Below are 144,179 nucleotides of genomic sequence, written 5' to 3'. Positions count from 1 at the left end.
ACTTTCTTGGAATGCAACTTTCCAGGAGTGCAACTTAAAAAATCTGTAGGAATTTGCTTTTCAAAGTATCCGCAGAGACTCATGGAGTATGAAATCCATGTTAGGTGTAAAGAAAAAGAAAACTGGATGTTGTACCAGTGTTCTCACTCTCAAATTTCCGATTGATTCAATTCCGGTCGATGCAAGTAAATACACTATTTTGTTATCTGCTGAGATGGGTAATCCCACTGACCTGACCTCTCATGTTTTCTTGAATGACTTAATGCTCACTTTCTGGTATTGGAAGGAATCCAAATGTCAGGCATTTTTCCAGCAGAAGATGGGCCATGGACCCCCTCATGGGTACAGGGAGATGAACCTGGTTTGGAAAAACTCTTCTCCATCCTGCTCTTACGAGCGCCCATCCTCACGGAGGGTTCCCCACCCCATTGGGTTTTGACTCTTTCTCTCAGGGACATCAGCACAGCCTACAGGAAAGCAAGTAGCCCTGAGCTGACTGGGAGTGCTGTGATTTAGACGTAGGGTTATGAACTTTAGGTGGTCCTCTGTGCAACCAGGAGCTGGACTCAAGCATCCGTGTGGGCTCCTTCTAACCACGATATTCTAGGATTATTTTGTTCTCTTTTTAAAAATTATTTTTATTTGCAATTAAGATAGCAAGAGTCTGCGTGGGAAAGTAATACTGGGGTGACTTGTGATTTCCCTCCAACTGTCACCAACGTCTGATTATTCCGTGGAGGCAGAGTTAAGTGTTTAAAATCCTCTTTCGTATCCAGGGAAATGAAATGCAGAGAGAAGATGCTACACCTTTTTCAGGCTGCGAGTTTATCTCAAGCAGGTTGTACTTTTTCTTTCCCATTCCATTAGATGTTCCCTTGCATTTTGCTGAACTTTGCAATGTTCTGTCAGCAAGGACGGCTCTTCCAGATTAACTCCTTTCCCTCTTCCTCTCACAAGGTGGCAATGTTGATCTGTGCCGGATTCCTCATTGCCTGGATCCCCTACGCCGTGGTCTCTGTGTGGTCAGCCTTTGGACGGCCGGATTCCGTTCCCATTCAGTTCTCGGTGGTACCAACTCTGCTTGCCAAGTCGGCTGCCATGTACAACCCAATTATTTACCAGGTCATTGATTGCAAATTTGCATGCTGCCGGTCAGGTGGGCTGAAGACACTGCAGAAGAAGAGCTCTTTGAAGGGATCGAGGTAATTTCTTCTTTGAGATGTCAGATGTGTTTCAATACAGTACTCCAAAAAATTACTGAACATAAGATCTTCCAAGAGTCATGGCTCTTCAAATCTCTGCTTTTGTTTTTGACCCTGGCCTTTCTTTTTGACCATGACTTATGCAAGGTCTTTCTCTTCTGGTTCCTCTTCTTTACTTTATGTAAAGGAAACCGTGAAAAGCCCTCATCGAACAAACAAACAAATAAAGAATCCAAAAAGGCCTCAGATCCATTTCCAGCTTTGTAGCTTTGGTGCAGTCTGTGCTGACCATCATTAGAGGTCATGGAACCACCGGCTGTCTGTGGAAGAAAAATACCTCTAGTTCTGTCTTATCTTCCGAGTCAGAACAAGAGAATGCTGTAAACCAGTCTGACGGCAGGGGCTGGAGTTAAGGCCACAGATGCTCTACCAGAGTTAAGTGACTGGAGATACATAGAAAGGAAAATATGAGTACGTACGTGTGAGAGGCATGAAGACCTATGGCGGCATTCATTGTGTTTCCTTTCCTTTTAATGTATTGTCCACAAGAGCACTTGATATTTTCTGTGGCATCCCTTAGCAGGTGGTTCTGTGACCATAGGCTCGGATTTATCTCATCTGCAGAAGATACAGGGTCTATAGATGTTGTGTGGCAAATTCATAGGTTAGCCAAGAAACCTCTGCAGCTTTGGGCAAAAGGGAGACAAACCTGAAGCAGCCTTAAATATCACTGCAAAGGAGGAAGGAGGTTGAATAAAGTCCCTCTTTCTCGGGCTTGTGTGGTGAAGAAATGTTCTAAAAAATGACCTTTCCCAAATTAGGAAGTTAATGGCTAGCTTGTGTCATGCAACATGCCTGTGCTTTCTTTTCCTGCAGGATGTACACCATATCTTCACACAGGGATTCGGCAGCACTGAGTGAAACACAAATGGAAGTGTGAAGGCTTGTTTCACAGTGAGGGAAAACCCGATGGCAAACAATCATACCGCTGAAATTTCGTCTTCCTGTGAAGAAATTAAAACAATGACAGGTTTTCTTTTTTACTCCTCAGTCATACGTACAATGTAGTTCTTTCCATACCAACTGAAACAGGGTGATTAGAGCCAGGTGAATGTTTTAATTATTCAGAGAAGAAGAAAGAGAGGAGATTCATTTGTATAAAAGAACCGGATTCAGAGCCTTTGAAATACGTTTTTTGTTTCATAGAAGCACAGAACGGTTTGAGCAGGAAGGGACCCCGGAGGCCATCAGCGCAGGCCTGCAGCGCACAGCACACCGCAGCTCCTCAGTGCTCACAGCCCCGTCCCCTGGCCTTGGCTGCGTGCAGGACGGGGCAGCAGCACCTCTGGGCACCCTGTGCAGCGCCTCACCGCCTCACCGCCAGCGGCTCCTTCCTTACATCCACCGAAATCTGCCCTCCTTGGCTCCGAACCCATCGCCCTCGTCCCGGCACGCGGACCCCGATGAGAGTCTGCCCTTCTCTCATACAGCCCTGCAGGCACCGCAGGCCGCTCTCAGCTCTCCCCGCTCCTTCTCCTCTCCAGCAGCACAGCCCAGCTGCCCTCGCAGGGAGCTGCTCCATCCCTCAGGCCATTTCTGTGGCACCTCTGGATGTGCTCCAACATGTCGTACAGCAAATCCCTGCTCAATCCTAAGTATGAATCTGGACTCAAAGCCAACGCTGAGAAAGGTTACGGCACACGTACACAGAAATCTTTCTCATGTGCAGTTGGGCCTGATTCTAAAGCACAAACTCTGCAAGGATGAAGTCTAGGAAGGATTCAGGCAGTCCCGAAGAGAGCACGTAAGTCTCAAAGGCAGCACTGAACAAAGGATGTGCTTTGAAAGGATCTGCAGGGTGAGGCGGACACATAATTGCGCTGCACCTGGGCCATAATTCTTCTCATTCTGTTCTTCTTCATTTGTGGATTTGCCTTAAAAATGAGGCATCCCTATTCACCAGATATTAGCTGTCCAGTATAAGCAGGTTATTAACTCTGATGTTTGACTTTGGTTTCTTCTGGGAGGAACTGAGATATGAAATAAGTAACAGAACTAGGACTTTGAGAAAGCACTAGCAGAACTCACTGAAGGGTGAGGAGTTGCTGTGATACCTATGTGATATTCTATGCCAAATTTTGCCAAGAAATCAAGTCTTTTCATCTCTATGGATCTTTCACTACAGAGCAATGTTGTAATGTAACCCAGCTGGCAGCCCTTGGCTCCTCCCCACCCCCAACACCAGGACATGACCTGAACCAAAGCATCAACAAAGCCCAACACAGGAACTGCTTCCTTCTCTGAAAGAAGTTTTCTTTACTGCATCTTCAATATTTCAACCCTGTGATATTTATCATTTTATCCATTAATATTATATCTTCAATGAAATTAGTGCCGTGAAGAATAATTGCCATGAATATTATGTATCCTATGTGCACATTCAGACTGAGCTGCCAAGAAGCAAAGTATTATCTGAATTCACTGCCACTGGCTTGAAGGAAATAATGGACATGGGTTAAAACTCCATTTAGATAATGAGCTAACCTGGACAGTAAGATTGTCCCAGTGAGAATAACACACTACTTTGTATTTCAAGGTTACAGGCAATGAAACTGTGTGAAGCCCGTGGATATGAAGACTTTTAATTTGGTCATTACCAGTCATAGCTGTAGAATGTCTTTGAGCCTTCCTCCATGGGCTTGGAAACTGTTGATAACATAGAAGTAATGGTCAACGCTGCTTGAACAGTACTGACATTTGAAAGAGGTGAATTAAGCAAATATTTTTGGTAAAAAAAGTTGAAAGAAGAGCACTAAAGATGGAAGTTGTGGTTGTGAGCTTGAATATTTCACAGAAATTTGCCCATAGAGGTGAATGGAGCTGCAGAAAGATTTCTTTCTATGCCTGTAGTAATAATGAGAGAAAAAACAGCAGCACAGCAATTGATTGGTTTGTTTGTTGGTTGGTTTGGTTGGTTGGTTTTGGTTTGTTTTTGTTTTGTTTGTTTAGATATTTAGATAGTATCTTCATATGAAGGGGTTATCATTAATGAACTGACAGTGCAATGAGAGTGAATGGAATTGTTTGGTGGAAATTTTCTCTTTGATGTAATGTCTTTATGGACAATATTCCACCTGCAGTGTGCAGGGTTATCCTACATTATCCATTTCTGCTTATGATTCTAACCCTTCCCATAAGGAAAATTAAGCTCTTTGCACAGAGAGTGGTGAGGTGCTGGAACAGCTGCCCAGAGAGGCTGTGATGCCCCGTCCATCCCTGGAGGTGTTCAAGGCCAGGTTGGATGGGGCCCTGGGCAGCCTGGGCTGCTGTGAAATGGGGAGGTTGGTGGCCCTGCATGGCACAGGGGGGTTGGAGCTTCATGATCACTGGGGTCCCTTCCAACCCAAACCATACTATGATATGATGATGATATGGAACTTCCAGACAATTCAGTTGTTCCTCAGAGAATTTGCTGTGACATCATTTTAGATGCGTTTCCCAACTCAGAGTGTTCCCACGTGACTCTTGCCTCAGGTTGGAAGTTGATAATAATGTTCACCAGAACACCCTTTTCTCTCCCTTCTCTCTCAAGATAAATGATTGGTTGCTTTCCTCCACATCTGTGTCTTTGCAAGTGTCACAAGGCTTTGGAGTTCTCCAGCCCCAAAGAATAATGAGAAATTAGAATTTCTGTAGAGCTGCTGCTGAGCTTAGAGCATTGCAATGAAGGGAAGAGGCCATTATTGTCATTGCCATCTTTGCATGTGTTCTTGAGCCATTGCATATCCCACAGTGGCCTTCCTCTGCTATTTCTATTCTTGCTTTATTTTTCAGGATGACTTATATTGCCCTTTATTTGGTAGATACAGGTGTAGGGCAGGTTTGCAATTGAAGCATGACCTTCACTTCCCCAGTTACGACATACAACAAAATCTTTTGAAATATAAGGCTTGATTACAGGGTTTCAGGCTCTCATTATTTCTGAACTTAAAGGTTTCTTCATTAACCATGTGTAATCAGCTTTTATCAGCCACTGACTGTAGTTTCATCATTACAGCCATTCTGTTAGTGACCTATTCTAAGAGGAACATTCAAAGTCAAAACAGTTAACAACATTTAGCAACATTTGGATGAAATTTGCTCATAGATAGTAAAGGTTAATTAGCTTTCCTGTGCCACAAAAATAGCTCCTTAATCTTTTTAGTTTTCAATGTAGCATCTAAAGGGAATTCTGGGAGTAGATCTCTTACCCTTGGTGTAAAGTGACAGAGATATATGTGAAATACTAATAAAATACATTATTGTAGCACAGACTGTGTTTTAGTTGTAGATGGTGGGTGTGGCATGAGGTATACCATGCATTTTAAATGACAAATAATGTTTACGTTGCATCAAGCTTCATCCTACATTAATGGAAATATTAAACATTTAGAAAATAGGTACCCGTATGAAGTAGATACGACAAGGAGTCGTGAAGGTCTTGTCAGTTCAGAAAACGGGCCACACAGAGGCTTAGCATCCTAAAGTAAGAAATTGGGATGAAAGTCAAAAAAGGGGTTTGCATTCATGGGGGCAATTTGCAACACCTAAATGTCTCCCTCCAATCTGAACATCCTTCACACTGAGTTGAAAGACATTATATTGAACAGTGAATAGAGAAGAATCTGCCTGGCTTCCTGCCATTTTGGTCTCAAAGCTAAGGAACAGTGTAGAGAAACTAAGGAAAGTATAGTGGATCTGGGGAGACCACATTGCGGCCTTCCAGTGCTTGAAGGGAGCAGATAAACAGGAGGGGAACGGCTGTTTGTGAGGGTGGGTGGTGATGGGACAAGGGGAATGGTTTTAAAGTGAGACAGGGGAGGTTTGGGTTGGATATGAGGAGGAAGTTTTTCCCCCCGAGGGTGATGAGGCACTGGCACAGGTTGCCCAAGGAGGCTGTGGATGCCCCATCCCTGCAGGCATTCAAGGCCAGGCTGGATGTGGCTCTGGGCAGCCTGGGCTGCTGGTTGGCGACCTGCACACAGCAGGGGGTTGGGACTGGAGGAGCGCTGTGGGCCTTTGAACCCAGGCCGTTCTGTGATGATAAGAAGATGTAATTGTGCACAAGCAGCAGAAGCTAAGAGGAGAAGGTGACAGGGTTAAGTTAAGTAGCCTAGAAGAGGAAAGGTCTGAGAGTAAATTATAACAGTCTATAAATAGCTTTAAGGCAATAATAATGTAAATGAAGAAAGGGAATTATTTGCTGTCTCTGAGGGTGACAGAATGAGAAATCAAATGTGGAAGCTAAAGCAGGAAAAGCTGCAAGACGAGTTTCTGAAGGAGGGGAGCAGTCAGGCCTGGTGAGGGGTTTCAAGGGGAGAAGTTGGTGTCTGATTTACCAGAGTAACCAGTCCAGTAGCAGAACTTATAACTGGAAATAATTCCTTTCAGTGCTGAGATCTGGTTTTCTGAAAAATTTCCTAACGTTAAAATTGACACTGTCTTACCTTAGGGTCTGCCTTTGTTCGTGGGGAACACACTGATGTCATACCAAAGGCTATACTGTGCACACTGAAACCCACTTCACGAGGTCTGGTGTACAGTGAAACTCTGTTTAATGAATACAAAGTCGTTGCAGTGTAGTGGCGTGTATAGCTGCCAAGTGCAAAACTCTGTTTTGAGAGAAATAGCTTAGCTTTCTCAGTTATTAGGTGAGTTTCTAGAGAGGTATCATTCTGTAGCACTTGCAGTTCATGACGAAACAAAGTGCTGCAATTTCTGCCTTGGATAATTTCTTGGAATAATACGTTTTCAGTTATGCTACTGAGATTTTGAGAATACGATGATAAACCTGGTACCTGAACATGATGAAATTAAAATACACCCAATAAATACAGGGAAATTAAATTGCATGAAGAAATTACCTTTAGGAAAAAAAAACATTTATTAGTAGAGTGTGAATTTCATTCTTAGGAATTGAATTTCTAGTGCCGTTAAATTCACAAAGATGTCATCAGACTTTTAGTGATACTGATCCAAACCAGCTGAAACTCCGACATCTCAAAGCTTAGGTGTGCTCACTGAGCAGGTAGCGATTCCTACTGCTGAAGAAGACACAAGGAAGAAATTCTTCTCTATTAGGCAGTGGCACAGGGTGTGCAGAGAAGCTGTGGATGCCCCATTACTGGGAGCGTTCAAGGCCATGTTGGATGGGGCCCTGGGCAGCCTGAGCTGGTGGGAGGCTTCACTGCCCAGAGAATGGATTTGGAGCTCAGTGGTCCTTAAGGTCCCTTCCAACCCAAACCATTCTATGACTCCCTTCATAAGAAAGCATTTCCTACTAAGAGAATAATTCAAGTGTAATTTCATGTGCATATGTGTGTTCACTGTTTCGATTTGTTGGCAAAGGAATTGTAGCTGCATTTTAAATCCTAACACTGACCTATGCATAGCATTCTAGAGCAAGAAATCACAGGCACCTCTTTTGTGTTTAAGATATCAAATTCCTTCTAATGTATCCTTGTAAGACAATGGTCTATGTCTATTTCCTGTGTTTCTACTATAAGAAATGCTTTTACACTTCTTGTTTGTTTTGCATTATAGCTGCCTCACCTGCCTTGCTGGAATTTCCCTGGTTTACAAGAAGGGTAACAGAGGGATGGTGTCCATAGGGAACAAGGAAAGTAAGCAGGGGCTGGACAAAAAGCTCTCCTCTCTTTCTTATGGAAGAGACAAACCATGAGCAGCTCCAGAGCTCTGAAAGAAATGAAACCAGATGTCTTTTCAGTCCAGCTGCATGGGAGCATGCTGGCACACGAGATGTGAGATGTATCAGCCCATTCCGAAGGCTTAGTTTGCCAGCCCTGACTCTGATGTCCAGACCTTGAGCTATCCCTCTTGCTGAGAAGGTATCATTTGCAGTAAGCTTTTCCCTGAGTCGAGGCATTAAGGTGAGGAAGGCTGAAGGCTGTATTTGTCCTGTTGCTGAGTGGTTTCAGCTTCCTTCATGTTCTGCTTCATTATACTTTTAAAAAATGCTTTTAACCCAATGATGCTCATGGACCATGAGCAGAAATGTCAGTAGCAGCGTGTTGATGTTGCAAGCAACACTCAGAGCTCTATGTAGCTGTACAAAAAAAAATAATTAAGAAATACTGAGCATCCTAAAATATTCATTTCTGCATTATTCTGTGTACTGGAGCTGAAAGAGTCGTGGAAGATTTGAGTTTGATCACTAATGAACCTCAGAGCAGTGGGAGAGTTCATAAACAGCCACAGCCTTGTAATTCACAGTATGAAATTCAGTTATTGTTGTCTGTAAATGTTTTAAATGCGTTGTGTGTCAGTGCAATGTCCTGGAATTGCAATCAACATTGTAAGAGAAAATTCATGGAGTGATCCTGTAAATAACTTTCTGTGTAAGTTCTCTAGTGGTGTTGATGAATTAATGTGTCATTAATATATAATGGTGTGTCATGAAGCAGTGAAGAACCAAACATACGGACTGCACTTAGCACCAGGGGACACTTTGCTATCACTGCACTGAAGCAGCAGATTGCTTATTTTCTTTTTTCCCTTCTGTTTCTTATTCCAGACTTCTGGCATCCCGGGCAGACTTTATTTTCTGCACTTTGTTGTCTGAATGTGATTTCAAATAAAGCAGGAGGACGGACTGATGCTGTTATACGTTGTTTTGTCTCTGGGTTTTGGTTACAAAGCCTTGTTTTTTCACATTAAATGTGCTTTTTGTGCTCTTTCACTGCCAACTATAAGCCATGTGGTTCTGTAGGCAAGAACTTTGCTATGATTTGAGTGGCTGCAGGAAAAGGGTGAGGCCCATTTTGGGGTGACAAGAGGCTGAGATCAGGAGGTTATTTCTCTTTGTCTCTGCCACCCTGCCTGAACGGTTTCTCTGCACAACAGAAACTTGCTTCACCTCTTTTATCCTTTACCTCCGTCTGGGAAGCTCTGGCCGTGTGATCCTGCACATCAGGCCCCAGGAGTTCCCACAGCATGGCGTGGCTCTGGGCAGCTTGGTCTGTTGATTGCGACCCTGCACATAGCAGGGGGTTGAAATTAGATGAGCACTGTTGTCCTTTTCAACCCAGGCCATTCTGTGATCCTATGATTGTATGGCTGTCCTGGCCCAGCTCAGTGCTACCAGGCACGGATTGCAATTCCCTGCTCTCTAAGGGGACGTGTGGGTGGGATGCACTACTAATGTGCTGTGCAGGGAGTGACGACTCGAATGCATGGTTGTGAGGGAAAGCTGAGAAACTCTGCCTACAGCTGGTCCTCCTGCCATGTACTCTGCAACTGGGCTGTCCAGGCTCTTATGCAGAGGACCCGGCACTCTGCAAGGTTTTGCTTTGTTTTTCATGGCACAGAAGTGAAACGAAAACAAAACATCCTGGCATAAATCCTGGAGGAAAGGAAGGGCCGTGTGCTGTCCTCGCAGCGCACCGTGGAGCAGCAGGGACACTCGTCCCCCCTGGCTGAGCATGGCGGCGCTCAGTGCCGTACCCAACAAGGCACAACACAACCTTCCACGGAGAGCTGCTGCCTGACAGCGTGCTCCAACACACTGTTAATGTCCTCGGGAAGGTGTTCCTCCCCACACCACCTGGGCCCACAGGGACCCAGGGTGCTAAGCTTGGATTCCATGGATGCAATGCCTAGGTCCATTGACACGTATTGCAAGGCACTGAAGGAAATTATTTGTCTTTCTCTGGAGGTCTAGGCTTCTAAATGACCTAAAAATACTTCTGAGTGAGTCAGGAGTTATTTCTCTGGTTTTCTTTAAAGACAAAATCAAATAATACTTATTTTTCCCCTGTAATTCTCATCTGCTACTCTGATTTTCTGAAAAAGAAGCTATTAAGTTTTGTTAAAAATAAAAGAATTATGAGCAAAGAATGATTTTAAGTTGGGTAGGGAAGCTGTAAGATCAGGGGGAGCACCCTGACAGATGCACTCTCTGTAGAGATCTGGAGATCAATGAAGAGCTCTGTGCTTATGGTAAGCTGTTATTGTAGTGTGGCTGAAAATAAAATAAAAATGTAATAAGGATTGAATAAATAAGAGGTTTTGATAGACATAAAGTGTGTGGATATTAAAACCACGAGAGTTGCTGCTAACTCAATTAAATAGGGATTTGAATCTCTATAAAAAATATTGGTATCAACAGACACATTCTTCTATCACCTGAGTTTGATTCTCAGGAAGGAAACACCATGAGCAATGGTTGACGAGGCAAATACGGTGTTAAAACCACATTAAGGAAATGGCACATACTCATCCATCTAAAAGAAAGCTCTGATGGTCTGAAAAGCTTCTGACATCCAGCAGGAATCATAGAATCATCATTACAAAATCACAGAATGGCTTGTGTTGGAAGGGACCTCAAGGATCATGATGCTCCAACCCCCCACCACAGGCAGGGCCACCAACCTCCCCATTTCATAGCAGCCCAGGCTGCCCAGGGCCCCATCCAACCTGGTCTTCTCTTCTCCATGCTGAACAAGCCCAGCTCCCTCAGCCTGTCTTTGTAGTGGAGGTGCTGCAGCCCCCTGCTCATCTCTGTAGCTCCTCTGGACCCTCTCCAACAGCTCCCTGTCTTTCTTGTACTGAAGCCCCCAGCCCTGGACGCAGTGCTGCAGATGGGGCCTCATGAGGGCAGAGCAGAGGGGGACGATCACCTCCCTGTCCTTGCTGGCCACCCCTCTGCTGATGGAGCCCAGGACACCATTTGCTTTCTGAGCTGCATGGGACCACCTTCCCAAAAGTTTATCTCAGATTCAGTGTCAGTTTATCTTACGTATGTTTCTAGGTTGGGCAATAGTGCTATGGCTGTGCCAAAAGGTAACCATACTTTTTCTTTTAAATAATTCATTTTTCTTCTACCTGTAAGAAAGAAACTGTGTGCACAGCAACGGCCTTCCAGGAATGCTGCTGGAATGAATACCAGAGAGGACCATGGCATGAAGGCGAGGCGCAGCCCACTGAATTCAGAGCACCATAAACCTCCCTCCCTTTTGTGCCATGACCAGTTTGTTGCTCCCACGGTTTTTGCCTCGAGACCTGAAGGAATAGAAGCAAGAAATCAACCTGCAGTCCTACTTGGAGAAAAGCTGTATCTCACTGAAAACAGCAGCAAGAAAATGGTTTTTACTGGAAAGGCCGAATAGAAAGAGACATCATAAAGTAGCAGGTTTGTTTCTGGGTGGGTAGGCATATAGAGACATACATCAGGTGCTCCTAAAGCCCTGCTGGGAATATATTCTCATCTTGCCATGTTTATTACTGCTACTTTCAGTGAAAGGAATGCTTTCAGTTATTCCTTAAGTGCTGCTATTTGAAGCAGGAATGCTCCAATCTGAAAACACGGTGGGCATTTAAATGTGGTTAAGCGTTTTGGAGAAAAAAGCTTTAGGGGACAGCTGACAAACCCTTCATTTGGGCTGGGGGGTGCCTTCACAGAGGGTCCACAGAGACGAGAAGAGCAGCCATACATTCCTGGTGTTAAACATGGCCTTTCAGCAAGGCTTTGCTTTGTTCTTCTCGAGATGTACCTTCATTTTTCCCTCCTCTTGTAAATTCTCCCAGTCCTAATTTGTTATGATGTTTCATTAATTTTCTTATTCTCTGTGCAGACACAAACCACGATAATGCTTTTATTACATTATAGTCTCATTCTGGAAATGCTGTCAACCTGTTTTTTTCTTCTTTGCAGCATAGCTTGTATGTTTTGTTGAAATATTGCAGATCAGTTTATAGGAGCAAGTAGCTTCTTCTTTTTGCTGAAATATAATTGCTGAAATACCCTAGATAAATGCTGAAAGAATCATAGAATCATAGAATCACAGAACAGCCTGGGTTGCAAAGGCCCACAGCACTCCTCCAGTCCCAACTCCCTGCTGTGTGCAGGTCGCCAACCAGCAGCCCAGGCTGCCCAGAGCCACATCCAGCCTGGCCTTGAATGCCTGCAGGGATGGGGCATCCACAGCCTCCTTGGGCAACCTGTTCCAATGAAAGAAAACTAAAATGTTTCAGAAATGCAAAGCTACTGCACATATCTAATGGAGCACAATTCATTAGGATTTCAGTCTTTAAGGCTTCCAAAATGAGAAAAATAATGGTATAGTTTATTTTAAACTGAAAAAGCCCAAGGAAGGCTCTCGAATGCATTTTGGGACTGTTTATTTTCACTGTTCATAGAGCAGACTGAATCTCATGGGGATGGCCAACCTTCATGTGCAAGACTGAGCTGTTCCTCACTGTGGTGCAGGGAGACATCAAGGCACACGAACAGATGAAGTAATAGCTGGCTGCTAACTTCAATAAATCCTAATGAGCAGCAGAGTGCGAGAGTTCCTCCTCCATCCCAGAGCCAAGTTACCAGAGCGAGCAGCCAGTGACTGATGGATGTGTCAGAGGAGAATCAACGGGGAGCATGCAAATCCATCCTCAACACAAAATGGCATAGCATACTGTAAGCTCTGATCATAATCATAGAATGATAGAATAGCTCAGGTTGAAAAGACCTTAAAGGTGATGGAGTCCAACCGCAGCCCAACCATCCCAGCCCAACTCTACCAGCCCTCCACTAAATCATGGCCCTGAGCACCACATCCAAACGGTTTGAAACACAGCCAGGGATGGGGACTCCACCACCTCCCTGGGCAGCCCATGGCAGTGCCTAACAATCGTAAGAGTTGGAATGAATTGTGCAGGGATGGGATGATTACATGTTCCTTATGTCTTTAGTTCATACTTGAGAGCCTTTATGGAAATGCAGCTCAGGCAGATGTGCTGGATGTCGCATGGGCCTGGCCCTTCTCCTCACCTTCAGCTAATGAGCTGCAACGTTATGCTGAAGGACAGATGAAGATGGTTCACTGTCGCTTTGGAGGGCAACAAACTGCAGCTTGCAGAAAAGAAGTCTGAACTGGAATTGTCTCAGAAAACTTTTTCTCATTTCAAGCTCTTTGTTCTGTTCCAATCAATTAGTAGTGTCAGAAGAGTAGAAGGACAAATCCAGTGGTTGGTTTTGTTCATGGAGTGTTTTCTTTCTACAGCACTTGGGCAAGAAAGATCCAGTGCTTTTCTGCAAGCAACATCAGCAAGTGAGACCAAGGCTCAGTGAGCACTGATGTGAGCTGAGAGGTCACAGTGCACTGCCTGGTGCAGGAACACTGCTGCTGTCCCAGGGCACACTGAGTGTCACGCCTCAGGGCCTGGATTTTTCTCATGGGATCAGGTCCTTTGTGTTCTGTGTTCAACATGTGAAATGACAGAGGCAGCATGCACAGCCCTGCATGTGAGGATTGTTTGTGGGAAACCTATTTTTGCTACAGGGCATTGCATCACATACCATAAAATCACAGAATGGTTTGGGTTGGAAGGGACCTCAAGGATCACGAAGCTCCAGCCCCCCTGTGCCATGCAGGGCCACCAACCTCCCCATTTCACAGCAGCCCAGGCTGCCCAGGGCCCCATCCAACCTGGCCTTGAACACCTCCAGGGATGGACGGGGCATCACAGCCTCTCTGGGCAGCTGTTCAGCACCTCACCACTCTCACAGCACACAACTTCCCCCTGACATCCAACCTAAGAGAAATACAGCTTTTAAATGCTTTTCTCTAGGAGTACCAATGAGAAAGAACAACAGTTTCAGATATTGGGCATTATGAGTGGGAACACAAAAGTCTGCTGTCTAACTCAGTACTTCAGGAAAAAAAAAAACATCGAGAAATTGAGCAGGAAAAGCCTCTTAAAACCAGCAACAATAAAAGTAATGATACAAACAGAGCAAAGTAATTAGCTGGAAAATCAAAATGCATACAGATTAGCCCAGATGAATAGAACAGAACCTAGGATGTAGAAGGAATTACAGACATTCCTGAGGCCACTCATTATTTTAGTAATGGGGAGGCAGCGTGGGAGAAAATAAGGGATTAATGTTTTTCCAAGAGCGAGCCTGGTGTTTTCTGCAGGGTAACCTCACTTCTGCCTGGAGAAATGCAGAATCCTAAAAGGAAAACAACCAACAACAAGCACTCAGATCCCATTTTTCATGCTTAGTAGATCCAATTTCCAAAAACATACCCAAGCTGGGGGGAGATGTTCTGTTGTGGCAGCATCTAAGGAGCACCCCTGTGAGCACTGTAAGCTCCAGCAGCCATGCCTTGCTGTTTGAATTAACCCAGCTCAGACGTCCTTGTCTGGGAGAAGGGACCTTGAGATTTCATTTTATCATAATGCCACACTGAGGCCTGGTGGGTGACAAAGCCAGCAGTGACAGTTTTTAGACTCCTTCTAGAGATCATAACCAGACTATATGGCATAGATGCAGATATGGGCATCTTGTGGGATTTTCGGTCTGAAGCTGCCTGATCCTGAATGGCAACAACTTGCCACAGTGCCAAATACTAATCTGGGACCTGTGATGGCTTCTTCCAATGATCCTGTAGGAGATCTCCCCTTGGACGTCTTTCTAGTGCTGCCTGGACATGGTTCTGGGCAACCCGCTCTGTGTGATCATGCTTGAGTAGGGCCTGGGTTGGACCAGATGGCCTGAAGAGCTCCCTCCCACCCACAGCCATTCTGTGAGTCTGTGAAAACTGATTGTGATAAACTGAAATAGAAATTATTACTGATCTTTTAAAAAGTTGAATTTATATCCAGTAGTAGTCAAGAAACTCCTAGCATGCAGTTTGAACACGAGCACTTTACCTAACAATGATAAAGACTATGGACAATGTACTGTCAGCAGAGCTCTGAGATGTTGTAGCTGCAGTTGTCTGACTGGTAGGAAAGGTGCAGAGTACGGGGGAAGGGGTTTGTCAGGGCAGAGATGAAGGTAGATAGTACGTGGATTATGGCAGCACTTGGAGGGGACAGTAATATAAGATTAGAATAAAAAGCTTTGGTTGTTGTGGGATTTGCATAACCCATTTGTACAACCTTCTTAAATCAGCCCAAGTTATGTCAGATGCTGATTACATTGTGAGAAGGTGAATGGCTTTCACCTGTAGCCCCCAGTTCCAGGCAATGTGTACTTTTTAACCCACATAGATTCCATTAAAATGGAAGACAACCTCTAACTAAATTATGCTTTTAGTAAGGGACTGGAAAAGCGAGCTAATAAGAAAAAGAAAACAAAAGAAATGAACTGCCTCTTAAGTCACTGCAAATGTTTTGTTTTCCTCTGTGTTTGTAGTCTTCCCCTCAGAAATTCCCAAAGGACATGTGATTGGGAGGCCCACAGTCTGCCCTTCTGTTGCAAACCAATACCTGGGATACATCCAGACTGACCCCAAAATGGGACAAATGGAAATTTTCCATCCCATTACCCTCAATCCTGGCTCTTCAAAGGTAGCGCAGTTGACAAGGTGCCAAATGTAGCACATAATGAACCTTATGAATCACAGTCATTGCTCCTCTGGGGTAAAGGCACGAGACAAAGGTTATTCTATATATTAAGTACTTCAGTGATCCAGATCTTAATTATAAAGGAAAAGACTGAAGTGGTCACTGGGATGTATGTCTTTTCTGACATACCTGAAAGAGCTTGCTGTTGCTTCTAGCATCACAGAGGCTGTAAACGTGCTGATCCACCTCTCCTTCACTCATCACAGCCGATGAGACTTTTGCACTGATTTTAATAAAAGCAAAGAGGAGCATGGAAGAACTTTTTATGCAACATCAGAAAGGAACATAAAACCAAATTGTCATCACTTGGAGACAAAGTCAATATTTGTTATCATTTCGATATTGTGCGTTGGATGTGTCATGGTTTGTTGTTACAAATTACCTGACCTTGGTGCAATTAGAACTGCAACCTCAGACATATGGTGCAATTTTGAAGATTTTTTTTGTTGAGTATTCAGGAAAATCATTATAGTGTGGGATTCTTTTGTCATCCCTTATTTTTCTTGTTCTCCACAAAGGCTTGTTGATGCAGACATATATGAATTATGTATGTATATGTATGTATGACATTGTGAATAACCACAGAAGGCAAGGAAAAAGAATGGCAGACTTCTGGCATAAAAAGTCCATTTTTGGAGAAGAAAAGCTCCATCTGTACTGGAATTAAACACTGCCAGGGTTCATTCTCTGGAGCAGGAGTCAACTGGCAGAATATGGACTGATCAATATTACTAAAATAAAGTATTGCATTATTAAATCATAGGATTGCGTAATTTAGCTTGGAAGCTCAAGATGACTGCTGGAGGTTGAGTCATCCAAATTCCTTCTCCAGCAGGGCTGCCTTTAAGCAATTCTCTCGGGGTGATTGCTGAGAACTGCAGGAGGGTTTGCAGCAAAGTTCCTGTGCTGCAGGGATGTGGTGCTCCAGCAGGGATGTGGTGCTCCAGCAGAGAAACCACCACAGGTGGGAGCAGGACAGAAGAGCTTATAACCAGTTACTTCCTCTTTGAATTGTGGAAGAGCATAACCAAAACACTCGATGCTCTACTCATTGGTAAAGGGCTCCAGGGCCAGTAGTATGAAATTCTTCCTAACAAAGAGAAAGCCTGAAAAAAAAACATGAAAGGGGAGGGAAATCTTGTTGGTTTGCTGACTGTTACAGAGTGCACAGGACCCTGAAATGTAGTGCATGGGGGATGTCTGTAGTGTGAGCTGCCATGGGACCAGGAAAAGGAAGGAGCTCAGAGCCAGAACTGATTAAGACTCTGAAAAGTACAGCGGTCTGAAACTTGAATTTGGTGATGAATTGTCAAAATTTTGAGCTCTTTTTGGAATGGATAGTTCAGAAATGCCTTCTGAAATGGCCATCCAGGTGCATCGTAGTTTTATCCCAAATTGTGGCTGGAAGCCCAAGGCTGCCTTAATTTTACCAACGCACACAGCCGTGTAACTCTTCTGGTGTAAATGGTGCAGGCAATGGGCCTTGCAACTACAAAAAGTGTCTTCAAACGGAGTTTGGTTCACTACCAAATGTCAGCAAGTTTGATACCCAATCATAAAAATATTCACAGCATTCCACGTGAACAAAGAGTGGCACAGTTCAGTTTCCAAATAACCAAATTCCTTTGGCTTATCCTCTGTGCATCTCTGCGTGTTGTGCCACAGGGACAGTGTTGTGCTAATGAACACAAAAATTGAGAAAACGGAAAGAAATTTTGTTTCCAAAAGAACAAAAGATGGAACAAATGGAAAGAAGGGCAAATAAATAAGCAGTAGAAATAAAGAAATGAAAGTACACAGTTGGATTTCTTCTTTTTCTTGACAAGGATCCATTTTCAAGGTGGAATCATGGGTAAGCGTATTCCTATGGGACAAACTGAAGTGTTTGTCCTGAATTCTTTTTGTAAATGCTTACCATAAAATATTGTCACTTGATTTATCAGTCACCTCCGCACTTCAGCTTAGAGGATGTTTTGCTTGTGCTTAACAAATGCAGAGAGCTCTCTGCTGCTCGGGTTGCCTGTTTTAAATGTAAATATGAAGACATATGTTTGCTTTTGTTTTTGACCTTTCTTGGTAGCTTCTGCAGCCGATGAATCTAAAATGACAAGAGGGTTTCTTCCCGGCTGATATTTCTGCTAAAACTGCAGCTAATTGTAAAACATGAAGGAAAACAGAGGAGCTGGCTCTAAAATTGCTGCACTCAATAACCTCAGCATTGGCCATTGATGTCAAAAAGAGGATGATCAACTCCTGGAGCAAAGATTTAAAGACCCACTCGAGAAGAATCTGAATTTTTAAGATAGTAGAAAGCTATTTCTTACTAACTCAAACCAATTCTATTATATACAGAAGGAGAGTGCCTTTCTTAATTAGAAATTCATATTTATACAGAATGTGCAGAAGGAAAGCTTGGATTTTGGGGTCATTCGAAGATCAGAACATTTAGTCATCGCTGGAAAGCTGTGCTGAGCAATCTCATTGAAGGAACATCTCATTTGCAAACCTTATTTGTGAATACAGTAGTGTGATCTGGTACACCCAGTGCAAGTGATTTGTAACCATTTTCCTCTGCACTTATTAATGTTGACACTAAGAAACACAGAACACAATACTGCATGAGGAAAATGTCTCATTTTTGAAGAAAGACTTCTTGATAAGTGTTTTGGCTGGCAGAGGAGCCCGAGATGTCATTGTGGTTGTGTTGGTGACATCTTGGCTCTGTATCCATCCAAAGTAAGGGAGGTGGTGGAGTCCCCATCCCTGGCTGTGTTTCAAACCGTTTGGATGTGGTGCTCAGGGCCATGATTTAGCGGAGGGCTGGTAGAGTTGGGCTGGGATGGTTGGGCTGCGGTTGGACTCCATCATCTTTAAGGGCTTTTCCAACCTGAGCTATTCTATCATTCTATGAAGAAGCAACATTGTGTGCATAGCAAAATCCTTCCTCACTTAACCTAAGGTGACATGACTGATCCAAAAAATGCAAGTATCCCAGCTGCTTTGAATACTTTTCTCCAAGTTCAGTAACAAAGGTGGGAATCAATGGGAATCAATTCCCTTTTTCCCATGACCACACTGATCTATACAGCTGCATTGGGAAATTACCTCCATGCTCCTAGGTCTGTTCTGGTGTCTGTATATCCTTACATAAAAGATCCACTCATGTCACGTGTCAACCAGATGCCAAATCTCAGCTGCCTTATGCCACCAAAGACTTTCTGGTGCTTCCAATCGATCTGTGAGTGTGTCAGAAATGACAGAGGATTTGCGGAAGACCAGCAAGAGGTCACGATAAGACCTATTTGGGTATCTCAGATGGAGCTCTCACCCATGTCAAAGCATGGTGAGAGCAGCAATCCGCTTCTGGTGGCTCCTGAGTTGTTCCTTTTGCCCTGTTGGCTGCTGTCCATAGGAGAGGGCATCACAAAATGTCTCATTCCATCCTTTGAGAACTTCGCATGTTCTCCTCAGACAGAAGGAAGTCTTCCAGGAGTAGTCATTATAAAGATATCAGTAGAAATTCTCAGCTCAACCCCCAAATTCTAGGCAAAAAAATATTCACGTAAATGTTCTGACTTTGTTCCCAAACACCGTGAGATGTGTTGGAAGTGACAGTGAAGGCAAGACCATGAAGCATGAAATATTGAAGCCTAAATGCTAGAGAACTGTTTTAAATAATGCTGGCTTCCTAACCTTGTCTCGCATTTTAGGGCTTCAGTAATTACTGTGTAGGTATCAATTTGGAAAGGATGTCAGAAAACTGATTTTCAACAATCGTTGCTCTTACAAACCATAGCCCAGGGAGTGTTACCATCACTGCTCAGCATCAGGAGTCATCGGAGCTGTGTGAAGGTTTTCTATACCAGTGGAAGAAAATAATAGGATTTTTTTGTTTTGTTTTTAAATTAGGAAAATCTTCTCCCAAAATAGTTTGAATTTCTAATTGGGTTTGTTAAAGCTAAGGCATTTGGTCTGCTTATAAGCAGAGTCATGATAAGAGTATGCATAGTAATGAGTGATTTTGGGTAACAGGAGAGAAATCTACAGCACAAGACTAATGAGATCATCAATGAAATCAAGTCGTGGCAAATTTTGCACTCTGAGACAGGTTTTTTCTTGGATGATTTATGCTCAGTGGAATCCATGCTCTCAGCAGTATTATGTGGACCACAGTGACCTTTGAAGAGAGGCTGAGAGATTTTGAGGATAGCAGGAACAGAGAGAGAGATTCTAAAAATAAGAACAAAAAAGTCCTTTTTATGAGGTTTTGAATTTTGTTTTTCAGGCATCTAACTCATCTTTAAATGTTACGACTCTTCTCTGGTTTTGGTGTTCTGTATTATTTTGTATTTTATTTTATGCTACCTGCTTCTTGGCAGGATGCACAAACACAGTGAGCAGCCTGACGCCGTGGGTGGACAGCTCTGAACCTGCTCCAATGTGTTTAGCCCCATCTGGCCTTTCTTTGCCTGCAGGTGAATGGCAGGGGGAATTCAGACCCTCAACAGGAATCAGACGTATTTTGTTGCCATTTCTTGTCCTTTATATGGAAATAAGGTTTCCAAATTTCTAAAAGAGTTTCTACTTCTAAAAGAATAATTGCCACTGAGATCTGATGCTATGTTTTATACCTGTGAGTAACAGCTTGCCTATAATGCATAGCATTGAAATGAGTTATTGACAACGTAAATAACAGTGGGAAATTCAAAGCTATTGCATTCATCATACAAAAAATATATTCTCATTTAATAGATAATGGATATTTATTGTTTCCATTTTAAAGTGGATGTGTTGTTGCATAAGCATTCTGAGGATCCAACGATAAGGCAAAAGTGGAGATGGTGCAGCTGACAAAGGCATTGTGAGGACAGGCTTTGCTCAGGCTGACAGACTCAGAAGGACATTAGATGAACTTACAAGAAGTTGTACTTAAGCCAAAGTTGGCAAAGAGTCAACTTTGATACATAACTCAGTTGCAATCGGTGCTATGCCACACATTAATGACATTAAACAATCAAATCATTGTGCTGAAGTCCAGAAAGGAAAGCCTGCTCAAAGTGCTACTGACCTGGAGAGAAAGGCAGGAGACGAGAGAGAAATACATGACTGTGAGCAGGCAGATGAGGACAAGAAAGTGGCATGTAGTTGCTCAGCTCAGGTCACAGCATGGCTGTGGTTGGAAGGGGCCTCTGGGTCCATCTGACCCCACACTGCACTGCATCAGGGACGGTTCCTAGAGGAGAGACAGTTGTGGAAGATTCGCTGATTTCTGGGGGGTTCTGCACAGTTCTCCCCAAAGATGTCATGAACCCAGGGGAAAACTGCTGCTGGACAGCAGCACGTCAGGATTGCCCCTCTGAAACAAAAGGGACATTGCAAGGTGTTGGCTGAGCGGCCAAGTAGTAGCGTGCCATGGAGACAGATAAAAACAGATTAGCTGAGCTGGGAGCCCATCGGGCAGCATACAGAGATGGCATCTGGTTTTGAGTTCATGAGTAAGAGGACTGTGACAACAGGGAGCATTTCTCCTCTAGAGCACTTCCAGAAACAATGAGAGTGTACACAGGAAGGACTCACCACATAAAAAATCATTTTCTTATTTTCTTTCCATGAATATCTGCCCTGGGCCTTATTTTTGGGCAGGTTATGTGGTTAGATGCAACTTTGTTGTAGGTAGGTGCCGCAGTCTCAGGTTCTTCTGGTTTGGCAAGAACATACACAAGAAGGAAGTTGCTTTTTGCATGAGAAAAGACCCCTTTTGTGTCAATTGTTGAACTTTATTGGCTTTTGTGGCATTAGAGTAGAAAAGGAAATGTGTGGGTTTAGGCCTGGTTTAATACAGCTCGCAGTATGGAGCTTTCCTTTAATACACAGACACACACAAACATTGCCTGGTCCAAAAGCGTAGAGAGGATTCTTTCTATAGGATTTTTTAGCTAATTGTTTGCATCTTAGAAAGATTCTGCACAGTGAGTGGCCTTACTTCCATTCAATAAAAGCAGATAATATTTTCTTACAGGTTCTGATCGATGCGATGGAAGAAATACAATGTTTGTTACCTTACAGCAGCGATCTCCTCAAGAGGGAATGGCAAGACCATAACAAAAATTGTTTTTCATGTTCAAGTGGGTGGAAAATCTGAGCTTGGAATTTTTGAGAGTTGGGGGGGAAAAGAGAGACTGAGAGTTATAAATGTCATTTAACATTCTGGGCATGTTTCTTGTCTCAGCAAGTGAAAAATCTGCTATTTAATTCCATTAACATATGCAGCTAATGCTTCTCTTTGAAGTGGCCAAGAAAACATGGAAAAAGCCCACTGGCTGCTAATTCTGTGTTTCTAATTGATCATGTGTGCTGAAATCAAGGTCCAGAGGAGCTTTTGCGAGGGATGCTGACAGAAAAACAGAAAAGTCAGTACTCATACGTATATATATGTAAATTTTGTTGAGATTCACCCTTCGAATCATAGAATAGAGTCAGAGTAACAGAAGCATAGAATCAATCCTAAATTGGAAGGGACCCACAAGGATTATTATGCCCAGCCCCCGGCTGCACACGAGACCACCAACAGTACAAACCCAATGCTGAGAGCGATGTCCAAATGCTCCTTGAGCTCCAGCAGGCTCAGCCCTGTGCCCACTGCCCTGGGGAACAGAACCTGGTGCCATATGTCCTCCTATTTCATGTTGCTCTAATAAAGAGCTGCTGCTCGTCTGGACCAACATCAGGACTCCCAAATTGTGAAACTGCAAATTATTCATCAGAGCTCTTTATCATAAAATCCCAGAGGACCTGGTATCTGGGATACTTAAATGCAAGACGGAGACCTACTCCTCCAGCACCTGGTGCACACTCACTGTTTTGCTAGAGTAAAACATCTCCCTCCCATAGCATTCAAGCTTATCTCCCATACATTTTTGGGAAGGACTTGATAAAGAATTTCCCATCACCAGTGGAAATGCAGAGCCTGGATTCCCCTCAGCTCATAGAATCACAGAATTCCAGCATGGCCTGTGTTGCAAAGGCCCACAGCGCTCCTCCAGTCCCAACCCCTGCTGTGTGCAGGTCGCCAACCAGCAGCCCAGGCTGCCCAGAGCCACATCCAGCCTGGCCTTGAATGCCTGCAGGGATGGGGCATCCACAGCCTCCTTGGGCAACCTGTGCCAGTGCCTCACCACCCTCGGGGGGAAAAACTTCCTCCTCATATCCAACCCAAACCTCCCCTGTCTCGCTTTAAAACCATTCCCCTTGTCCCATCACCATCCACCCTCACAAACAGCCGTTCCCCCTCCTGTTTATCCGCTCCCTTCAATTACTGGAAGGCCACCATGAGGTCACCCCACAGCCTTTTCTTCTCCAAGCTAAACAAGCCCAGTTCCCTCAACCCTTCTCCATAGCAGAGCTGCTCCAGCCCTCTGCCATCTCAGTGCCTCCTCTGCACCCGCTCCCCGAGCTCCACGTCCTTCCTGTGCTGGGGCCCCAGGAGGCAGCGCTGCAGATGGGGCCTCACAAGAGCTGAGCAGAGGGGACGATCATGTAGAGCAAACATTAAAGGACAGGAGCTGAAGGATAGATCCCTTGTCTCTGTAGTCTGTCTAGGCACTCAGTGGAGAGAGAAGCATAGGATAAGCCATCCCATATCTAAACAACCACAATAAACGCCCTGGGATAGCTGTGCTTTCAGAATCTTGACACATACATCTAAAAACGGTGAGGTTTCATTTGAAAATAACTCCAGGTTAAGCATTGAGGGAAAGAATGCAGTTTTGTGCTTTCTGTAAATGCACTGACTGCTGCTCTCAGTCCCTGTCGGTTTGGTTGGATCTACAGAGAACAGTGAAATGCACTGACATGGGATGCATCTTGACCATTTTGTCTCACAACAGTCCCCCAGAGACAGAAGATAAATGCACACTTATTTTAGTTACTTGACAAACCTTTAATTAGAAAATCACTCTTTTATTCATTATAAAATATCACAAGCTTTTAAACCTCCATAGGTTACAGACAGAATATTTTTTTTCTGTGAACCTAATATGAAAGTTAAAATAAACAACAGCATTCATCGGAGTGTCTTTCTCCCGCTACTGTCTTAACTATTATTAAAAAAGCCTGCAGTCATCAATCTTTGTTTAAAAATCACAGATGTCTGTTGCAGCCTTTTACGAACTGGAGGGATGAAGGGGTTGCAGAGCTCCCTTTGCATGGGATGCTTTAACTGAAGGTGCGACACTGACTGGGTGTTCCCACAGAACTGCACTGAGCAGCATGCACCTACATGCCAGGGGATTTGAGGAAAGCCCCAGGTTTGTTTGCCACAGGTTTACAAAGCAGTTGCTTCTCTGGAAAGAAGTGTCTAGGCAATGAAATGAAAAAAAAAATGAATATACAGTATCTGTATTAGCCTATCTTCCTGGTTAAAGTTAGGAACAGTTTCTCTTTCTTACTGAGTTCATTGGATGGAGCCTAAAATCTGAGGCTTTGTTTTTGCATAGTGCATTTAACACCGGGTAGTTTTTTGCTTGCATGATGAGTGCCTAGGAAAAGCAGTTAAATGAATACACAGTCATTACATAATATCACAGTTTATTTAAAGCATTTTGGAGCTGAGATATGAAAAGAGGCCTGGGTAAGTTACTTGTGAACTGCACATGATTTGTTACTGCACCAAGTAAGTATTGCACTGTCTGATATGGAAACTGTTTACCTGCAAGACATCAGGCTGTGTCTGGACACCTCTCCGTAGTTCTGCCCTCCCCCCAAGCTACCAGAGCCTTCACAGTGTTAGTTCTGGGTTTCAGTGGAAGTGCTGCTGACAGTGACCCATTGTTGCCACCCCAAGGTCAGGATCAGCCCTGGATGCTGCAGTGATGCAGCGGTTGCTTTAGGACACTTCACTGCTGATCCCTCTATGCATCCATATGTCTCCTGAGGTGCATTTGTGCTCAGGTTTCCCTCTGGGGAGGATTGTTCCACAGCCACTGATGCTCATAAAGCTCTCTTCTCTTTGCTAAGCTTCAGGCAGGTCCCTCGTGTGCCTGTAGCTCTCTCATGCTCCCTCGGTGAAAGCTTTTCCAGAAATTTGGCTGTACCCACTGTTCTTGCTGTTGGCTGCTGTCCTCGGAGGAGATCTACTCTGCAGAAATCCCTGCAGAGTCCCGGGGGATGCACTCACCTCGCCTCACCTCTGCAGCACCGACATCTTGTGCCTGAGCCCCTCCCTTCCCCAGCAGCAGAAAGGTGCTTTGGGGACACGAGTCCTCTTCCCTGGCTTTTCCCTTTTTTCATTTTTTTCTTTTCACCTTCATTATGATAGAGTGGATTGTATCGCACTACTTCTCTCCCCTGTTGAGGACAGCCTAGGAGTGTGTCTTGACGCACAGTCCTCCCAATTCTGAGCAGAGGAATGGGATGCCCTCACATTGGAGTCTTGGTTTGTATTTCTGCTCTTGTGTTGGAAGTCTTAAAAGCAGTTGCCTGTTACTTGTCATCTCAGATCAAGGTCAGAGAGCATCTAACTGCAGAAGCCAGAGGGGCTGTTCAGCTCAAATGTGCAGAAAAACCCAACTTTATCTCCTTCAGGAAGCAGCCACCTTGAAATTGCACGTGAGTTCCTAGCTGCGTGAAGTGCTGAAGGAGGAATTTGCCCGAACTAAGAAAGCTGAACTAAGATTCCATCAAGTAAATAGATTTATTTATTTATTTATTGCTAATTTATCATAATCAAAAGAGCCCACTTTGTGCATGCAGGAGATCGGGCTAAACATACGGAGGCATTTCAAACTCTTCCATCTGTTTCAAAGTGCTGAACATTTCATGACCGAAAGCACTGTAAACTCAAAAGAGGAAAAAAAAGAAGACAAAGCTTTCACATCGGAATATTTGATGTTAATGAGACTGAAGTTTGGGCTTGAAACATTAAATTGAAAAGTTTTGAGTTGAGAATGTAACAATGTGTAATAAATGCAACATAGACTCACTTCATATTTTGAAAGTCAGAAGATCAAGGAAAGTTCACAATGAAATAGATCTGAAAGTGTTTTCCCATTTGTCCTGAAAACACCATTAATGACTGAAGGGGTGCTGGGAAAGCATAGACTATGTATCACAGAATCACAGAATGCCCGGGTTGGAAGGATCATGAAGCTCCAACCCCCCTGTGCCATGCAGGGCCACCAACCTCCCCATTTCACAGCAGCCCAGGCTGCCCAGGGCCCCATCCAACCTGGCCTTGAACACCTCCAGGGATGGACGGGGCATCACAGCCTCTCTGGGCAGCTGTTCCAGCACCTCACCGCTCTCATAGCACAGAACTTCCCCCTGACATGCAACCCAAATCTTGCCTCCTTCAACTTAAAACCATTTCCCCTTGTCCTGCCATTATCTACCCTAGTAAAGAGTTGAAGTATCAATGAACATGAGACTGATGGAGGTTACATTCTCAGGAGGATGGTGTTAGCATTTGTCCCCGATGTATTCTGCTCCATCCATCTCCCTCCTTGCAGTGATACTGCAGCCCCTAACACCAGCCATGCAGGAAGCAGAACTGCCCCATGGCCATGGCACAACTTGGGGTGGGATGGCACTGAAGTTCAGGGAGTGCATGACCTCATGCTAAAACCAGTAGTGTGCACCAGAAAGGACTGAGGTCTGAAAAGCTGAGAGGGAACTGCTGCTCTTAATGCAGGGGATGTCTGTACGCTGCGGTGATGCCCGTGGCACTGGGCATGCACCTCACCAACTGCGTTCAGCACACACACAGCACACCGCCCTCTTCCTAAAGCAGTGGGCACTTCAGTGCTCACTGGTAATTAATAAAAAATGCTGGAGCATGCAGAAAGCTGTGGGCTCCTCCTGTACAGCACTAATTGCATTCGGTTTGGGTGGCACACGAGATGTCACACTTCGCAGTGCATGTGCTGAGAGAGCAGAGCCCTTTGCTGACTCACTCTGCCAGTGCCCATCCTCATGGAGCATGAGCTAAACTCCAGGTCAGGAGCTGGTAGGACCTATCATTTAATGCCAAACAGCTGTTTAAATATACATAGATATAAAACAAATGAATCATTTATTTACACTTTGCAATAAAACATGAAGCTGCTCATCCATTATTTATCCCTGCGGTGGAAAATCAAGAATTGGGATGCAGCATTTCACTGAGGCTTTTCTTGCTTGTGCTATGCATCACTATGCTGAAATAGAATCCCCAGTGCCCTTCCTCCCTTAAATCTTGATCCTGAGCAATCAGCAGAACTGCTGCACAGATGGGGAACACATGGTGCTTCCTGCCTGTGCTCTCAGCACTGCAGAAATGGGCTCCCACTCCCATACCTGTGCTCTCTCTTATTGCTTTTTTCCCCTCCTTTCTTTCTTTCTGTTCTTGTTATCCCGTTGAGGATAGTCTAATTGCACTTGTCAATAGAGAGAACGTTAGAAGGTGGGCTGAATAAACTTAATATGGGGGCTGAATTACTAATATTTGTTGTTTTCTGTTTGTTTTTGCCAATATAATTTCAAAGTAAATCTGTTAACGTATATTTTGTAGAGTTATCACACAGAACGGTGTGGGAGATTTCATACGCAGCTCTCAATATTTCCTTTGCCTCACTCCATGTGTCCTTACCCATCTGCTTTCCCTGGGCTGTAGCTGCCACACTGCAATCTTTCATTGCTGATTGCATCGAGGCAGTGGAACCCAAAAGCTCTGCTGTGCTTCTGGTGGTAACAGTTCAGCACCAAACATTTTGTACTGTTTGGAAAAAGAAGTTTTGCCAATATTTGCTTTTCTGACAGATCAACATGAAAAGTTTAATTTTACCATTACTGTTCTTATTTATCATTAAGTAATTCTTATTAATGATTTTATTCTTAAATCCTGGAAAAGATGGGTTTAGAAATCCTTTATTTTTCTGGTTTTCAGATGGGATGGAGTATTTCAATCTTAGAATCATAGAATCATAGAATAGCTCAGGTTGGAAAAGATCTTAAAGACCATGGAGTCCAACCGCAGCCCAACCATCCCAGCCCAACTCTACCAGCCCTCCGCTAAATCATGGCCCTGAGCACCACATCCAAACGGTTTGAAACACAGCCAGGGATGGGGACTCCACCACCTCCCTGTCAGCCCATGGCAGTGCTTAGCAGCCCTTTCTGTACACAAGTGTTTCCTGACATCCAACCTCAACCTCCCCTGGCACCACTTGAGGCCATTTCCCCTCGTCCTGTCACCAGTGAGGAGAGACCAACCCCGCTCTGCTGCACTCACTTTCAGGTATTGAAAGGTTCAATATTTTAATCTCAAAGTAGTTTTTTCAATTTGTTGATGTTGTTTCAGGTTGTGCCCTGGGGATCAGACTGTTCTCCTGATATAGCACAGTGCCTTTTGGACACTACAGTTTGAGCCACCTGGCTGGCTCAGGGCTGGGCTACATCCCCTGGGATGGCAAAGTCACTTCCCTGGAATCCCATGTTCCTGACCCCTTTATGAGGGGCCACTATGGACACACCTTATCAGCACCCGATGTGGTACCAAAGCTGCTGTACTGAGAACAGCCTTGTCTCAGGCGTAGGCTGTCAGTACTTTACTTACCACTATGCAGAAGTGTTCATGCAGAAACAACACTGAGCAGTGTGCAAATACAGAGATGTTCCCCATGAGACGCACACGAAAATCTTTCAGAGAGGCATAATGTCTCAGAGGACAAAATGGTTCAGTGTACTTGCGTGGCACAGCTCCTTACAGCTCCTTGAAGAGCAGCTCGTGAAATGAGCACGCTGCAAATGTCCTCTTACACAGCTGCTATCTGCCCTCCTATTCTGTTGCTATCTGCTGTATTTCTCTCACCTCCTCAACACACTCCTCACTGTTATCTGGCGTTTCACACCTTATCTCTTTGGCTACGTCAAAGCGTTGCATTTCCAGGACTGTCAATCCACCATTTTTGCATCTGCTCAGTTCACATAAAAGAACTTACAAAGAAGTTTCTGATATGCTCAGACCCAAAGCCTCAGATCTGGCTCTTCAAATGCTCCAGAAATTTTTCCTTCTTATGTTTCAATTGATTTTGAAGAAATTGATGGTATGCGGACATCACAGCCTCTGGAGCAATACACCACCGTACGTTTCCTCTCTGCCATTCCTAACAACTCTGTGGATGCATTTATGGTGTGGGCAGATTTCTCACATCCCTGTGGACTGCCCCTCATTCTCCAACTGTGCCAGGTACAATGCTGATTGTGCTGGAGATGCTTCTAGAAATACACCCTTAGTAGTAGCTGTGGATTTGGTGCTCTCATCTGCCTGCTCAGTCTAATTAAAATGTAGGTTCCTGTTCTGCTTGTCACAGAATCATAGAACCACTGAGGTTGGAAGGGAGCCACAGATCATCTAGTTCCAACCCCCTGCCATTTCTATCTCTGCTTAAACTGTGTTGACTTTGAAATTGCATGGGAAAACGTTATCTGTTGCCTTGTCTTCACAGCTAAAAGGCACACAAGGACTTGACAGCCTTTGCCTGCTCTTACTGTTATGTACTTCTCAGCTTTGCTCACCCAACATTCAGATCTAGGTGTTCCCAAAGTACAAGAAGTCACAAGCACACATTGTATGAAGGCACAGTTTGCCATCTAATCCTGAACTTCAGTGACTGAAATCAAATCCCTGGGTTCAGATTAACCCCACTGAGGAATTACCTAAATGACAGTCTGGCTGTGGCTTGTTTATCTGATAAGCAACTCTGTAATGTTAAAGTGAAAGCCAAAGATTGCACCTGCATGTTGAATGCAGTATCAGAGATCTTGGAAACCTGGGATGAGCTGGGGCAGCACGGGGCACCTGCAGAACCAAGGGAGGAGAGCACGTGAATATTGGAAGGTGCTGGCTTGAAGGGATGTCCTGCTTTGGCTCACTCAGGAAGGGTTTTTGGAAAGATAGATCCTTCTGGTCTGTGCACACCCTTTGCCCATGCTCCACTCACTTGCATTCCTGAGCATTTCCCAAAGTTATTTCATTCTGAACACTTAAACAGTGTCAGGATTAAATTTTTATGTGCAGTTCTCTTCCAAAGTACAGACCAACAGGTTTGGGATGGCTGCTCACACAATGGGGTCGGCACGGGCAGGGCTGTCCAACAGGTGATGATTTTGGTGTGACTGCCCAGATCTGGGAAGCAGGATGGAGCCCATCCTGCTGAGTGAAGGAGCAGATGATACATGAAAGGAATTGTCAGAATTCAAAGAAGTCTTTTCTGGGTGCCTCACCCACACCTCACCTCATAAAAATGAATGCATTTTTAAGAGTCATGCATTTTTAACTGGCTTTGCATCCCCTTTCTTTCTTCAACGTGCTCTTCAAAAGCGATGAAATGTACTTGTTCTATTTCAGTTGCATTTCTAGGCAAGCCCCCTTTTTTTGAGCTCTCCCATTAACACTAGGATGGGCAGGATATTCACACACATCTAAGGATTGTGATGTCTTTGATTTGATATCTCTTAGGGGGACAAAAACACGAGCTCTGAAAAACTGACCCCCGAAGGATGGGGAACTCCAGTAATGAGGCAATCTCAAAGGTGTGCACAGCCAGGCTGGTCATGGACTGCAGGGAGATAAAAGTACTTGGCTGTGAGACTCCTTACAGCTCCTAAGCAGCGAGCCTTGGCATGAGCTAGGCATCATCTTTAGTCATCTCTTCAAAAACTTGCTTTATTTCCTCAGTTCTGTAGGTGTTGGCCACTTGGGTCATTAGTAGAGGCTGCTTTTACTTTTTTTTCAGTGTTTCAGTGGGTTTTCTGTTACACTGGATCTTCTATTCTGGTTCAGCTCATTTCAGAAAATCAACACAGAGTCCCATTTCCAGGAAGAAGCTGCCAAGGGTCCGTGCATTTAATTTCATGAGTGGGAGATCCTGCAGAATGCAGGGCCTTAGGAGGGCTGTTCCTCTGGAGATTCCTCATCAGAACTAGAAATAGCAACGGGACTAATTAAGAACATGAGTGTGAAGTTGGACTGAGCAGATGAGCTATTAATAGCAGAACAGCCAAGATGACATGGAAAAACTGTGCTGCTTCCATGTTTTTGCTGTGAAATGTCCCAGTGGGGTTCTAAAAACAGGAGGGTCACTTCTGTTTGCCTATCAGAGTGTGAGTCAAAGGTCTGGAACATGAAAAAAGAATAACATACAGAAGCACACAGCAGCCGTACGCTGCCAAGCTGCCAGTTGTTACCAATTATATTCTATGAGGCTTTTCTGTTATGTCAGAAAAAGCGATGAAGTCATCCTCATTTGTATTCCATTCACACAGACACTGACTTGGGGAAGGGTTTTGATGTTACAGTGCATTATACACTGAAGTAGATACCTTTTCATTTAGAAAGAGCTCTGTCATCTCTGTGGCTGAATGAGAACAGGAAATGTGTGCCATTGTAATGGCTCTTAATGATCACAGTTATAAATTCTGACTCACGGTGATAACCAAAGTGCCGCCGATAGAAAAGGGTTTTAATGAAAGACTAATTGCTTTGCCTGATGGCTTAAGTGTACTACATCCAAGAAACCACTCTGATCTGAACTGCCTGTAAATATCAAATCTTGAATTCAGATTCATTCAGAGCTCTCAGAGGCTTCTTTCCAATGACCTCAAAGCCAAGGACAACGTTGTGGCTGAGCCTATCCATGACTAGCCATGCCATGCATGGTAGAGATGAACTGGCATTCCATCTTTCTTACCCTCAACTTCATTTTTTAAGTGATCCAATAGAATATGCCTCAGGGGAAAAGGAAAGAAAAAGAAAGCTGAGTCACTAAGATGGAGAATGCATCTCACCTACTGAGCTGGGGAGCAGGAGGAACTCTTGTACCCATCCCAAGCCTGGTATGCTATCAGAAGGAGAAATGTCTGCGTGGGAAGGGGTGGCCTCAGTGCTTTGGAGTGTTTGAAGATCACTTCCCCGTAGAGCAGTGAAGAATAGATAAGTGGAAGATACTGGGAAAGAAGACATTTAAAAATAAGCAAGAGGACGGCTGGAATGGGAACACAGTGCCTGTGCAGAAATGCTGTGATCTGAAACCAAGGAGAAGCAGGGGCTTCCTTCTCCTGCTTCCCACTGCTCAGCAGACAGTGCCTTTGCTCTCCTTGCACACAGAGAGGAGAACACTGGAGAAATCCCTGATTATTTTAAATTTCTCCTGCCATCAGAAGTGATGACAACCTCTAAAATGTGGATAACTGCCAGGAAGAAGAAGAAAAAAGTTGAAGCTCTAAAAATAGATCTACTCCTCTCAATTTCTATTAATCTTCTAATTGGCCGGTCACGGGCATTATGTGTGTAGAAAGGGAGTGAGATTTCCCCTTCTTTATGCGCTGCAGTTACTAATGCTCTATGATCTGGAAACTCATTCAATGGTATTCTCCTTAAGGACAAACCCTGGAAGATGGCTCGGACTGCTACCTGCAGCCATTTGGGGACATATCTGTGGAGACAGCTTTGAAACAAAATGCTGCACAACTTTGAAAATCTATTCTGAAAATGCTGAAGCCTGGAGTGGTGTTTTAGGATGGGAGTCTTGTATCAGACCAGTAGCACATTACATAGAGCAGTGCTAAGAAAGCAGAAGCTTAGCAGCATTTTTCAGGGATTTGTCCAAATCTACTTCTGCTAACCTCTGCTGTGACCACTCCTTTTCACATACAAGTATTTTTTCCTTGAGTATCGTGGCTTTAGGCCAACATTGGATTGCTTCCCACAATATGGTATCTTAGAAAAACTGAGCAAGCCAGGTAAAAATTGAGCTGGTGCTCACACACACACTCAGGGGATTCGATTTTGTCAGCCACTGAGAACAGCCTATACTGCACAGCAGAATAGAGGCAGACATACCAGCAATAACTCCCCAGTATGCAGATGGAAGGAATAGCAGGCTGAGGTATGTGGTCGATCAGAAGCCATAAGCTTCAAATTTACAGCAGTACTTTCTCAATCATTACTTCTGACATGATTTCCTGGACAAGAAATCCCCCTAGATATGAATTATCAAGACCAACTGAAAATCAGGAGGACCAGGCTCCAGCACTGCATGAGCTGAAGAGAGGGCTCTTCAATAAATTCTGATTGCTCTATTTCCTCCCTTTTATCATCCACACCCACAGACGTTTACTCTTTTAGCAAGAAGCCAGAAGAAACAGCAGGATGTTTATGATATGCTTTGGTATGTTTCATTTCTAGCTTTGTAGTTTTTTCCCTCAACCAAGAACAAAGCAAATCCCATTTGCAACTGGTCTTTATTACTGCCTTAGTGGGAATTAAGTATCCAGCTACTCGCAGTTCAATAAACTACTCAAATCCTGTGTGAACAAAATGAACAAAGCCGGTAAGTGCATGGCACAGACACCAGTGAGATGTGAGCCTGTGCCTGAAAGATAGGAGCAAAACGGGGAATATTGATGCTTGTAAAACCATGCTGGGTTAAAGACACCAGTGTCAGCCAAAGAGGATCTGCACAAAGATATTGGATCAGCTCTGTAGATAGAATGGTTACAGTGGCTGATTTTACTCCTGTGGTATCTTGGCCTAATTCCTGAGCAGAAGTAGTTAAGCTCCAGCACAGCTCCATGCTGACACAGCGTGGCATCATGCTCCCAAATCTGCCTTGCCTTCTCCTCACTGCAGCACTGCTCAGTGCAGAAATACTTATTCCCCATCAGATGATGAGTTTGCACAGATTTTGAATTCAGTAAACATCTTCTCTGCACGCTCTAGTTCAAATCTATCTAAGTTGTGCTTATGTGAGTAGTCACTGATGTTTCTTTTGCTTTATGCGCCCATTTGGCTACTTCCAGCTTATACAAACCAGCTAAACTGACAAACAGCAAAGTGGTATCTGAGCACCTTGGCATAAAGATCTCCCGATCTGGAGCTCTGAGAGCTCCTAAGGGCTCCAGAAAGTCACTGAGAGGGACTGCAGGAGTTATCACAGAGCCCAAGGCACTGCTCCACAGCCACAGCTGTGAGCGGCTGCGGCTGCACTGCAGTGAGGTGAGCTCCTCCAATTGCTCTTCCTGCTAAAGGGGACAGAGGCATTCCACACTGCACTGTGGTGAAGTTCTTAAAATGCCATGGGATTAGAAATGGAAGAGCTATACTATGAAGAACATGCAGCCTCGCTTCATTCCTTCCAGCCCCTTGATACCCTGCTACCCAGTTATCCCAGAGAGCACAAAGTCTGGGGAAGGAAAGTTAATGAGTCGTACCGTGTATCTGGAACTCGATATTTTTGACTTCCTGTGCCAGGAATCAGCTGGATTTCTGATCTCCTCAGCCAAAGAGTAGAAGATTGCTGTGGTTCTGAGTGCATTTATTTGCAGAAAGCATTGTAGAAGCCTGCTATTGACTGAACTGGAATAGTGGTTAACAGCCAGCATGGAAATGACCTTCTTGTCTATCACTCAAAGCTAAAAAGTGTTACGGGACTCCAATTTAATGTGACAGAATATCATCACAAAGATGAAATTCTAAAGCCATCACTCAGTGATTATAATTAGCCCACGGCAAGCTCCTCTGAATACCAAAGCGACTATAAAAGGTGAAAATTCTCTTAATTAGCAAAAATGCAGACAACGTACCAGTCTGACTCATGGCTGAAAGTCTCCAATTAACCTGGCCCAGATTGAGATGATTAGGGCAGCTCTGATTGTGCAAAAGAAATAAAAACAGTGTGGCATTAAGTCTTGTATTTTTCCATCCCTGCTCCTGCTCTTAGGAGTTGCATGCTGGCACATCTCTTGTGAACACGTTTCCTGACCTGCTGCAGGAAATCAAACTCAAATCTAGCAAACCCTGATGACACCCTGGAAACGTTTTAAATATTGAGAATGATTCGTACAACAAATTCCTAGCTGGGTATCATGCAGCCCTGTTCAAGCTGTCCAGTTCTATAGTTGGTAAAACTACTAACCTGATTAACAAGAGCAAGAAACTATCACTTTTCATATGGTGGCAGTTTGTCAATGCATCTCACACTGTTCCTCTGATCATTGCATCATTGTAGTTGAAAAGTTGCTTCACATGGACTGATCATACATCTAAGATATGCAGTGAGCACATCTCATGGCTTGAAGAACAGAAGAGCACAGCAACCCCTTTGCATTCGGACTGCACTGCCCTGCCCTGTTGGCACTGCACAAAACCCAAGTGCTGCAATGTGTGGGAGTTGCAGATTAAACTGGTTTGAACAGCAATAACACAGATAAAAGGGATGACAGAGAGTTTGGGCACTTCCACAGCTTCTCAGAGGTGTCTGATTTGCAGCCCTAGAAGTAATTCAGGTAGGTCTGCACAAGCTGCAGTTGCGTCTCTGCAACACATCTTAGGGAAGAGCGCTACGTAGTTGGATTCATTTAAAGTCTAGATTGAGAAACAGCCTTAAACAGAACTGCAGCATTCCCAAACAAAATTACAGAATCACTGAAACGTATCTTGGGTTGGAGAAGACCTTAAAAATCATCCAGTCCCACCCTCTGCCGTAGGCTGTGTCCCCAGCTCAGGCTGCCCAGAGCCCATCCACAGCCTCCACCACCTCCAGGGATGGGGCACCACAGCTCTGGTGAGACCAAGAATAATCTGCTACAAAACACTAGAACATAGACTAGGACACCTTCATTGCAGCAGAGCAGTGGAAGTACCAATGCAGGCTAAAACAGGAAAACCTGAATATCCTTCTGTGATTTCATGACAGAAGAGAAGGCTGCAAGGTGACCTGAGAGCAGTCTGGCAGTATCCAAAGGCGAGCTACAGGAAAGAAGGGGACAGACTCTTTTGCAGGGTCTGTGGTGACAGAGCAAGGGGAAATGTCTTCAAGTTCAAGGAGAATAGATTTGGGTTAGATATAAGGAAAAATCCTTCTCGGTGAGGGTGGTGAGGCACTGGAACAGGATGTCCAGTGATGTGGTTGATCCCTGGAGACTGTCAAGGTGAGGCTGGATCTGGTTTCATGGAAAGCTGGAGCCCCTGGGCCAGCAGCTGCTCTGCTGCATTCTGATGGCTTTCGTGAACATGCAGCCCCAAGGAAGGCGGAGTAAATAGCCCTGGTAAAGGGAGATTATGTCTCTTTGTTTCACCTTCAAAGATGTGCAATAAAATAAGAAGAATGGCGGAATGGGGAACATTGTGTAGCTCAGATCAAAACACTTACATAAAAACTGAAAATGGAAAAAATGACTGATAATGGAAAAAAGTGCTACTGAATGAGTTGGTTAAACTGTGGTATAGCAGCCAGATGTCAGAGAGCAAAACTTGAGGACAAAATCATCAGTAGGCGAGCAAGCAAGCTTCATTTGCTGTTATACCATGCAGGAGGACTGACATCAGCTGAGATTCTTGGCTGTGCATTCAGGAACCTTTCTGATAAGGTAGTTGATATGCAGAATGGGGAACTCTGCAATTGATTAACAGGAGGATGTTTGACCTGAGGCCCACACAGATATGTTGATGCTGCTGAGGGTCTATCATGTAGGCTGACCATGACCAGAAGATGCAGTTCCTGAATTCCTAGGCAGAATTATGGCAAATTGCTGCAGTCTGATTCATGAGTTGCACCATGTGCTGTAGAATTTCGGCAACAAATAATATTTCATGACTTCTTGCAATTCGTCTGAAGAACTTCAATGTAGTATTTCTAGCATGCATTTCTTTCACTCAGTATTATCCAGGGTTCTACAGCGTTTGATGACCCCAGGACCCAAAAGTTAGCATTTCACCTCAGGAAATGAGAACTTCCTGCTTTTCTTTCAGCACGGTGAGTGACACCGCAGCAGCCAGCAGAGGTGGCTCTCCAGCAGTGTCACTCTTCAGTGCCTCCTGAGACCTCTGGGATGGAAGAGTTACCTGGGGAAACGGTGACTGAATGGGAAAGTAGTGCCCAGGGCAGGACAGGTGGAAGTAGATATCTTTAAGATTCCTTCCAACCCAAGCCATTCTAGCCATTCTGTGCACCTGCAGAAAGCAGCCTGACGAGGAGGGACAGGTCTGTGTGCTGGGTCACATGCCCTCTCCAAATATTATTATGCATTACTATCAAAACAACAGAAGTGATAGCACAGAGGCAGATGGACAGCACTGATCACCACAGGGTCAGGTTCCCTTGGCTTCCCAGGGCTGATCAGGGGAAAGCTGATCAATGCTGCCTTTAATGTTAAAGAGGCTGAATATTACCAGAGTTGTGGAAGGGAGAAGCAAGGCTCAGAGAAAACTTGTTGAGAAAGGAGACGTTGGCATGAGCAGCGGGGAAGGGAGGAACCGGGTCATGTCCTGTGGAGGCAATTACCTACTCAGCTCTGGGAAATATCCAGCATGGCTTCAGGGCAGCTGTAAATAGATAATCTGCCACGGTGTGTGAGGGCCCATATGCCAGCTCAGGGCTGCCAATCCCATCACCCACACTTCCCAGTCTCTAAGATGCCCAGCGCTCCTTGTGAGGTTTCAATTCCTGGTTCTGCCCACACTGTGTGTTTACTTTTAGACTAAATGTGAGGAAAGATGTTTCTTGACAAATTGGTCCTGTGATATGCATTAATACTGAATATCTTCCCATTAAAGAAAGGGAAAATTCCAATATTAAAGAGGAATATACTTTATTGAAGAATTCAGTCTTTCAAAGACGTAAGTATTTGGTATAGAGTATCAAGCTCAGTAAAAGTCTGTTATACAAATATGCTCATGGTATAATCTTGAAAAGTATTAACAGTTTCCAGCAACAAGGGAGCTTTATGAGGGAGGAAAAAACAATATTGACTCACGGTGTTTATTCGTAGCATAGTAAAGTTGCCCACACCTGAGAAATTTCAGTAATTAAACACCTAATGCCAAATTCATACAAGGAAAGGTTAAGCAAATTTCTACAACTTAAACGGGGATAGAAAAGCTGATCACCATGGGCTTAAAGAAAGAACAAACATGACATTTAATTAGAGTGTAAATGGATATAAATAACGTTTGGAAGAAATGCCCTTCATCTGCCCCTGCAGCTCTGGCCTAATCAGCCAGTTTGGCATCCCTCGCCCTGCACTACACCTGGCTGCTCACAACCACTGACTTGCCATGTTCTGTCCATCCAGCTCCCATCCCAGAGCCCCCACCTCCTGGTAAAGAAGCCCTCCCCCAGGCACAGCCAACACTTGAACTGATCGTTGCCCATCGTCTCAGAAGGTTTGTCACCATCTTCACTGCACTTTCTGTGAATGCAGGGATGAACCTGGCACCATAGCAGGTGTGTATCCACCACCCACCCTGGGCTGCTCACCAGGAGCTGCTGCTGGATGTCCACATGGCCTCCTGCTAAAGGAGCCATGCAGTGCCCACTTCTGGCCCTAACAACCAGGCTGTCTGCTCTGAGTGTGCCTGATCTAGGAGGGATGCATTCCACTATTTCCCTTTGCTGTGGTTGGACCCTTCCCTAACAGGTTGGCTGCAGACATCTCAGGGAAAGACTCGTTTCCTGAAGAGATACCATTTGTCATTGGACTCTTATACATTTATGGAGCCTATGTTGCTACTGAGCTTGATATTTTAGGGCACGGTTTTTGAAAGCTTTTTATTTCTTAAGAAACAGCATAGTTGCACTGAACCATTTGAGGTGGAAGAAATACCCTTTTAAGATGAGAATATCTGCTTATCTCTGTTATCAGCCCATAAAAAGCTTATATGAATATCTTCATAGATCCTGATGACTTTACTGAAGCCGGAGGGGTTATTCCCAATGTTTCTGGCTTGGCAGTAGTATCTACTTTTGCAGGAATGGGGACCTGGTCTCTCTTCCAGATGTACACAGGTGTCCCTTACCCTATGCAGCCCAAGGGTTTGTATGGTATTACTTTCCACTTCTGTTTCATTCATGTCACCATTCATTTAGTTGAATTAAAAAGCAACAGGTGATGCCATGACAAGTTTTACACTGGGCACAAAGCCAGTTTTTCTTTTTACTGGCAAAGCTGGCTTCAACTTCATCAAGCAATTCCTCTCTGATCTGTAATAGAGGCTCATCCGGCACTTCTCCAGAATGTCACTTGAAAGAAATAATGAATGACATTAAATGAAAGTTTCATTTTTTTTTTTGTTTTAAAAATGAGCTTTAACATCGTAAAATACCGTGTTCTCATTCCGAGTCAAATATCTTCTTGTTATTTTTCCAAGAAAAGTGCTCAGCAAGGCTTTGTTCTTGCCTGCCTTTTATGACTCTAACAAATCACTAAAATGTCCCTGAGATGTCTCACATCAGGGAAATTGGAACCCTGAAAAATATATGTTCTTGGCATAGTCTTCCTATATATTGTGAAACTGATACTGTAATTGTAGGATTTAGTATGTTATGGAAGAAAGGCCTTTTCTTTTAAGGCCTCTTTTTCTACTCAGCTCATATTTAAATGGAAGCAGAGATAAGAGCGTCCTTATTTAGCTCGGTACTTAAACACATGCTTAACTCCAAAGATGACTCAGTCCACGAGACTTAAGAATTTGATTAAACGAAGCCATTTAGCTGAGTGCTATGCCAGATTAAGATCTTCACAAGTGAAACTCCAATATTGTATAGGCAGCATCCAGCTCTAAAGCTATAGCTTTGCTACTACACCAAGCATTGGCAGGGGGTGCTCTCAGACCCTGGTGGAGGCTGGCATGTCAGTGTGTGCCAGTGTCGATGCTGCTGGGCTGTCCTATGATCTGAAAAATAGGTAACTGCAAGCAGACAGTCTGGTGGGAGAGGGCTGTGGGACATGGCAGTGCCCAGAGCATCCCTGGAAACTGCCAGGGAAGAGTCAGCTTTCCAGGTCAGACTTCCCTGGAGATTGGATGGGCTTGAAGATGAATTCCTGTGCCATGCCATAGCCTGGAACCACCTCTCAAGGCAATTCCTCCAGCTAAGGGACTGAGCCTTAACTTCTGGGATTCTGTTCCTCCCTCACACCCAGGACTCAAAGGGTGGTGAGGCACTGTTCACAGGTTGCCCAAGGAGGCTGTGGATGCCCCATCCCTGCAGGCATTCAAGGCCAGGCTGGATGTGGCTTTGGGCAGCCTGGGCTGCTGGTTGGCGACCTGCACGCAGCAGGGGTTGGGACTGGAGGAGCGCTGTGGGCCTTTGCAACCCAGGCCAGTCTATGATTCTATGATGATTCGATGATTCTATGACTGAGGTCAGCAGAGAATTGTTTTATACACGTGGCTTTCTGTGGAGTCAGAAGAGATCCAGCTCTCAGGCAGACCCAGATGCAGTCACTGCTGGGGCCTGCATAGCTGGACAATCCCTATCTGAAGCTATCCCAAAGGAGCAGGCACCTCTGCTTTTCTATCTCATGATGGAAAGCTGTCTGGTTGCAGAATAAATTTTGAAACATCACTGTTATTCTCTATAGAGATAAAACAAAATCACACGTCCCACAAATCCCACAGGTTTGATATCTGTGCATACACATCTCTGAATATGAATGTGCCAACCTCTCTGCTGCCAGAAGCAGCAGCTGCTGCAGCATGGAGCTGAAACCAGTGAGGCGTCCCCCAGAGAAAGGCTGCTTCTGGCTGGCAGGACCTGGTGTAGATGTGGGTTTGTCTTCGGTACAATAAGTGTGCAAAGTCTAGTCCTTTCTGATGGAACGAAATAAGATCAAAGATGCATCATGCCAGAACTGCAATAGAAACATATAAAAGTATTATATATTTGGACCAAGATTCCTCTACTCATGGAGACTCTTCATACGCTGACATTCCTGTTCAAACTGTCACGTAAAGAAATTGTATCCATAACTGAATATAAATGATTCCATGATTTGTTCTCAAGTGGCTTATTGACACAGAAATGATGCTCCTGGTCCTTAGGAACCCAGTGCAAAATCCCACAGCGCCTGGGCTGGGAAGCAGGTCTGCAGCAAGGGGCTGCCACACTGCCTTCTCCTGGAATATATCCTTCTCCAGCAGAAGCTGTGCTAATGCCTTCAGGATTTTAGTACATAAACGGGGCGGAATCGGATGTGTGCCGAGGAGCACCGCGCCGCTGGCACAGCCAAGGTGCTGCTGCTGCAGGTCATGGTGACACCGTTATCAATCTGTGTTAGAAGCACTGCCTGCAGTACCCAGCAGGCTGATGCACTGAGGCTGAAGTTAAGCAGTATACTGTTGAAGTACCATTAATTTTTTCTAGTGTGGCTGTATCAGCATTTCCACTGGAAGGACTTGCTTCCAGAGCCTTGTATAATTCAGCCTGGAAAATGTGCTCTGAACAGAAACTTGGCACAAGATGCTCCCAGCAGGGAGAGTATTTTCTTTTTCAGGGCATGAGCAAATATCCATTTAGCTCTGTTTCTGAGACAGAACCAAAGAAAAGCTAGGCCTTTTAAGATAAAGGAGCGCTGAAAACAAAATTCCTTCAGTGAAAAGAATACAAAGAGTAGAAGTTTATGAGATAAAAAGTACAGAAAAATGAAAAATTAATCCTAATTATTTTCTGAGCTTTCTTACAGACAATATTCTGTTTGAAGAATGTTTTGAGCTATTTGGGTGCTGTTATTAATTAACTAGGTCTGTACCAGACCCAGTGCTTTGATGCATCCTCCAGTTATTTCAACAGGGTTGCACATTCAGTTTTTTCAAGAAAAAAATTAAAAAGAAAAATTTTGAAGAGGTTAAGAGTGTACATAGATGATTAAAGTACAAAATAAGTTGAGCTGCAAAGGGAAGATAGCCTGAGGGAGTGAGAAGGAGAAACTTTACTTTTTTTAATGAGGAAGCATGAAGAAAATGAGAATAGTGTGAACATGTTGATGTGGCTGATAGGAGACAGGGAAAGCAAGGAAAGATGGAGTTCAAAACTACTTCCTTTATTTCAGCAGGCTTTTGACTGCTGAAAGGAGATCAGATCCCTCTGTTTAGTCTGAAAACCCACAGCCCACATCAAGCCATGGTTAAGCAGCAACGTTACACACTGACACAGATGAGCATCCAAATTTCACAACAGATCATTTGTTTTTAAGCAGTGAAGGAGATAGAAAGAAGAAAGCCCTGTGGATTAAGAGGAAAATCTTACCAAGATCTTGCTTCTACCTGACTAATATGATCAGAAGTTGCATCTCTCCAGTGCCAGGCAGTTGGGATGATGCGTGGGGCTATGGCATGAGAAGTGGGGATCTCTCACAGAACGCCACGGAAGCTTTGAATTTCCTTCCTACAGGTGTGTGAAACCCAAGACGGGATTCCTTCCTTGCTCCAAGAAGAAAACAGGTTTTGGAGTGACTCGTATTGAGGTGTGCTTGGTCTGTGGTGTTCTTTTATGCAAGTTTACGGTGCAATGAAGCATTCTGGTTGATGGATGAGCTGCTTTCCATATCCAGTTTCATTCCTGTTCAAATGCCTCCTTGCTTGGGTAAGATGTTACAAACCATGAATCAAAATCCTGACTATTGCTTGATTACTTCATCCTCCACACCACTTGCTCCACTTGGTTTCCATTTCACTTTAATCTGGAACTTTCACTTTAATCTAGAACATTCTTTGAGACAGCTCTAACATCATTCTGTGTTTGGAGCCTTTGTGGAGGATATGCTGCCCCTTCACAAAGTATCCCTGCTCCCTAACACCAACACATCACTTGTTCCCTAATTGCTTAACTTTGCTTCCTCTTAGTGTTTCCCAGAACATCAAATGAGGGCTTGAAGTACTCAAAAACCTAGTGTTGCAATGAAAAAGAACTGATTAAAATTCATAATTACAAAATAAATAAATAAATAAATAAAAACCAAGGAGACTTAGCATGGTGCTTCCATAAAGACAATAAGCCAAGCTCTTGTCATAGTGAAATGTGGAATAGCTCTACTGAAATAAATCTTAATTAAGCTAGAGTCACTACTCAGTGTGACTTAATTAAGAGCAGAACAGTGAGAGCCTTTTGGGAAAAAAGGGAATACTGATTATACAATTATTTTACTTCATATTTCTTCTTCCCCCCCAGACTTTCCATCTCGCTGCAGAAAAATTCAAACCTAAAGTTGCTTAAGTTAGCTCAGCAAGATATTAGCATGGCAAGTTTCATCCATCCTGCTTAGGAATCTTCTGAAATAAAAAGCTGAGAATGACAGTTTAGAAGACAATCTCTTTAAATTATACATGCAGGGTGCCATGCATTTGTACCTATCCTGATCATAAAAATATGTCGCTTTGTTAGGCAATAAATTTATGAAACTTCAAGTACTGAACTACAGAGGTGAAGCCCTAATTCTTACAAAGAAGACAGAGGCGTAAATTAGTTACAGTTAGAACTACTTGCATGGAAAAGTGTAATGGAAAAAATTACACAGGACACCTCCACTTCAGCTTCCTGAACACAGCATGCAACAATGGCTGTATAGTACAGGCAGATATATTCAACAAGCATATCAACAATGAAGACGTCCATTTGTTGTGGTTTCATTTCTTACTGGCTAAAAAGCATGCAGAGCCAAATATATTGTGGCAATAAATCTGTTGACTTCAACAGATTGGGGGAATGAAATCAAACCCAGTAGGAAAATGCACGCAGGGTCCTTACCAGCTTATGTAGGCTATGTCTAGAAACAGACGTTAATGGAATATGTGCAATACCCCAGGGACCTACTGTAAATGGTAAGAAGGTTATAATGAAGATCCAATACCTAGCTTGGATCAGAGTGTCATCCTGCTTGGGTATGTGCACTACGTCCTGTCTTCACTGTTGCTTATGCAGCTCCAGTTCAGCTGAACAGGTGCTGTGTGGGTGCAGAAGAGGGTAGAAAATATTCAAAAGCTTTGCAAGAAGAATAAAAATAATGGGAAGACATTAATAAGTATGGTCTCTCCGCCCCAAAATTGTTCTCATATGACTGAATTAAAGAAGAAAATGATATCTTTTTTCGCTTGAGAAGTTTTTCTGAGTCCACAGAGAGTGATACATCTGCATAAGTAGCAGCGGCAATGTTCTTTCCTGCAAAAGGACTGATAGATAAAATAACAAAATGACATCAGTGAAGGGTCTGTTTGTTTTGTGCTCTACTCCTGCGTTACCTTCAAAATCAAAACCTCCTTTTTAAAGGGTGTAATCTGCATATTGTGCCTGCTGTATACAGGTGCTGCTGCACACGCACGATATTGCAACCACCACGAGTGAGCACGTCCTCAGCATTGACATCTTGGCTCACCGATCTCTGCCAGGGGAATTCCAGCAGCAAATTTATAAGCTCTGTTCTGCATGAAGTCCTCATATCCAATCGCAGACTTTGAGCTGAATTACACCAGGGAATTATCCCTAAAATAGATGCTTGGGAGACAAGACTCTAAGGCCTTTTTCTGTTCTCTTTCACTTGGTATTTGAACACTTTAAGTGGGGTTAATCTCACCAAACTTGGATGAGCTGGCATTGCTGATGTGCTTGAAGTAAACACTCAGAGCTTCCTTTATCACCAGTGGGTAGAAACAGGCATTTTAGAGGTGTGATTCATGCACAGCTGTAAAATGGGTCAGAGCTGCCTGTCTCTCTATTATGACCACAAAAGAAGCTCAGTTAATAACATCTTCAGCGTCAACATCCAATGTTAGATGAGATGAATCCCTGCTTTGATGGCTTTGGAAAATGCTACTTCCTTCAATACAATACTCAGCAGAGATTCTCAGGATACATCTGTGTGGAACCAGAGAAGGCCATTGTGATGCACGGGGCAGGTGAGAAAAAGGACATCTCCAGAAGTGATACCCAGGGCTCACAGTTGTGCTATAATAGTCAGATTTTGTATGGACAGTGGAGGAAACCTTAGAAGAGCCACGGAAAACTTGGCATTCAGAACCCAGAAAGGATGGATATTGCACAATGTCTTTGAGATGCAGATCAAAGTCAGTAAGTACTTCCCAACAAGGGACGCATATGAGCCATACCTCAACATTAAAACATCCCCCGCTCCTAAATCTTACTGAAATATCTAGATCTTAGTTTTGCAGCTGACTCTTTCAATATCTCGGGTCAAACCAATAACCTTGATCTAGATATACCTGAAGTTTAGATCTGGATTCAAACTTTGGAAGCTTTGCCTGTCTAGAAAATGTGTCTTTCCCTAAAACTTGTTGCACAAAAAAGGTCCCTTGAACAATCAAGAACTCTGACCACTCTTATAACACAGAGGTCATTTTTTTGGCAAATGGAAATGGCAAAATACAGAAAGGACAGAGAAGAGGAAAAACTGCATATCTTTAAAAAAAGAAACAGCTGACGAGCATTAGATCTGCAATGGCTTTTTGTGCTGCAGGTGAATTTCCTCTGGCTCTCCCCAACAATGAAACAGTAGAAAGAGGTGGGAGATGTCACAGAACAAAGGATCAATTTGCAGAGAGCTTTTTAGAGAAATGCACGTACAAACCCTCATCAGCAAACTCTGCAGACTCAGTTGACCATCCACGAACAAACACGTATACACATTGCGGAAGGCAAATAGCTTCCAGACATCTTTAAATGTACCCACAAGTAATACAAAGCAGACATGAACACTCCATACAGTGATATCTTTACATAGTGTCCTCACGGATACTATATATTCAGGAAGACATTGCTCATGTAGGTGATGCTATACCATATTCCAGAGAGTAGAAAGCAAGCCCTTTTAAAGTACTGGAAGAGAAGATGGAGATGGCAAGCTCCAGTGGAGGACTGGGCCAAGAGCAAACTGAAATGGCTAGATTAGTTTTCATCCCTTTTCTTGGGTTACTAAACTGTATAGTTTACAAAGCAGAGAAAGTCATTCACGGTTCTTTACAGTATAATTTCCATCATCATGTAGTAACTGTGGATTTACCACATTCTTTTGTGAGATTTCAACTGCCAGAACAAAGCTTTGTATTGCAGACAATCAGCACTCAAATATTTAGGAATAATAATAAAGGCATTCCTCCCTCCCCTCCCCTTCCCTTGGGGGACTGATCTGTCTTTTTACAACTGGGAGTTTCTTCAGTCCTATGAAAACCCCAAGGATTTTCATAATCGTTGTTATTTAATCTAAAGTAGCAAATGTTTGACTGATGTTCTGCTTAAAGAAGGGGAAAATCCCACTTCCTGCAGCATATTGCAGGGATCATCAAACATACCCCTTTGTCTGTTGGACCAAATACGTAATGATAGTACTGTGTGGGTGCTCCAGAGCTGACTCAGCTGTAACACAGTCACATTGCGCCTGCGATATGCAATCCATCATTACATTTAAAGCACCGCCTTGATTAATATTCAGTATCTCATGTCAACACTGATAAATGAGGATTCAAAGTGTTACACGGCAGGAACTGCAAGCATTGCTGCAGTGGTAATGGCCTGGGTTGGTTTCGTGGCATCTGTTACTTCAAGGGGAATTTTGCAATTCAGAAATACCCAAGTGCAGGTATGGAGGCAACTGCCAGTTGTGACCTCTTGGGATAAATGTCATCTGTCACTTTTAAAGAAACTAAACATTGCATTTCCAAATGACCTACTGCAATTTCTTCTCCTATGTGAACAGGATTTCTCTCCCTTGGCAGTTCAGCTTTGCCATTGAAATTCACATTAACTGTAACTGTGATGCTATAGATATACATGGTATACTGAAATTGGGAAGTACTTTGGCTTAGGCTGATTTAAACACCTACTTCCCAAGTGCATAGGTTTTGTCTTTACTTGCTCAAGAAAAGGAAAAATACCATGACATTTTTAGGTTTTGTTCCCTTTTCTCGCTTGAAATGCTTTTTGTTTTTCTTTGTTTTGTTCTGTTTTGTTTTGCTCTGGGCGATTTTATCAAAGTATTCTCTTTTTCCCCTACTGTTTACTTAATGGTAACTTTTTTTTCCACCTTTGCTTCAGTCTTAAATATGACAGATCAAGTAATTCCCGTTAGAGCTACAGTTTGATACTCAGAAACATTTAATGGCCAATAAACTCTTCCCTGGTGGAGAATGAGAATTCAAAGGAAATATCTGTGGTTGTTTTCACTTTCATTTTTTTTGTTAAAAAAAGTTTGCACCTTGATGTGTCATGAATACCCCTTCTTGATCTTCCTTTGCCTTGTCAGACCTGGCCAGCACAAGCAGCTGAGATCTTTGCTCTATTTTCCCTGCATCTCTGTGCAACACTTTTTTAAAAAGAGAAAATATTCTTATTTTTTCTGAGCCTTTCAGACCGCTGTCACGTGATCAGGATTCTCCTGAATCTCTATGCATTCGATCTCTTCTCGTTCCTTCCTTTTGGCTCGTTTCTTTTTTTTGTGGTGCTTTTTGGAAGGTGGGAAAAAGGTTAGAAAGACGGGCAAAATAACAAAACAGTGCAGAAGTGTGCAACTGCCGGCAAGCAGCAAGCATTTGAACAGTGTGAAGGTCAAGTTTGAAGGCACAAAGAGAAGGGGGACCAACCCAATAAGAAAAGAAGAAACGTTCTGCAAAATGGCTGTCCCGTGCTCTTGGAGGGAGTTCTTTATACATTGAGTTCGGGTGTGCTCAGTAGCTAGTACAAATGTATAAAGCAGGGGTGCACAGTGATCTATGGCAAAATTCAAGGTGTAGATAAGGCACAGTATAGAAATGCAATCCATGTCTACATTCCATAAGGTCATCAAGCCAAGGACGCCCAGCTCTATTGAGGTGACGCTGAGAATTAACCAGAAATTTCCCAGAGGATGGATAACCAGGAAAAAGGTCAGTATTAACACCAGCAGGATGCCAAAACCAGAAATCAGGACAGGCATAGTTACTGATAAACCATAGTGGTCCATGAAAACAAAGGTAGGGTTGAACACTATGAACTTGATGCTTTGTATAAGAGAGAGTGGTCTCAGTTTCTCCAGTAATTCCACTGCCTCCCTCTGTGTGTTTTCACTAGTCCTGGCCACCAGGTACAGACGAGAAGCTATTATGTTATTCTCATCTCCAGCTTTAGAGAATATGATGTCATTTTTGAAGTGCTGGAATTCTGGCTTTTTTAAAAAGGAGCTCTGGAGGATACTGATAAAGTCACTTTTGTTAGTTGCACTGATGTTGCCCACTCGAAGGAACTGGTAATACTGCTCGATCCAGGACACTGTGTTGAACCCTTGGCTCAGTGTTTTTAGGTCTTCTTGCACAGTGCCATTCCAGTACTCCAGAGGTTCGTAAATATAGAATCCTATCACCGGGCTGTAATTGCTGAAGTACTTTTGCTGAATGAGGGCATAGGAGACGCTTGGAGACTCACTGGCAAGAAGGTTAATAATGTTGGCTCCATCATTGATCTGTAAGCACCCCATAAAGGAGAAAGAGGCATAGATGAGATACAGTATCACCACAAAAGGCTTGACGTAGATGTTGGTAATCCACTCATTGTAATGCTCTCGGAGGAAATGCTGGATAAAGTGATGCTGGTATGGGTTGGTCTCATGATGAGAAGAATGTTGATGACCATCATTCATCATGGTCTGGAACCACACAGGCTTTCGGTCCAGGTATTCTGCTGAAGGGATTTTACAGCAGAAGATACTGTGATAACGATTCTGCTCCAACTGGCCAGCAAAGACCAGGCAGGAGCCAAAGAATGAGAAGATATAGAAGTAGTTCAACAGGATGGAGACACACATGTTCTGGCAGAAGACTTTTACAGCTTCAATGTTAGTGAAAGGGCTTGCGCCCATGCCAAAGGCTATGAAATACAAGGAGCTTGTCATTGTATAGGACACCATGACATCTGAGTAGGCATCTGCTACTCTGTCCTTGAATGGAAGATTCTCTCTTGTTCGACGCCATCCTGAAAGAAGTTCAAATACTCCTTTGGTTCCGTGACCTGAAATGAGAAAACAAAGCATATACATGTGCATAGATAAAAGAGGACCCACATTTTCATCCTCCAGAAGTAAAAAAATGTTGTCAGCTAAGTTACAGTCATAAGTTTAGTTATGATTTTATCACCTGTTATGCAAATTAGAAATTGTGATGTGTCTGTGTAAGGCTGGATACCAGAAATCATATGCAGATACTTAAACAAAGGCCCCATGCTTATCATCCCTGCAGTGAAATTATGAAATATAATTTGAAAGACACTCACTGATCTTCATGAACAGTTCTGAAATGAATAGCCTGTATAGGATGAAGGTAAACATTATGTTCAGAATCAGAATGGCTTGGGTGGGAAGGGACTGCAAGGATCTTCAGATTCCAGCCCCCCGCTGCAGGCAGGGTTGCCAAATTCTAGATCAAGCACCAGATCAGGTTTCCCAGGTCCCCATTCATCCTGGCCATGAACGCCTCCAGGGATGGAGCATCCACAGTCCCTCTGAGCAACTGGTTCCAGCACATCACCACCCTCTCAGTAGAAAATTTCCCTCAGACATTTAATCTCGATCTTCCTTCCTTCAGTTTAAAACCTTTATTTCCTCTTGTCCTATCACTATCTATCTGTGTAAAAAGTTGTTTAAGTTGTGTTTCCTCTTGTTTTTAGGCTCTTTTAATATTGGAAGGCTACAATGAGGTCTTACTAGAGCCTACTCAACTCCAGACTGAACAAGACCACCTCCCTCAGCCTGTCTTCATAGAAGAGGTGCTCCAGCCCACTGAGCATCTTTGTGGCCCTCATCTGGATGCTCTCCAAAAGCCCCACATCTTTCCTGTGTTTGGGGCTCCAGACCTGGACACAGTGCTGCAGATGGGGCCTCATGAGGGCAGAGCAGAGAGGGATGATCACCTCCCTGTCCCTGCTGGCCACCCCTCTGCTGATGGAGCCCAGTATACCGTTGGTTTTCCAGGCTGCAAACACACACTGCTGGCTCATGTTCAGTTCTTCATCTACCACGACCCCTAAATCCTTCTCAGCAGGGCTGCCCTCAAGCAGCTCTTTTCCCAGTCTGTATATATTCTTGGAATTACCCCTATCCAAGTGCAAAACCTTGCTTTGTTGAACCTCATGATATTCACAAGAGCCCACCTTTTGAATTTATCAAGATCCCTCTGGATGGCATCCCCTCCTTCTGCTATATCAACTGCATTGCTCAGCTTGGTGTCATCAGCATTGATAAAGGTGATAAAGAGTATTGGTGCCAAACGAACCCCTGGGGGTCACCACTCGTGACTGACCACCACCTGGACATAGAGCCATTGACCACAACCTTCTGGCTGCAACTTTCCAACCAGTTCCTTATCCATTGATTAGTCCATCCTTCAAATCCGTATCTCTCCAATTTAGAGATAAGGATGTGGGGGACCATGTCAAAGGCCTTGCAGAAATCTGAGTAGATGACATCAGGTGCCTTCCCTCTGTCCATCAATGTCATCACTTCATCACAGAAGGCCACCAGTTTGGTCAGACACGACCTATCCTTGGTGAGGCAGTGCTGGCAGCCTGTGATCACCCGCTCATCCCTCATGTGCCTTAACATGTCTTTCAGGAGATCTGTTCCATGATCTTCCCAGGCACAGAGGTGAGGCTCACAAGCCTGTGGTTTCCTGGATCCTCCTTCCTCTCTTTCTTATGAACGGATTCTTCCTCAAAATTCTTTGAGACATCCTACTATATTTTTCAGAGTTTAAGAAATTCATTTTGAAACACTTACTAATGCAAATATCAACATTTAATTCTAGAAATGCTGTAACTTGTGAAAACAATTGTGAAAAAAATAGGTGTGACCAAGAAAGAGACATGTTGATTACTAATGCTCAACAAGGGAAAATGTATTCTGCCATTAAGTACAAATAACCAGGATGATTTGTAGGATGGTTCTCTTCCTGCCTGAAATTCTCATGCAAGCAACCATGCTGTAGAAAGGTTGACATGTTGGTAATGATATTGAGTAGAGGATTTACCAGATTGTTGGTTCACATTAATGGTCTGGAATTTGATCTGTAGAACTAAAGTTTGGGGTTTTCTTTTGATGATTATGTCTCCCCTTCTGTCCCTTCTCCTCTCTCATCAGCTCCTGGTAAGAAGGAATTCTCTTAGCTCACTTGAGTGGGCATTCAAGAAACAGCCTGAGCCAAACAGTGCTCCAAAGGTTCTTATTTTGTGTTGAGTTCTGAGAACTATTTTTAGAAGTACAGCTTTTTACTAGAAATGGAGGCTAAATATGCACTTACTGTCATCTGACTCATAGCCACAGTCCAGGAATTCGATAGCAATTAAATTTAAGGGCAGAATGGTAAATTTGAAAGTAAGCTTAAAGGAAAATGTTTAACTTCTTAAAAATGTTCATTATGTACATATACAAATTCATATATGGCATATGTGGATACATACAGATTATAAAATACACACACTATATACATATTCCTCTGTTACACGTGTGTATAAAGCATATTATGCTTACATATAGTATACATATATTATATCTGTACTAAGCACAGTAAAACAAGAGGGAAAAAAATAACATCTGCAGCTAAAAGGGTTTGGCTTTCAAACAATTATTTTGTTCCAAAATTTAAAACAAGTATTTAAATTTGAGGTTCTCTGTGCTCTGGGTCAAGCCCTGACAAAATTCTGGACTAGATAAGGAAACACATTATTGAGTAGAGAAAGAAGTAGAAGATCACAAGTGTTTCTGTCCCTGTTTTTGTCTCTCCACTCTCTGAGGTAGCACTGCATGCAACAAAGCAGGAGGTAATTTTCTTGTAATAAACCAGAAATTATGACAAGGATATTTGTAAATAATGAAGTGCATAATAGTGAACAAAAAGTCTGTTGAGTTTGTCTTCTGATTTAAATGGTCTGGATTCATGCAGCTGCCCAAAACAGACTCCTGACTGCCATTCTAGACAAGGGAAATTACAGCATAAACTGTCAAGTTCTGAGAATGTTACCTGTTTTACTGCAGATCAGTGTCCCCAGTGAAAGATAAACATACAGCAGTACAGAAATGTTGCAGTTAGCAAAATGCCTATGCAGAAATACTGCTCTCTTGTGAACTGGCATCCTGGTTCAGGAGGGATTTTGGATTCCCTGGTGAGTTAGGCATGAGTCAGTTCAGAGTCTCAAAGCACAGCTGCCTTGCACACTGTCACATTTGGACTGTCAAGCAGAAAGAATGGCCTCCTTGGGCTGAGCGGAGCTGCAGAATTCAACAGCTCAGCCGTGATTTTATATTATGCTTAAAGCAAGAGTGGATATGCTGTGGGATGTGGACCAGGCTGACTGGGCACCATGACCAGTGCCCACACCCTGACACGGATTAACTGAATGGTGTATTCTGTTTTGGGTACAGCAGAGCACAGAAGTCTTCCTCAGATGTCCGCATTCACCCCATCTCTATCTCATGATCAGTTTTGAATGGTCCTTTTTCAAACATTTCTGATTAAAAGCCCTGAAATGTAGGATGTGACGTCATACAGATCCCAAGTGGCCATAACCAGGTTCTTGCCTCTTCTCTTCCAGTTTTAGGGACCACACTTTTCTCTCTCTCTCTCTTTTCCTTCTCTCATGAGGGAAGCTGAGCACTAGATTTCTGTTTCTGCTGCTGCTATTATTCCTCCCACCTTCCTGTCTCACCCACTGGGACAGAAGAATCACATTCAGTAGTGAAGTTTTTTTCTACCTCGGTTCCCCTTCTTGTCCTTACTCTCCCAGGCAGCTGGCTGGGATCTCAGACAAAGGGAAATCATGAAACTACAGAGCTCACACTGGGAACCTTCGTGGAGTGTCTAAATTAGATATCGACAATGTCTTTCCTCTCTAAATGCTCTCTTCTTTCTTTAAAATGACAATAGCCACTCTGTGTCAAGCCGAGCATTGTTCTACCTCTGGATCTGACAAAAAGGACAGATATTTAAAGAAAAAGATGATGGAACAGGGAATGTGTAGAATAATTATTTCCCAATTCAGAGTCCTAAACATTGGTGTTTAGCCAAGAGGCCTGCTAAAACCACAGGCTGTATTTGCAACGTCATGTTTGGAGGCTCTGAAGGACTTTCATCCATTTTTCAAGTCCAGTTTTAAATTCCATCATACTTCTGACCACCAAAATCTCCTGCTACGAGAAGCTTCATAACTTCATTACTTGCAGAATAAAAGATAGACTTGCTTTTCTTCGGTTCCAACACTCAGCCAGTAAAATTTCATGGCTGAAGTCAGCAAAATGTAAGCCTGTTGTTTCCTGAGCAGTGACTCATGACTGGCCATCTGATGCATGCGCCCTCTGTTCCCGCTCATACGTGGATGTTCCCTGCATCCATCCCACTTCTGACATCTCTCTTTGACCACATGTACACACATACCTTTGTGCTCGCTGGCTGGCTGTCCAAGATGCATGTGCTAATTTGCCAGCACAGTACCAAATAGTTGAGTTTTATCGTCCACTCTGTGAGAGGAGAAACTGGGATTTTTTCTTCCTTCTAGAAATCAATTTGCTCAAACCTTCTAGGAGCTCAATCAAACCATTGTCTGTGAGATTTTCATCCTTCTACCACAGGCCTCTCCGTGGGCCTGCTGCTTGAGGGTACTCAGAGATAATAACTGCAGGAGCCTTCTGCTGCCCATCAGAGCTAAAAGTGATCGGTGAAGTCAAAGAAAGAAAAAGACCCAAACCGTTGGCAATGCTAAAATGGATGTTGCAGATCGTTCTGAAACCTTTAACTGGAAATTTATCAGAAGCCCTTTCGCAGAAATAGTTGAAGTTATGGTGAACTGGTATTTTTCAGTGAAGCTGTAGATGAAGGAATGTTCCAACACCTCTTTCAAAAATTTGTGATAAACTCTTCTTCCCATCTACAAGATTATGTCCACAGTTGCACCTTTGCCATATTTTTGTAGTGATTAACTTCTAAATATCAGTCTATCAGGTTAGGATCCTATTTGCCTTCTTGGCTACAGGGGCACACTGCTGATAAAAAGGTATGTGAAAAGAGGAAGCGAGAGTATGCACCAGTGCATAAGTCATATTACACTTAACATTTAGATATTCTAATTAAACTCCAGATATGTTTTTCCTAATAGAGCAAGTAGTATCATAAGGGAATAAAGCACTGATATTTGTGACTTCAGCTGTCTCCTACAAACACAGGGCTGGAGAACTCAGTGCAGTAACTCCCCTCCCACCAGTACAAGAAATCTTTTCTGACTGGTTTTCCCACATCACTACTCTGACACCACGTTTTACAAATAGTCTCTGCTCATCTTCCCAGATAAACATCTTCTACTTCCAATATTTTCCTGACATTTCTGATGTTTTGGACACCACAGTCACTCTGTGAAATTGCATTCAGTTCCATCACTGATGTCACTCACAAAACTGACAGTGGAGTTACATTCAGTGCCTGGTTCTAGGAAAGTTTAAAGGTCTTTGGCTTTGGGTCAAAACTGTCAAGTTTCTCTAGCACTAAGATGGCATGAATTGAATACAACAATACTTTATTTGACAGAAGAGCATCAGCCTATGACTACCTAAGACGAGAGAAGACAAATGACAGTATAAGCCTATCGTTCGTGGAGTTAAGGGGGCAGGTAAGGGAATCTACAGCGAAGGTAGAACTACAGAAGGCTTTTGCTGTCTAGTTTTGAAAACAAAATTACAACATGATATATTAAATAAGTTTGAAGGGATAAAACTCACAAAAGAGAAATAACATATTAATAATCATCGATTGCCAAGGTGATCACAGAATCACAGAACGGCCTGGGCTGCAAAGGCCCACAGCGCTCCTCCAGCTCCAACCCCTGCTGTGTGCAGGTCGCCAACCAGCAGCCCAGGCTGCCCAGAGCCACATCCAGCCTGGCCTTGAATGCCTGCAGGGATGGGGCATCCACAGCCTCCTTGGGCAACCTGTGCCACTGCCTCACCACCCTCGGGGGGAAAAACTTCCTCCTCAGATCCAACCTAAATCTCCCCTATCTCACTTTAAAACCATTCCCCTTGTCCCATCACCATCCACCCTCACAAACAGCCCTTCCCCCTCCTGTTTATATGCCCCAGCAGGAGGGTGAATGGCTGTTATTAAAGATCATTTTAAAGTATTAAATTTATTTAAGTTGGAGAAACATGGAGAAATCAATCATTTTCAAGCCAAGTCAAGGCAATCCGTGACCTATTAGCAGTCAACTTAAAGAATAAATTTAGATGAGATGGTCCAAGAATAACAGAAAGGGCACATATAGCAACCGTTTCTTCAAAAAGGAGAAAGAAAAAGATCTGCAGAACTTAATGTCCATCAGATGAATTACTATCTCAAATGATAAATTAATAAACAATTATTAGTACTGATACAGATTTATCAAAACCAAATAAGTTCAAGTCAACAATTTCTTACTTTGAAAAGAAACTGGCCACATGAGAAGGAGACCTGATATCTATCTTTGTAAGTCTTTTAGTATCTTTCTCCTGGATTTAGTAAGTTTTTAATACTATTACACTAAGTACTCTGACAGGAAAATGAAGAAAATATTGCCTAGAGGAAGATAATGGAAAATATCTTCAAATGGTTGAAACTGTATATGTAGAGAGTTGCCTCCAATGATCAATTCTCAGGAGGATGTTTGAAGTGCGACCGCGTCAAGGATTCACCTTGGGGCCATTTCCTTTTGATGTGAACATCTTGCAGAATTTGCACGTGAGTCTGAATGGGGGCAGGATTTCAAATCCTCTGCAGAGCAAGATTAGAATTTAAACTTGGAGAAGCGGCCAGAAGTTTCAGGATGTCAGTGTACAAAATGTAATGCAGACAAATGAACAGTCATGAACTTTGTTAGGAAGTCAAATGAAAGAAATTCATACCAAGGAATAAGAGGTAACTAAGAAGTAAGAGGTAAATAAGTTTGTTTAGCGGTCAGGGGGATCTTCAAGGTGGATAGAGAACAAGTTAATAATATTTTTACATGTAAAAAAATTATTTTTTACTTTATTTAAAGAAATACCAAATAAGATTCATGAGATAATAATTTCGTTTAATGTGATGGAAGTTTTACTGATATGGGGCATGAGATTTAAAAAAATAACTTTGAAAATGTGGGCTGAACACCTTGGCAATAAAATAAAATAAATTGAAAAGAAACATGTTTGTAAAACACAGATTGCACGAACAAAAGCTGAATAAATTGTCTTTTTTATTATTATTCTTTTTCTTTTTCTTTTTCTCCCTGTTGAGTAAAAAGTGGATGGGGACTCAATACCACATAGTGCAAAAAAATTATTAGGAAGAGAACAGAAATTAGTTATTTGTAATTTCCACTGGGATGAGAACAAGAAATCATTGGCTTCATTTGCAGAAAAAAAACATTAGAAAAACAAATCTTTCCTCCTTCAAGGTCCATTAAACACAAGAGCACACCGTCTAAAAAGGTCGTAAAGTCTTCACTGCAAGGCTGAAAAAAAGGTGGGATTAAGAAATGTCAGAGCAGGTGTTACGTGTGTCCTGTCTAAGTGCTGCAAGGTTGTTCCTGAGGTCTCTTACATCCCTGTTTTGACTCAAGATACCAAAATGCTTTGACTTAAGATACTTCAGAGCACATTACTGTGAAGACGAGCCTAACTTCAGTGTTATCGTCACCAAAGTATGCCTTTTCACTTTTGATTCTGCTAATGCCTTGGTTTAGGAATCTAATTCAGCACAAATTCACCAGGACCTCAGAATGAAACCACCAGGCACTGCTGGAGGGAAGGGCTGGGAACCTCCAGTCTTTGTAAGCCTTCTTGGAAGTGGGTCAGCATGACTGCTGACTACTATCTACTCTTTTGTGTTGAGTCATCAGGAAGAGAATTTACATTTCTCAGTGATATCCAATACTGCAGAGAAACCCTGCAATGAGTACTGTGATGGGGCTATTAATTGGTCATTGTTATTTGCAGAGTCCCATATGACGCCGTGTTTTGGTGTCTGATGCACATGGTGGTGATAACACACCGATGTTGTTGCAGAGCAGAGTGCACTGAGCCAAGGAGGACTCAGGTCCTCGTGCTGCACTGCCCGCCAGGGGCTGGAGGTGCACAGGAGCTGTGAGGGGCAAGGAGTCAGCACAGAGATATCCCAACCCATGTGGTGGTGTGCTCAGCAGTAAGAGATGGGGGGAAGGAGGAAGGGGAGGATGTTCACATGACAGCATTTGTCTTCCCAAGAGGTTGTTACACGTGATAAGCCCTGCTTTCCTGGGAGTGGCTAAGCAGCTGCCTGCCAACGGGAAGCAGTGAATGAATTCCTGGCTCTGCTTTGGTTGAGTAAGAAGATTTTGCTGCCTAATAAATTCTCTTATCTCAGCCTATGAATTGTCCTGCATTTACCTTTCTGGTTCTCTCCCCCATCCCACCTGGGGAGGTGAGCGAGTAGCTGCAGGGTGCTGGTTTACCTGTGGGGTTAAACCACCACATCATCACAGGAAAAATATCATTGGGTTCTTAATCATGGGAAAAGAACTTCAAGAGGAAAATGCCATAGCACAGCTTTGCTCAACGCTGCTGCCCCTAAATTATCTCCAATTGTTGTGAGCAGGCACACTGTAATCTTCTCATGTATATACAGGAGGCAAGGACTGGTTTCTCTGAAATCATAGATGTAAATAGTAACTTGGGTAACTAAGAGGGTCTGATCTGTCAGGTGAGATTCTCAGCCACTCTCAGTGGTGAGGGGTTTCCTTCAGACCAGTACATCAATGCAAAAAGTGAAGCAGGATCTCATCCTACCTTCAAGATGCCTGAATGATTTTGGTTTTGGAAATAGAGGATGTCACTGTGGTAGCAATATCCAGCACTCACTGGGATTTTCCAAGGCAAGGAGATCCCTTGAGCCATAAGGATTGTCAGTGCTACCATCACATCAGTACCTTCTGAATGTACTGAGCTAAAAGCCACGAATACAAAGTCAAGAGCCACTGATGAGTGTCCTGTAGAAATTCCGTTTTATCTAATCATATGATTATCTCGTCTGGGACGTGATCCTTTCTGACATATCAAAAAGCATTTAACAGAGAAATTAAATCGTTTCTAGGTACATTCTCCTTGGGATGAAATGGCACACACATTTTTTCTCCTATTTGAGTTAACCAAATTTATGCAGACATGCTGGCAGAGGAGTTTACACCCCGCTGTGCCTTTTCATCTTGAAAACCATGAAGGGTAGAACTGTTCTTTTAAGTGACAGATTCCTACCAAAATAAATTGACTAATTTACAGAGTTGGGTTCTATATCAGGATTGTTGAACCAAGTACAATGAAACCTTACCAAGGTCTTCCGTGCATCCTCAGTAACAAGGGCCTCAGGGAAATCTGAAGTGCCTACAAGGCTGTTGCTGTTGCTCAATCTTAACACTTCCAACAGACACAGCAAATGCACTTTGAAGCTATCAGTAACATCATAAGTAAAGACAGTTATGCCCATGACAGTACTTCTCCCAGTGAATGGCACACACACAGTAGTGGCTCCCAGTTCCTACCTGGTGATGGATCCCTATCGTAGTGTGAAACCCATTAAAAATACAGTTGCAATACCGTGATGCACCTTGGGACATTTCTATTAAACGCAGGGACGATGGCTGATGCCTTGATGTGTGCTCCATGTGTCTACACCGCTTTCTTTTCACAGAAGCACTTCTAAAAGCCTTTTAAAAATTCTAGGAATTGCTGATGAGACCAAAACATAAAAGAGTCAGTGTCCCCATGGGTACTGCAGCAGAGTCTGACCAAAATGGGAGTTATCAACCATGTGAGTGTCTGAAAGTAAAAGGCAACGAGGAAAGAGGAAACACTTGGTTCTGGCTGTGCTTGCTCTGTATTGGCCTTCCAGGACAATCTAGTGTCAGCCAATCACTGCTCCCATAAAATATTGCACACTTCTTAATCACAGACAGAACTGGGTAATCCCTGTGAAGTGACTACTGCAGGAGGTGGTCACTGCCTTGGTCTAAGATTATATATTGGCACAACTCTCCAAAATCAAATGTCTCTCTTTGTAACTGGTAAAACAGAGTGCTGAGACATCTAATTTAGAATAGGAGCCTGATTTTAGACAGCTAAAATTGTGTGATATTAATCACGATTTCTGTCCCAAGCCTGGCTTCTTAAATCCTTCCATTGCAGAAGGAAGTCTCTATAGATACATATTCTGTAGAAGAAAATGGTAGAATGATGGAACGATGGAACAACCTTAGCAATTCCTTCCACTAATTTGCTTTCCACGATACTAATAAGTGGCAATCTGTAAATTATCTTTATACCAATCTTCTGGAAACACAGATGAAAAGTGGTGGTTCACTTTTGGTCTTCTTTCATGTGCCCCCTTCAGCTAACCATCTCTGCAGTCAATGCCAGCCCACTCACTAAACCCTTTCCATCCACAGCAAAATAAAGAGGCCCAGACTTAAACGACAGACAGTGCAACCTGAGCTAGAGCAGATGGCAATAATTTATTCAGATATCAAATCCCTTCTCTGCAACCTCTCCTGTTGGAGACTCCTCAAGGCAATCCCTGTTGGACTAGTTTGCACAGGGACCAGCATAACAGGACCTTGATGTTGATGTGAAGAGTGATTAAAACTAACATGAGTTTGGCAGCACTGATTTTAAATCTTATGCAGTTTTGGATCTTTCATGTTGAAAAGGCCTTTGACACGAGCAGCCCTGGGGAGAAGCCCAGTGTTGAGCACCGGAGACGAGCCAAAGACTTGCTAGTCTGAACTCAAACATGTTTCTAACTGAACCACAGCGACAACGCTTTATATTCAGGATTTTGTTTTCCACAGTTCATCTTAAGGTAACATTTTACGATTTATAAGAAGCTGTTCTCCTTTTGGGATGTGAGTGAAGTATTTAATAGCAACACCTCCATGCCATGCATTGAAACAGATCTGAACACAGAGAAGGTTGCAGTAGATATGATTAGTCATCAGACTGCAAACCTCATTAACTGAGATTTATGTTTAAGCTTATACATACTGCTTACAAATTGTCTATAAACTTGGAAGCCCACTTAGTTCTCTGCTGTGCTCAGTAATGAATTAAAATACTTCTATCTTTCTGTTGTCTCAGCCTTTTAATGAACACTGTAAACAAGCACTGCGCATATGGAAACAGCCATTAATTGATGCAGTTATATATGGCATGTAGAAGACAAGGGATTGCATTTAGATCAAGCTATTAATGAATCTATTATATGCTAATTTATGCTAAAAGCATTGGATGGACCTGTGACACTGACCAATAGGAGCTTTGCTGTCAGCTGGATTTTTGACTAGCAACAGCCACCAGGAAATCAGATGAATAATGTACTAGTGAATTTCTAGAACAGAAAGTGCTCTGACCTGGTTTGGTTCTTGCATCCAGCAGAAACTATAAACTTAAACAGGCACAATGAGTTTGATATTTGCTGATTTCTAGTACCAGAGAGTAATTGTACATTTTTCAAACCGTTTGGATGTGGTGCTCAGGGCCATGATTTAGCGGAGGGCTGTCAGACTTGGGGTGGGATGGTTGGGCTGGGGTTGGACTCCATCATCTTTAGGGTCTTTTCCAACCTGAGCCATTCTACCATTCTGTGATTTGCCTGAACAGCTGGAAGCCATCCTGGACAAAGTTTTGTGGGGATTTATCTCCCTTTTAAAGAACTACAGACTGACCAATGGAGAATGTTTCTCATGCACCCCTGATGCCTGATAGGGCATGACAGCTTTGGGCTGGCTGAACTCAGTTCCTGTGGTTATCTTGGTTCATGGTTATGCTAAAGAGCACAGGAATGCCCTGCTGGCTGAAACAGCTCATTTTCAGTTGCTACTCCAGGGTCAGATTCTAGGTAACAAAAGCAGGGCAAACTTTTATCTCAATATGTCATGCAGATCAAGTCCATTCCTTGCCTGATAATTTCTGGAAGTTGCTCTGTGCTGCAGCACACAGCATGCCTGCCCTTCATTCAGGCACTTCCATTTTCCATCCAAACTGCTCATCCTGGTGTAAAATGCACCTCTTCTGCGATGTAGAGAGACTGAAGCGAATGAGCCCATCTGCTGCCAGAATCATATTTTAAAAACTTCTCTGAGTGCAGGATTTGCTGACATTTGTTTACCTGGGAGAAGGGGTGGGAGGGCAGAGTGGGAGGCACTGCTCACCTTTTGCTTCTGTTTGCTGGGTGTGAAGGGAATGCAGAGGCTGACTCAGCAATTTGAAAAAGAGGAATTAAATCTCCCTTTCTATTCCCTAACAGCCAAACCCAGATTCTGCATTTCATGAGAATATGGAGGAGGCATTCTGGGGAGGAAGCCCTGCCTATATCCACAGCTTGCCTCGGGATTTCCCTGGACATCACATGCTGCAGATCAAGATCTGTATGTTATGTATATACCAGGAATTAAACAATGGTGCCAGGGAATGCTGATACAGGAATTTGTTCAGGTGGAATGTAAGATGGTTATGATGGTCTCAGCAAAAGCCCAGCTGTGGATCTAAGGGCTGCTCAACAGAGTGAAAAGCAAAATGAAGCAAAGAAATGACTCAACCAAATTACTGTGTTTAAACCCTACTCTTTGTGTCTTACCATGTAGTCCTACTGAAATATTAAAGCTGCAATATGTATGCTATGTTAGTTGTTCCATGACTACATAAAAATTAGACACATAAAAATTGTTTAAAACCTGGTGACACTATGTAGTACCAGACATTCTGGAGGTTAAGTGGACTTGAAAACATTTGTAGGAACACAGAATGACTTGGGATGGAAGGGACCTCAAGGATCATGAAGCTGCAACCCCCCTTCTGCATGCAGGGCCACCAACCTCCACATGTAATCCTAGACCAGGCTGCCCAGGGCCCCATCCAACCTGGCCTTGAACACCTCCAGGGAGAAAAACTGCACTGAGAGACACAACAGGTCTGGCTTTGCAAGCCAGTGAGCCAGGAAGCAACTGGAGTCTGGGGAGTGTTTGCTCTTGTCCTGCTGATACCCTGATTTTTAAGAACTTGCCAACATCAGTGGTAGGATGCAGAGCACAAAAAACCCTTTGGACTGAGCCACTCTGAATGACTTCATTGTCCCTGCATGTACTCTCGGGCTGACCACATTAAAATCCATATGCACATGAATTACAGCTGTGCAGCTCTTCCTGACCTTAAATCTGGTGCCTTATGTCCTCTCTGTTTTCACTTTCCTAATCTTAACCTTATATTAATAACCTGCTTTTGAGCTAATATAAGAAGTTATCACATTCACTGTATCCCATTCAGGCCTTATTTTCCACCAGATATTACAAATTGATTCAGATCCATGGGTCGATACAGTGATTCATACATAACTGCCACGTGCACTGTGTATATTCGTGCATATTGTGACATCTGTGAGGCTATTGTAGTTATCCCAATTTTGCGACAGGGCAATTGATGCAGAAGGAAAGCCAGATTTAACACAACAAAAGAATCAATCCATGTGCACTAAGAACCACACAGTCACAGAATATCCCGAGTTGGAAGGGCCCCATCAGGATCCCTGAGTCCAGCCCTGGCTCCACACTGCCCAAACCAACCCCCATGGGTTCCACCAGCACAAAGGCCTCGGCTGCCCCTTGCATCCTTTGCCCTCCAAGCCCTTCCCCATCTCTGCAGCCCACTTAGAGTCAAGCAGGCCCTGCTGTTCTCTATGACACACAATATCTATTGCAATTCATGCACTTAAATCCTCACATCAACCAGTGCATGCCATCATGTAGGGATTCATATATCGTCAGAGCCAAACAAAGTAACAGGCATCTGTTAAAATGGGTTGCTTTCTCAATATAGAAGATAGTAGATGATTGCTGCCTCTTCCAAAAGCCATCAATGCCTGCCTTTGGTGCTCTTCAGCTTTTTCAGAAGGAATCATGGCACACTTCAGCCCCAAATCACCACCCAGAGATCTCACACAGATCTGGAATTAAAACTGCCAGCTCTCACAGTTCATGGCCTCATCTTCAAGCTGCTTCCCATAAAACCTGGTGAAACGGTTGTAAACAAAGCACAAGATGAGCTTTTGTTTCATGGCAAAGCTCCCACCGACATCTGATCTGCCCAGTGTTGGCATTACAAACATGAGTGTGCTGGCTGTGCAGCGCTTAAACAAGCCTTTCTCAGAGGCATTTAGCTGCTCATTAATGCAGCTGGAGCCTGACCTTTAGCAGTCTGTCCCAGAGGGCTATAATTAAGCGTTTCACTTAAATATTATCTTGGCGACACTCACTGTAGCCTTAAAGCAATATGTGCTGCTTCTGTCTTGGGGGGCCCTTTCTGCTCAGGATCCCAGCAGCACTGAGCCTGCTGGTTTAACCGCCCACCTTTTCCACATGATTAATTTGAATATCCATAACTTCAGATGCCAAAATTCTGAACACTAAATTAATTGGAATATGTACTTTCCTGTAACATCAAGGAGGAACAGAGGGGAAGAAGGGCTGGTAAAAGAATTCGTTCTCTGATGAATTTTTTGTAGTGCATACATCCCTGCAGCAGTCATTGAAGATTCCTAATCTGTACCCATCCTAATAAATCAAACATTTCCAAGGTTAATTCTCTGTCACTGAGGCCAACTCATTTGGTGAAGCATCTCTGTGGTCTTATGCATCTTTAGCTTCCACAATAAGACAGTCACATCCAAATCCTGCTTCGCATCTGGGAATTATTTGGAAAAGTGCCATGGACAGGGCAAAGTCATGCCAGAGAGCTAACAATTTAATACAGAATAGATAATTGCTGCCCTGGTTCTCCTCAATTTTCTAGTAAAAGCTTTACTGAAAAGGTGATACAGTTCTGTCAGCTGTGCATGCTGAATTCCCTGGCCATTTAAAGATACCCAACTATCAAATCTATACCTACAACCATCAATGAGGTGTTGTGGACATGGGAAAAAGCACAGTATGCTAATGTATGTAGTTTACTATTATTTCATAGGGATGGTGGGAAGTACTTGAGAAGTTGAAAGCACTGGAGGGAGGTGGAGGGACTGCCTCACTTTGTAGAATAACGCACACAGGAGTACACCACCAGTGCTGGCTTTAGGAACAGACACTGCATCGCCAGTCCTACCTCACTTGTTACTGTGTGTATTCATTAGCTTCTCTGACAAATAAGAAGCAGTTAATTGAGATCCTTCACTGAAATCCAGGCTGGACAGGGCTTTGTACAACCTGGTCGAGAGGGATGTGTCCCTGCCTATGGCAGGGGGGTTGGAGCTTGATGATCATTGACGCCCTTCCAACCCAAACCATTCCATGATTCCTTGAGATGATAAATGTCTGGCAGACAGGCTATGGCCCCTTGTAAGGATCCCAGTGGTGTGAAGGGAGGATGACACTGCGAGGTCCAACTCCTCCTGCCCTCACTGCTTTCGATGTATCTAAAAGTGCTGCAGTGCCAGTCATTACAGGGGGCTTAAGACAGATAGCCTGAACCCAGACGATAGATTTAATGGAGTGATCACTGTAACTGAGGGACTAAAATTCTGGAAAGTATCAGCTTCTTATTGTGTTAGCAAGAAGCTGCTTACTAAGCTCAGAAGAAAGAAGATAATCCATACAAGAAGCAGCGTGCTGAGTGCTCTCAGTGAATCACCCACCTTACGGCTTTCCCCTCACATTACCTCTATGTCAGCAAAGCTTTGTGAGCAGCACTGTGCACTGTGCTCTCAGCACACTGAATTTGCTTAGGCGAATAACAATAAATATAAAATGAACAAACTATTTATATAAATCATCATAATTTAAATGTGGAATAGAATGCAAAATTGTGCTTTGTTTTAAAAAGACATTTCAAGATTGTTTGCCTCCTCCAGGAACCTATATATCAGTTGATTTTAGGTGATTGCTTCTGAGAACGCTGCCCATTCATTCCAACTATGACATCGCAAATTGCTGTTTCCCATCAGTTTTAAAGAACTAAAAGTGATTTCTGATATTGCCACGACTTATCACTGCAGGACTGAGCCAGAAATGTGTACCATTTTAGTCTATATCTGATAAATGATTGTTAGAATGATGCTTTCATTCATAAGGCTCCAGTTGCACTGTACGAGCTTAGAGGATTACTGAACAGAAAGCGGAGCACTTGGGCTAAAGCTAAAGAGGTATTAAAGTTCATTTTCTTCCAACACCATCAGCTGGGATCTGTAAGATGTGCCCTGTATCTTCCACAGAATATTTTCCAAGAGAAGCAGTAGGAAATTAAAACAAACATTTACCCTTCAAATATATACTACATAATCTGCATCCTCAACCTCTTTTTAGATATACAGAGGGTGGTGAGGCACTGGCACAGGTTGCCCAAGGAGGCTGTGGATGCCCCATCCCTGCAGGCATTCAAGGCCAGGCTGGATGTGGCTCTGGGCAGCCTGGGCTGCTGGTTGTTGACCTGCACACAGCAGGGGTTGGAGCTGGATGAGCGCTGTGGGCCTTTTCAATCCAGGCCATGCTGTGATTCTATGATACAGCATTATTCTTATGTATATAACGTTAATATTAAATAAATAGGTGTATATTTCAAACAGGAAGGTGAGGGCTTCCTGTGGCTGTGCTCTCACTGCTCTCAGAGAATGCTCTTTTTTTTCTGGCAGTTCAGCTGATTTGGGAGCACTCCTCGTGCTCCTGGAAGAACTCCAGTGAACCTGAATTATCACCTTTCTAATTACAGACTCCACTGTCTTAAAGTTTATCTATGAAATGTAAAAGGTCTCTGTCCTTTAATGTGCCTATTTTCTTCCTTGAATGTTGGTTAAGCAGTAAACCGCTTCACCTCAGCTATGATTTCCACCAGTAACAGCTCACAGGATCCACATAAAGAATTTATTAGTTTTACAGGATATTAATCTCAACAGTAAGGACTCACATCAATATTCCTCTTTTTTTTTCCAACTCTCTCAATTCTTGTTTTCAAAATTACCTCCAGAAGAGATGCCAAGTTTCCATGGATCTTTCAAGGACCAGAAGCTGAGCGGAGGCCACAGGTTCCCTCTGTGCCTCCTTGCAGAGCTGGCCAGACAAGTTTTCCTCTTATTGCCCTTATTCCACAAGGGCTGCATTCTGGCCATCAAGCCCACAGTAACCTGAAAGTCACAAGTGCATCTCTGCATGAGCCACATGTGAAGTGACACCTCACACCATGGGAGGAGAGAGGGACCTGTGGGCTGAAGATGAGCTTTGGAACAGCACATTTGGGTGTTATTCTGTGGGTGAACAGTAGAATAAAATGCATATTCAACCATATTCACTGCTAATTTTTGTTCTGTAGCCATTCCTGTATTGCCAGTGGTGTGGGAAAACAGCTCCTGCTGGATCTGACCTTGCCTGGGAAGAGCTGCTATCAGCCCAAAGGGTGACATTGGACCAGACTGCAGTGGGATAGGCCACCTCCCTGAGCATGGGCTGTTGGAGCTGGCTGGCTCTCCTCATGAAGATGCCTTACTTCTGCTCCCCTCTTTTCTCTGGGGATGAGAAGAGACTTCCAGGATGCATGGAGAGGGAACAAAATCATTGCATTTCTGGAGGAATGAATATATGAGAAATAAAAGCATGGCTGAAAATGATGGTATGGAGAAATATGAAAAAGATAAGGACAAGTGCTGGGGTAGTTCTAATATGAAGGCATTAGGAACCTGGGAAGACTTCGAAAGGAGAAGGTGGAATATAAAAAGTACTTGGAGAGGGTGGGATGTGGGAAGGGCTAGGAGTATGAATATCCATGAATATCCTCAAAACATTCCAAACCAGGCTGTGAGGAATCTGATCCAGCTGCAGATGTCCCTGTTTGTCATAAGGGCACTGGACCAGTGGCCTTCAAATTTTCAAAGTTCCTTCCAACAGAAAAGATTCTACGATGGTACGGTGAGAAGGTGTGGAGCTGACCTGGCAATATGGAGGTAGGCAGAAATGTGTTGGGGACATAAAAAGGGATGCAGTTCTATGCTAGTTAGACACGGGGGGAGACAAGTGCAAATCTGTGGAGAAACAGACCTTACAAATGCTCATAGAAGTGTAGGATGCATAAGGGCAGAGTTCTGGTCCTCCTCTTATGTTCACTGTTCTGATTTGAGGCTGTCCCACGGTGCAAGAGGGGAGGTCAGAGGTGGCACCTTATGCAGACAGCTCCTGCTCACTGTTGCCTGGCTTGGCGGGCTGTCTTCTGCTTGTCTGCAAGGAGCTGCAGCCACAGTAATAAACATCTGATTTTTTACAGTCTTGCCTTCTTCACACTTCCAGGCTGTCTCCATTGTTCAATCCATGCAATATGACCACATCTCTACCGTAAAGAGGTGAAGACAGGGACTGTGCCATGTTCTGGGTCCAACATCAGGCTCCAGTCACGGCTTCAATACCGTGTTCTTCTCAAAATGTTTTGCTAGCTCTGAAAGGTTTCCAACTTTTGATCTGACCGAGAATCAGTTAGGAAAATGTGACTGTGCTGGACATCCTGTAATTGCACAGAGAAAGGGCCCCCTCTGTCACCTGGCACTAATATATGCTGTATTAGTATAGTATGCTATACTGTACCAGTATGCTCGTATGGACTATCACAGAGCCATAGAATCACAGAATCAGAATGGTTTGGGTTGGAAGGGACCATGAGGCTCACCAAACTCCAACCCATCAGCTGCAGACCACCAACCTGCACATTTACTACTAGACTGCACTAGTACACATACAGCCTGAAGGTCATCTCAAGGGTATCCATTCCACTCACACACTCTGAGCAGCTCACTCGCTCTGTTTTGATCTATCTTTCTTTCCTGGGTAAACGTAGGCGTTTACTGAGGTCTGTAGTCACCCTATGTTCCTACTGTAACCAGAGGGACAGAGAGCACAACAGCATGGCTCTCTGGAGAGCTGTAGAGGTCTGACTGCTTCCATTGGCTGATACGAAGCTCAGAAAGACAGATCTTCAACATGGATCACTCAGTTCTGTTAGGTGGAATGTGTCCAGGTCTGTGTAACTAAAGACTGAGACTGTTTGTAAGGAATTGGCTTCTCTGGTGAGGTATGAATTTGTACTGCAGCCAATGGGGGGGCTTGCAAAGCTGGATTTCCACAAAATGGAAGACAGGCTGACCATCCCATCTTGGTGCTGTGCTGAGTTTGTTTCTGGGGAGTGTTCTGAGGCCTTACAAAATATGTGCTATACAAAATGAAAGCTGTTGTGGCCTTAAGTTACTACCGTATGGAGGGCTGCCATATCAGTACCAACAACAGCTAGAAGAGACACTCATGTGCAGTAAAGACAGCAATATCTGGTTAGCAGGGAATAAAAACACAGTGTCAGCACATCGCACAACTGTTACGGTTGCAAACTGCCAAGAAGCCTCTCCTCAATTAATTTTTCTGCAACAAATTCTGCAGAAATCTCCTCTTTGCCTTGGCACTAGCTGGATGATGATGGCAGATTTTATTACTTCTGGAAGAGCAAAATGGGCAGACTTGTCAGCAGCCCAGATGAAGGCAGGATGTGCGCTTGTGCCTCCTCTCTGTCTGCTTCCTGGGCTTTCAGCTATGAGCTGAGCAGAACAGAAAAGAAAATGCACCACCATTCTCACCATTGGCCATTTTTTTTCTTTTTTCTTTCTTTCCTCATATGTAACTGGGGATGGGGCCCTGGGCAGCTTGGTTTAGCATTAAACGTGGAGGTTGGTGACCCTGCATGTGGCAGGGGGGTTGGAGATTCATGATCCTTGAGGTCCCTTCCAACCCTGGCCATTCTGTGATTCTGTGATTCTGTGAACTTTTGCAATTGCATTTGACATACATTTTTTTCATCCAGGTCAAATTGTTTCTTCTCCAGAGTCTACTCACTGATAGAAGGGAACTCAGTGATGCCTGCCAGTTACCTCTGCATCATGGCAGGACACCCAATTGCAGCCCTGGAGTGGATGACAGCACTTCCTTGGTGACCCTTATTTTTGCTTACAATTGCAAAAAGATTCTGTGCTGTTCTATTGGCCCTGAACTTGTCTTAAAGAGATTATAAACTTCTGGTGCAAGTTTTTGTCCAGAGGATGCAAAAGCTTTCAGTTCTTAGACTGATAGAATGACAGAATGGCTCAGGTTGGAAGGGACTTCACAGCCCCATTTCCCCCAGTCAGGCTGCTCAGGGCCCATCCGTGGCCTCAGGCTCCTCCAGGGATGGGCACCACAGCTCTGGGCAGTGCCAGCACCTCACTGCCCTCTGAGTGAAGGATTTCTGCCTTACAAACATATAAAAATGATTCCAATGATTCCAGGAGGACCCTAAAGGGAGGAAGAAGACATGAACAACATGAACATCCTGTTCTCAGTGTAGTAGTGTCGATGTTTACAACCTACTGCAATGTCCCAGCCACCAACATGAGACTGAGATCACCGACCTCAGGACCCAGAGGAGCAGAAGGGTGAGCTCAGCACCAGGAGAGGCATAGGAACAAAAAAGTGTGCGCACAAGAATTTAAACTGCATTCTTATTGAATCACATTTAGTAATTATTCTTTAATTAGACAAGATTTCAGCTACAACAATTGTTCTTGAACTTACATGAGCAAGACTATATGTAATGGGTGCGACGTTCTTTCATCCCTTCACTTCGTATGCTATGAGGGAGACTAAGTAGAGATTTGTTCATTCAACAAATGCTGTCTAGAAGTTAAGAGCTCCCAGTTGCCTTCCTTTAAAGAAAGTGTCTACAATTTGCTCAGTTGTCCCTTGGAGGTGCCTGCACTCTGCCCTTCCTTTGGCTGCAGTGGCAGGTCAGGTGCTAGTTCAGGTATGTGCCTGCTTTGCAAATCACAGAACCACAGAAACACAGAATTGTTCAGGTTGGAAAAGACCTTGAAGATCATCAAGTCCAACCACAACCCGACCATCCTACCCTCAGGGCCCTGACTCAACAGATGCTGTTAGGGCAGAGTAATGGGGCACAGACAGCCACCGCTTATGCCCTCCTGTTGTCTGATGATGGGCTGTGAAAGGAGGGAACACTGGTACTATCAGCGAATTAACCCTGGATCTGGCAGATAAATGGCAGGTGCTCTCTCCATTTTTCCTCTTTTTCTTTTTTCCCCTCCCAAGGGTCTGAAGAAGTGCTTTGATTCTGACTTAACTGAACACTAAGTGCCAAAGTAATTGTGTTTTTTTCCATCAGTTTGTTAAGAAATGTATGGAGAGTAACATGTAAGACTTTCAGATTGATTCTCTCCACCTTAAACCTGAATTTTACAAATCCATTAAGAAATTGTCCTATAGAAATTCCTTCAAAGAATTTCAAGGACTGTAAAGAGAACCTTGACATTTCTTTATTACCTCAGTAAACACTAACTTGCACATGAAATTTAGAGACATTAATACCTGTGTTTCTAGCCTAGCTTCTCCTATGCTGAGCCTGTTCATATTCATTCCTCAGCCCATAATTCATAAAAACCCATAACAACCAGCCCAGTATTACTTCATCTCACACCCCCAACCGTTTTCTCTGCAAGACTGCACATGGTACAATAGTATTTCTCATTTGCTTCTCAAAGACACCAAGTTTTTAGGCACCCTGGATTCCTTTGGAGAGAAAATAAGTGATTAATTGAATCTTAAACTAGATGGGATGGACTGTGCTCCGGGGACACCCGCCCCACATCACCAGCTATTCTGGGAGTCTAGAAATCTAATTTACAAACTTTTTCAAACCGATAACTTCAGGTGCAGTAACAAGGAGAATTTAGGCATTCATTACATTAAAAATGCAATTGAAAATGTAGAATTCTAAACTGACTGACATGTACGCCATTTTTCCATCTATGTCAGATGCATTTTTGAAAATCCCATTATGAGCATGTCACGTATAAACCTCACAGTCTCACCACCCTCACAGTAAGGAATTTCTTCCTAATATCTAGTCTAAATCTGCCCTCTTCCAGCTTAAAGACATTTCCCCTTGTCACCTGCCCTTATAAACAGTCCCTCCCCAGCTTTCCTGTAGGCCCCTGGAGTTTTCTCTTCTTGAGGCTGAAAAGCCCCAGATCTCTCAGCCTGTCCTCACGGGGAGGTGCTCTGCTGTAGTTTCCATGGAAATAAGTAGGAATCATTACTTTTGGAGCAAACTATGGATCTACTGAGAAGGATGTGTGCACGAGCTCTGGGCCATTATTGAGTGCTTATATATCTTTCCAGATGCTGAAGTCATTACTGGAAACCTACTTGTAATTCAGTACATTTGTCATGTAAAAAAACTATTACGATTAAAGATCGATGCTTAAAAGTTCATTGTGAGAGTTCTGGGCATAAAATAATAAAAGTTGAACGCTGTAGATAATTAGATTATAACATCTTAAGCAGAAAAGAATTAAGAGAGACGCCTTGGGCTTTCACAAATACTAGTCAATAATTTTCATATTAAATCTTAAGGACTTTGGACTTTCACAGCTCATTTTGCCGAGGGCCCTTCTTTTTGCTACGAAAGGATTTTTGTGTTTATGTTGTTTCCATAACTCAGAAAGCCTGATCCATATCTCTTATACACCAGTGTGATTTGATGATTGCTGCGTTTAAGTCAATGGTGCTCTGAGTACCTGTGTAAGTGCTGGGGAAACCAGGCTGATAGCATCCGTGCAGAATGGGTTTAATTGAGAAATATCGATCATCATAGACGCAGAAGTAGAACTGCGGTTCAGTGGGGCATCCCTTGAGGATGTCATTACTTTCTGATGATAGCACTACTTCTATCACAGATTCTGGACCATTTGCACCACACTGCCCTAGCCAAGGTAAGACAATTGCTGCAGACTGCCAACAAATGATGACGTTTTCTTAGAAAATGCACTGCACAAGAAAGAGGAAAATGCCACGAATGGGACAAAAGAAAACATGAAGAGAGATAAATGATCTCATATCCATTATTTACAGGAAGATGAAAATAAATGCAATAATCACTAAAATAAATCACTTCATTTTCCTTTTTCACATTATGCTTTATATTCCTACCACCATTCTTGTGGAAACCATTCTTCTGTAGCGGCCTGAAACAAGGATTATTCCCAATTCATTTCTTACATAAACTCTTTTTCACTGTGATACGTTCTAGAGGGAGCCTGACTGAATTGAAAGCCAGGCTTGCTCTCCCACCTAACTTGCCATCAACACGTTGCATGTAGGCCCATGAGGCAAATCATTAATGAAGATACTGCTCTCAGGGTGATTCTCCTGGGGCTTCACCTCAGATGTCCTCTTACCACTCTCACCTTCGTTTTCCAGCTGCTGTTTGTCCAACCCATCACATCCAATATTTAAACCTAGTCCACAACTCCTTAGTTTACCCATGTGAACATTATTTGGGAAAGTGTGGGGAACCTTGGAAAATCAATGCATATTGCCTGTACTGCTTTCTCTTTTTATTTACTCTGTCCAGGAAGGATATCAGATTGGTCAGACGTGCCCTATTCCTGACAAACAGGTTAGCTGTTTCTTATCACCTTATTATCCTGCCAGTGTTTGCAGGATGATTGCTCAGCTATCTTCTCCTCTATCTTTGTGACTTTCACTGTTAGACTGTCAGGACTGTAACTTTCTGGATTCTCTTTCTTTGCTGCTATTTAAAGATAAATATTATGTCTGCACTTCTCCCATCCTCTGGTGCCTCTCCTGGCCTCCACAAGTTCTAAGGGAATAATTGCTATATTTAACAAGATCATGTCAGCTGGTTCCTTGAAACTTTGGAGAATAAATCTCATCAGGTTCTGCTGACTTGGAGATAACTATTTTACTTGGCAATATACAGTTACCCAAAATCACTGAGGGCTCAATTCAGTTACATAAACATGGTTGTCCAAAGCTTGAATATATAAAAGCTTGAGATATAAAAGCACAACTGACAGGACTCTTAGAAAATGGAATAGAGTCTTGAAAGTGGGGTTTATTTGCTGATTCAGACATCACAGGAAGAGAAGGGATTCAGATCCAGCTTCTAGTAATATTTAGGTATTGCTATAGGAGTGAACCAGTGAAGAAAATATTAATGAATTCCTCACGATCAGTGGAGACCTTTTTAATGATCAAGGCAATTTAGAAAAAAAAGCACTCAGCACATTTTGGAGCAGAAAACCATATTAAATTAGCTGAAAACCTCTATTGGCTATGCTTTGCTTACGAGGGATGAGATCCATTTGCCAAACACAGAGGTCCAGTGCCATTTCAGGTAGGGCAGAGGACTCCAGCCAGCGTGTGTCCTTTTGCTGTGACTGGAGGTCAGACAGAACATACCCTCAGCCATGTTAAATAGCACTGAATACCTGTATTTGTGCAGCTGAATCTCACCTCTGGTGGCTGCTGGGATAATGGGAACCAAGAAAGCTTTAGTTTGGTGCAAGTGCCCGTGGGATAGGAATCTCATGCCATTAAGGATGCCCTAGGGCAGACAGCACGGCGGATTTCTATCCACAATTCCTGAAAAGCGTGAGCTTCCCACAGACCTCTGGAGTAATGTCCCCTAGCGTGACTCAAGCAGAAACAGATGTTGGTGTTTAGGGAACTGAATGAGCGTACGTATCTTGTGCAACCAGGGATAGCAAACTACTTACCACTGCTAAGTAATGCTCTTTTCTCCTAGGACTTTTTATTACAAAGCACTGCATTTATAGCAATACCGTTCCTCTGTAGGTTATCGTTACAGTAGTCCTGCTGTGTCACTTCAACTCGTTCCCCTTTTATCAGCACAAGCTGTCATTCATTTTCACTTTATTATCACTGCCTGTCATAGCTTCCATACATTTTATTGAAAGCAGAGGCAAGATAGCTGGGCAGGATTGCATGGAGTTGTTTCATGCTGTTGTCTCTACCCAAGTGTGGTCCAAGTACTGAAACTCAAGTTCTTAAAACTGTGTTATAAATGTAAATGAGTACAGAATAAAGCAACGCCCTTTAATGGACACAGCAAATCCATTTGCTGCATTGCTGGTTGTCAGACCCGTGACCTGCTGGGTTCTCACACTTTGATGTGCAGCGTGTGCCAGGATCCATCCTCACCAGGTCTTTTGGAGATGGTCACTGTGTTGGAGGGCTCAGAGAGCTAAAATATGTAGATGTTGTCACCCAGTGCCAGCTGGCCTCCAGGCCAAAGAACAGTGGCACAGGGCTGCTAACAGCGGTGGGCACAAACATTGCTTCCAGCAGTTATTAGGTGCATAAATGCTTACAGGAGCAGCAGTCTAAGCTACACATTATCATGTGATAGTCCATGACTATGAGAGCACAGTTCATTTTAGTCTAGGAGGACTTCTAAGACAGGACAGATGAATTATGACCTAACTGCGTATGTGGCTCCTCTGATTCCAAGGAGGACCTACTGTGAGAGATGAAGGTGAACTTTTATTTCTATCATTTCACTAAAGACATGAGCTTCACACCGTTAATTATGCCTTTTTTTTTTTTTTTTTTTTTTTTTCCATCCAGAAAGACTTAATTGGCACTAAACCAATTAAACCAATTGAACCAAGTTCAGGATCGGGGTTTTTTTTTCATTCTTTCTTTTTTCTTTTTCTTTTTTTTTCTATTTTTTTCTCCTCTGGCTCTCTGTGATAACAATCATTTTATCCTGTATGGTTCTTTTCGGTTCTTTTTTAGTCTCATTTTTTTTAAGGTCTTCATTGAGTTACACTTTCTTTCCTGTTTGTCTACTTTACACTTTGCACAAGAGTGTTCATCTTTGCACATCTTATCTATTCTCCTTCAGGACTTGAACTTTTCACTGTCTTCATAACTCAGTGTTTGAGATTATGCTAAAAAAGTTCTAAAGCCTTTCCAAATTATTATTTTCTGTAGATGAAGACGATGACCAATAACATGCTAATAAACTCTCCCTGGTGTGGTAAATTCACTCACATATTGACAATCACTCCTGGCCTTAAAGCTCTTTAATATTTCCCACTTATTAGTCAACAGAAACTCCCAAACCTCCTCAATTCAGTTGCTGGATCAGTAATTCTGTGCTGCTTTTTCTTCCCATAAGTTGTTGGTGGAGATGTCTTAAGACTAAGAAAGCCTCTCGTCTTCCCTAAATCCTCAAAGGTGCTCAGGAACTTCATCCTGACTGATACCAGTGGGATAAGATATCCAAATCCCTTGAAGTGGCTTTGGAGGAAGGAGGTGGCACTTTGTGTCCATCAGAAAGCACTGACTGAAAGAAAAGTCTTCCTTCTGGAAGATTCCATTTGGAACATTAGCTTCCTTATCAGGGCTACCATGAGAGATCCAACAATGCAGAGGGACTTACACGGTCTTCATGAGTAAATTTAATAAATAGGAAGAGAGAAACATATGGCAATGACTGTTGGAAATGCCAAGTGCTGAAGTAGATAATGTAAGTTAAGAATAATAACACGAATGGCAATTAAGTAGATAGTGCAGGCAATTGTGGTTGCTTTTTGTCTTGTCATGCCCTGTTGTGTACCACATTAAACAACTGGAAAGGAAAAACTTTTTATCATTCATTTCCTGAAGTCTGAAATGGCTCATCGGTTTCTGAGGACTAGCTGATTGCCTTTGGAAGTCACTCTTGATAGCATTAGTAGGTACCAAATGTCATGAGTGATATTTCTTTGGCCCTTTTTTTCATAGGAAGTGTTCCCTACCGCTGCCTGATTTCTTCTACTGTTGCAGCTCTTCAGAACTAATAGGATAACACGGAAATCAATACACTGTCCTTTTTCTTAGCCAAGAAAATATTCTTCCTCCAACTTTTTTTTTTTTTTTTTAATTGGATCTTCTTCTTTACCTTAATTTTCTTACTGCAGTACATCTTGAGGAAAATTAAAAAAAAAAAAAAACAAACAACACCACCACCACGAAATAACAGAATAAAGATAAGCTCTTAGTCAAGATCTCAATGCAATGTAACAATCTCCCAAGGTGATGGTTTATTTTAAGGAACTGTATACCCTACAACAAAAACAGTGTCTATCTTAGCTGAAAGGTCTGAAAATCAGGCTTCCCAATCACTGTTCACCAAGAGTCTTCTGTGAGGTCAGATGTAGCCGGCAGGGGCTTGTACACAGCAGCAAGAACAAAAAGAATAAAAATAATTGGAAATGATTAATTTAGAAAACTCAGACTTTGATTTGTAACCATGGAAAGGAAGAGATGAAAGAAAGTTATTTTTTTCCTGCATTCATATCATTCCAAAGATGAGATAAGAGATATCAAAGAATTCAATTTTTACACAACTTTGGCAAGCATTTCCTTTAATCTAATCCTGTACCTCAGCTTAGAGACAAATTTACAACATCTCCTACTGTTTGTGTGCTTTAACATGAGTCAAAATCACAAAAGTCCACAACTTTACCAGGGGGGGTGGAATCTGAGAGATGGAGAGGTGACAAAGGATGTGCTGCCCAGATGGAGGTGCAACCTGCTGGATGCACTGCATCACAAAGGCAGGCAAAACCAATGCTTTTGCAAAAGAAGGGACACAAAGTCCCAAAGAAATCCTCTTTCAGATATAATCTCTTCAAAACACGCTGCAAGATTTAATGTGCTTTCAAGATACTTCTTAGGTTTAAGCATCTTTTTATTTTACTTCAAGTTTCTCTTGCAAAATAGAGAAGCTGTAATATAAAAACTAAATCCGGATATCACTCATATCAGCTCATTCTTCTGTCTGATGAGGTCATGCAGCTGCAGTGAGGTGTCCTGCATTCAGAAGAAGCTCAAATTACCGTGAGATATCTTAACAATGGACCATTAACTTTGAAACGCCATTTGGCAATGGTGTATTTTACTAAAATATCCTCCAGAGACATCCATCAGGACTAGAAAGGTGATAGCATAGGTCCTTGGTAGCCTGAAGAATATAATTGATGCTATTTGAAGATTTCCAAGTGCAGAGGAAGGAAGAAATTGTCTCCCATGATTCTAATCTAAACAACAAATCTAGTTGCCAAAATAGCCGTGAGTACTCAGCTGTGGTGTGGTGGTGATGGCAGCAGCAACACAGAAGTGTGAAGGGGCAGAGAGCAAGGAAACCTGAAGCACTGAGAAGCAGCAGCCCACTTTCTTATGCAAGATATCCAAACAGATGGAGCGGAACACAGTAGATGTATTTCTGCAAGATTAGCTACACACCCTCAGCAGATCTCATCCAGAATAAATTTGCACAGTATTTCAAGTAACTGTGAGTATAAAGAGCAGTTCAGAATACTAGTCAGTGAAAAAAGCAAGTCATTTGTTAACAGGAAGCTCATTTTATTGGTTAAATTTTTAGTAGATGTCTACATTTTTGTGCTGTCTCCAGTTTCAGATAACTGGAACTTGCAACCAGTTTCAAACAACTGGAAATCATTCAATGACTAGCAGACAAAATATGTTAAAAATATGCCTAAAACAAGTGTTTGCTGAAATGCAGTCATCCTGGAAGTGGATGGGGAGAAGATTGTGCTTTTCACTAAGAAATTTGTTAGCTGAGAATGATTTTAACAAGCCTTTTTGCAATCAGCTATGTTTCAGAAAGAAGAAGTGAGGAAATATAAATGCAAATCCTCACAACTTGCTTACATAAATGCCATAATGAAGCATGACTTTATGCCCCTCTTTTTCATCTAAAGCTCTGTGCTCTGAGGGCATCTGAAAGCATCAGGAAATGGAGATGGCTCTGCTGCAGTGCACAGCCCAGGTGGGGTGGCTGGGAGCATTGCCCCTAACTTCAGCTGCCCACATGAGCACCCCTGCTCCCTCTGTGGTCACTGGGTCACTGGAAACAGAAAGCAGAACCTCTAGGGTCCTAGGATAGGTGCCTCAGTGTCCCTGCTGAGTAATGCTACGTGATTTGATGATCATCACTGCGTCCTGTTAAAATAAATATACATTGCTGGACCATCTGTAGGTACAAAGACAATTTTTATCTCGAATCCCCTGTAGTGACTGATCTTCTTCAGGAGATTAATCTGTCCAAGGAGTCCAAAACATTATGTTATGATAACCGAAGATGCCCACAAAAAATAAAGAACTGAAATTCCTTTTTGAGTAAAGAAAAGTTTTAAATGGCCTTAAGTGCAGAACTGCATTGCAGCTCCACACGATAAACACTAAGGTTTTTCTAAAACATCACTACCAGTTTAAGCTTCCCATTCTTATTGTTTGTGATGGGTGGCATTACCTAAATGCACTGCACATCATTAAATGTGAACACCATTGCAGACTTTAGGCTGTGGTTCAGGAAAAAAGCACATTTAAGAAAATACTTAAGCATGTGCTTAAGTGATTGGATTAAACACATCTTTAAAGCTGAACACGGGCAGAGATGAAGTTACATCTGTGCTCAACTACTTGACTCTCATCTTAATTATGCTGTCTTAAACCCACACACAGCAGTACATCTGCTAACGTTTCTTAAATGAGTTTGGAATCAATCCTGTATAAACGAGCTCCATAGGTTTTACTGCATACCTGAGAATTTACACCAAGGGTGAGGCTGTCTTGGTTGAGCTCATGAGACCAGGGATTCCTTATTTATTTATTCATTTATTTGTTTTTGCTCAGAGCCTTCAAGGATATATAAATATACTGTCACCTTTAGTGATTCTCTATGGAATCCTTCAAGACTGCCGATGGAGGAAACCAAACATGAAACACTGATGAGAAACATCCTAGGGGAGACCAAATGTTTTTCAATCACACGTAAGACAACGGGGCTCTAAAAAGTAAAAGGAATCAGTAGATAGGTTGGCTATTGAGTGTCATGGTTTTATGATTTTTTTGGTCATCAGTATTCAGTATTGAGAGACTGAATATGAGCCAGCAGTGCGCTCTGGCAGCTCGAAAGGCAAATGGGATCCTGGGCTCCATCAGGAGAGGGGTGGCCAGAAGGGACAGGGAGGTGATTGTCCCTCTCTACTCGGCTCTTGTGAGGCCCCATCTGGAGTACTGTGTCCAGGTGTGGAGCCCTCAGTACAAGAAAGACATTGAGATTTTGGAAAGGGTCCAGAGGAGGGCGACTAAGATGATCAGGGGGCTGGAGCACCTCCCCTATGAGGACAGGCTGAGGGAGTTGGGCTTGCTCAGCCTGGAGAAGAGAAGGCTGCGGGGTGACCTCATTGCAGCCTATCAATACCTGAAGGGAACCTACACCCAGGAGGGGAGTAAACTGTTCAGAAGGGCTGATAACAGCAGGACTAGGGGAAATGGTTTTAAGTTGAAGGAGGGAAGATTTAGGTTGGATGTTAGGGGGAAGTTCTTTACTAGGAGAGTGGTTAGGCCCTGGAACGGGCTGCCCAGGGAGGTTGTGGATGCCCCGTCCTTGGACGTGTTCAAGGCCAGGTTGGACGGGGTCCTGGGCAACCTGATCTGAATGTGTATGTTTGGTGGCCCTGCTAGGCAGGGGGGTTGGAACTACATGATCCTTGGGGTCCCTTCCAACCCGGGTGATTCTGTGATTCTGTGATTCCTGTGATTCTATTCCACACCATAACATCATGTAATGCATTGGGGGTGGGGTTTGATATCTGCCGAATGTTCGTCCGTCGGAGAAGAACTACATTTCCCCAGGAGACTTTGCGGTCAGCAAGGGGATATAACTCCAAGCAAGGTCACCTGATCCTTCTTCTTCGCCTGCTCTTCGCTATCTGCGCTTCGCCGCCTGCGCTTCGCCATCTGCACTTCGCCGTCTGTACTTCAGTCACTCAACTGGACTGCACTTCTCACCCCAGCATTGTGGTGAGGTCTATACAATTCAAACAGACTCTCTCTCTCTCTCTCTCTCTCTCTCTCTCATTGTATTTTACTAATACTATATTTAGTAAAATCATTTGTTCCACCTCAGATCAGTGCTGTTGTTTTCAAGTATTTTGGGGTCCCCTGCTTCCCCTTTCCCAGAGGCGCGGATCCGCAGATCCCTCCGCCCTGCTGGTCACGGAACTGGGCCGGACCAGCCCATAAACCGTTGACATTGAGAAATTTTTTTTTCTTTTTAACTGGATTTAGCTTGCTTATGAAATGTTCATTTTGTTTCTTGTTCTTCCTTTGAGCCCACAGGGATTTTTCAAGCTCGTTAAAATGTGCCATCTGCCAGAGACATCCATTATGAGATTACAACGGCTTCAATTTACGCGCCTGCTCTTTTCTTAGAGAAGCACTGGCACCTTGAAGATTAAAGAAACTATTACACAGTTTATATGCACGTAAGAAAGCAGTTCCCATTGTGAGGAATACTCGGATTATGTGATTACTTCCAACTTTATTTCCCAATTTTTTTCTTGACTCCTCAAATCTTCCAGTACGGCATAAAGGGAAAAAATAACAACAACCTAAACCAAACCAAAGCCAAAGCCAACAAAAAAATCAGACCGATGTTCTGGACTGCATGAAAGACCATTTTCACTACTGTTCTTTTTTGATTATTTGATAGAGGATGTCTTGTACCACTTTGCACCAAAGAAAACAATGTGCAGAAACACGTCGTTTACAGGATGACAGATGTAACAGAGTGCACTTTATCCCACTGCACTTATATGTTCTTTCAGGAGAGGGAAGTAGCACCATGATGTGTTAGGGAACTGCATCCTGCACTGACCTGGAAGTATTCCTGTTCTCATTGATCAAAAAGCTTATCCATAGACTTATTCCTTTTGGCACAAACTGGCAACAAAGAAATAGATTAAAGTAATAAATCATGGAAGTTTCCCTTGTGGTGGCCAATGATGCTGGATGTAATTATCACAGAAGCCTACTGCTAAGCTTAAATGAGATTTTGTTCTCCTATTTGAGCCTCCCAGGCCTCAGCTTCATTGCTCATATTTGCACACGTGATTCAGTAATTCAAAAACAGGGGAAATGAAGTTTTGGTGAGACTGAAGAATGAGATATCGAGTTCAGCTTACCAGGAGTGATGGTGGCTCTGTGTATTCTAGAGGAGATAACCCTTTTCAGCCTTTTTTCCCTTCAGCAGCCCTGACAGACTCTCAAAAATTACATCAGTGAAGCTCCACAGAATTATTCCCAGCTACGCTGTCGATTGTCTGTTTTTTTCTGCCTGGCCCAATGCAGTGGACTTGGGGAACAAGAATGCAGACTACACTGTCAGAAGTTTTCCCCCGCTTTGGGGTACCATCCCAACACAGCTCCATCTGTGATTTTCACAAGGGGCTTAAACTAAGGCTCACACCAAGTTCACTGGAGTTAAAATGAGTAACAGCAGAAGGAAGAAATGGGCTTTACTCCGTTGGCTCAATAAACACAAGTTCTATTGCTGGTCCTAGGCGGTATGTGACACCAGACAATGACATTGTGTTCTGTCATTCCATCCTACAAAGAGTTTTGCTTGAAAAGTTCCAGTGTCAGCTGCTTTTCCTCACGCATAAGTGCCTCTTAGCACAGACACCAAAACAATGTGGCAATAAAACCTTCACAAAAACCTCAATCCTCAGCAACCTTAAAATCATAGAATCGTAGAATCACCAAGGTTGGAAACGGCCTCTAAGATCATCCAGTCCAACTGTCTACCTAAGACAAAGCTCTCCCACGTCTTTGAGTAGTGCGTGCATCATCATTGCGGCAGGTAATCAGGTACTTCAACATAACCTGCCCAGATTGTCACATTCTATTGCTTTTATCAGCTCAGAGGGTATGCTCCTACTTTACCGGATCTCAGATTCAGCTGCAGAAAATATAGAATCATAGAATCATAGAATCCTTAGAGTTGGAAGGGAGCTCTGAGGGCCATCCAGTCCAACTCTCTGCAATGCACAGGAACACCACAGCTACATCAGGTTGCCCAGGGCCAGATCCAGCCTTGCCTTGACAGTCTGCAGGGATAGGGCGTCAAAAAAGCAAGGCTCTCACAAACACCAAAAGGCATTTTAATTCTATCCTCAGAAATACAAACACATATTTATATATTTCTATTTCAAGATCATTTTCCCATCTTGTTGGAAAGAGTCTGTAAATACCATCAGAGAGTTTGAGTTTTTGACATCTATTTGCATTACATGAACTAACTTTATGGTAATCAGAGAGGAATTGCATTTTACTCCCAAGGAGACTTTAGGATAAGGAAAATCTGAACTATTACTCCCAGAGGTGAATTTTGCAGTGGTTTCAAGATGCCAGAGAAAGATATTTGTATCAAAAAAATAGACAGAGGAGAGGAGGGGACGAGTTTATTGAAAGAAAGGCTCTTAATTCACCAGTACATTTCTTATTAAATTCTGAAATGGGCATTTTTTTTCTACTACCTGTGTTTTCTGCACAACTTTCCAGCACTGCAGTAGCAAATGAAACTCACCAATCTTAATTAGTAATGCTGCCCTGATTCCAATAAAGGACACGGAGCTGACATATATGCTGTGTGAAGCAATGGGGTCCATCGACACAACGACACCCAGGTCTGAAAGTGATGAGCAGTGAAAAACGCTTGGGTAAAACATCAGAGCTCAATTCCATGTGAGCTTCATCAGGCTGAGAGTTTATTTGTATACTACTTTAAGATGGAAATTTCATCCTAATCAAACTGGTTATTTTAATAACATTCCTCAAGAGCATCAGAAATTAAAATAGGAAGTAGAATACAGAAGCTTGCTGCAGACTTCTTGCTGCAGGTTTCAAGCTTAGTATTATTTTTTTTAGGTTATGATAATTTTGATAAGGATAATACTGAAATCTGTTGGATTCGGTTTTGTCACGATCTATCCCTATTTGATTATTTTTCTGACAAAAAAAGAGCAATTCAGATTGAAATCTTGAAAGTGCCCACAATTTTTGGCGTAAGGCATTTAGAAAAGAATGAAAGTTGGTGATTGACTTTGCAGTTGAGTTGACACTTCTATCATCTTGTTTTCTTTGCTGTTATCAGATGACATTTGCCTTCCTTCACACTATGCCAGGGAAACCAAGGTGGTTGGCACAATGAAGCCTAGTACTTTTCAAGCCTGTATTTGGAAATGTCTTATGAATGATTAGTAACCTGGTCTACTTGGCATGGCATGAGAGGGTTATCTCATGAGCATGAGTGCTACATAGATCTCACATTACACTCAGAGAAGTGGAAGATAACTGCAGACTGGTAGGTACCTGGCTATTTAGCTCATGCTCTGCCAGTAGATGCCAAAGTAAAAACCCAGCAAAGAAGCACGGGTAAAAAATAGTGAGGAAGATCTCACTCAAATAAGAAAGTGTGATCAGATGGGTGGGACATATGGATATTATTCCAAGCACTGGAGCTGGTGCTCCTCTGCCCTCACGTCTGGGGGAGATTTCCAAGCTTAGGACAGTCTTGTGCTTTGTAACAAAGGGGTAGCAGGTGACCCATGTCCTCCCAGGAACACATGACGGCCACTTGCTCCTCTTGGAGCTGCCTCTTTCTCCCCATGGACTGTAAGAGCAAGATGGGATGGGTAGTTCAGGCATGTCCTTAGAATGCTGTAAGACCTTTTCTGTTCTCTAGTGTAGTCGCAAAGGCCTCAAACCAGCACAGCAATTAAGAAAGTGTTGGGCACCTTCTTCAGGAGTGTTTTGTCCTGTTTAACATCAGTAATACTTTCATAAACAGATGTATTTCCCTAAGTAACTGCTATATTGACACAAATACTCACTAAAGTAAAAGGGTTTTCTACTGGCTTCTATCAGTATTGAAATATGGCTTTTATAAGCACTTTCAGATTGACATTGTTTTCTAATTACATTTATTTTTCACGTCCAACGAACTAGAAATGTGAATGTCTTGGAAACTTATTTCCTCGTTAATTCCCCTTCAACATTAGCTCAAACAGATCATCCCTGGCTTTGAATGGAGTGCAGTAGAGTATCAGGAGGAAGAATATTCCCCTCGACTGGCATTGCTGCTTTGAAATTTAAGAGCACACAGAAGATAATCACTGCACATGTGGGATTCATCTCACTAACTTTAGGAATTTGAAAGTTATGATCATGTCTGAGCAAGCTACCAAGCTCCATTTACAACCAACAGAGAAAGACGGGCGCTAGAACACACCATGAAGTAGAATGGATAGAATTTATCACTTTCTGGGATAGCTGCTTGTTTCCAGCAACTATCAAAAGAGTCTGGAAAACTAATTGAAGATATATGCCTAACTCCTGAATAGCTGTGATACACATATGAACTTTTTGTAGGCATCCAGCTCTCTCTGCTGGGCCCAAAATGTCTTTCTGTCCTGGCTAATATGGAGCTTGAATTGCTCTTTGAACTTCAGTGTCATGTTAGTGTTTTAAACTCATCTTAGACACAAACTCTACTACTTTCTACTCAGCCCTGGTAAGGCCTCATCTGGAGCACTGCGTCCAGTTCTGGGCTCCCCAGTACAAAAAAGACAGGGATCTCTTGGAAAGAGTCCAGCGGAGGGCCACGAAGATGGTGAAGGGCCTGGAGCATCTCTGCTATGGAGAAAGGCTGAGTGAACTGGGTCTGTTCAGCCTTGAGAAAAGGAGACTGAGAGGGGACCTGATCCAGGTCTATAAATATCTGAGGTGTGGGGGGCAGAATGGCGAGGCCGGACTCTTTTCAGTGGTGAGTGGAGACAGGACAAGGGGAAACGGCTGGAAACTGCAGCATAGGAAGTTCTGCACCAATGTGCGAAGGAACTTCTTTACAGTGAGGTGACGGAGCACTGGAACAGGCTGCCCAGGGAGGTGGTGGAGTCTCCTGCTCTGGAGATGTTCAAGACCTGCCTGGATGCCGACCTGTGCGACCTGCTGTAGGGAACCTGCTTTGGCAGGGGGTTGGACTCAATGATCTCTGGAGGTCCCTTCCAACCCCTACAATTCTGTGATTCTGTGATTCTGTGAAAAATATATCATCTGAATAAATTTCAAGTGTATAAACAAAAACTATATTAAAATCACACAGAATCTCAGAACTGTAGGTTTGGAAGGGACCTCTAGAGATCACTGAGTCCAAGCTCTGCTTAAGCAGGTTCCCTACAGAACGTAAATCAAGCATAATTGTGATGATTACATCAAAATCTAGTGTGATTTTATCTCTCTTATTCCCAGTGTTGGCTTCAGAAATAGAAATCTCGGACTTCATGATTTTGCTTTACAGCAGAAACCTTTTCCTAGGTGCTGTTGGTGACTCAGCACTCAAATTACCATATTTCGATATACGACCCAGCGTAATTAGGACAATATTTTTGTAGCCGGTTGTTACTTTCATGCTGTAGCTGAGTCTCCAGGACACGTAATTTATCTCTAGTGATGAGTCTGCCCTTTTTTCAATATTAAACATCTCATCTGTTATAGCTGTTACTTGAAGCAGCAGACACTGGGAGACTATGGACTGCTCTTCAGAGAGCTCTTTCCTGCCTAATCCCCACATTTCTACAATGGCAGAAGTCTGTATTTTAAGACCCAGTTTGTATCATGAGTTTCTGTACTTAACAACACTACTTCTATGCTTGCACAGAGCTTGCAGGAGTTTTTTCAGAAAACCATAGGACGAAGTTAATGTCTTCTCAATTTAGCCACATACAGCTTTGTGCATAATCTAAATTGGCTTCCTTGGCTCTCTCTCTTATCAGAACAGAGGGAGGAAACATCAGAGAGGGACTTCCAAAGCTATTTCCAACTCCCACCTGAGGGCAGAAGGAAGCACTCCCTGGGCTGAGAGGCTCAGCCTGGGGAAGTGCCTCAGCCTGGATGCCTCACTTTTACACAGCTTGTGCTAGGAAAAATGCATTCCTGCACAGACCATATTGGTACAATAAATCAGACCCTCTGCTGCACAGAACTTGGAAGTATTCATGTAAAATTGTATAGGTCTTTCTTTCCTAGAGAGGGTTATGTCTTAACTCTCTTGTAATAGAGACACGAGGTGCAGACATGAATCACAAGGGGATCAGTGGGCTGAGAAAAGGCACCCAACGTGAGGGGCAGAGGGAAGAAGCACCATGGAGCACAGAAAATGCCATGCAAAAAGGAGGGAAAAGCATCTACAGACCGGGTTATTGCTGGCCCGGCTTTGACTGGCGATTCTGTGAGCTGCATCCTGGCTCAGAGCAGTGCTGCAGTGGAGAAGGGAGGGAAAAAGGTGAGAGATGAGAAGCTACAGGCTGCAAAGTCTTTGCTGCCTCCACTGATGGCCATGGCATAATAATTTGAGGCCTCAAGTGCAGTACCAGAGTGCAGCCCTGGTAAGGTCCAGAACACAGAGTCATAGAATCATTATGGTTGAAAAACACCTCCAGGATCCCCAATCCCACCTCACCTGCCACTGCCCACATCCCCCAGTGCCACATCTCTGCTGTCCTGGGACCCTCTGGGGACAGTGCCCCCAGCACTGCCTGTGCAGCTGTGCCACTGCTCCACTGCTCCTTCTGAGGACAAATTGCTCCTGATATCCAACAGAACCTCAAGTCCCTGCAGGACCTAGGCAGGGAGGGCTCGAGGAAATGCCTTCCTCAGCCCACAGGCTTGTTGATCTCTACCTTGATTCTCAAATTCTAAGTCCAGCAGAAGTAGAGCACTTGAACTTGTCATCTGCAGCCAGCCTAGGTGATTTCATTGCCTTATTAAAAATGGATTGATGCAAAACCTCTCACTACTCACACCAGCTTCTATATGGATGCAAAAAATCATGCAAATTAGGTAATTAACCAGGTTTTGCTTCATTAATAGATAAACCAATGCAATAAGAGTCTTCCTTAATACTTGCTATGCATTTCCCTAAAAATGGGACATCCAAAGCAATTATTTTCATTAGATCTTTTGAATGTGATCACAGAGCATAAAAAGGAATTAAGACTTCCATGTTTACTACTATTAAAGACTCCCCCTGGCCTCTTTATTTCATCCAGCTCAAAATAGAGAGCAGTGCTGCCATAGCAGTTCGTTAATTAGACTAACATTTGAATTCATACGCCAATTTGTTCTTACCTCTGGTTTGTTCCCATTAAATTGGAGTTAAGGGTATGTTGTAAGGACAGAAAATGAAGGATGAAATTATATTAAATATATATATATATATACTGATCTGTGTTTTTAACTGTTCTATTTCATAGAATCAATCATAGAATCCCAGCATGGCCTGGGTTGCAAAGGCCCACAGCTCCTCCAGTCCCAACCCCCTGCTGTGTGCAGGTCACCAACCAGCAGCCCAGGCTGCCCAGAGCCACATCCAGCCTGGCCTTGAATGCCTGCAGGGATGGGGCATCCACAGCCTCCTTGGGCAAATGCATGAACTGCAATGAAAAGAGCACTGGGGGCAGAACGAGTCTATTCCTCAACAGCAGTTTTCAGTACCCAATTCCATCCAGTGAATTGCAGCTTTGGAGTGTGCAACTTCCACAGCCCTGACATGTCAACGGGAGGGAAAGCTGCGGCTGTCTTTAACTCTCCTTTATCCCATCCCTGCAAGGCCTGGCCCACGTAGCACCGAATCCCTTCAAACCAATAGCACATGTAGTTCTGTGCTGCGTTGTGTGATTACTGCTTGTAGAGGGTAACAGTATTTCAATTATGCTGCAATTGTCAAGTTGCTTCTGTATAATTACATTTCAGGCTAAAATGCTGTTTTACCACTTCTATGACACGAACTGCTTATTAGGTGCAAAAGTAATGGAGGAAAAAACAATAATTACGTCACGTTGATGAACTGTCAGTTATGCAGAAAATGGGCACGAAAAGTATCTCAAACTGAACAGCAGTGCAGCCGTGCTGCATTCTCATCACAGCTACAGTGGAATCATGGCAGCTATTTCTGAGAATATCTCACACCTTTTCTCCCTTTAGAGTAGAAATTAACCGTGTAGGAATATATTGAAAATATTTTAACTAACATGAAGAAGAAACTTCAGTCGTTAAAACTTCATTGGAATACGTAAGAGATTCAGAATGCTGATGTTTCTTTCATAGAATCACAGAACGGCCTGGGTTGCAAAGGCCCACAGCGCTCCTCCAGTCCCAACCCCTGCTGTGTGCAGGTCGCCAACCAGCAGCCCAGGCTGCCCAGAGCCACATCCAGCCTGGCCTTGAATGCCTGCAGGGATGGGGCATCCACAGCCTCCTTGGGCAACCTGTGCCACTGCCTCACCACCCTCGGGGGGAAAAACTTCCTCCTTCTCTGCAGGGCTGCTCTCAAGGAGATCTTCTCCCAGTCTGTATAAACACCTGGGATTGTCCCAGCAATCTTCTTTCTGGGTGTTGTTTTGTTGTTTTTTTTTTGTAATATTCTCCTCCCCTGAGCCTCATGAATCTCTCCTCCAGCAGAGCTTTACTATCCACTGATGCCCTCTCACCTAAATTATTTATCCCCACACTTTCTGCATTTCATACAGATCTTCCATTGCTGTGTATAAAGATGTTCTTGATGGAAGGTACCTAAGCTTGTTCTATTCCAGACTCTGTTCTCAGATTAAAAAAACTCACATTTAGGAATTTTCTGAGGTTAACCTTTTTAGCTGCTCAGTCAAACACATTTAAAAGAGAAAATGTGGTTTTAATTAATCCATATTTAATAGTAAGTGCAGAGCTTTTGCTTACCTAAGTACATTGCAGTGCTGCAGGGCCACAGGAGATAAGGCCTTATCAACAGCCCCACAGGCACGGCTGCTCAGTGCCTGTCCTGGACCGGCTGGCAGCCACTGAGACAAAGAATATGGGCTGCTTTGTGAAATAGCTGTGCCACCCAGAAATAGCCATGCAAACCCCCTGCTGAGGTCTTCTGGTAGGCAGTGTCTGCCTTTCTGATATGAAAGCAAGGACACCTGAACTGCACGATAAGGGCGAGTGTGTCAGATCAGTATGTCTTGGGTAACCATGGCAGCGTGCTGTTGAGCCTCATCTTGCCTATGGCTGTGGATGGACGCCCTTCTGAGATGCAAAAACCATTCTCTTACAGGCTGGTGCTTAGGCCTTACATCTCACTTCTAACAGATTCTATTCCTATAACACAACGCTCCTGGTAAGATTTTCCCACTCTCAGGTGTAACAGTGTGTATCCTTTCAGTGTGAATCTCCTCAGGACACTGCTGATCTCATACTCCAGTCAAGGTTAATTATGCTGTGACTTCTGCTAGATACTTGAACAGAAGAATGCTGATATCAGCTGGGGATTACTGCTATTATTTGCTGTTGCTGCTGCTATATCTCATAAAGCTGGTGCCCACAGCAGTGCTGCTGGCACCCTGACTGACACGCAGCTTTTTCATTGATCTTTTCATTGGGAAATAGAGATTTTCTCCTTGAAGATGAATTACCAGTAAGCCTCTGGTCTTCCCAACATCATGATGGTTCTTCTAAAGGGATATGGCAACTCCCTGCTGCCTGCACATCCTGCTGGCTGACGTGTTTGGGTGCAGATCAGCAGCTGAGCAAGCCCTTCCCTTCTCTACTCTCCTGCATCTTAAATACTAAGTACTTAAATACTGACTGGAGGTGCCAGAAGCAGAGGATAGACATAAATAGCATTACAGAGACTGCTCCAGCCCACTTGGCAGAGTCTTGGTGAGGGCTCATGGTCATGGCAAACAGCAATACCTGAGTGATACAATGCACCTTCACCTCTGCAGCAAGAACCTCTTTAACGAAGCAGCTGGCAGCCTGACCCCTACCCTCTTCAGGTGCTCCTATCAGAAATAAGTGCTCTCTAGTGAGCCAAAATATTTCACTCATAAGCCTCAGATAAGAAAACAGTCTGAGTGGTTTGTTGTCCTTTATTTCTCCGTGGTGATGGCAAGCCTTGGGCACCTAAACAAAGAGGCATCTGGCCTCCCCCCACCATTGTTTTATAGCAGAAGAAAGGCATGCTCCAAAAGTAGAATATGCAAGGAAGACACAAGAGGCCACACAACCTTCCAGAGCCAGATCTGCTCTGTCACGCTGGTCAAATCTTTCTGCTTCAACTTCTCAGTCTCTGGAGTACATTTGTATTGCAAGGTCCAGGGTTTGGAACGGATCTCACACATTGGGGCTGTGCTATGAGCTCAGAAGTAATAAAAGCAGAAGCCAAAAGCACAGCTGTTGCAAGTTATCCCAGACAAATTAATTTGTGAGGCAATTCCAGCAACTTGATAAACTGGTATGATGAATTCATGGTAAGAAGGCTTGGACAGAAGAGCTTGATATACTTGCTGCTTGGGTCCCCTGCTGCTCTTTACAAAGATGAGGACTCAGCTGTTGTCAGAAGATTATTGTGTCTGACTATTGAAAGAACAGTTCTCAAACATGAAGAGGCAGCAAGGATTATATATAGTTTGACAAAGTCACTTCTTCTGGGGATTATCAGCACATGCATCACTTCCATACAAGCATGGTGGCACAGAGGGGTTTGCAAGGGTGCTACCTCTGAGGTAGTGGTGAAAGATGGTTATATTGGGTTTTTTAGGAACCAAAATAGAGATAGATATGCAAAGTTGTTAGATGTAGCTCATGGTCACAAGTCATGCACTTAATGCAAATAGGAATCAAACAGACCAGAGTTGGATGCTGAACAGGCAAGGGCATGAAAGATCATCCAAAAGAAGAACACTTGATGAACTACATGGACCATGGGAAGCACAGAGGAGGAGGCAAAAAACAGCTTGGAAGAAAAGTGTATGATTAGAGGAATCTGAGTAAGGGAAGAAATGATATGGTAAAACCTCAGCTGCGACTTAAACTGCACATTTTGTGCAAAGCAGAACTTTCTGATGCCCAGAAGGTGCTAGGCTCCAAATGATTCGGGTACAGATTTAGCCTGTAAAGTTGGAAATGAAGTATCCAGCAATGATTTGAGGAAGGCAAGCTACAAAGAGAAATGCACAATTTTCACAACTACTGTGAAAAGGGAAAGTTTCAAGTTCAAAGAGGATAGATTTGAGTTAGATATAATGAAAACATCTTTTACAGTGAGGGTGACGAGGCACTGGAACAGGTTGTCCAGATGTGATGTGGTGGAAGCCCCATGGCTGGAACCTCCAAGGCCAGACTGGATCAGGCCCTGGGCAACCTGATGTAGCTGTGGTGTCCCTGTGCAGGGCAGGCAGTTGGACTGATGGCCATCAGAGCTCCCTTCCAACTCTAAGGATTCTATGATTCTCTGAATTATGGCTGTGACCAGCTTCATGTAATTGCTGTCAGTTTTCATTGCAAAGACACAAAAAATGTTGACCAAAGACCAAGGGAGTGAACAACTAATCATGATGTTCATCTGAAGAGACAGAGTGCAGCAATTACTTACCACTGAAACTAGCCCTCACGTCTAGACAAGAAGAAAGGTAAGTATTAAGCAGGAATATCATTAATGAGATACCAGATAAAGGTACTAGGTGAAATCAGTCTCTGTGCTGAGAGGCAACACATGATTTAATGGATTTATGAACACTTCATGGGCTCTTTGCTGGGACTTCACCCAAAGCACAAGGTAGTAACCACTGGATGAGTTCGTGAAAGAGAAACAGTGGGACCAGTGTGCAGCTGGAAGTAACTGGGAAATAGGTGATAATGAAAGAGGTTGTTAAGACTTGATTTGAAAGAGTCCCTGTGAGGTGCCACCTCATGCACTCCTGCCTTTGTATGAACTCAAGCAAAGTGTGAGCCGTGTGAATACTGATATGCTTCCCATACTTCTGGGGGTGCTGGTCAGATGTGAGTACAAATACATGTAGGCTTAGAAGAACTCTCCAGATCAGAGTCACAGCTGTGCTGAAAAGATTAAAAACTGAAGAAATGCCACACCAGGACAACAATAAAATAAAGAGCTTAGAAACCTCTGTCCATATCCAGTTGGAGCTTGGGCTAACCAATATGGCTGCATTAAGAAGAAATGTTTTATGAGTGATTTTGGAGTTTTGTTAAGTTGGTTGTAAGGGAGAGTCTTTAAAAATACTCTAAATAACAGAATGTTTTCCTTATAAAAGCCTTGCAAAATAAAAAGTGCCTAACACAGCAATACAAACATAAGGACACTCTGCATGAATACTTGCAGCAGTCTGGTGAGTCAAGACAATTATCCAAAGTTCCCCAAAGGAGGCCATAAAGTAGGAACAGTTAAGAAGATGAAAATTTAGGATGAATGTAGGCAAGGCAGTGATTCATTACACATATGGGAGACAAAACTGCTGCCCCTCTATAACTGAAACTTCATAGGTTCTAAGACTAGATAAAACTATTACGGCAAAGATCTGCAGCCTATCGTTTTTGTATCAAGATCAGTGGTTGAGACATTGCTTGCTCCTAAAAGAATGCTGTAAGATACAGAAACAGCCTTGTTATAACAGAAACCTTGAAAAGTGGCTGTGTAGGACACGGAGTGGAGGAGCACTGCCACAGGGCAATAGGATGTGGGGCACAGCCTGGAACTGCAGACGTTGGGCTGCAAAGAGCTCCCAGCTGCAAGTAAAAGGAATGCAGACCTGGGGCCGGAGGGAACTGTGCTTGGGGTAACCACGAGAAGGCAGAAATAGTGTCTTAGACATGGAAGGGCAACATATCAGGTAAAGTGGGGTGCAGTGGGAACTGCAGATCCCTGGAGAAAGCACAGAGTTGTACAAGTGTGTTAGCAAACACATAAAAACAAGACCAGTGGGATCACAGAAGTAGGAGGAAGACATAAGAATCACCTCAGCCAGTGACAGACCCCAGCGTCCCTGTCTGGTTTTGGTACGTAATCAAGGAAGTGATAAACAGTGCCATATGGATTTCACATTCTCACCACCTGCTTGCAGGAGATTGTGGAGATCAGCTCAGCAACAGATACTGCGCACAACACAAATCTACATGTGATCAAGTGAGTCAAAACCAGAATGCCAATTAGCATCTTGCTAACACTGCTCACTGAACTGCTGCCCCTTTCCTCTGCCTCCTCCAACAGGTTTGCAATGTCACCCTCCCGTGCAGCACTCTGGGAGTTCCCTCCCAGCGCACTCTGCCACGATGCCTTTGGTTTTGCTTTCGGGGATGCAATTCCTCATCTCTCACATGTGAATGCCATCTTTGTTTCACTCAGCTGTGATGGAGCACATGTCAGCACAAAGAGACGTGCCTGATGATGCTCCTGTGGTGTGTTCGCGTTGTCTCTGCCAAAACTCGCCTTATCGGAGAATGCTGCTGCTATTGATTTCCTTTGCTCTGCAGATCGTGGGGAAGGTATTGCATAGCATAAAAGAAATGCCTTTTGGCCTGATTAATAATGTCCTCACAGGAGCTAGAGTGCACAATTATAAATTAATATTTCACGATTACATTTAATAGAAGCTAAGATGATTGAATGTCATACAAACACACGAATGTACCAAAAAGCTGTGCAGAATGAATCAAATTGCCATTAATTGAAAATACCACAGTAGTGCTGCACAGTTTCTTTTCATATGTAGAGTTTTAGATCCGTTTTTGAGAAAAATAAGGTTTATCTGATAAGGCCAGTAATATCCCAGTAATTGTTGTCAGTAATGTCACAGGGGTGATATCTGCACCATTTACAAACCCATTTCATGTCATAACAATTACTGATTTTTCCAGATGTATCTTAGATCAAAGGGTTAAAACTTACCATTCCTGTTGTTTTATTTAATATTAAGATTTTAGGACACGAAATTGTTGGATTCTTTTAAATTAAATCCTTTATATATTATATGTGTCACCTTCTTTCCTGTAATTTTGCAGTTTAGAAAGCAAAAACAACTCTTGGAAGTGTTTAATTCTTCATTTCCTCATACACTGTTTATATTGTCTTCCACTTTGTCATTATTTCCTTTTTCTCCCAGTCTAGGAGAAAGAAAATTAAAAAAAAAATCTTGGCACTGTGGCTTTGAGCAGATTCATCTTTCTCTAAGCAGTTAAGTCTTCAAGAGAATACTTCTTCTTTATGAACTTCACATTCCCAAAAATATTTGAGTTTGACTTCTCAAGGAGTTTGCAGAGAACATGGATTCTATTTTCACTAAAAGTTCAAACCCACATGCAGTGTTCTCACATGGCACATTTAAGCTGAGTGTACTTCACCACTCGTATGGGGGAGAGGGTTATAAAATTGTGACTTATGTGGGGAAGATCCCTATGGAAGAACTGTTTCCTACATCTTCCAGTGCAAGAACTCAGCTCATCAGTGACAATAACCATTGAAATGACAAACTCAAAGACGCAATGCTTTACAGAGCTAAGTTGAACTTGTGGATGTTACAAGTTTACGTGGCAAAAAAAGCAACAAAATCCTAGGATGAAAATCTGCTGGGAGCTGTCAGCAGCAGAGTTATTATCTGTGGCTCCTTGAAGCAGAGGAGCGCTATAGGAACTGTGTGCTTGCCCTGTCTTGCTGTTTTGTTCAGAGTTACTAGCCATCTCCAGAAGTAAGATGTTCAGCTAGGGGAGTCTGTGGCCTGGCCTGACAGTCATTCTTAGATTCTATGTCTGTCCTTACTACAGGAGAAATTACCCTTGAGTTTAGAGCAGATACCCAAATTTTACAATGGGACGATAATAATTCTCTGAGCATTAGATCTAAGAAGACGTTGTAAGATGAAGATTTTCCAATCACAAGAAGCTGGATTCAGTGAGCTAGAGCTGCCTTTGAGTTTCACTCATTATGCCATCTATCAAATTCAGTAGACAAATTTTATCAGCTTGAGACGTGTCTTATTTGTTTTGTCATGCAAGGTTAAAACAAGTGATCTCCATGGGAGAATCACGAGATCATCCCTAACAAATTCAGAGTAACTGTTGAGTGATAAGAAACTTCCAATTTATTCAAGTAGTCAATGCGCTACCGAGCCAGATACCATGAAGACAAATCCGTGGAAGAATGTGACATGTAAGTGAAAAATCTCTGTTTTTCAACTGTTTTTGAGATGTATTCATTTTCTGTGTTAATGCCAGGCCAAGCAATGATATCTAAGAATGAAAAAAACTTGCAGTGTGTTATTGTAAAAATGCAATAAAGGCCTTAGTTGTGTTAGTGACTAATGAAACTAAAGATACTCCTTTATTTCCAAATAAACTTTGAATAAGGTCAAAGAAATGTTGATTAGTAGCTAAAATAAAAAGGTATTGTAGAAAATGTATTTTTTGATGTGTGTTTGGTGACAGCGTCAGGTCCCAGGGAGGTGGAATGCAAACATGACAGAATTGGTGAAAGAGGCCACAAAAGCCAAGCTAAGGTCTCCCAAAACACCGAAAATACTCTCAAAGCTGACAAAACTTGTAAGCAAAAGTCTCAGGTGGATGAAGTTTTAACGGTTTTAATGTGAAAGCTGAATCATGACTGTGGAATATACGATTACATTTTGGTGGTGGCGGTACTTTGATACCGCAAGTCTGGAAAGGGGATGAATATTTTTGCCTTTTTCTTTTTGTCTGATGTTTTCTATGAGTGTATGGATGGTGTCTGGATGAGGTGCTGCGAGGTATGGCTTAGTAGCTTAGTGGGTAGTAATGGTGATTTGGAGGATGGTTGGACTGGAGGATCTTGTAGGTCCTCCCCACCCTGTGATTCTATGATTCGATGATTTTGTGCATCTGAGTTCAGTTGTCTCACTTGTCTCTCCATGACCGCCCATTACTTTTGTACCTCCCAACAATTTCAAAAATTGTGGCAGAGGATAAGAGATTTTAATCATAATAAGTTTCTACTTTTTTAAGTAGTCTGAAAAGAGATCCTATTACTTTCCCCTCAGGGAAGGAATAAGTAGATTAGAGGCCAAAACCCAATCAGGAGAGATCTTTTGAGACTTCCTCCATTGGTCACGTTGTTCAGAGTTTGAATTCAAATAACCTAAGGAAGAGGTAGCACATGCAGCTATGATTAGGAAAGCCTTCTCTCCCTCAGTATCCCACCATGGTTATTCATTTAAAAGCTGCCTAATGGCTCTGGAGGCAGAGACCCTGAAAGCCCAGAGAAGGGACGGCAGAAGGCACAGAGAAAAGGACTAGGTCAGCCCAGCAGTTCTTGATCCTCAAAGCTGTACCTCGAGGCTGCCTGGCAGCGCCAGGGGCAATCAGTTTTTGTCTGATATAATCTCACTAGTGCCAACACCACGCTTTCTGGCTGTGCTTTCATCAAGCAGCTCTCCTCTGGGATCTTCTTTCAGCTGCTCCCACAAGAAGGCTGTGCGCTGGAATGGTTTTGGTTTTGCTCTTTCTGTAGTTGCATTTTTTACTGTGGTATCTACTCTAAGCACACAAAGCCTTTTTGCCCCCAGGGCTCTGAGACCACTTTTAGAAGGTTTAAACTGCCTCAGCTGAAAACTCCATGCCAGCTTGTTTTAAATGTTACTGTGGCAGGACGGAAAGTTTCAGTGCTCTGCACTTGGTATGCACAACACCCCTCTGCATTCTTCTCCTTTAACACTGCATCCTCCCTCCAGGATAATAGTTTCTCCAAAGCAATAATAAATCTATCAACAAGACATGTAAAGAAACAGAAAAATTCACCTGTCGGGGTTTGGCAGGGCGTGCAGCAATCTGCTCCTTGGTGCTCCTCAAGCAATGCAAGTGCTCCCTCTAGTAGGTTATGCCTACGGTTCCCAAATTTATGTGAAGTTCATCAAATGATACAGTGCTAATTGTGCCGTGCTGGCAAAATCATTTTCTCCATACACAGCAACTGAGTTCAAATGCAAGATGAGATACAGCACTTAAAATCTCAGTGTTTAAATGTGAGTTGGGAAGTGTAGGTTGGGTTTGTCCAAATGCATATCAGGCTGTAAGGAAAAGCTTCTGTGCACTGGGCTTTAGGAGCAGAGTATGAGCAAAAGATTCCCAGCTGCTGAAATACTGCAGCTGACTGCAGGACAGCGTGATGACCACGTGGCAGGATGCAGTTACCTGCTCTCAGGGAAGACTGATTTAGATACTGCCAAGCCATAAAATATTCTCATTGCATTCTCCAGTGAAATACAGCCATGTCTGAATGAATGTGGCAGCCGCTGGCAGTGCTGCACAGAGCACCACCTGCATGGTGTCGTGAGCCTGGTGGTGTTCACCACTCAGCCTCACAGCAGGGGGAATCTAAATGCAATTATTCACCCTGAAATTTGGCCAAGACACTGATGACAGTATGCCCATTCTAGTAGAACCACAATTAAAGGGCATTTCTAGTGATCCAAAACTGCAAAACCTGAGGTTTTTGTCTCATCCACTTGGTACTACAAGCATTCCCGTGCTGACAGCCATCTCTGGTACCACACTCAGGACCATGTTGAGCATCTGAAGCACATCCCTCCTCTGAGCATTTAGCCACGTGTATGGAGCACTGCCTGCTTCAGCACACCTAGCAAGGTGAGCAATGTGGAGCATCCCATCTTCTCCGTATGCCTCTGTCTGAAGGCCAGTGACACCGAATCATGCCAATGTTACAGCAGGTAGCTGCTGTACATCGTCTGCTCTGTTATTTGGTTAGGGTCACAGAAGCCTGGCTTCATCCTTCTCTGTGTCCTGTACCTGACTCTTCAGGGGAAGACGATCAGACAGAAGATAGCAACTATGGGAAAATTTTGCACAAGTGATGTTTCCCTGTGACTGGCTTTGAACTGTGCTTTTCAACTTGGTTGTTAATTCGTATTGTTCTTCCTTAGCAGCGACTTTGAGTGCTGCATTACTATTCAAAATAACAAAGGTGCTGCAGCCAGCTGTGTAATATTCCAATCCTTTCTGAGTTAGGCTGAATTTGGGCCACAGCCGTGCCTTGCAGCAGTGAGTTCCAGGGGCTGATTGTGCACAAAAGATATTTCTGGAGAAGGTCAGTGCTCTTGCTGCCCTTTGTTTTCACTTAAAAACTGGAGGTACAACTTCATGCTTCCCTGTGTGCCTATGGAGAGCAGACAGTGTGCTTGATAGAGCACAGGATCGTTGTTTGCTCCTTCGGGCAGCACAGCCCATCCTTCATGCCCAGCAGGGAAGAAAGGACAATGTAAGGTTTCATCTTTCCTCTACACACCAAAGAGCACAGGATATATCCTTCTGAAGCTCATCCTGTCCCACTTCTGCTCTTTCCTGCAGACCCACTATGCTCCAGCAGAGATCAGAAACCATCACAGAGTTCACAAGAAAGCAGGAGCTACTGTAAGATACCCAGGAAATAAAAATCTGGTATGAAATTATATCCATGCTGAAATAAGAATGGCCCCGCATATAAAATACCCTCTATGAAAAATTACACTGCATGGTTTGGCCGGACAGACTCTGAAATTATAGGCGTAAACTACAGCAAGGAAAATATTAAGAAATACCTTTACAAATGTATAGCTATTTAAGCACTGGAACAAGCTGTCGAGGCCAGTTATGGAATTGCTACCAGTGATGCTATTCAAGGCTGTATCTGACATTGCCCTATTAGGGATGATACACATAGAGCTAAATCATTTCTGCCATGATGCAGCTCCTTTCCAGCCCAAATGAACCAAATGTAAATGCGACGTGCATCGATACATGCTAAGTACAAGGAATGAAACTCCTGCTAAATGAGATCAACGGGCAGAAAAGGTCCATCCAATAGAGAACCTTAAAGAACCCATTTGCAGGAATGAGCATTGCCACGAAAAGGTAGAAAAATGAAAGCAAGAGGTGTTCAGACAAATGTGGGAGGCATCTGAAAAGGAAGCATCCCTTACAATCTGAACAGAGTTTGTATATTAAGATTACTAAACATACATTTTCAACTGTAATAGAAAAACATTCCCTTCAGCCTTTGACACTGTAACTCAAAACATGCTCTCTTCCTTTACCAAGCTACTTTTTCAGAGAACTTGCAGAAATGCTTGCAGCAAATTGGAAGCAATTCCATTTTGGTAGATTGTTACCAGGCTGTCAGCTGTGGACAGAGAGCTGTGGATGTTGTTTTGATAAAAGATATTTCTTTTTTAAAGAGAGAGACAACAGCATTTGGAGTCTGCATCTTAGACAAGTCGGGTTAGTGCAGTTCACACTGGCATCAATAGGAAGAAGAGTTTAGCTGTCTGTTCTCAAGGAAGAAACCCATACAGAGGATCCAGTAGCAATGCACTGTGGTTGGGCCATGTCCAAGGTCAAATGTTTTAACTTGAGCTGAGCCTCAGAGGATCTGACCAGCAGACCTGCTGGACTGGGGCAATTCTCCTAAGGGGTGATGAGTTTTTGAATTGATAAGAGGAAAAGAGACTCTTCCCTAAGTTTCTATAAAAAAAAAAAAGTCTGCCATCTGTAATGAATTGAAGTCCATTGATACATGCATGCTATGTGTCTGCACGTGATAATATACACACAGCTTGTATCTTATACAATCATAGAATCGTAAAATGATGGAATGGCTCAGGTTGGAGGGGTTCTGACAACCCCCATCGCCCTCCCCTTGCCATGGGCTGGGTGCCCCCAGCTCAGTCTGCCCAAGGGCCCATCCTTGGACCCAGGGATGGACACCACAGCTCTGGGCAGTGCCAGCGCCTCACCGCCCTCTGAGTGAAGGATTTCCTCTGAATGTCTGACATAAATCTCACCTTTTGGTGTAAAACCATTCCCCCTTGTCCAATAACTATCTTCCCATGTAAGTAACATGAGGGGTTGAAGTATAAGCATTCAATCTGGTTTTTATAAATGGACCACTCAAAAAAATAACTCAGCTCACCTCAAATATCTCCTAAAGGATAAACCAAATAACTTTGGAATCACCAATTTCTCTCCACTGACTAGGAAAGAAACTGAGAATGTGTCACTTCAGTTAAGGGAGGAACGTATGGGACATCCAAAAAGGGGATTTAAAACTTTGTTTTATCCTCCTCTTTTTTTCCTTTCTGCTTTCCCGTGTTGTTCTTCCTCTCATCTCCAACTTCAGGAATCAAGAATGGACATTTTCTAATTAAGGACAAGGTATTTGAAATCCTTGATTGATTTGCTAGGTGGGTGGGGACATGCACTTCTGTAAGACAAAATTTGCTGGTTTATAAGACGTGGAGTGGTGAGACTAACTGTAGTGCTCTCTGCTCTAAGGAGTCATTATCCTGCTCCTTACACAGGCAGGAGATGATCAGACGATGGCATGAAATTCACATGCAGTTTGTTTTACTGCTGAATCAAAAGACAAAACCAGATTCACTCCTGAAATATTATTTCTAAGTTGCAGCTGTAATCAGAAAATCCAATGATTAAAGCAAGGGTTAGAAATGCTGTGGTCCTTCCATAGAGATAACATGTACTTTGGCCCTCACGCTTGTCCCATCACATCTCAAAAAGCACTTTCCTCATTTGTGCTACGCCCACTTTTGCTGTCATTCCCCATGAATTACCCCTAAGGGTTATACCATCACATCTCACATTTACTCAAAGGTGATCATCAGCCCTGACTGTAACAACTGCTATAGTCATTCTCTGAAAGAGGCTAGATGACTCCTGCCTGAAATATTGGTGACTGCCTGGAGCCCTGCCTGCTGCTGCCTTGTTCCCTCCTTCCATGTGAGTTTCTCAGTCAGGGAAGGGAATCCCTGGGAATTATAGCAGAGAATATTTGCTCAGGGCCACGATTTAGCAGAGGGTGGTGAGAGTTAGGGTAGGATGGTTGGGTTGTGTTGGGACTTGATGATCTTTAAGGTCTTTTCCTACCTGAGCTATTCTATCATTTTATGAAGTCTGCATCATAGCTACAATCTATGCTTGTCATTTTGAGTTCTCACATTGGAATAATGTTATGGCTGGAGACAGGTAATCTACTGCTTTCTGTAGAGTTTGTTCCTCTTTACTACCTTGCCAGTTTATTAGCAGTACAGTCATTGCTATTAGTTGTAGAAACAGTGTTACAAGGTGTTGTAAGGTTGTTCAGCTTAATGCCTTCTACAGATTCAATGAAAAACTCTTCCTGTGAAGATCTTAAAGCCTTCACAGTCTGGATTACAAAGGGCAGGAGATATTTCTTATATTCAATCACCATGAATTCAGCCAAGAAATGCATTAACTTTTTAAAGAAAAAAATGTATTTACACTCTATTGCATCATAGCTACATTTTTTTAAGGTAAAATTTCCACTAAGATATATGGTGAGGCACTTAACTGAGTGGCCAAACATAATTATGTGTAAAATGAAATAACTGATATACCTGCATTTAAAAACACACAGTGAGACCCTCAGCTGAGTTTAATCATTATCTCCATGATGGTATCAGTGTGGTTTCTGTGCATTTAAAAGAAAATCATGGGCGCAATAATATCTCAATTATGTAGTTAACCTTCTGGTTATATTAATTAGTGATGATTAGACAAGGGGAACCATAATTATTTCATGCACATAACAACCCTGTGAAATTGTATTGTGTATCTGAACACAAAAGGCAATGTGAGCGCCTCACCTGGTGCATTTCTCAGGTCTCTCCAAAGAGCCGTGACTCAACCAGCAGTGTAGGCACTGTGCTGGAGAGACTGGTTTTCCTGAGGCATAGAGGAAACGGTATCAGGAAGGAGGACTCAGAGCCAGTAGAGCTCCCTAACACTGTCCTCTTGTCTTATTTAAGGCTTAAGTTTCTCACCAGGAAGAACAAAGCAAAGCCAATCTCAGCTTCTATCCCAGTATCTCTGAGATAAGTCTGAGATACCTCACAAGTAAAACCTCAATAGGTAGTTAATGGCATGAGGAAAGAGTCTCCAGTTCCACAGTGGGAGGTTTAGATTGGGTGTTAAGAATTTCTTTGTAAAGTGAATGGTCAAGAAGAAGGAAGAGCTTCCTGGGGATCTATTGGAGTTACCATCCCTGGAGGCAGTTAGGAGATGTGTGGAAGTGGCATTAAGGGATGCCGTTTAATGATGGGACTTGTAGGTCAGGTTAATGGTTGTATTTGTTGGTATTGAAGGTCTTTCCAACCCACATGATCCTATGGTTCTATTCCTGCCATCCAGATGGCAGCATCTTGCTCTGCTTTAGAAGAACAAGTGTAGATGAACAACACAGAATTTCCATTATAATTTGTCCCTTAAGGGTGAATGTCAAAAACATTTTAAAGGAAAAAAATAAAAACTTCAATTGATCATTTTACAAATGTCAGATTGAGTCTTTCTAAAGCTGCCAGCACTCAGGTATGTGTGTATTCTGGTTTGCACTGCCAGCTGCTTAGTGGCTGTATTCCAGGTTGTTATTATTATCATTATCAGTATCATAAGTAGCTTGGCTTTGAAAGCCTGACTTGTAAATCTGACATTCGTAAGTCTGGGAAAGTTTACAAACTTTTTCATCTAGATTCACAGATTAATTATTTGATGTATTCTTTTAATTCTGTGGTCCTATCAGCATTGGACTCTGGTACAACATGGACTATAGTTATGTATTGTTCTGTAGAATTTATAGCTCTGGAGTCTTCAATGGATCTTCTCTAAGCTATCAGATCACTTCACAGTAAAGCAGGTTAGTAGAAAACTCTATCTCATAGGGAACCAATTTCTGTGAGACCTTGGGCACGCCATGGCCTGTGCAAGATGTCACTACCTGGCATTGATTCACAGGACCACAGGCACATGTATCTTTGCAGGATGTAATGCTGTAGGACTTTGATAAGCTGTACATCCCATATTTTAGTTGATCAAACTCTTCCCTAATATTTTCTAACAGCAATTGGTAAGCAGCTCTTTCCTAATACATTTCCAATTCAGTCTGGCTTTCAGAATGAAATTTCTGTAGAAAGTTTCTTAAGTGTATTCTTTTTCAACTTGAAGTTTGTTCAATATAATGCTATAGAAGCAATTCTTGCAAATAATTCATTTCAAGAGACTTGTTTTTCTTTTGCTCTTGGCAGTGGTTTTGACAAGAGTGACAGCACAAAACACAACAGAAAGTTGTAAACATTATTTTTTCTTTAGACAGAGAGCTCCTAAATTTCCACCTAAATGGGAAACCAAGCCACTCTGCTTTCATAAGCTCTGGTCCTTACCTAATCCAAGGGTTGCAGCGCATGCACGAATTAAGCATAATGCTGCTGCTATTCCAGCCAGTGCACTTGGGTGTAGGGGTGCTGATGCTTTTGAGGTATGTCAGTAGGATGGGGCTGGGTTGTTTCCTGTTGTGCCGGGAATGTGATCCTGGGCAGTGTGCTCCAGGTGACCCAGCTTGAAGCACAGGACTTGGACTGGATGATCCCAAATGATGCCTTCCAACCTTAACCATTCCATGGTTCTGGCATTCTGTGAGGTCAAGAGCTTTGCCTGCAGGCTCTGCTTGGTGCTACACAGGAGTGACAACCTGAGGGCCTGTCAAGCAAAGATCCCCAGATTATGCGTCCTGATCACCACAGCCATCTGAAGAGCCACCAGCAGAAGAATAAATACCTGAAGGAAGGTGCTTTTCATTACCTCACAATTCTTTTTTGGCCTTCAGTTCTATTTACAGCATGAGCAAGGCAGCACCAACTGACACACAACTCCTGACACCAACAAAAAGCTTGCCGTGTTCTGATAATGAGCATGAGTCTTCCCTTTGCCACCATCCACCTTTTCCCCTTCCTGGCACATTAATCTCTTTTTTCTAACTTCACTCAGGTCAGAAACTGGGAACAGACAGAGCAGAATCAGGCCCCTTCTCCAGTCTTGAAGACAGTAAACACGATCCAGATCAATTCATACTCCATAAACTCCATTTTCCCCAAAACCCCAAGTTGCATTCAAGTCACACCATCTCAGCAAACCACCAAAATTTGCCTTGTTCTTCCCTTTTGCAGCTGGGCTACTGGTCATCCACTGCATTCTGCTCCCTCCTGCCTTAGCCGGCTGCATCTACGTTGGGCGCAGCACAGAAGGCAGCAGCCTGTGCTGCTGGTGGGGACAGGGATGCGTTAAATGATGAAGGAAGCGGCAGAAGGTGAGGGATGCACGTACCTGCAGGGCTTTTCTTTAGAGAAAGAGCAAGAGTAGGTTTTTTTAGATAGTGAGCATTTTAAGAAAAATATAGGATGCTCCAAACCTTGACTCCATCTTTGCATGCTTAGTTACCTCTCAGTGCAGCAGAGGGCTGTTCTTGGGTGCTACAGGTATGAACTGACTTTCAAAGTGAACTGAAAAGAAGCAGAGTTAATTCCCACAGATAAGATTCTCTGACACCCAAAAGCCAGCAGGAGGCTTGGAGTTATTGCTGTCTCTGCTGGGACTCAGCACAGAGCCATAAGGGAGCTTCAGCCTCGCGGTGTGGAGCACCCCTTGCACACATGGCTGTGATTGCACTGAGCACTGCTGCCTCAGTGAGCCATCTGCTACACGCTGCTCTGCTTGCCAGCGTCCCTTCCTTGCAAACTCATTAACCACACAGATGCGCTCAATGTGCTGGAACAGAAATGAGAATGGGAGTAATGAGAACAATTCTCCTGCTAAAAGAACTGCTTTCTACATCTGTTCTTTGACTGCACCTTCCCCTGCCCGGGTGCAGCACAGAGGAAATCTCTGCAACTGATCTCCAACTTCACAAATGGAGGGATTATGCACTACAGATACTGACAGCTTTGCTCACAGCCTGGCAAACACCACAGCTTTCATCTTCTCTCCGCAATAAAGTCCATAAATCTTATTCACACACCAGCCCATTCCCCTCTGCCCCTCAGAGCTGGAAGAGAAACCTTCCTTGGGAAGGATGCTGAAATCTTTCCTCCTCCTTGTCCTCCCATTTTAACCGACCCTTTTGGCCAGCCTCCCATCAAAGTCAGGTCAACACGCATCCGCTTGCTGTGCTGAGCTGACTAGTTTTCAATAACAATTTCTCCTTTGTTTTGTAACCGAGATCAATAAAACTGCCCCTCTCTCATATTGGCCAAGATTCCAGCAACGTCATTCGCTCCTTATTGTTGCTACTGCTTCATTCTATTTCCCTCCCCCCTCCCCCTCCCCTTTTTTTTTTTTTGGCAAGGCACAGATCAATTTAACAAGATGAAAACGACTTAGAGTTTCACTCAAGGTAAAATCTGCACTTTATAACCCAGGATGTAATTTACAATCCTGTCATTAAGCTCTGTTAATCCTATTATTATGAAGATAAATAATTACCCATAGCGAAGAAAGGGATTCCCAACAGAGTAGAATTATATTTTCCATCAGTAATGAAAAATATCCCTGCCGCAGTGACACTGGAAATACAGATAGTGAGTACTCCCAAGAGTCCCAGGAAAGGTTTGCTACGCAGGCAGTCCTTCATGGAGCTCGAGAGGGTAGCAGTCAGGAGGATCAGCATCAGGCTCACCAAAATCTTGCCCCTGGCCAAGAGACTGGTCTGGTGGAAGTCCTTCCAGAGGCTGAAGGACGCCAGCGAGTAGAGCTGCAGATCTTGGTGATCCAGCTGCATCTTGTGCATCAGTTTACAGAATTCACTCTCCCACTTCTCCCCAATGAGGTCCTGGGTGACAGAGCCATACGTTTGGAGGTAGTAAGTGATTTGGATGGCTCTGGCTGATTTGACTCTCTGGTCCTTGCTGTTGGGCACTTCCATGACCCCTCCAAGCTGGTGGCCAATAAAACTGCTCCTTCCATCCTGGGAGGGAAAGTAAAAAGATGAGCATGTGGTTATCCTGCGCAAGAGGTATCACAGCGATACTGATTGGCTCTGCCTTTCTGTCACAGATAGGCTGAGAGCTTGACACAAAGGCCGCTGCATTCAATAGGAGCCATGCCTTTCACTTCAGTGGGCTTTTGGTCACGTCCCTGTGCCTGCCACATCTCTCTCTTTGTTTCTCACTCATTACATTCTCACTTGCAATTCTGTGCTGCAGTTCAGGGACTGCCCAGATATTCACTGCAGTCCCAGATGCTCGGGGACCAAAATGTTGCATGCAAGCTCCTCACCCCAAGGGAGAAAATCATTTTTCCACATTTTAACTGTGACAGAAAACAACAGAAGTTTGCTGTAAGGATCAGTTTCTGGAAGACTCGCTATTTCCTGACACTCAGAAAACTGTCTCAACAAGTTGGAAATGTACAGAAAATGAGGCCGCAGGTCCTCAGTACAGATGAAAATGTAGGTGGATCCACAAGGTTTGATGGTTACTCTGTCTTTAAAACAACATCATTAAAATCAGACTTTGAACTGCTTGTTTGAGATTTCACGGATTTCTGTTGGAGATACAGAAGTAGAAAGGACCTTAATCCTCGACTTAGCTGTAATTATATACATACATCTTTCAAGAATATAAAACATACCTGGTCTTACTTATTTCAATGCATGCTAGGACATAAAGACTCCATGACAATCAATGAAGGACACGTGAGGTGTACACAGAATCAGCCCCCATCTATTTGCCAGATCAGACCATTCTTTTGTTGACCTGTCTGATCCCATTTAATTTTTTTTTTTTGTCTCTTTGTTTGCTTTTTTTTTTTTTTTTTTTTTTTTTGGTTAGGTTTTTTTGTTGTTGTTGTTTTGGTTTGGTTTGGTTTTGAAACAATAAGATTTGTTAGCCACTGGTTATTCTAGTTCCATAGAATAACTGTGATCTGCCCCTTTCAATCAGGGGAAACTCATGTGGATTTAAACTATCAAACCTCATTGCAAACCGAGGAAGAGAACCCAGTAGATTGGATAAAAATGTCCTAACACAAGTAGTCTTTTTGAGCAAAATAACCCAAAAGCCAGGGATTAAATGCCTGCTGCGCACCAAATAACAACATTTCATGGTTTTTCCCCCTCCTAATTGGATTAAAAGTTCTCAGTTTACTTTTGTACTTAATGCAAATATGTCTAAAATTCTCAAAATATGCCCAACATCATGCAGCAGTGAGGTCATGTGAGACAATACTCTGCCTAGATGCAATTGGGAAAAATGGGAATGAGCTTCAACTTGGGAAATGCTCCACCCTACACACATGGAAGGAACCACCTGCAACCCCAGAAGCGCCTGGGGAAGGTGTCAAACATTGACCAAGCCCTACATTAACCATTTCTAGAGACAGCTTCCTCTCAATGCTGTGTTTTCCATCCCAAGGAAGAAGCAATGAAGCACGGTACCAGGTTTCATGAAACACAGTTGTGGTACATCTGCTCACAGAGCCCATAAATATCAGAAACTGAGAGACACTGCTCAAACTGCACAACAAACCCACCTCATCTTGTCTCTGGTACACAAGGAGGCAGTTCTCCCCCTGAATTTCCTGACTACGCCTGCTTGAAGGCAGGAGCTTATGCTGCTTCCAGCATGTGCCCAGGGAACACGACAAAGTGCTTTTCAGAAGTCCATTTTTTTCCTATTCCCAGTTGTTATTTCCTATTGAAATAATGGCTTCTGGCGAGGTATTCTGGCACCAGCCAACAGACAAGGTGATTTGCAGTCTGATGCCAGCTTCTCAAATCACCTGAAGCCTCATTAAAATCATCATCTAGGCAGAAGCTGCTGGTTGGAGGGGCAGCTGGTGCTCTTCAGGATCAAAAAATCCTCCTCTCTGCCTTTATCGTACTAGAAACCTATTTTAATTCATTATTCCTACTTTCTTTTTTCCTAAGGAGAGTCACACCAACACTCTCACTCACAAAGGGTTTCTTCCCGAGCTGGCAGTTCAGGCTTGAGCAATGCAGTCCCTGCTACCATCGGATGCAGCTCCACAGCTGAAAATCCCCTTTGGCACCGCTTAGAAATTTTAGGAAGAAATGCCATATTTCCTCAGCATATATGCAGTGTTGACATTCAGATGATTTCAGCCACTGCAGGATACCTCAGCAGCACAGTTCCCACCTCAGACAACGGGCTGCAAGTCAGATCTCATTGATTGGCTATGCAGTACGCACCACAAGGTTATGGGAAACAGTGCTGACCATCTGCCTTCCTCTGTGCAAAAAGCACCCAGTGACGGCAGTGCTTCGAAAGAGGCATCAGAGCAGGCACCAATAAATCACATTCTGCTGTATCTCCCACGAGGCAGAAGCTAACGGCTATTTGTTACACTGATGTGCAGTAGGGCACCTGGCTCCTGTGGCAGCAAAATAGAGAGTTTCAGAGGGAGCTGAGGAAATCACAGATGCTGAGTTGCTTTGAGGTCATTTTGCCCATCTCCTTCCCTCCGAAGGTGTCCTACGTGAGTGTTTTGCCTTTGATACTTTTATAGCGTGTAGACACGTGTCTGCCACCGTAGCACTTGGAGAACAGACCCTTTTCTAACACAGCTCACATGCTGGCTTTCTCTAAAGCTCCTAGAGAAATAAAGGTTTGGACAGCTCTGACACATCAATGGTGACAAGCCCAGCAAGAAATAAAGGTGTGAAAATATACTGTCACTCATTCTATTTTGCAGATAGGGACTGAAGTACAGGAAAATGATGATCTAGGACGGGCACCGTAACCTTTGCAGGATCCCCAAGGGCAGACACACAGGAAAGCAGACACCACAAATAGAGCACTAATGATGCTTATTGGCTGTAGAACATTTTACATCCTTGTACTTCCAGATCAGCTGCAAAACAACATAACTGTCTTCAGCAAGGTCATAGCACGACTGGAGCCTGAATTTCAGGTTCCCCGTGTGTCTTCATTTTCTTTCATTTTATTTATTTACGTATTTTTATGTCTAATGTCTCTCTTCTTCCAGAAGGTAAAAAAGACCATGGTGATGGCAGACAATTCTTTTCAGATCTGAGCGTGTTTAAAAATGGTATAAAATTTAAATGACTTGCTAAGACATGCAATATTTGGCCCTTCAACAGGGCCAAGCAGTGGTCTTTGCTTCAGTGGAGGCTAATGGCTTTGCTCACTCCCTTCTATCTTTCTGGATAGCCTGAAGCTATTTGATAGGATTTTACAGGTTGAAAACAGCTGCTACTACTGAGCGAGGTATCTTTTATGAGTGTTAACACAGGCACAGACCTCCTGTAAATTCAGCCCAGAGGGCACCAGCTATGGTCCCTTCCTACTAAATTGCAATGCGACCCTTTTCCCAGACTCCCATCCCTGATCCTACATGATCTTTGCCCACTGTTGTGCCCATCCTGCGCAAAACATCTGCCTGAAGGACAGTGACCTCCACCAGCTTCTCTCTTCCAGGGAAAAATGGGAGATATCAGGTATTTTTAAGTGGTGAAAACAGTGTGATTTCCTCTCACCACCCTGCTTAGTGGAGCCAGGCCTGGAAAAAGATTCAAAACTTGTTCCAGATTCCCAGTGAGGAGGAGAGCAGTCCTCGTGCCCTGCTGCTGGGTCACTCCCATTCTCAGCACCTTCACAGTGCCTTGGGCAGCCAGGGTCTCACTGTACTTATTTTTTTTCTGCTTTAACTGGTACCTCTAATCAGATGGAGTGATAGATAATTACCAAGCTGCTTTATAGCAGACATGATTCTTAAGGACACAATTTGTTGGTGGACTTGAGAGTGTTATGCTGACTCCAACGTAAATAAATCTGTGACTGTGATTCAGAGTAATGCTAGAATAGACCATGCAAGTTAAACTCTGTTTGACCTCGAAATCTAAAAAATACTCTACAGAAGGCAGCCAGAGTCATCTGTTGAAGCATACTGTGTGATAAACTTCCTAATGAGATCAGTGCAGCGGTTGCTTGCCATGATAGGGACATTCCTACTCCACCATAGGAAGTATTATGCCAGAACCCACGCAGGTAAGGATGACGTTGGTTACTGTAGTTCAACTAAGGTTTTCCAAGTAGAACAAAAACAAACAATAGAACACCAACAACATAAAGAAAAACACATAATCTTTCCTTTGAAATACGATTTAAGATATTGGGTTGCTTCTCTAAACTTACTGTCAAGCCTTGGAGGCAGTATTTTTGCCTTCACCAAATGGATTTCTCTGTCTCTGCCCCTATTATGGTCATCTGTGCAGACCTTGTATGAGCTGATCTCAGTTGTAAAGCCACCGATTGCCACCAATTCCTGGAGCATTCCAGTGTAGCCATTTTCCTGCTGTGAGCTGTGACAGTGCTGTTGCACAACAACGTGACTGCTGCTGTGCTTGTCTCTGAGTGCTGCTCTTCCAAACAACTGCAGACACAGTGTTCAGAACCAGCCATCCCCAAAGGCAGCAGATGGGAGGAACATCCACACCCCAGCTGAGTGGGGGCAGGAGTGCAGCGATGGCCACGTTGGCTCAGCAAAAACAAAATGTAGCGGAATGATGATAAGATATCCAGGAAACAATCCTGCAGGTCTCTATGACAGTATTTACAGTCATTCAGAAACCGTGACATTCAGCTCATTAGTTAGTCAACCAGATTAATTCTGTAAGCATGGGGACGAGGCTGGCACATACAGAGGAGTACCCACGCCATTCCAAGGTTTGAGTTGAAAACAAACTTTCCCTCTGCAGGTCTCTCTCCATTTCCTGTAGAGCCACAAGCTAAGAAGCCAGCAGTGGACAAAGCACCTTAACTGATCCGTACTGTCATCCCTGGTGTGATTTTAGGAGCATGACATGTACCCAAATGACCACCAGGAATCCCGCACCTCTCTCTGATGGGTCTGGGCTCGTGTTCCTTTCTTTTACTGTTTTGGGTTTTCTAGCTTTCAGTCATCATTTGGAAAGAGACAAGAACAGGAGAAAAGTAAAAAGTAAAAGTTGGATGTTGGACATGGTTTAGTAGGAGCTATTGGGAATAGGTGAACGGTTGGACTGGGTGATCTTTTAGGTCTTTTCCAACCTTAGTGATTCTATGATTCTATGATTCTAAGTGTATTTCAAGAGATTGATGTATCCTAGGATTAATAACAGAGAATGAGAATCCTAACCCAGATCCTTTCAAGTAAATCAGATTATGGATGAATTCATACGGGTGTAATGGCAAAACATGATTGCTATTAGAGATTTCATCTTTTATGTGCAGGAGATTCAATACTCCTTTACTCTCAAGGTTAAACTCCTACTTGTTCCATGTCAGATCCCACTCAGTTCCTCTTGGAACTAGTGCCCAGCTCAGTTCAGGTTTAGCTTTGTCCCTGGTTGATTTAACCTGTGCAAAGCACACATAGGGGTCCTTGCAACAGTATCCATGCTGGCTGTGACTACATGCCACCCCACACTGGGAAGGGTATTGCTGGAACACCGGCGTTACTGGCAGAGCAAAGAGGACTGCAGACACTGGGAAATAGTTTTGGGGCATGGCTGACCTATCTGCCTTTCAGTTCTCCCCTCCACCAGGCGCAGGCAGCAGGAGGAGATGCTGCACCCCAGCCCTGTGGGATGGATGAAGGGCTGTGAGTTGGATGCTGGCTTTGGGTGTGCAGAGGTTTGCTCCTTAGGAGAAGACTGGTGGGGGCTGGGTCTGAACAACTTGCTGTCAGTGACATGAGTTTGCCTTCCTCAGGGGCTTTGTGTTAGAGAGACCTCTCAGATCATGCATGGGCATGGATGTGTAAAGTGAGCAGGTCAATCTTAAAGTGCTGCTATCCTCTTGTCTCCAGCAGGTGCAGAGCCACAGATCCCTCCACACTGGTCTATTGTCCTTCGAGTTTGTGCTCTGTCCTCTTCACTTCAGCAAGCACTGAAAGCAGTCAGCCCAGGCTCAGCACTCTGCATTTAACAGCCTCTACCTATCAGTGCAGCTTCTCTGCTAAAAAAGCAAAATGTCGGGCTGCACTCCAGCACCCTGGCTGCTTAATCCCCCGTGATGAAGGACGACTGAAAAAAGAACCACCTCAGACCAGCAGTTTCCTCAGCCCATCCACAAATGGATTTGTGTCCAAGGGATGGCTTTGTGTGTGGAGCTGTGTGGGGAGGTTTCAGCCTAGGAGCCTTTCCAGTTCTAGGGGTCCCCCTTTTGGCCTGGAGAAGATACAGGAATTTCCTTCAAAACTTCTATCCAAGGACCACCTTGGAAGGTGAAGAAGGTGGCTTCTTCATGCCACCAAATAGAACAGTAGTCATATTTTTCATCTATTCAAACTTTGGTATATGATAGTGTTCTGCAATGAGGTGCCACGTAGCTTTAGGATTTCTGCATTTTATGGCACAGTTGCAGCCCTCCAGTTGTACAAACTGGGACCATTTCTAAGCCTCTGTCAGGTGCTCAGCCATGAAGAATTTGGCTAGCCAGATCTCATTTTAAGAACTGAGCCTTTTCCCCTTTTCTTGCACATAGCTACTGCTCATTCCAAAGGATTTTCTTTATGTCAAGACAAATGTAGGAATGAATCATGAGGGAGGGAGCACTGGCCTGAGGGAAATGTGCAAAACAAGTGTTTGGATATGTACCACTAACTTATCACACATATGCAGGCATGTCTAGGAAGAACACATTTTCCATCTTCCACATTTGGCAAACTCCAGGAATCTTGAGCATGAATATTTTATATAAAAGAACACTTCATATAAATTCTGATTTCATCTGCAGCTTAAAGTCAATACCAAAAATATTCCAACAAAAGCAAGAAAATGGCAAATTGTGTAAGAAGGTAAGAAATGCTTTTTTTTTTGGTGCAGGCCAATGGTCCATCTAGTCCAATGGTCATGACTAAGGCATGATACACCAAGATTGAGTCTTCTATAATATGGCTGGAAGATGTCCTTGAGGGCCCAATGGATATTGTGGATCTCCTCCTGCACTTTAATAGAAGTGTGAAGCGAAATATAGGAAGGGGAGAAAGAGCAGAGCTGTTAACAAAGAGGTCTTTCTCCCAAATGCAGGGATTTGAATGCAATTGGCAACTAAGTGTAATTAAGATTAATGAATTAAAGCCGTCTTGTCCCCAGTGACAGCCAAGAGAATTTTGTGATTTCAAAATCCACGTGGATGTAAACAGGACAATATTCCACCAGAACGCTTTCTGCTTCTGATGTTGGCTAGATCTTAAAGCTTTCCTGAAGTCCATAGAGTTGGAGTCCAAACAAGAAACCAATTCCTGAAGTAAAAAAGCAAAAGACAGCAGAAAACACTGAAAATCAATAATACCTCCTTTCCTCCTTTATCTATCAACAAAAGCAGAAAGGAACAAAACTGTACAACTTTGCCATACACTCTTACAACCAAGCAGAACTATTACTTGGGGCAATAATTGTCCCAAAAGGAAACCCAGAAAGAGGTCATGGGTTGTGCTGGAAGGTTTGTGGGTCCCCAGGCTTTGTAAGCATCCCGCTGTGCACCTCCCCTAGGTGTTCTCCCCACATTGATTTGCCCAACACAGACAAGAAACAGGGAGAAAAGCTGACAAGGGGCAAAAGGATCTGGGCTGCCTGGTTTTATTTCTTCATTGGATGGAAATACGAAAAAATAAACAGTGGAGAAAAAGAAGTGGGGAGTAAAGTAGATCTTCAGGATTCTCTTAAGCTCTTACAATCTGAAGATTCAATAATGACTCAGGAAAGAGTTCTTTTTTTCTTTTTAAATTATGTTTTATGTTGGCAAACATCTCTTTAATTTTCTCTGGTCTCTGCTCTACCCCGTTCCTCTGGGGGCCAGCAGCCAAAGTACTGAAAGTCTGTGATAATGTTTTATCAAAGGCGAGGCAGAAAGAAGAGCTGGAAATCACAGAGCTAAGTGTGGTGCAGCAAGATCTGGAGGCCAGCACGATTCCGAGGTCGGCTGCCATCTGTAGCGTGCCCTCAGCTCAGCCCAGCTCTGAGACAGGGCACAGTTTGCTCCCATCCAAAGCCCGTCCAGCAGCTGCCACACTTGCAGCACTGCACAGAGAAGCTGTGCTCGGGAACATCTTGCTCTCCTGAAAATTCCTCCCTTTTTTGTGGCATATCATCAGTTTCACCTCTTTCCTTTTTTTTTTATTATATTGTCTCAAATTTGACATTGTGAACCATTTCTCTACTTGAAGCACTCCTCCTTCCCTCCAGCACAGTCTTTTAACGAGTTTGGCCATTTGGAAGCTGGACTGACCCAAAAAATACCTCATTTCAGATGGCTTTGGGTCTTTCTTTTCCTGAGGTTGCACCAGAATCTGGAAAGGGATAGTGGGCAGAAGGCGTTCCAGGCAGGTATTCATGCATTAAAATATAACTTCTGCTGTGATTTTGGGTCTGCATAGGAGATTGCTGACTCCCACCTAAAGTACTTTGGAATTCAGTTCAAGGTTCTTCACTCCCACATATGAGTATCAGCTGCTAGCTCTTATATTTGAAAATCTTCCTCAAGATCGCCTGGTAAAGAATGCCCTTCTTGATAAAATCTTTTGTTCATAGCAGTTCATAACATTAGTTATGAAAGTTGTGTTTGATGATTCTCTAATATATTTTCCTTAATTCTTATTCCTATACAAAAAAGAAAATAAGCTCATGGCACGATCTGCCATTTGGGTTTCTCCTCACCTCCCATCCCTGCAGATATCCCTCATGGGATGTTAGCTGACATTACAACAAGGCTTCAACAAGGCTGAGGAAGGGCTTGGAGAATGTGGCCTGTGAGGAGAGACTGAAGGAACTGGGGCTGTTTGGGCTGGGGAAGAGGAGGCTGAGGGGAGACCTGATTGCTCTCTGCCAGTACCTGAAAGTGAGTGCAGCAGAGCGGGGTTGGTCTCTGCTCACTGGTGACAGGACGAGGGGAAATGGCCTCAAGTGGTGCCAGGGGAGGTTGAGGTTGGATGTCAGGAAACACTTGTGTACAGAAAGGGCTGCTAAGCACTGCCATGGGCTGCCCAGGGAGGTGGTGGAGTCCCCATCCCTGGCTGTGTTTCAAACCGTTTGGATGTGGTGCTCAGGGCCATGATTTAGCGGAGGGCTGGTAGAGTTGGGCTGGGATGGTTGGGCTGCGGTTGGACTCCATCATCTTTAAGGGCTTTTCCTACCTGAGCTGCTCTGTGGTTCTATGATTCTACGATTACAGGGCCAGCAGCTCTTTATCTTTTTCAGCCATGCTCTGTGGATGAGGTGCCACTCACACTGCCTCAGATGGCACGGAGAATATTTGCACTGAGAAGTGAGCATTAGCAAGCTGAACAATTTGCATCATTTTGCTGCAGCATATGCACTGCTGAGGCCTGAGAGGATGCACACAAGGTCTCAGTGCAGACCACAGTTTCTGGTGACCGTAAGGTTCTGGCATGGCTGCAGACCCTGCTGTGCAGGGCGCTAGGCCGATGCACATCTGGAGAAGCTGCCTGTCTTTTTGGTTGATGCTGGAGTTTCCTTAGCTGCTGTATTTTGTGGTATGAATGGGTGGGGAAGGGTCCCATTCCCCTCCTTCCTGAGCCTTTCCAAGTGTAGGAGCAGCAGATTTCTGTGGCATTTTGTGAACTGAACTAGAAAACTGATCTGTGTTTATATAAACTAAATGCGAACTAAAATAAAACACAAAGAAAATAATTTCAAAAAGCTTTAACTCCCTCCTGGCTGCCGGCTGGTTTGAGATTTCTGTAATTCTTGTGCTCAAAGCCCACAGTTTTGTGGCAGTGTCAGCTCTGCAACACCTGAATGGTTCTCAAGGTGGCTGCACTTCACGGCAGGGTGTTTGTCCTTCCATGTGCGCTCACAGCTGCTATTCACTCCAAGCAAGGTTACTGATTTGGATGTGCCTTTTCAACCAGAACAAGACTCAACACATGGAAAGTCAAAGTTTAGTGTTGAAGCCCCAAAGAAACCTGCCAAATCAGAAACATTAGGGCCCCTGGGCTGCCTGCTGAGCTGGGGCAGAAACATGGGCCTTTCGGTATCCAAAGGGAGGAAAGGAGGGGACAGAACCTTCAGCAGGGTGTGGGGACAGAGCAAGGGAAATGGCTTCAAATTAAAGAGGGTCGATTTAGGTTAGACATAAGGGAAAAACTGCCTTCAGTGAGGGTGGTGAGGCACTGGAACAGGTTGCCCAGTGATGTGGTGGAAGCCCCATCCCTGGAGACTGTCAAAGCCAGGCTGGATCAGGCCCTGGGCAACCTGATGTAGCTGTGGTGTCCCTGTGCAGCGCAGGGAGTTGGGCTGATGGCCATCAGAGCTCCCTTCCAACTCTAAGGATTTTCCGATTCTAAGGTAACAAATCATTTTCCCCACATAGACCTCAAAGGCATTTTAAAGTTAATACAATACATGTTAAAAAAAAAATCCCTGGAGTGTAAAGTGATTTTACAATTTATAGTAATACAATCTGTTTGAAAAGATTTGTGTTCTGGCAAGAAAAGTAAGATTTGGCCTTGTAATTTAAAAGAAAAATGCTGTAGATGATGGGACTTTAGATGTGGTAATCTCGACACCATTTTGTGGTAATCTTGACACCGTTGGATTGTAATGAAATAAATATTTAGGGGAAAATCCAATAAAGTAAGCCAAAGTATAATCAGAGGGAAAAGTACTTCCAGAGAACAGAATCTCAGCTTTTATCTTCAGAGTGCTCTACAAAATCATAGTCTCACTTATGCAATAAACCACCATCATCTGGCAACATATGGTGCAGGAGGCTGGCAATTAATTCGAGTCCTTCTGCTGGAAGACAATTCCTTACTCAGATTTTAGATCTTTTGCAGCCGTCTGATAATAAATTCCATAGAAATCTTGCTAAGCCTTGTCAGAGATTTGGCATGAGACAAAGCTGCAGTGGGAACGAGAAGAGACCTTGGATTTCCCCATGAAATGATGCTGGGCACTTTTCTCTCAAGTCAGTGCAAATGTGGATTACTCCCTCGACCATCCAGAAGCACTTCACCTGACATGAATCTTTGCTGAAATGTTCTCCAGATTTAGTAAATTCACATACTTACGGAAATTTGATGTGACTTTTTTATTTCAAATGATTGTATAGTGGAATTCAGCTATCTAATTTTCACCAGCTGAAAGGTAAAAGCATAATTGAAACATTCTCCCTCATCTATGATGTCTCCTGAGAGCAAGTTCATTTCTTCCTGCTGTAGCGGTTAAAAAAAGTGAAATGCATTGCTTCTGGAGATTCATCGTTCCCTTCTCTCACTACACGCTGGGGCCAGTTTAAATTAGATGATGAAAAGGACTCGAAGTAGGAGAAACAGCTCCTGTCTTTGGTATTTACGATGAGTTTCCCTACCATGGGTCTTCGTATGTGCTACAACCCAGCACTCACATCACGCACTCTTAGTGGCCCAAACTGTCTGTGTAGACTTGACCATCCCCTGTAGCCATGAAGTTGTGAACACTGGTGAAGGAGGAATGCTCTGACTCCATAACCTATTTCACCATGTGACTCGTGGCACTTCTGGTGCTGCAGTCATGCTCAATTTGGTCAAAAAGCAGCGCAAGGGATCCAGCTAGATATTTTTGAACTATCCTGTTCAGATGAGTTTTAAGACTGTCTGCTACAAGAACTTTTCTCAGCGCAACCAGAATCTCATTAATGAATAACAAAGTTCAACAGGAACAACATAGAGTCAGTTTGTAACATCAGGCTTATGAAGATTTTAAGTGCTGGGGAAAAATGCTTAACACGGCAGAACAGCTAGAAGGCTGGCCCACCAAAAATCCACAGTCAGCAGAAAAATCCAGAAGAAAACTGGTTTCGTTTAAAAAATTCAAAGTATGGAGTGAAATTTGTCCTGCAGAACTTGGTCTCCAAGAGAAATGATGAACGACAACACTGAGCAGTGAAATTTCCATACTTGCCAAGAAGTCTCAGAATCAGAAGTAAAACCATGTGCCCTTTCCATAGGGAATGCAAAATCTTTAACATCAATTCTGTCCTTGACCTTGGTCACATCACTTGAGCACTGTATCTTCAATGCAACGTTTGTGAAACTCAGCTAATAGGAATCTGTTTCAAGGGACACAGGTTGCCCTGTGGGGACAGAACGTAACTAAAACTCTTCAGAATCTTGTTTTATTTTCTGATCAGGTCCATAACTGCTCCAGTTCTGTCTGTGTAAATTCAGCTGCTACAGACAACTCTTTGTTTAATATTATCTGTGAATTCCATTTCCATGCAATTCAATTCTACTTCTCAGTAATTAATAGAGATGTTAGATGAGACCAGATCTAACAAGAATTCTCAAGATGCAAGATGCCTTCCATAAACTTGTTCTGTTTTCATTTATCATGATTCTTCATTTGCAGCCTTCCAGCCAGTTTCCAGCTCACATGACTGATTTCCCATCTAAGCCAATCTGAAGTAATTTTTCTATTAGCATTTCCTCATACTAACCAGGAAATAGGCCTGTCTGACCTTATAAATCTTGTACGCCTTTGGCCTTCCAATGTTACATAGAAGGATGAAATTGCCCACAGAGCTCCAACACCTCTGACTAAATTTTTCCAGCTGCACTCTGTGCAATGGGGAAATCATGGCAAGTGTGAGGAGGACCTGAGCTGCAGCATAACAGAAACTGAATATGTGATCCTGCACCACTGTCACCATTCCACTCTTCAAAAGGCCCCCTTACAAAACAGTGGCTGTCCCACTTTAAAACCATTCCCCTTGTCCCATCACCACCCACCCTCACACACAGCCATTCCCCTCCTGTTTATCTGCTCCCTTCAAGCACTGGAAGGCCACCATGAGGTCACCCCGCAGTCTTCTCTTCTCCATCAAGCCCAGTTCCTTCAACCTTTCCTCATAGGAGAGGTGCCCCAGCCCTCTGATCAATAGAGTTCTATTCTGTGCTATTCTTTATACTTGCTGTCTTTTACTTTGCTGCTTTAAAGGAAGTGGGAAAAAAAAAAAAAAAAAAAAAAAAAAAAAAAAAAAAAAAAAAAAAAAGCCTTCATCTGCTCCTCCGTCTTTATTTTTTTCTGGTCATTTTTTGCTACTCCAGAGATTATTTGGGTTTTCCACAAGAAAAAAAAAAAAGAAAAAAGAAAAAAAGAAAAAAAAAGCATCAGAGCCATTCCTAATTGAGCTTTGTTAAGATCTGCTAAGCAGTGACAAATGACCCCATTTTTAACTTTCCATTTGAGATATTCTGATGAAAAGATCACTGAACATATGCTATTGGAGTATTTGCATTTATGTAACCCATTTTCCCTTCAAGAATGCATTCCTCTTACACTACAGTTATGGAAATGGTAAAGTTTGCAATGACAAAAGTTTATTTCTATTTGATGGAAAAATAAACAAAAACAACAACAAAAAAGGGAGAGCCCAACATTTTCTCAAAAACTAAATTAAATTAAAAATCTAAAAACAACAAAAAATAATTAAAAAAAAAAAAAAACCACAACAAAACACTGTAACAAATTTCAAGAGAGCAGGAAGATCTTTAGTTTTTCAAGCTTTTAAATTTATTTTGGGGTAGCTACCAAAAGCCTAATGCTTGTGCTGATCTTGAATCTTGGGTTGGAGAAACATATCCAGAAATGTTTGTGTTTCTTTACTGCTGTCTCAGCTTCCTTTGCAATTTGCAATGATAATTGTGTGTGCATCAGCTGTGATCTGCAGGTTTTATGTGCAGACAGAAAATAAGTCATCCACAGGATAATTAATGTTTGCTAATGAAGAAACACCACCGGTAGAGCAGGCTCTGAGGAGACCTCATTGTGGCCTTCCAGTACTTGAAGGGAGCGGATAAACAGGAGGGGAACGGCTGTTTGTGAGGGTGGGTGGTGATGGGACAAGGGGAATGGTTTTAAAGTGAGACAGGGGAGGTTTGGGTTGGATATGAGGAGGAAGTTTTTCCCCCCGAGGGTGGTGAGGCACTGGCACAGGTTGCCCAAGGAGGCTGTGGATGCCCCATCCCTGCAGGCATTCAAGGCCAGGCTGGATGTGGCTCTGGGCAGCCTGGGCTGCTGGTTGGCGACCTGCACACAGCAGGGGTTGGGACTGGAGGAGCGCTGTGGGCCTTTGAACTCAGGCCATGCTGTGACTCTATGATTCTATGATCAAATGTCACACTTTCCAACTGCTTCTGAGGAGAAGTGAATTTGTCAGTTGGATCCAAAGGGTGTGTGGTACCGTCTCTTAGGGGAAGCTTTGCACTGATCTATGAATAAAGCCTCACTTGGTAGAACAAGAGTCAGCATCAAGAAAAGCAAAGGTGGATTTTAAGGAGAAAAAGTGTACATTTTAGGCAGAAAAAATGAAAATCCTGTTGCATCTGCTCATCATTGAAGTTGTTCACGTACTAAGTTAATGAATCAAGATCTGCTCTAAGAAACCATATAAGAAAATGGCTAGAAATGGGGGATTTGTAGCTAAGTCTCAGGCCCTGTCATTGCGTGATGAAGTACTGCTGACAGCATCTTTTTTCTTAACAAACTGCAAATTACTTCACAAACTAAACCCACTTGGAAAGCTGGGAGTGAAGATCACTTGGTCCATCCAGTGTACTGCCCTGGTCTCCAATGAAATCCACAGTGTCCTGCTGGGGACACATCTTTGTCCACAGAGAGTTATTTGTGTCCTTGGCTGTGCAGCAAATCTACTGGGGTCTTCTCTTTCCTTCCTCCAATACAGAAGCTAAGGACTAGGTAGGCATTGCTTCACAAAAGCTGCTATTTTCATAAGTGCTGTAACTCTCATAGAAAAAGATTCAGTTGAAATGTTAGGGGCTTGTCCTACAAGCAGCACAGATAACAAATGATTTAGCACACAATTAGCAACACAATCTGTGTCAATTTCTGATTCAGGGTGCATTTATGTAGCTGTTTACACATGTGCACATTCACACCACGTATAAGGAAAGAATGACACTTCCCAGTCAGAATGATAACACTTGTGTAACACTGCTGGGAGCAGCTACTCAAGGTGCAAGAGAAGTGGGATCCTGTCTTACACATGCAGCTTTTCTGTCTTGCTTAGACTGCTGACTTGGGTGCAAGTTTTAGTCTGAACTGGTCTAAAGATGACCTTTATGTTGCCTGTATGTTGTGAGAGGATAAGGGTTAGGTGCTCTGTATGGAATGGATCAACAGTTGGATAAGATGACCTTGGAGGTCGTTTTCAACATTAATGATCCTGTGGTTCTATGATTCTGTGATAAGCCTCTGGGGTGCTACGTTGCTTTCTGAAGGACAGACGTGCAGGATACTCCAAGAGCAGAAAAGCTTTCTGGCTTTAGGGCTGGTGCAACAGGAATCTGTAAAGAAGATATATTTGGACAGATGCCCTAACATCTGCCATCATATGAATTTAGGAAAGTATACACCAATGGCACTGAATGACTTTTTACATCTTAGTTGTAGGCTATTACCACAGCAAAACCATTTTGCACCGAAAGCCGGAGGATTTTCTGCTGTCTGCTCTGCTGTGGAACCAGTTTGCCAGCAGAGTGCAGTGGAGGAGGCTTCTTCTGGGGACAGAAAAAATGATCTGGCCATCTTAGAGCCGTGAAAAGTCTAAGATCTCCTAGAGCTGCTCCAGGAGCTTCATGCAGGAATGACCCATCAGTGAGTGAGTGGCTTACAAAGAGAACAAAATCTGCAGTGAGATCTCCGTGCCATACTGGAGTTGCCCACTGACAAACTACTTCCTTCGTCCTTGAATTTCTTACACAGAAGTTCCTTACAGCTGGAAATCTTCCTGCTGCCACCAGATCACACTTGCTAGTGCACGTGAAGGCCTCAAAGCACACCACCTAAAGCCCCCACTCCTTAGTGGCCCAACCACTGTAGAAGTGGGACTGATGCACACCCGAGCTGGGGTCAGGGCACTGATGTGCACCACAGCACGTGATGATCTCTGCAGTGCCCAGGAGTGCTTTCACTTCTCTCTCCCTTTGCTCTACCAAGCAATTCCTTTGCTATCTGTTCTCTACATGAAACTCTTCTTCCTTGGTAGGTATGAAAATACAGAGCACGACTAAAGCGGTGAGCAACTGAGTTGTAAAGACTTTATAGCTTGCCCTTTTTGCCTCTTACCTTCTCCTTTCCTTCCCTTCTCACACAACACCTTCTTTGTGAAGCAGTCGAAAGCTTTGTTTCATTTGTATCTAGAGCTTTCCAGCTGCAGCCCCAACACCCACAGCATGCGTGGCTGTTTGCACCACCAGTGTGCAATGGATGTGGGGTCTGCATCAATCTGTACATATGCATGATCGTGGTTTTAAAAGCTCATATTGCCCACCTCAGAAAATCAGTCAGCATGCTTTCTTCACCACTGCTTTTCATAGAGTCATGGAATCACAGAATAACCCAGGTCGGAAAAGACCTTAAAGATCATCAAGTTGAACCACAACCCGACCATCCTACCCTAACTAATAGCCCTCTGCTAAATCGTGGCTCTGAGCACCATTACACCCTTGTGATAACTGTAAAGAGCTGTTTTTTTCCTTCTCTCAATATCTGATAGAGTTTAACACCGTTTTTACTGCTAGATGAGTACTTTCAAAATATACAGCACAGCTCACCTGCATCTTTTTTTTTTGCTTACTAAGAAAGATACATATGCAACATGCATGGGCCCATATACATAAAGAGTGTAAATAATACAGTAACTTTCTGGACATACTCTCCTTACAGTGTGCCTCCCAATTTACAGCAGAACATAGATTTATCTATCTATTTATTAGTTAATTTTTAAGATTTCCTTTCCTCACCAAGGCATTTTGAAAAAAAGGGCACAGGGATGGTGGAGATTAGAAGCTTTTCTGTCAGTGTCGAAGCAGTGGTGGAGGATTCCTTGAGCAAATGAGGGATTTAAAGTGTCCTGCACATGATAAAACCAAGCGATAAGTTTAACTCAGAATGTTTAGTAAATATTAAAATAAACATATAGTACATATAATATATAATATTTTTATTATATATATATAAATGTAATATAAAATAGTTTTCTGTCCGCAGAGGAACAGCTTTTGTAGAGAGATAAGCAAACATAGCTGCTGAGCTTTCTGCCTGTGGCAATTGGTTGTCACCCTCCACAGTCCCAGAGGTGAGCAGTTGATACAACCAAAAGAACTTCGATGTATGTCTCCTTTTTCTCTCCACCCAAACTTCCAAATGCTTCTTTGTAATTGATCCTATCATGGCAAGACCTCCAGAGAGCCTGGCATTGCATAATAGGCGATCCCTCTCCTCAAGTGCTGACAATATTAAGAAGTGTAATAGCTTGGGATGAAAGGCGTGAAGAGGCTGACCAGGGTCATCTTGAGATGAAGGGCAAAGCCCAAATTAAAATCAGCATCTGCCACGATAGAGGGAACCATGTCCTCTGCCTGCTACCCTGCCTGTGCCACAGTGTGTCTCACAGCGCCTGATGTTGTGTCTTTGCCTCTCTGCAGACCTGCATGGCATGCAGATTGTCCACAGCCCTGATGGGATCACAGAATCACAGAATTGTAGGGGTTAGAAGGGACTTCTAGAGATCATCGAGACCAGAGGCTGATGAGGAAAGTTCAGTTTGTGAGTTGTTGCCCTGGAGAACAGCAGAGCAAAAAAGCACACTAAGCCCCATCACTGATTTATACATTTCTTCTCTGTTTTTGCTGCTTGTTTACCATGGGACAGCTTGTCCTGGTACAAATTAATTCAGTTTCATGTCCCTGGCCCTGCCAGGATGGTCTGCTCTCCCTTTTTGGTAAATCAACTTCAAAGCCAGTCTTGCAGAACTAGGGAAGAGACCTTTCTGAATGTATTAAGTGCAGAAAGTAGTCGAGAATGTTCCTAAATATGCAAGAAATGCTTCGTTTCTTGTCCACAGTGGGTAAGCAAGCAGTCTGACCATGTCCTTTGAAGTTGAAAGCTGCAGGGACATCTTGCAGCAAGGACACAGACATAGCTCCAGGATCAGGCACCAGGTGAGGAGCTCTGCCTCATCCTGCCTGAGAGTGTGCAAGCACAGGTGTGAGCACAAGAGGGTCCTTGTTCTGTTTTGATTCATTTTCAAGGAAGTTCTCCCAGCCTCTGAGCCAGGAGAAGCTACCTGCCTTCACACATTTTTCTGCCTTGCTTTCATGCTACTGAGCAGCTGCTCCGAGCTCAGCTCCCAATCCTGCCTTGATCCGAGAGGCTCAAATGAGAACTATCCGCTGCCTCTAGCCTTTCCCTTCTGATCCTCTCCCTGCTCATATTTTATTAGTTTGATTTGACTTCGCTGCCGTTGCCAACCACAGAGCACTCAGCAGGATGCTGAGCCACAGGCTTGGCTTGGGGCAGGCAGGATCAGGATGGTGCAGAGCTGCACTGCCTCCAAGGAAGCCCCTGGAGAACACTTGGCTGGTAACAAATCTGCAATTACAGGTTTTAAGATGCAAAGTGAATGCACGCAACTTTTCTGCTTAAGCAATAGAAGGTCCCATATCCAACAGATATGCTTATCGTAGTTGTGGAAATAGAGACGTCTCTTTTATTGGCTGCTGTTTAGTGCAGCGCTCATAAACAACTGATAATTAATTGAAGGCAGTGTTACGGAAAACAATCTGCCCACAAAGACTCCTTTTAACCAGCACTTGTCATGTTTGTTGTGATCTCAAAGAAATAAGTTTTAAGTTATTGACTTTTCTCAGACAAACTAGCAAATAAACATGAAAACAAACAGTAAAAATGAAATACTTGGAACAAAGTGCTTTTGTGCATGTACTGTTTTCCAGGTTAGAACCGTATTTAGAAATAATTCTTAGCAGCGTTCTCTTCTTTTTAACCCGGTAAAGACAGGACTTTTGAGGGGCTTACGGACAGTGAGGGGTCAGAAGACCATAATCTTTCCAATATCTGATACTGCACAAGAAATATCCCCAAGTAATCAATAGGTCTGTCCAGATTAATAAATAATATGAACCTCAGCCTGTGCTGTAGCCACAGGGCAGAGGCAAAACGTATCCAAGCAGATACACACTGCTGTCCCCAGAAGGGAGGCAGTACATGTACTGAGAATGGACTCTGACTCGTGCTATCCCTGAAGCCATGCTCCGGCACTGTTTGGGAAGATGAACAGATAAAAATCACCCCTGAGAACACACCTGTGAGTTAACAGCTTTGTGCAAGTCTGTGCTCCTTGTAACCTTGCCTGCTCTACATAGCAGGAGCTCAATCCAGACCCCCGCTCAGGAACATCGCTCTGTGCCTGTGGTAGGGTGAGTGCGAGCAGTCTTGCTCCATGACTTATCCCAAAAGTCTCCATCCGGACTCCATTCATCCAGCTCTGATTTCCTGCTCTGCCATGCTCTGTCTGCATGACCTTGGGCAAGTCATTTTCTGGCTGGGCTGCAGACTGCAGCGTGGTGGAGCAGTCGCTGTAACTGCACTGACCACGGTCCCGACAGCGATGGCAGTAGGAATAAAGCTGCTTTCACCTAGCAACTCAGAAAAACAAACTACAGTGATCCCTACATTGCCAGAGTGGATTTTGAATGCATTTTAAGCATTTAGAACAGTGCTGCAATCTGCACAGTGCAAGTAAGCGCCATCTCTCTGCTCCTCCTCTGTCAAATGGGGAGACCAAGACTTCCCTCCTTAGGGAAGGGCAGTGAAAATAGATGTACTCAAGGCTTTAATCTCTTCCAGCTCTGAATAATGAGTAATTGTTACCTTACACAGACAGATTTTCTTAGAAAAGGACAGGCAGTTTTGCTAGACTCTATGGCCCCATCCAGCCCATTTGAAATCAGAGCGGTTTGCTGAAATTTGGTGCACAGAATGCTCCTGTGAAAGACATGGCAAGACCTCATCCACAGCCAACCTCCAGCCCATCTTACCCAACTGGGAGACAAGAAGAGAGACAAAGTGAGAGCTGCTCGTGAGATCTGAGGGGAGGGAAAACTACAAGAGGTCTTTACAGGTCCCAGGTTGAGCAGGAGAGCGGATTGGAGCTGCTCAAGACTGTCACTGTGGTTCCCAAAAAAGTACAGGTGTTGCCCTTTGTCAGCTGCAGACTAACACAGCTGGGGCACCTTCACGGCTTGTAAACCCAAAGTGTTGTTCTCAGAAGAATTTTCTTCAAGCTACGGTCATTCTTAAAGATGAGAAACTGTACTGGTATTAACCAAGCACCAAGTCATTGGAGAAAGTGAGGCAACCTTAGAAGACCCTGATGGGTCCCTCTTGGCTACAGCGAACTTTAGCTGAGAAAGCTCCCAAGGACATGGACCAGCCATGTGGTGAGCACCGGTCCACACCACGTATGGCTGGCAGCCTTGGCTGACTGGTTTGCCCCCCTATTAGGTCCTGCCACAACTGCTCTCTCATGTCACGACTCAAGCGAAAAGAAATAGAAACCTCATAGCTATGATCACAGGAGTGGTTCCCTTTGGTGAACATCCAGACACTGATTTGCTCTTGTGGTGTCCCATCCAAGACATTCACAGTTAAATACATCTGGACAACCCAGGAGCACGTGGCACAAACCTGAGCTTCCTCAGCTTTTGTTCAGAGGTTGGACAGGGAAGCCAATAAATAAACCCAGGAGCCCTTACTAAACTGTGCTTTTGTCCATTCCTTGTGCTACCAGAGAAAGAAAACCCCTCTTTCCTAGCAGTAACAGAGACTCTTTTCCTTACCACAGGTGCAGGCTGCCATTTTTAGCCTTTCTCTGAAGAACAGCCACAGCTTTTGGTGGCCCCCAAATGTACCCCCCTGCTGAGAAGTGGCTGGAAGGCACCCAGCTTTGTCCCGTGTTAAAACCAGACACGTAAGGGCACCTGGATGATGATACACATCAACTAATGGGGGATTGGAGGTGCTGGGCTAATATTTGGCAGCACTTGGAATCACATTTTGAGAAAAACTTTGTGTGTATGATTTTTCTCCCAGCCACTGTTAGACTCCAATCCCAGTCAACTTTTTCTCACTTTATTTAAAAAAAAAAAAAGAAAAGTAGAAATGGTCAAAAACCACATTGCAAATGACCCCATCCTGACTGCGACAGGCTCAGCAGAGGTAGTTAGACATGTGGAAATTAATCTGGACCGAGGGAGTAGAATCACCATCTCTGTATGAGAATGGGTGATAGCGATGTTAATCTAGATTATTGGTGTCTCCACTGAATTAATTTAATTTCAATTTTAAAAATAAGCAAAATAGAAAGAAAAGGCTTTTATTTTGTGTTATAGCAGGATTGTCTCCATAATGAATTAAACAGCAACAATTATTCAGGGGTATTTAATCCAGAGTCACTCGTAGTGTTCCCAAGCACTGCTTGCACTCAGGACTTTCCAACAGCATGAAGGACACCTTTCCATCTCCACCAGCTCAAAGAGCCACAACTCTGCACAAGACAAATGCTGTCACATCTACAGCAATGGGACCAAATCCCACGCATCCCACTTGGCCCTTTTGCTGAAGGAAAAAGACCAGTAAAATCAATCAGTATTTCTGTTCTAGTTTTTTGGGCAGCGACTGGCTTTTCTTTTTTTCCCTGGTAAATCAAGAGTAACAAAAGATAACTTCAGGACCTGGCCGGTAATTGCAACAGCACTCATCTCTGAGGGGCAGCAAGAAATACATCTTTCCCTGTGACCTGAGTTCTGAGGGACCAGCAACCTAGGGATTCTGTTCAACTCTGTTAAGTAATCCCTGCCTCTGGTGCAATGCCTGGGGAGCATGCAGATATGTCACAATTTGCAGAAACTTCTACCATCCACCTTTAAACTTTCTGCCTTATTTGCTCACAGCAGGTTAGTGAGGCAGACTGCTCCTTACGAGAGGGAAAAGGGTGCGTGTGTGCCAGGGGAATATTCCTGAGACACTTGTGCCAAAATGTTTATTTTTTTTAATCAGAAGGGCTGAAGCTTCTGTCCCCTTTTACCTTGTTTCGCCTTCACTGGAAGCCTCTAGCTGATGGGATCTGTCCCAAAACTCCAGCCCATCCATCAGCACCAGAACTAATTATTTTCATACTGAGAGGAAAAAAAAATAATCCACCCCCCGTCCCCTTCTATGCATGCAGGTGAAGAAAGAGCAGGCAGAACACCTGAAATCACTCCTCACCCAAACCTCCTGCTTCTCCTATGGCACTCGCAGGGTCAGGGAGATACAGCAGCTCATCGTGCCTTAGAGGAAAGCCTTTTTCTGGCCATACCAAAGATCAGTTACCCTACCACGTCACTGGGGCTGGAATAGGTGACAGCAAAACCCCAGTGAGACCCCAGCGAGACCCCAGCTCTCCTCCCCACACCCGGTTCCGACCTCCTGTCCCCTCTCCCGATGCATTAACCCCTCGAGGCACAGCAAGGTCTCCCGGTCTCCAGGCTGCTCTCCACTCCCTGCTCCTCCTGGCTCAGTACCGTGCTTCCCCCCCTCCCTCCTCGCACAGAACAATAGCAAGGCATCAGCTTCGGCTGCTTCCCGAGGAAAGCCCAGATCAAACGCATTTAGACAGAAAGAGAGAGATATGATTATATTCCTCTTGCTGTTTAGGACAAGAAATGAAGTGCTGCCTCTTTAATTGGCAAAAGCATGCAGTAAGAGCATACCTTTAATTTAGTGTTGGGATAGCTCACTTGCACCCTGGCTGTTGTCTTATTGGAGAGGGCAGCCTGCCTCAGATCCTCTAGTACTGAAATAATATCATCCAGCACGCATTTCTTATCCTGATTTCTCAACACACACAGATGGGAAAAAGTATAATTATAGCCTTTGTAGTTCACCTTCATTTCCAGCACGGCTCGGTGGATCTGCAGGATCACATCAGCCTGATGCAAAATATTGCCTCCGGGTTTGGAGAGGAGAATCACCCTGCCATACCTCCCCGGGGTGTGCAAGTCCGAATACAGCTGGCTTTTGGATTGATCGAGGGAGAACAGGCTGCTGGCTAAGCTCCTCTCGATCTTGGCCAGGCTGTGGCTGGGGGCTACCAGGCTCTCCAGGTCAGTGTCAGGCTGGAAGCGGTTGAGCAGGCTGAAGCCGAAGATGATGGTCAGGACTGCGGGCACAGTGAGGAAAAACACCGGATGCCTGCTCACGAATAAGCCCAGCTTGTAGAAAAACGACTGGAGCCCTCTGTGTATCACCTGCCGCAGCATCCTCCACCAGATCCAGCCTGCAGATGCTCCTGGCCGTCTTAGAAAGCACATGTGACATGTGTAGCTCCTTACCCCTTCCTGTCAGTTTCCTTTTCTCTCTCCCTCTCTCTCTCTACTACTCCTTTAAAAGACTGCAGCAAGTTGCAGCAAGACAGCCAAATATTGATCAATGGGGTGTGTGTGTGCGAGCGTGCGGTGTGTGTGTGGAAGGGACCGGGCAGAGCAGGGAGGAGGGGGGTCCTTGCTTTTCTCCTTTTTTTTCCCTCGCTCTTTTTCCCCTCCTCCCTCCCCGTAGCCAACGAGCAGCTCCCCCCTCCCGCCGGGGGCCCCCCTCTCGCCGCCGTTGCTCGGGCATTGCAAAGGGAGCGCTGCCGGCTCCGCAGTGCCCGCTCCGAGCCGAGCCCCGCTTCCCCGGGCGGGCTGGAGGCGAGCGGTCGTCCCCCCCCCCCCCGCTGGAAAGCGCCGCTGCCCTCCTCCCTCCTTCCCTTCCCTCCTTCCCTCCCTCCGCACACACACGCGTGGGGAATTGGCTGGGGCGGGAGGATGATGCTGCATTTTAACATCCCCCGATCCCTCCCTCGTCCCCCCCTCCGGTCCATCCCTACCGGCTGCCCCGGGCACCCCCCGCTCCCCTTCCCCTGGGGAGGGCTTTGAGCGGGGATTTTGCGGAGCAGCAGCCAACCCCAGCCCCGGTCCCACGGCTGCTGCATTCCCCCGCGGCATTGCCCCGAGATGCACAGCCCCGCATCGCCACCTCTCCCGTTTCATCCCTCGTTTGCAGCCCGAAGTCGCCCGCGTGGAGCCGCCCCATGGTGCTGTGAGGGGGACGAGGACTCCGGGAGAGGTGTGGGGTAAAGGGCACGAGGTGCTCAGCTGCTCCCTTCTGCAGCCCGACCGCCTGGCACCTCTGCCCTGGCCAGCAGCCCTGCGAGCAGTGACCTAGCAGCTCCAGGACAGGGTTCCTGATCCCCCTCCAGCTGGAAAAGACGTTTTTCAAGCAAAGCCACCAGCAGCCCATTACATAAGAGCAGAGAAATTCTGCAGCTCCCAGGACTGAGGGAGAGCAGCAGAGAAATGTATGTGTTTGCAGTAGGAGGGCTGCCCACCAACTCTCCAGGCAGGAAGCTCTGCTTCTCCAGGAGCTACGGCCAAAGCTGCCTGGGACAGCAGATCCAGCCCTGGCAATCCTGACAGCCCAGCAGGAAAGGCAGGAGAAAACGCAGATTTATTTTTAGTATTTAAATCATAATACTAAATTGTAGGAATATAATCCAAAACAACGCTCTTCAGTATGGAATCTCTGCTTGGTGCATCCCTCCCATCCAATTCCTGCTGTATTTTAGGTAGTATTGTCAAGCAGGAATTGATTTCTTTAGGGGATTGAACCAAAGATGTGCAAAGCCTCAGAGAACAAGGTTTTGCCATAATAAACCCCAATTGAAACAAGGACAGTGAAAACGGGAACTAGAGAACTAGAGCTTGTCACAGCACACTCTGCCCAAGAAAAGCAGCAGGCTGAGCTCAGCTTTCAAGTAATTATCAGTGTTTTGGAGAAAAAAACAGCTTATTTAGCAAACCCTTTCATCCTGACACCTCCCACACTTCTGTGCAAATGGACAGGACATACATAGAACAGCCCATCTTTGAGGGCTGCAGGGCTTGCATTCAGTCAGAGCCGACAATCCAGTAACACTGGGAACCTGAGGTCCTGCAGAAGGCTGGAGTGATGACATTCTTCCACGTGGATGCAATTGTGAAGTTGGGAGCAATGGCTTGGAAACTCTCCTTACTCAAGTTGGTGATTCACAACTGCCTTGGTAAAACTGGTTTAATTTTTTAAAGATTTGAATGGTTTCTGCTAGCACATCGTGCCTTTCCAATTCATGCTGCTTTTATTTAGTGGCCTAGATACTGCTGATCTGGAGGCTCTTGCTGGCGTTCTTACAGAGAGCAGGAAGGAGAAGCCGAAGGAGGGAAAATCCGTACAAAAGTTCCTCTCAGCCTCCTGCTTCCTCAGCTTGAGGCACTGCCCGTGATGGAAATCTGCCCCAGGAAATGCTAAGCTCCATTGGTACAAATTACAGCTCTCCGTCTATTTTATGATGCACTTATGCCAATGGTTGAGTGCTCCCAGTGAATAAAGTCTGAATGTAAAGGCTTTATTGAGCCTTTGTACTTACACACATGAGCGAGACCTTGAGTGGGAACTTGGAACCTGATTATGAGAGCCTTGGACAGAGTATGGCATCGTGTCGCAGCATATCCCGGGCTGGAAGGGACCCCCAAAGATCACGGAATCCAGCCCCGGCCCCACACGGCACCTCCAGCCCGGCTCCCAGCGGCGTCCCAGCGCTCCTCCGCCCGCTCGGGGCCGTGCCCGCCGCCCAGGGTTGCTGTGCCGCCCTCCGCCCTCTGGGCGCAGCCTCGCCCTCAGCCCCGGCCCTCCCCTGCCGCAGCTCGGCGCCGTCCCTCAGCCCCTCGCTGTCGTAGAGCGGTGCTCAGCTGTGCCCCTCACACCCCTTGTCCTCCAGGCCCTTCCCCATCTGTGCAGCCCTCCTTTGGATGCTCTCTGATAGTTTCTGCCCTGGTAAAACTGTGGTGCCCAAATCTGCGTGCAGTGCAGCCCGGAGCAGAATGGGATAACGCCTCTCTTTAACCAGCTTGAAGCACTAAAATGTTTCTAAAAAATGTATCTGCAGATATCTTTGTGTGGGTGCCGCTGGCAGGGAGGTGCTCCTGATGGGGGCTTCGGCAGAGGCTGCGCAGTGTGCTCAGAGCTCTGCCTGTGGCCTACGTGGTGTTGGCAAGTGGCCTTGCCTGGTAAGCTCTCCCCAGGACTCATTATTTCTCGGGATGTGGGCCAGATCTTCCTGTTAATCACAGGGGGAGCCCAACACAATCCCAGGAGCCCAACACAAGCAATCTGGATCACCCTGGGAGGAGAAGGGCCTCCTGGTGTCTAAATCAGACATCACAAAGTGATGGTTTCTCTCAGGGTGCTTGTCAGGACACTGCCCTGCAGGAGCACCCTGATGGGGCAGCACTGAATCGCTGATCACACAAAGGGAGGGCAGAGGAAGATGTGTGGTGAGAGGTGTGACTGAGCGCATGCTGGTTCCTTCCTGAGCAGGAAAACACAGTGCTATTGACAAACACTGACTATTGGTCTTGCCTGTCCTGTGGACAGCAACAAAGTGTGATCTGGCATCTGTACCCCACAGGTAATACGGATGATGAAGTGGCCATTGCATTGTGCTGGCCATCTTAAATGGCAAAATCCATAGAGGATCTAAAAAGTCAGTTTGAAGTATGTCTCAGAAAGAAGTAGGGCATCAACGCCTATTCTGAGAGCAGCATTGGGACATGCTGATATTTATACCTACCCGAGTGTCATCCTATGAATCCTCTGTGAATGAGGAATACCTGACACGTCAGGATGCCAGGTGGGGAGCTGAGTGCTGGACAGAGTCAGGAGCCCAGAGAATCACAGAATCATACCCAAGATTGGAAAAGACCTCCAAGGTCATCCAGTCCAGCCGTCCGCCTACCACCAATATTTCCTAACCAAACTGTGTCCCATAGTACCACATCTACACGCTTCTGGAACACCTCCAGGGATGATGATGACTCCACCACCTCCCGGGGCAGCACATTCCAGCACCTGACCGCTCTCTGGGAGAAGAAATTTTTCCTAACGTCCCACCTGAATACTCTCAGAAATATTTGAAACAAGGCTAGCTCGGAAAACTGTAGTTCTTGCTAGGGAAAATAATTGGAGATGCCTACTCATAGAATGGATGCAACTGTAGGAACAGATCATTCTGTACATATAATAACAGTAATAATAAAAAGATGTTGCAGTACAGGGACAGAGAGACATGAGTTGGAAAAAACATTATGTAGCAGAAAGGCAACACAATACAAATTTACTTGCAAATGTACTCTATAGCATAGCTGTGCTGATGGATACAGAAGAAGGGTCAGAAACCCAAGAGCCAGATGGCAGTATGCATGTGGATTCACAAGGAAGGAAATACACAAACAGCCCTATTGACAGTGATTTTAAGTTGTGGTTTAATAGCAGGGTGAATACAGGAACAGTTAAAGGTACTATAAGACATTAAATAATGTCGTTAATTACAATAACCACAAAGGCTGTCTATATATGCGAAAGTAAAAGAAGCTTGAGACAGACTACTAGTTTTGTGTTCATACACTTACATCATTTTCTTTTTCAACTTCATTACAAAAGTTTCATTCCTCCAGTCAAGTATAATTTCCTTAGGTGGGTGGCTACAAGGCAGCTGGTGAAACTGCTGAAATAACGACAGCATCCTCATATAAGGAATGATGCCAGCCCAGGGGATTTCAAGTGTTAATATTGGTTGAATAAAGTTAGACAGCACTTTCACATATGAAAATTATTTTGAAAAATACTGTGCTTAAAACTGCTTCATTCTATGTATAGACTGGATTGTTTTGTCTCTCCTAGAATATAGCTGTAGTTTTGAAAAGCAAAAGCTGTGACAGTGGAGGTTTGGGTTGGATATGAGGAGGAAGTTTTTCCCCCAGAGGGTGGTGAGGCACTGGCACAGGTTGCCCAAGGAGGCTGTGGATGCCCCATCCCTGCAGGCATTCAAGGCCAGGCTGGATGTGGCTCTGGGCAGCCTGGGCTGCTGGTTGGTGACCTGCACACAGCAGGGGGGTGGGACTGGAGGAGCGCTGTGGGCCTTTGCAACCCAGGCCATGCTATGATTCTGTGATTCTACGAAAACAGTCAATTCAAAAATCAAGCTATTGAGAACCGAGTTTAAATACTTTTTTTTTCTGATGAATTTTGATGATGTTTAGTGTTGGTTTGTTTTTTTTTTTGGTGGGCAGCACAGTTAAGTAATATCTTGATGTGGGTGGGGATATTCAGCTGTGATTTGCTGTGGTTTTGTTTTCTTTCGTGAGAGAGAAAACATTGATTCAGCTGGAGAAAATGGAAATGAGTGAGGAAGCAACCTCGGATGAGTGAAAAATCAAACGACATTCCCACACACGCTTCTTCTTATCACTACTGCAAAATTAAAACTCGTATTTTCAGCTCTTGTTACTGTGCTTCCTACAGCCATAAAAGCTAACAATGAATATTCATTTCTTCAGGCACCATATGTCTTTATTTTCATGCTCCTGCCTATTTGGAAAAGTACTTTGAAAACAAAAGTGTCTCTCACAATCCATCTCTAGAAGGAGATCTGTGGAAGGCTAAATTAAACCTGCTATCAGTGTCCTCCTTGAGGGCTTTATAAAGAGATGATATCTATCCTGTGGGTTTTCAAACTGACCCACTGAGGCTCCTGCAATCTTTTTTTAATGCAGGATCTGAAGGAAGCACGAAAATACACTTCTAAGTACAGTAAGAAAAAAGATGGCATTAATCCTTGTTTTAACAATGTTTTGGTTACTTACCTTGCATTATTTCACTTTCTCCTTGTCGTTTAGCCCCAGATCAGAGGGTGGTGCCAGATGCCAGTGTTGTTTTCTGTTTACAAAGGTGCATTTAAAAGGAAAGGCAGTACTGTAAATACTACTGGTACTGTAGAAGAGATCATCTTCATAAAATCTCCTATGAGACTTCAGTGGTCTCTGCTTTATTACAGGGTACCTCTGCTAATTTTGCCAGCACAAATCTCTCTTGCCTGCAGTGGCCTTTGTTGTGAGTGCTGTGAAGACAGGACTGAAATGCAGGTAGAGAAACTGATGCAGAAAACAGTGGGAAGGAGCAAAGGTACTAATTGAGGGCAGCTAGCTTCAGGAATCTATTTATTTAGTCTGACATGAAATCAGCATATGTGCATTAAGTCTGATCTAGTGCTGTTGTTTGCTGTTTAGTGGTATAAAGGGCACCTTCAACAAAGGCTGAAAAGGAGCATGAAGACTAAAGAATGTATTACCTAGAAGAAGATTTTCAAGATGAAGCACTTTACTGTTACCAAAAGCTATACTGCCTTAAGTTATTTATAATCATGGTCCATAAAGAGTGAGCCTACATGGTCACGAGTCCAGGCAAAAAGTCCAAGTCTAGCCTTTCTATTTCTGTTTAATTTTTTAAAAGAGTAATGTAGAATGCAAAACCAAACAAAAAGGTACTGAAGGTGGCTGGGGAAATGTGCAGCAATTGAATAGTGCTTGGAGGAGATCTGGTCCTGTTCCTGCTGCACACTTCCAATGGAATGCTACCCAAGTGGCCTAGTTCCAGCGAGGCTTTAAGTACCAGCTTGGGATCACTGGGTCTATTTGGGCTGAACGCTCCCAGTTGCAGCTATGATGGGTGTTGAGTGGAAAATACAACTGTCCTAGTCACCAGAGCAGTGCCAGGGCTCATTTTCCAGCTCTGGGCCACTTGGCACAGCAATGCCATGTCTGTAACACTTGATTATCTCAGCATCTGGAACAGGCTGAGCTGTGTCCAAACCGACGGCTCAGAATGGTGCTGAACCTCGAACCATGGGGAAGTGGTGGTTGTCCTGGGCCAAAATCATTCCTGGGACCATTCTGCAAACTGAAGAATTTAGATGACTGCATTCCAGTGATTGAGAATGTTCTCTGGCTCTGTCTGACTTAGTAACAGAGGCAACTGTAGGATGGGATTTTGTTGCATTGCCTTACTACATGATTTGCTTAATCAAATATGAATATCCACACATGAGACAGTTTTCTGGACCTACCTTGTCACCAGAAGAAACACTTGAGAGTAATTTCTCTCACTATGTGGAATCTACTCATCATTGTAAGTGTCCAATAATGGCCATGCACTGCACTACAGACACTGCATTAGGTAACAGTGACTGCAAGAGGAGTCCAGAAATGCTGGGTCACTACCTTTAGAGCTATGTAGATCACCCAGGGTAAATATATTCCAAATCCAGGTCTTGCAATCATCAGTATAAACAAAACTGGGCAAAAGTCTGTGGCAGAACAAAATATTTGGTCTTAAACTAATAAACAACCCCAGGATCATCCTTTCTTACACTTCATTAAATTTCTGTCTTCCTGCCCTTCCTCAGCATTTATCTTCTGGCTGCTTTCTCACGGTGTGGCTGAGTCTGTGCATCCCTGAATGCAGCTGGGCCTGATTCTGTCTTGTGTCCCTTGGCAGCAGTGTAACAGCCATCGTAACCATTTGCATTTATACACTTCCTTCCAGCTGATAGCCTCTGAGTGCTTTACAAATACTGATTGATTGTGTTTCACATTACTCCTGCAGGATAGCTATAAAATAGAAAAATAGAAGAGTGGATTATGAATTACTGGAACTGAGATAGACAAAGAGGAAAGAAAAGCACATGGTTAAGAAAAGGACAGATCATTGCTTCTCCATAAAACCAGTAAGTCGGTGATCTTGTCTACTTTTACATAAGTTGGAAATTCAGTTTTAATGGCCCAAATTTCTAGCAAAGCAAGAATTTGATTTGGGGTTCATTTTGACCTTAATGGAAACTGAGTTCTCATAGCTTCTGCCACAGTATATGCACTATATGCACCAGTAAAGACAACTTTCTTCTGGGATCATGGAATCATAGAATAACAGACCCGCCTGGGTTGCAAAGGCCCACAGCGCTCCTCCAGTCCCAACCCCTGCTGTGTGCAGGTTGCCAACCAGCAGCCCAGGCTGCCCAGAGCCACATCCAGCCTGGCCTTGAATGCCTGCAGGGATGGGGCATCCACAGCCTCCTTGGGCAACCTGTGCCAGTGCCTCACCACCCTCTGGGGGAAGAAATACAAGGTTTTTGTTGCACTGGACTAATTTAATGGGCTTAATGCTGAGAAAAGCTGCTTAGTCAATACCTGTGAATGAACACTGCAGAATCCCCTATCAACAGAGACAATACATCTTTATATAACTCAATAGGAGCCATTAGGAGACAAAAAAAAAAAAAAAAAAAGAAAAAAAAAAAAAAAAAAGAAGAAGCAGGTATTTCTTCATGAGTCAAACCAGGCAAACTAGATCTCTTCTAAGGAAAAGTGTAATTAGAAAAATCACATGCAAGCAAATAAGTGGCAGTGAGAGGAGAAAAGTGTGTCCTTCAGCCACGAGTCACCTCCCTGCCCTGTTTCCTGGACTGCTTCCTACCAAGGTTGCAGTCCCTTTCCTGACCCACCACTGCTCATGTGGAACAGCTCACATGCTAAGCTGAGAAGCTTTCTCCCCACTCCTGCTCGCCCTTAGCTACATAACCTTGTCTGGGATCAGCTCGCAGAGTGATGTGTGTTGCTGTGCACTGTTGCTCCGTTCCCTGCATTATTTAGCATGCTGACAGTCTTCCTGTTATCTACAAATGTTACCAGCGGTGATTGCAAATTGCCATCCAGAAATATGGGATAGCAACAGTCCTAGCAACTGTCTGTATAGAGCCCCACTAACAGCATCCTTGGGCCATGGTGACTGCCCACTGATACACCCTTTTTTGGGTTTGCAAATTAGTTATTAGACATATGATTTATTGGTACGAGGTGGTGCTAATTTTTTAATCAAAATGTTGTGCAGCAAAAAAGTCAAACACTGCATGGAAGTCTAAATATATGACATCTTTGTTGTTACCTTAATTAGCCAGCCTTGGAAAATCATCAAATATTTAAATTGCATTTGTTTTATGAGACATGCCTTCTGTAAAAAATTTGGAGACAAGTATTAATTAATTATATTCCCTATTAATTATTTACACATTATTAATTCCGTTTTAATTGTGGCTTCTTTTTTTCCTCTTTTGGTTCAGTGATTGATGTCACATTGGCTTTGACAGGAGGACTCATTCATCATTTGTTATTATTGATGTACATCAGCAGATTTCCCATATCTGGAAGATCCCCTACCTTCTGTCTTTTGAAAAATGCTGTTCTAGAAATTCTTGGACATTAAGGAGGTCTCAGCCTCTGAGTTCTGCCTTGTTTCCTCACACAGCCTCTCTTGTTTCTCATGACTGTTGAGTAACTGTATCAGCACCAGAGGTGTCACTTCAGTGAACTCCTATGGGGGATGAGGAATTGACACAAAGGAAGGAAGAGGGTTCCAATGTCAGTAAAGTAGCCCAATCCAAAATAAGTAGCTTTGGAATATGGGAATTAAAGCAGAGCTGGAACGGGGAAAATATCAACGAGCAGTTATGTCCTGCTGTGACTGCACCTCTCCACACTGAAAATGTAATACTGCACATCAGTCACAACCTACCCAGCTACACAAACGCTGTGTCCCTCCATTTCATCCTCTCTCTTTTGCGTATGCACACACTGCTCTCCTAAAGCCACCTGCTTTAACAGTTTATTCTGTCTTTGTGGGAATACAGCTGCTGTCCTTTCCGGATCCCAGCTTTCACTGAAGACTTCAAGTTTCTGCATACAAAACGGAGTCCTTCCTCTCAGCCCTCATTCTCTCTATTGCGAGAGTCCACTACTATTTCAGTGCTCAGAGAAGGAAATCTCTGCTGATTTAGATCATCCCTTGAGGGAATGGACACTGCTGTGCACCAAACTCATTAACATTTTCTTAGCTTGGGTCCTCTTGATCCTTAAGCAAGATGGGTATTTTAAGAAGCTTTTCTTCCTTACTTGCTAGAAGCCTTAAGAAGGTTTAAATAATTGATACTACTTCAGCAAGGAGGTCAACTGCAATCCCGTCAGATGGCTAAAACATGAATGTCAGAAATAAAGGGCTGAAAGTCAAAGTGGACCAAAAATAGAAGAGATTGTAGAGAACTATGAGATGCATTCAAATTGTGTTCTTAGATGTTCAGTACCTAAAGGGAGCCTATAAACAGGAAGGGAATCAACTCTTTGAAAGGGGAGATAACAGCAGGACCAGGGGAAATGGTTTGGAGCTGAGGGAGGGCAGCTGGAGGTTGGATGTCAGGGGGAAGTTGTGTGCTGTGAGAGTGGTGAGGTGCTGGAACAGCTGCCCAGAGAGGCTGTGATGCCCCGTCCATCCCTGGAGGTGTTCAAGGCCAGGTTGGATGGGGCCCTGGGCAGCCTGGGCTGCTGTGAAATGGGGAGGTTGGTGGCCTTGTCTGTGGTGGGGGGTTGGAGATTCACAATCCTTGAGGTCCCTTCCAACCCTGGCCATTCTGTGATTTTATGATATTTTATGAAAAAATATCTGTGTGACTGTCAGACATCCATGAAGTCAGATGAGGTACCATAAGATAGAAAGCCAAATGTGGTGAATGTTCTTAAAAGGCAAAAGAGGAAGAAAAAGCCAGAGAATATCACCAGCCAGCTGAACTTCCGTTGGAAAAAAATAGAAAAAAAAGAAGAAAAAAAAAAAAAGGCAAAATTGAACAACAACAGCTACATGAAAAGACACAGGGAGAAATGAGTTGTAACGTGGGTTTTGTTTTGTTCTGTTTTTTGCAAGAAAAAAATTGTCAAATGAATTTATTTTCCTTTTAGAGCAGACTTTAAAATAGGGAAGTTGAGGTAGTAAGATATGTCATTTTAGGAGGTCTCCTGTCCATGTTCTATATTATTTCCTTACAAAAGGACTGCAGAGACATGGCTGGGGAAAAACCAAAAGAAAGTGAGTGAAAAACTGGTTGCAAATTGTCAGCCTGAGAGTAACCACAATTGCTTCATTTTCCAAATGGATGTGCTGTGAAAGGTTTCTCAGGACTCTTTCTTGGGTCAGCTTGTAGTGACAATCTGGAGTTACTCAAATGGAACGAAACGGAGTGGGAGCTGAAAGAATGGAGAGGGGATAGAAATTGAAATGGGGTGGAAGAAATGCGTTCAGTTAAGCTGAATGCACGTTTGTACACTCAAACAACGTTCAGGATAGGATAGAGAATATCTGAATTAATAGGTATTTTTGAATAAAAGGTTGTTTGCTGTGTTTTTGACTGCATCATAATCTGGTCTTATTTCAACAGAACTGAACATTTGCAGAGAGATATATCACATGCAATTAGTCCCCATGACATGTCACTTGTGCTGATGTTTTAAGGCTTGATATGGCTTAGCCCTGATGTTGTTGGAAGTCACAAAGAGATGAAACATAAGCACGTTTCCCTCAACCAGTGTGCAGGTCAGTCCAGGATTGGACTTTAGTTCAAAGCAAGGACGAATCCCCACTTGAAAAATTCTATCTTAGTGCAGTTTGTGAAATCCTGTCTGCTCTGAGCTGTGATTCCTACCTACTGACCACAAAAGGCCATCTCTCATTCATGTGCTGAGTCGTCTTTTCTGTTGTTTGTACATACAAAACCATAAGAAGAGAAACGAAGCTGGGCCTTTAAACTATGTGACTGTCTCCCTTCTCCCATTCTGAAGAGGACAAACAGCATTGCAGTGTCCTTATTTACCTCAATCTGCTGAAATCCCCAGCTCTGCAGTACTGACCTCCTCCTCTCTCCCTTGCAAGTTCATGTCTTTACGATAGGAAGCTTCAGGAACCAGCACCCACTTCTATCATACTTTTTACTCAAGAAACAGTCACAGTACACATCAGACTGACTTCTTTGCAAACAGGTTTCACTGCAATGCATGAGATGTTTTACCTCCTGAAAAAAACATGAATTGATGCTTCAGTCAATATTTTCCCTCTGATGTTCTCTGCTGAATTTAATTATTGGGTTTGACTTCAAGATTCTGTCATCATCAGCATGAAAGCGATCGCCTGAGTAACTACCACAGCAGAAACCTCATCAGTTGATATCAATGGCTTTTAATTAAATTGCAATAAAAAATAAACAGAACTTTTCAAAAGCAAATTCATTTCTGTTTAAACATTTCTCCTTCTATCTCTTACGAAGTCAAGTTGCCCAGCTGGAACATCTGTAATTATGAATGGCATTGGGTGCTTCTCCAACTTTTGCTCTGCTGATTCCAGTTACACTGTGGGTGCTGAGGCAAGGGACTCTGACACAGAGCTTCAGCAAACAATCAGCACAGAACTCTCCTACAAGATAATCTAGTTGCCTTCTTATGTGAATGTCTTCACCTTCCAAAAGGAGAATTTAGGTTGCCTTATAATAAATGGGGGAGATTCTTAACAGAGAGGTGAGGTGCTGAACAGCTGCCCAGAGAGGCTGTGATGCCCCGTCCATCCCTGGAGGTGTTCAAGGCCAGGTTGGATGGGGCCCTGGGCAGCCTGGGCTGCTGTGAAATGGGGAGGTTGGTGGCCCTGCATGGCACAGGGGGGTTGGAGCTTTGTGATCCTTGAGGTCCCTTCCAACCCTGGCCATTCTGTGATTCTGGGACTATGATTCTAGGAATGCCATGACGAGATCGTGGAGTGCTTTCCATATTAGGACCAACACATCAAATATGACATGATACTGTAAAATATCACACCCCTTACTCTTCCAAAGACTTAATGATTTTCTTCCTAAACCTTCTTCTCTCTGCAAAATTCACAGTTTTTCATGCTTTACTTCTTTACTTTCACCTTGAGCCAGTGCTGCAAGCTCTAAAAAAATATTCCTTGCAGTTTGCTTTTGCTAAGGTAAAGAACAATGGAGCCCAGATAATATTTTTTTTCCCGTTAAATCTGTGGGAATTAGATATTAAAAACAAAAGAAAGAATTAATGTTTTATGTCCTGGGTAAACAGAATAACATCTAATAAACTTCAGCAAGAAGGCTGTTAGATATCGCACCACAATCTTCTAAGAAGAGCCTCTGTCACAGGGAACAGATGAGCACAGCACTGACTGCACAGAGAAGGGCTGCTTTCTCCAGCACTGGAAGACTTCATGAGGTTGCTGTGAGTTTGCAGGTGGTGCCTGTCTTGAAGTTCCTTGTAGTGGAAGAGTGCTTCTCATGGAATTCATCGTCTATGAAGCAGAATGCATTTCTTCTGCCTCGCTCTCCTCAAGAATATGCAAATTGTACCATTAAAAAAGAAAACCTGCATTGTATTTTTTTTTTTTCCTTTAGCAAAATAAGAAAATGAAAAAAAAAAAATTGTAATAAGAATGTTCTTACGCATACATTCAGTGGTTGGCAGAATCTGGGGCAGTCTTTTGCAAATGTTGTCTCTATATATGCATTTACTTAAGCAAATACACAGAATAACCCAGAATAGCCTACATTTATGTTACTTACTTTTTCATTTCTATTTTATTATGAAAGTGTGAACGACAAATTGCTTATTTACTAAAGAGTTAATTAACTTCCCTTTCCCCCCACAGTAAGTGCCAAATAGCTTTTGCGTGGATTCTGGTATTTAATTAAAACACAGAAACCAAGCATTTTAAAAATCATTTTTATTAGTTAAATAAAATTATCTTGAATGTCCTAGATGAACAAACAAGGCAGGAGAGATTTTAAAGATGTTTTGCATCTGGGCTGAATTTGAATTATAATCTGCACAAATAATTTGCACTGATTGCTTCAGAACTCCTTATCTAACCTTCTGCCATAGCAGAATTCGCCCTTCCAGACTGCAATAAGGAATATTCCACTTCTTTGGATCCCAATTGGTTTCCTTAATTTGAATGAATTGGCATCTAAACAAGTTGATTGTATCACTGGAATAAATACTTTGCACTGCAACAGGGTGTAGTGCCACTGGCATCTATTCAGGTCTTAAATTCTCCTTCCTGCTACTTGCTCCATGCTTTTCATGGGTTTCATGCTTTTATAACTTTAGAAAGAACTCTGAAATGCTTGAAGTTGTTTTAGTTTACATGGTTTATATAAATAGCATTAACTATACATCTAATTTCCAGGCTGTTCTAAGTAGATTAACAGATGTGTCATAATTTCATATTAAATATTAAGAATATTTATTGCTGAAGCAAAAACATAGCAGAAAAATCCATAATCTTATATTGTATAATTGATTTTTAGCATTTTATTCTCTATTAGTTTTACCTATTTTTTCAATGTACACAGTGTATGTTGTATTGCAATGCTGAATTATTATGCAATCAGTAGTCATGAAACTCATTTATGGGATGGGATGCGACTCATCTGTGCAGCGTGCCCAGTCACATCTCGTTAGGTGAGTGTTCAATAATCAACAAAGCAAAATCTTCACCAGGTGGTTCATCTTAGACTTGTATTAGATCTTCTTAGCATGGGAAGAAATTGCCTTTAGAAGTGATTGTCTGTCTCTTGTGACTGTTGATGTCTCCTGGATGGTAAGTTCAGGGTTCAGACCTTACCTTCCTGCCTAACCTTCATGTGGCTGGGAGGTAAAATGGACTTACCTTTAGAGACTGTAGGGGGTCTCAGTGTTGTCAGCTACCATCATTCATCCAGATGGCCTCCTGAATAAATCACTTGTTGCAATGGGGATTAAGTACTCCATCAGCAAGAGCACAAAAGTTTCCCTTTGGGTAGAAATCGAGGAATATTTCAGTTAGTCTATCTCTCTTCTGTATTGTCCACACGGATCTATGGACAGATTACAAAAGCACAGGATTGCACTTATTTATCATGAGATCCCAAAATGGCCTCATCATGGCAGGCTGGCACTTATTCCTGGTGACTGCATCCATCTTCTCCCTGGAAGTAAATTTTTTCACACACTGGCCATCAGATATTCAGGCATTCCTGCACGAGCTGGAGCCCAGGCTGCTGTCCAAAGAAGAGTAGGGCTCATCTCCAGATGAGCACTCCTCTGTGGAGGGTTATCCTGGGTGGTTTTCTTTCAGTAATAAAGAGAGTGTAATAAAAAATAATAATAATGCAATGCCATTCTCCTGAGGGAGAAGGAGAAGCAGCCTCAGGAAAACCAGCAAAGGCAGAGGAATAGACCAGCAGGAAGTCTGAAGGTTAATGCCATGCCCTTGGTGTTCTCTGCATAGGAAATCTGCCAAGAGTTTCCTTTGTCAGGCTGCTTATTCTAGAGGCCTTTTCACTTCACTTAATAGGTGAATGGAAAGTTGCACATGAAATAGATGAGGTTTGTCAGTCCAAGTATCACCACAGCTTTCTTCTTATATACTGGTCTCTCCTCAGTGTATTTTGCTTTGGAAATACACCTTTGCCCCATTTCATATACTCCTACTTGCTTTCCACTGGATGCATTCTCAAAACCTGTGCTGGCACATCCTGCTTATGGTATCTTCCCTCTGCAGCAGCTCCAAATGTTATTTGTAATGTGTAACAGCAAATAAACACAGACAGTTCATTCTTCCCTTCCCTTTTGTTCCTGTTGAGATGATGTTGGATTTACTAAAACCATCTCTACCAGCAGTACAGATATAAACGAAAATGACTGGTATCCAAACTCCTGGCCATTGAACCTGTGCAAATCCATATGTCGGACTGGTCATGGCCCTCATATAACACCTCCAAACTTCTATTTAATGCTCACCTCTTCTATGCTCACAGACATTGTGATGAGAATCGTTGGTCCTGGTTGCTCCATGTGTGTTCCTCTTCTCTGAAATGCCGGAGGTTTAACTGCACTGAGTTTTTGTTGGCAGTTAAACACCTCCTGGAAGAGACAAAAGAATTTCTGTTCATCTGAAGCTCTTGTCTGCAATTCAGAGCAATGCATCTCCTCAGCAGAGATGTGTGTTGACATGGGGTAATGCCTTGCTGCTTGTCAGGCTGAACTGGCCTGTGATTGGCCTGCAGGATGTTTCATTCCTTTCTGTCCCTTATTCATTTAGCATAATGGAAACAAAGAAATTGAAACGGGAGGGTCTGACAGAATAATAGGCTTGTGATGCTCTGAAAATAAACATCTACCTCTGTCTTGACATTTATTATCTGTAAACGACTTGGCTTCTTTTTGGCAGCTTTATTGTGTCAGGAGACTATTATCCTGTCACAACACTGCATAGCACTGACATTATCTCTTAAGCAAATTTTGGTGTTGAATTTACAGTTCTGTGTTTATTTCCAGCCCTACCGTGCCAAAGGCAGAAAGCAAGGCAGGGCGAGTCCCTGAACTCATAGGTGATGGAACTGCACCGAGGTACATGGGATACACCAGTTCAGGTGCCTGGTGATGAGGGATGGGTGCCAGTGGGAAGGCTCCTGGGAACTGGATAGACAGGAAAACTATTTCCTTCCTTGCACAACAGAAAGGCCTGCTATACTGCATCTCTGTGCATGAGCAGCTTGGGACAAGCTTTCACTGTAGAATCAAACATCTCAGTGAATGCTAATAATACTTATACTGTGCTTGGTAACAAAGGAGAGGAGCACTCAGCTAATATCATCTTAGG

At 43.6% G+C, this 144,179-nt stretch overlaps 2 protein-coding genes across 3 annotated transcripts in view; one reads left to right on the top strand and one right to left on the bottom strand.

The window, feature by feature from the left end:
- OPN5 (opsin 5) overlaps positions 1 to 2,142 on the top strand; it is a gene marked incomplete at its 5' end in the record, with an annotated part of 9,314 nt that extends 7,172 nt beyond the window's left edge. The window contains 2 exons of the mRNA XM_042883468.1: positions 958 to 1,202; positions 2,079 to 2,142. Of these exons, the coding sequence (XP_042739402.1) occupies positions 958 to 1,202; positions 2,079 to 2,142 (309 nt within the window). The remainder of the gene's footprint in view (positions 1 to 957; positions 1,203 to 2,078) is intronic.
- Positions 2,143 to 46,778: 44,636 nt separating this feature from the next.
- PTCHD4 (patched domain containing 4) lies at positions 46,779 to 128,068 on the bottom strand. 2 transcript variants are annotated; one of them, XM_042883560.1, is made up of 3 exons: positions 127,643 to 128,068; positions 104,354 to 104,834; positions 46,779 to 48,412 (listed from the first exon to the last, which is right to left on the bottom strand). In XM_042883560.1, the coding sequence occupies exons 1-3, from the start codon at positions 128,066 to 128,068 to the stop codon at positions 46,779 to 46,781; spliced, it is 2,541 nt and encodes an 846-aa protein (XP_042739494.1). The 2 variants fall into 2 exon arrangements, with proteins under 2 accessions (XP_042739494.1, XP_042739493.1); XM_042883559.1 differs by having other exon boundaries at positions 127,469 to 128,017.
- Positions 128,069 to 144,179: the final 16,111 nt, after the last annotated feature.

The sequence above is a fragment of the Lagopus leucura genome, unplaced genomic scaffold (assembly GCF_019238085.1).
Source record: "Lagopus leucura isolate 7727_CA_CO unplaced genomic scaffold, USGS_WTPT01 Super-Scaffold_100038, whole genome shotgun sequence".
NCBI lineage: Eukaryota > Metazoa > Chordata > Aves > Galliformes > Phasianidae > Lagopus > Lagopus leucura.
This window is presented reverse-complemented; position numbering and strand designations above follow the sequence as displayed.

What these genes read in the sequence shown, in the direction of transcription:
- PTCHD4 (XM_042883559.1), bottom strand. Translation starts at nt 128,017, where the DNA reads ATGCTGCGGCAGGTGATACACAGAGGGCTCCAGTCGTTTTTCTACAAG. An exon ending in ATCCCAACACTAAATTAAAG is followed by an intron (nt 104,835 to 127,468) that starts GTATGCTCTTAC and finishes TTTCCCTCCCAG; the next exon opens with GATGGAAGGAGCAGTTTTAT. An exon ending in AATCCCTTTCTTCGCTATGG is followed by an intron (nt 48,413 to 104,353) that starts GTAATTATTTAT and finishes TTCTCATTTCAG; the next exon opens with GTCACGGAACCAAAGGAGTA.